Source organism: Nannobrachium achirus, assembly GCF_963921795.1.
Source record: "Nannobrachium achirus genome assembly, chromosome: 11".
NCBI lineage: Eukaryota > Metazoa > Chordata > Actinopteri > Myctophiformes > Myctophidae > Nannobrachium > Nannobrachium achirus.
In genome coordinates this window covers 3,675,374-3,809,096 of record NC_137820.1, presented here as the reverse complement: position 1 = coordinate 3,809,096, position 133,723 = coordinate 3,675,374, and the positions used below count along the sequence as shown (strand labels likewise).

The following is a 133,723-nucleotide window of genomic DNA, read 5'->3' as shown; positions in this document are numbered from 1 at the left end:
CTGAGGGCCTCCTCCACCGGGTGTCGCTCTCCATTCCGACACTCCGAAATGTACTTCTTATTGTCGGAGTGGCGACACTTCCATAGAGGTTAGGTTTAGGGTTAGGGTTAGAGATAGGGTTAGTGTCGGAAAGGAGACATGTCGGAGTGGCGGGTGTAACCTCCTCCACCCCAGCCTCCACCTTTTTGAGTCTGGCTCAAATACTTGTGATTGTATGTCAACGTATTGACATATTAGCTATTGTACTAGTGTACTATTTTATCCCTATGGGGGGGTATGCTTAAAGTTCCCTGATTTTGCTTAGCAGGCATCCATCCCTCAAACGCCAAGTTTAACTGTATTCCATTTGTTCAAGACATTATTAAATCTCCTTTGACGTGAGTGTTCCTGACTATATATGAGGTTACTGAAACATCAACTGTATCCAAATAAATGATCATGAAAACCTGCTTTCGGCTTGAGAGCATTTTCCAGGTACTCGTCTGCTGTTATGGCTTTCCCTTCCAGCTCCAACTCCAGGGTGAAATCTCTCACGGCCCACACAAAGGAGGGAAGGAAACGTATGTATGTCTGATCGTCGTCCATATCCGACTTGATCTTGATATGCTCTGTCAGCGCCGTCACGTAGCTGTGCGTTGTGGTGTTGAGGTTGACAACGTTTATAAAACTTATACCGTTTTCAGTGGGTGGGGGCATGTGTACAAGTGGCTAAATATGTATTTTTAGACTCAATAAGACAATGATTTCTTTATTACTATTTAGCCCCATAAGTCACATCTGCCCATGAAATATTGTGGTGCATCTTGGGAATGGGCTTATCCTTATTGTGTCTAAAACACATTTAGCCACTTGTACTGTATGCCCACCTCACTGAAATCAAAATAATTAGAATGGCTAAAACGATAGAAAGCAGTAAATGAAACCATTTTACACGCATCTTTTCTTTTCTCTAATGACAATCTAAAATATGAACCCTTGTTGTTAAGATTTCCCAAAGGCCTGCTAATAGACTCAATAATCAAATAGGTAGGCCCTAAGGGTTAGGGTTAGGGTTAGGGTACCTAACCCTAACCCTAACCCTAACCCTGGCCTAATATATCATTTGAGTAAAAGAGTTAATAACGAGGGTTCAGTGTCTTGAGCAAGACTCTGAACCCCTAACTGCTCCTGATGAGCAGGTTGGTGCCTTTCCTCCACCTTCGGTGTATGACTGGGTGTGAGTTAGGACGAAAAGGTCGACAAGTCGACTCAGTCGACTTCATTACACAAGTCGACTCCCACCAGAGAAAGTCGAAAGTCGATCTACATGCTCACAACGCCTTGTGTTGCGAGACGTTTTGAGCATGTAGATCGGCTATTTTCACAATTTCTGCCTCTATATATTTGACAATTTGGACAATATTTAATTTGTCATTTTAGAGGTATTAAAAAGTTTTTAAATTGGCACTTTAGAAATGTGCAGATACCCTCGATACAATTAAACTTAATGTTGGTTTGTTTACAGTTGAGTGAGAAAACAATGTTTCACATTAAGTTAATCATCCGGGGACCCCCCAAAACAATTGGGGGGTCGTGTGTGATGTGATGATGTCATCAAACCATAGAGTTGACTTCAACTCAACTTTTAAGTGAGCCGAGTCGACTTGCAAAAATCACAAGTCGTTAATGTTCTAGTGTGAATGGGTGAATGTAATGCACAATCATTGAAAGGCGCTATATAAGTGCACCATTTAATAATGAGGTTGAATGACTGTTAGGATACTGCAGGTTCTCCAGGGTTCTGTTGTCGATGGTTTAATGACTGTTAGGATGGTTTAATGACTGTTAGGATGGTTGGTTTAATGACTGTTAGGATGGTTTAATGACTGTTAGGATGGTTTAATGACTGTTAGGATGGTTTAATGACTGTTAGGATGGTTGGTTTAATGACTGTTAGGATGGTTTAATGACTGTTAGGATGGTTTAATGACTGTTAGGATGGTTGGTTTAATGACTGTTAGGATGGTTTAATGACTGTTAGGATGGTTTAATGACTGTTAGGATGGTTTAATGACTGTTAGGATGGTTGGTTTAATGACTGTTAGGATGGTTTAATGACTGTTAGGATGGTTGGTTTAATGACTGTTAGGATGGTTTAATGACTGTTAGGATGGTTTAATGACTGTTAGGATGGTTTAATGACTGTTAGGATGGTTTAATGACTGTTAGGATGGTTGGTTTAATGACTGTTAGGATGGTTTAATGACTGTTAGGATGGTTTAATGACTGTTAGGATGGTTGGTTTAATGACTGTTAGGATGGTTTAATGACTGTTAGGATGGTTTAATGACTGTAAGGATGGTTTAATGACTGTTAGGATGGTTGGTTTAATGACTGTTAGGATGGTTTAATGACTGTTAGGATGGTTTAATGACTGTTAGGATGGTTTAATGACTGTTAGGATGGATGGTTTAATGACTGTTAGGATGGTTTAATGACTGTTAGGATGGTTGGTTTAATGACTGTTAGGATGGTTTAATGACTGTTAGGAGGTTGGTTTAATGACTGTTAGGATGGTTTAATGACTGTTAGGATGGTTTAATGACTGTTTAGGATGGTTGGTTTAATGACTGTTAGGATGGTTTAATGACTGTTAGGATGGTTTAATGACTGTTAGGATGGTTTAATGACTGTTAGGATGGATGGTTTAATGACTGTTAGGATGGTTTAATGACTGTTAGGATGGTTGGTTTAATGACCGTTAGGATGGTTTAATGACTGTTAGAGATACTGCAGGTTCTCCAGGGCTCTGTTATCGATGGTTTAATGACTGTTAGGATGGTTTAATGACTGTTAGGATGGTTTAATGACTGTTAGGATGGTTTTAATGACTGTTAGGATGGTTTAATGACTGTTAGGATGGTTGGTTTAATGACTGTTAGGATGGTTTAATGACTGTTAGGATGGTTTAATGACTGTTAGGATGGTTTAATGACTGTTAGGATGGTTTAATGACTGTTAGGATGGTTGGTTTAATGACTGTTAGGATGGTTTAATGACTGTTAGGATGGTTTAATGACTGTTAGGATGGTTGGTTTAATGACTGTTAGGATGGTTTAATGACTGTTAGGATGGTTTAATGACTGTTAGGATGGTTTAATGACTGTTAGGATACTGCAGGTTCTCCAGGGCTCTGTTATCGATGGTTCCCATGCTGTTGTAGACCAGGGTGCTGCTGAGCAGCACGGCCACGGCACAGATCCAGTTGTCATTCTTTGTGTCGCCCTGAAACCACAAGTCAATGGCATGCGTTTGTTAATTCACTGTTGTTAAACATAGTGCATCGTTTACAGGCTTTTTCATGTTTCATCTAGAACTGTGGTTCTCAACCTTTTCAGGGCTGTGACCCCGCAAAATAATCATATTTTAACCGGGGACCCCCCACCCTGATAAGCACTTGGAGTGCAAGAGTTGAGGTATTCGATTTTGTGTGACTGCCCCACAGATACATATTGTGAAAATAGCAGCTCTACAAGCTCACCACGCCTCGTTTTTGGATTACTTTTGATGCAGTAACAGTCTTTTACTTTTCTTTTCTTTTCTTTACTTTTTACTGGGTCCTGCAATTGTCACTGTCATCTGGGGACCCCCAAAAATCAATTTTATTTGGACACATCCAGGGACGTGCAGAGATTGTTAGAGAGGCAGGGGCTGAACTTTGTAAAAGGGCCTTTTGGTGAAAATATCGAAAATAGCAGAGGTCGGCTATTTTCGGTGCTTGATACCACACTGAACTAAGCATAATCAAGTGAATACTGGAGATGTGGCGTAGCGGCATGGATTTCTACACAGAGCGGGCAATTCTTTCAACATAAGATGCTGCATTGACGTTCAGGAGAGTTTGGACAAGGCAATTCTCTTGAATGCTGCCTTCAGGTATGGCATGGAAAGAGGGGGCATTTGCATTTCTTTCACCTTAGTAAAAAACTGCATTCATGGTCTGGAGAGGGCACTTTTTACAGACAGATAAAAGGGCAGGGGCTCAAGCCTCCTTTGATGTCTATGTGTGCATGTGCCTGTACACAACATCATTACTTGGTGCGTGCGTGCGTGCGTGCGTGCGTGCGTACGTGCGTGCAGTGTTGTTGTGTCATTCATATTCTGAAGAAATCCGGGAGACTTGACGTCCAGTAATTGGGTCTTATGATTATGATCAAAATAGGTACATTATATTGGTGTGTAAAACAGGAAATCGTGGCCATGGACACCTTGGTCCCGGTCCGGACATATTGATGACCCCAGCGTGAACCAAAAGGACGTCTTACCTTCTCTACGTCCCCCAGGCCCTCCGTGTCCAACAGCACCAGGGTGTGGTCCTCCTTGGTGGGGTGGGGGGACACACCACATCCACACGCCCTTGGTCTTGGACTGGATGGTGGACCCCAGGGGGAATCCTGGAGGATGGATCATGGGTCAATCATAACAAACAGAATGGCATCAAATGATATTTCAACTACACCGCATGCCTATATCGAATGAGTCTGTAAAGGGCAAATAGCAATACTATGGACCCGTGGTTCTCAATCTGATGGTCGGGACCCCCAGATGATTAACTAAATGTGAAACGTTGTTTTCTCGCTCAACAGTAAACAAACCAACATAGAGTTTGAGTATATATAGAGGGTATCTGCACGTTTCCAAAGTGACAATTTAAGGACATTTTAATACCTCTAAAATGACAAAGGAAACATTGGCAAAATTGTCAAATATTAGAGGCAGAAATTGTGAAAATAGCCGATCTACATGCTCACAGTGCCTCGCAAGTCGAGTCGTTGTAAGCATGTAGATCGGCTATTTTCACACTAGAACCGTGTTATACAAAATGTAATGCCTCAACTCTTAGTGCTCGTCAGGATGGGGGGGGGGGGGGGGGTCCCCAGTTAAAATATGATTATTTTGGAGGTCGCGGCGCTTTACAATGTGCATTACATTCACCCATTCACACACACATTCGTACACAGATGGCGGAGGAAACCATGCAAGGCACCAACCTGCTCATCAGGAGCATTTAGGGGTTCAGAGTCTTGCTCAAGGACTCTTCCACACTAAAGGCCCATTCCCACTGGGCCAGATAAACAGATAAAAAAATCTCTTTCTCCAGATATTTTTCTATTCAAAGTGAATGGTAGATACAGATAAAAAAAATATCTACCACAGATATTTGCCACAGATACTTTTATCTGTGGCAGCTATTTTTTTTATCTGTATCTACCATCCACTTTGAATGGAAAAATATCTGGAGAAAGAGATTTTTTTATCTGTTATCTGGCCCAGTGGGAATGGGCCTTAACTCTGGGGGAGTCCAGGATCGAGTCACTATATGACCTGTTAATCTTTGCCAAATCACAAACACAAACACCCCGTTCGCTGTGATGCTCAATCACTCAACATGACATTTAATACCGGTCGTCCTCACCTCAAACTAAGTAGCATACAATCCACAGATGACTTTCATTCCGGAACTGATGATAATACAGTAGGGAATAATCATTATTCCCTGGTGTGAGACTTAACAGTCCCTATGGGACCTGTTAATCTTTGCCAAACCCCCCCCCCCACACACACACACACACACACACACACACACACACACACACACACACACACACACACACACACACACACACACACACACACACCCTGCTCATTCACTGTGTTGCTCAATCACATGACATCAATACAGATTAGTTCACAACACAAGCGAAATAGCAAGCCATCACCAGGCATCATATGATGTAATATCATGCTACAAAGCATCATATGATGCTTTGTAGCATGCTGAAATACTATAGTATCTAAAAACACAGATTGAACACAACAAATACATTTAGCGAAGGAATATAATGACGTAGCCAGTTCGGGGGAGTGGTCTGGAGGTTGCGTGCGCTCACGTGGTCGGGACCTGCGTGTCCCGCCTCCTATCCACAATACATAGGTATACCTGCCTGTAGGTAGTCATTGTTGCTGTAAGCTGCTGCAAGGTGCTAAAAACACAGATTGAACACAAAAAATAACTGAAGATTGTGTTGATCGTGTCCCAAACAACAATAAAATAACATCTGGTTGTCCCAGAGGTGAAATGGTCCTTTAATGTTAGATCTCTCTCTCTCTCTCTCTCTCTCTCTCTCTCTCTCTCCCTCTCTCTCTCTCCCACTCCCTCTCTCTCTCTCTCTCTCTCTCTCTCTCTCTCTCTCTCTCTCTCCCTCTCTCTCTCTCTCCCACTCCCTCTCTCTCTCTCTCTCTCCCTCTCTCTCTCTCCCACTCCCTCTCTCTCTCCCTCTCTCTCTCTCTCTCTCTCTCTCTCTCTCTCTCTCTCTCTCTCTCTCTCTCTCTCTCTCTCTCTCTCTCTCCCACTCCCTCTCTCTCTCTCTCTCTCTCTCTCTCTCTCTCCCACTCCCTCTCTCTCTCTTGTCGGTGCTTTCCAGCTAGCCGATGTTGCAACGTGTCACTTCCCGTCTCCTGCTCTAACAGAGAGCCGGGGCGTCAATTGGGTATGGCAGGGGTATGCAGCTGCCATACCCTGGGTCCAGGGGGGAAAATAAAAGTTACTTTTAAATATAAATCCATGAATGTCTCTTTGTCTATCTGTGCTGGTTATTAAGTTTTTCAATTACAGCAAAATAACTACAAATGCAAAATTTCCACACTTGTATTCTCCCCATCTTGACAAAATGGTATATAATTGTGGCACGTTTACTAACCAAGTTTAGCTGCACTTGAACAACCATTCCAGGCTGCCATATCCAGCCCAAGAAACCGTAGAAAGGGGGAAAAAATAGAATGTACTTCTTAAAATAAATCTATCATGCCTGTTGCTAAGGTATGGTGTCTTGCATGCGCGTGAAGGCGCGCATGCAAGACACCAGTCATGTTGCCATACCTTAGCTTTTTCTGAACTGACGCCACTGACAGAGAGGAGCAGGGCGGTAGTGGAGAGCAGACAGTGTGACATGTCCAAAGATCCACTAACAGTATTATAGTGCTACAGTGGTTAAAAAGATTGTGATCATGTTTAACTGTATGAAAGGATATGAAAAGTAAAACTAGTTTACATGTACTCATGTGTGATTAGGATCACCTTAAAGGAATAGTGACTACAACATGGCCATTCTATGTCACAGAATAAGCGGTGCTTGCTGCTGGCTGCTCCAGGTCTTGGCCCATGTTAGAACCTGGCATTATACAGTAGGTGATGTGAGGACACGGTGTGGAGCAGCATGACTGCACCGTCATGGTATGGGTGGGGACAGGGCCTTGAGGTCCACCCACCAGGGACGTGCTGGCCATTGGGAAAAGCAGGACAACTCCCGAACGGCCGGTTCATTCCCTGCCGGTCCAGGCCGGCCATTAGGAAAAGATTTAAAATAACATTTCGGCCTTCATTCCATTTTTGGGGGCTGGGCTGCCAACAAAGCAAATCGTCACTGTCGGGCAGAAACCTCGTACCTCCAAGTTTCAAATTTGTAAATTCTTTTGCTAAGCAAAGCCCTGCTTCATCATACAAGGCCGTCGCACAAAAGTAGTGAAAACAGCAGATCTACAAGCACACAACGCCTCGCGGGTGCGAGGCGGTGTGTGCTTGTAGATCGGCTGTTTTCACTAGTTTAAATCATTTTTTAAATGATAAATACAAAACAAACGGTTTTAGACATACAAGGTTTCCACCCGACAACGATGAAATATAACTCATGTAATTGGCCCATGCACTGGCTTGTCACTTGTCAAGATCTGGCAAATCTTTGAGTAGCAGCAGCGCTATAGAGAGAGATCTCTCTCCATAGTGCAATGAGGGCCTCTACAACTCTTTTTCCCGGGCTGAATCAGGGGCCCAGCACGTCCCTGCCACCCACATAGGATGGATTCACTCCAATGCTATGATATGATAGGTCAGAAGATGCTATGATATGATATAATGCTATGATATGATAGGTCAGAAGAGTAGAGAGAGGAAGGCTTTGGTGGCTCCCAGCTTATAGATAAAACAGGGTAGGACTTACTGTAGTTCTTATCTCACTTATCAATAGGTTGTTTCTATACGGAGGAGATCATTGGACTGATCACCTATGTTCTCTCTCTCTGCTCAAAAATTGGATCGGGTAAAAGGATGATAGAAGTGTAGGGTGAGTTTTTAAGAAGGTCTAATTGAGGTTATCTATGTAATCAAATATTAATTTGGCATTGAATATTTGAGACAATTATTAGATTTTGTACAACTTTTGCCTGAATATCACGCTAAAAGCTATCTTGCAAACCTATAATAAATGTGTTATTTCCTGCATTTAAAGAGAAGTCTCACAGAGTTATTATTATTATTATTATTTTCACATTTGGGACTGAGTTACTAGGGCCCAACAAGGTGGAGGGGCCTTAATTATTTTACATTTTAGCCAGATATACAATCTCACAGCGCGGCACCGAGTGCTGCGCTGCGTGCTTGTAGATCTGCTATTTTTGAAAAGTCATGAAAATGTGTGCAAATCTTTGAATACATGTATTTTTAAGCGAACATTTGTAACTCAAATTTTGCTTCTGGGGGGGTCCCTAGAACTAAATATTTTGAGATTGGGGGGTCCGTGGCCAAACACATTTTGGGGGTCCTTCACGTGAAAAAGTTTGAGCATCACTGACATAGAAACAGGTTTTTTAATCTTTAAAAGAAAAAAAATCACGATAAAATAATAATAAAATAAAAAAAAATGCAGATCTACAATCGGTGCCGTGCTGCGAGCTTGTATATGCTATTTTTCAATAGTTAAAGGAGCTATAGTCAACTTTTTCATGAAAAACGGATGCTAAAATAAAAATAATGTTTTTCGAAAATATTTTATAAAAAAAATAAGCTTCATACATGTGTTTCTATTCAAAAATGACCACAAAAAGCGTGAAATAATGATAAAATAATCATTTTAGCCATTGTCGGACCGGCATTTTGTTTACATTCTAGTCTATCTGCATATTTTAGCATCCGTTTTTCAAGAAAAAGTTGACTATAGCTCCTTTAAAGCACAAAATAATGCGTAATAAATGCCGTACCCTGCAGGGCCCAGACTTTGGTGCGACACCCCTGGTAAACCTGCTCACCTTTGTTGGACCCGGCCAGTTTGTTCATGAGGAAGGACTTCCCGGTGCGGTACAGGCCCACCACCGCCACCACCACCACATGCTGCTGGATCTGCTCCAGGATGGCCAGGGCTCCGGGCTCCACGCACAGCCTGCCATCAGCGCCCGTCCTTATCAGACACACCGGCTCCTTCATGGACACCATGCTGTCACTGTGGGGGAGAGCAGGGACGAGCAGAGAATGTTAGAGAGGCAGGGGCTGACATTTCTAAAAGGGCCTTTTGGTGGAAATATCGAGAATAGCAGACCTCCAAGCTCACGAAGCGTCGCAGTGAGTTTGGATGTCGGCTATTTTCAGTGCTTGATACCACACTGAACTAAGCATACACAAGGCAATACTGGAGATGTGGTGTAACGGCATGGATTTCTTAACAGTGAGGACAATCTTTTAACATAAGATGGTAGCCTACATTCAAGTTCAGGAGAGTTTGGACAAGGCAATTCTCTTGAATGCTGCCTTCAGGTGTGGCATGGAAAGAGGACATTTGCATTTCTTTCACCATAGTAAAAACTGCATTCATGGTCTGGAGAGAGGGCACTTTTTACAGACTGTTAAAAGGGCAGGGGCTCAAGCCCCCTGTCATGTCTATGTGTGCACGTGCCTGGGTGGAGAGACAGCAGCAGTCGGAGAGGGGACATGAGGATATAATACGCCTCTTTTTCACCCCTTTTATTCGACGAATTAGCTTCATTATAAATAAAAATATATATATCATACCTTCTTTATGATGTCCTTCAAAAGTATTTAGGCCTCCAACCAACGGTCTACCCAATGAGAGGATGAAGAGTCAGAGAGAGAAGAAAGCACCGTCCTTGTTCTAGTCTCCCATCTCAAACCCTGAACTCAACAAACCTTCTCTTTTTATTCTCAAACCCACATGGAAACTTTCTCTTTCACTATGAAAATGCATACAACTTTCTCTTTCACAATGACAATGCATACTTCAACAGTGGCATGGAAACCACCATCTATTGCAACTTTCTTAAGCCCAGAATAGACGGATAATTGTTAAAAAAGTCCCCCCTTATCACAACATGGGGCGACTTCTATCTGAACAGGAAGGAACAAGAGGAACTTCCCACCCTTTACGACACTCTGCTAACTCATGGCCGACTGCCAGCCTACCATGACTTGCATTTGTTGCATCTAGCAGACGCGTACAGTACTTAACAAGTAGTGATGAAAGGTATCTGTAACAAGAAAACTAAATAATTATCTATTGATCTTTTAATCTTAACTGTTCCAGGTAGTCAACAAATTATTTTATTTGAGACATAGCTAATACATTGATATTTGAATACTTTTATGAAGAGACACAGGGGGGATTTTGTTTGAAATGAAAAACAACAAATGCAGAAGTAACGTGGTCACTCAGGAGACAGCAGTTGAATAATCAGGGGTTATGTAGGCTTGTAATCATAATGAATCAAGCCTTATAATTTTGAATCATTGTTGTATAATTATAATCACGTTATAATTTTCATTTGCTAAATTATTCATTGGTGTTTAATCACTTTAGTATAATAATTCCTTTGTAGTCAATCAATGGGTCACACTGAAATGATAATTCTTTCCTCCACATCATACTGTAGCGTCATGTTCATTTGTCTGTTTCCTGTCAGTTTTAGTGAGTGAGACACAGGAAGACAGATCTGGGAGTGGAGCCAACTTGTTCTCTGCAAACTGTGGTGCTTTCCAGACACACGCTAGTCTCGCGTGGCCAGACTGTTGACTCCGCGATTTGGAAATGCTCCCGTCATACAGTCTGGCATCCCCTTCAATGAAAGAAAGGAACTCACCATCATACGGCATTTACAGGCTAAGAAAAAGTAAATCCATCCCAGGGAAACTAAACATGCAGACTTTAGCGAATGCAGTGTTACATTGAAACAAGTGACCTATGGAAAAACCTTACCCCAGGAGGAGCTGTTGCCTAGTACACATGGTCACAATTCTGTCTGATACAGTTGACACGCATCTTCTACTGCTCAATGAATGAGTACACAATGCATGCTGCTTAGATGTAATAATATATATGTATATTAGGGATGCGAATCTCGACCACTGAGGCGATACGATACGCATCACGATACACTACCAGCGATATGATATAATTGCGATACATTGAAATCTTGCCGATACGATTCATCACGATTCACCCCTGACCCCGATACGATGCGATATGATTCACGATACTTTGCGATACACCTCTGGTCCTTACGATGAGATACGATTCACGATTCGGTGCGATTCAACACAATGCAAAGGATTTATATTAAAGCCCATGTAAATTTCCCCCCCAAAAAATTACTAAAAATGCATTACATTTAATTTCCAAACAATTTATTGTTTCACTGTAGTACTAGGCTCTGTCTAACAATCCAACTTATTGAAATCTGGGAGAACACTCCTTGCTGGCTGGTAGAATTGTTTGATTAATACTATATCATTATATCATTATTATATATCATTACATCCTCAACACGTGGTCAGGGACCCCTAGGGTCCTCAGAGTTATGTGAGGCGGCCAAATATTAATAGTTAGTTGTTACAGTAACCAATTGAACCCTAGCAAGTAGCAACCCTATAGAGGAACATTAGCCAATACATTAACACTTATTGAGGGTTTAAGAGATACTAATTCATGGATTATAATGAATAACATAAATCAATCATATTAATAGAAAAGATAATGTGTGAATAAATAAACACAACATAGTAATGTATTAATGTCACTAATGATATAGTGCTGTCAAACAAGTCTCTGACAAGTTTTAATCTGCAACAGTTTTATATAATAGCCTACAGTAGCTTGATCTCTCTCTTCTCAGTTAAGGATCCTTGACCTGTATTATTATTATATTGTATGAATATAATCTAGGATTTTGCCATTTCTAGCCAAAATGTTTTAAAACGTAGATATTTGAGTCACAACGCGTCGCATTGTGAGCTTGTAGGTCTGCTATTTAGGTGCGTGCGCGACACCGTCGAGCTGCCAAGTATAAATCAGGCTCCAGCCTGAGCCTCTCTTTGCAGAGGGAACAGCAGCAGCCTGCAGCTACAGTAACAAGTTGTGAAACAGTGTCAAATACTTTGTTTTAATCGCTAGCTGCACGCCCAGTATCGTTGTTGTAGTTCATACGTGTGTGTAGTTAAAGCGTGGAAGCTTCTGCTTTGTTTAAATCAATTCCGTCGCAGACTCGACAAGAAGAACAAACGGGTGTGGAATGTGGATCATAATATCACGCAGCGTGCTCCAGTCCAGTGACACAACAACGGATCACATCAGCGAACATTGGACAGGGATGTTATAAAGCTAAACGTGGTACTAATCGTGCATGTTTAACCAGTGGGCTCACGACTCACGAGTGCTGTCTGTCTGCATTCGGTCACCCGGGTGTTCACTGCGCTGAGTGTGCTCCGCTGAGCAGCTCAGTGCTGCTGTAAAAGACGCATGTCTCGTCTGTAGAGTCGCTACAAGTGCTTTTTGGGGGGAGGGCTGATGGGGCATTCAATGCGCCTCGGAAACACAGGATAGAATAAAATACTATTATGCAAAAACCGATCCAACCGTGGAGTGTACCGATCCAAACACTCACGATACGATACAATCACTGATTCCAGCCGTCAATTGTACCGATCCACCCTGAATGAACCGATTCACTCGTGTCGCGCACGTTTGTATCGCGATTACGATCCGTACCGGTATATCTTCGCATCCCTAATGTATATGTATATATAGCCTATAAGTATTGTATGTTTTTATAACTTGATAATATTTTTTGTAGTGTTCCTGAAAAAAATATATAAAAAATATATAAAAAAGGAAAATAAATACTTAAAGGTATATTCAGTGATTGTATTTCATTCAAATAAAAATATAATTGGTACATTTTCCATTCATTCTCCTCACTAGAATGTGTGCTGACCATATAAGGACTTCCACCATGGCCCGTGTTACGAGCATAGCTAGATTCGGTTTTCAGGTGGCCAGCCAGTCCTCGACCAATCAGGGTAGAGTATGGCCGTAGTTATGTTATGATGTTTAGTTATGATGGTCAAAATAAATGTTTTGAGAACCACAGTCTGCTAAATGCCTAGATTGTAAACAACTGAACTCATAAAATGCCACAGTCTCGTAGTAAATCAGTATCATACATATCCTGAAGCTGGAGGATATGTAGGCCTACCGATATTCAGTGATTGGGTCTAATGATCAAAACGATAATGATGGTGTAAAAAATCTATAAAAAACTAAACATTTACACGCTGTAAGGCCAGTAAGGGACAAGATGACCCCCGGCCACTTTCATTATCACTGAATACAGCTTAAATATTAATATTAATAATAACAATAATAATATTCAAATATATTCAATATTTGAGACATTTCTAAGACCAATATTCGAATTTCATTTCTGAGGAATATTGGCAGCTCTAAACTGGCACCATCATGGCCGAATGGTTGAGGGTTAGGGAAAGGGCCTCGAGGTCCACCCACGGAGGATGGATGGACCACAATGCTATAATAAGATACTGTAGGTCCGATGAGTAGGGAGAGGAAGTGGGGGGACGGGGCTTTTGTAGCCCCTTAAAAAGTGGTGTACTGAGCCAATGTCGGGCTCTTCCGCACTGAGGACAGATACCTAGAGATCTATTGAAAGTAGGCCTAGCTATATGCCACTCTAAACTGGGGACTTAAAGACTCTTAACCAGAATTAGTATAGCATCAGGGTACTTGGTAAAATAGATGGGGTAGGAAAATCAGCCAAATAAAGAGCATGGTTGGACAGTGAGCTCCCAGCCTACCTATAACTTAGGATGGGACTTAGTTCTTATCTTAGTTATTTAATAGGTTGTTTTATGGAGGAGACTATAAATGGGCCAGGGGTGACTCATCATGATTAGAGCCCGACCGATATATCGGTCAAACCGATATATTGGTCGTTTTTGGACCCCGATGTCAGTATCGGACATCGTTCATTATCTCTCCGATGTATCGGTTGTTTTTATAAGTAATATTAGACCACCATTTGATGACATTTAGCCACTCAGACCCAAAACTTAGAATATATTGTCGTTGCCCGTAAGGATCCATTGGGTTTCATTTTACACTCACAAGTTAAAGATCTTATAAAGGGTCCATTTGGTTACCAAATCTCCATCATTTTGCTGGGGACCACCTAGAAATCCCTCAAGGACCACCTGAGGTCCACGGACCATTGGCAAAAAAAGGAGAAAAAGGTTTTGAAGGTAAGAAGTTTTAGAAATGAAGGCTATTTATTATCATTTTATATTATTACAAAACATCGGTTAAACATCGGCAATCGTGGTCTAGCACTCACTGTCGGCAAACATCGGCATCGGTAAAAAAATATGGCAATTACGATAGGGATAGACCTGTTATTCCTATAACCTACTGGGGACGATTGCATGATCGTAATCTTGCCCCGCGCACCTATTACACCATTGCACTTACCGTAGCACCTCAATGACCATACCTGTAATTTAGATAGCATTTTGTATGTTTATATTATAATTTTTTATGATTTTTTTTTAACGAATAGGTGCTTGGCCTACTATTTCTTTCCATTTGATGTACCGATGTATTACCTCACTTATTGTATGTCGCTCTGGATTAAGAGCATCTGCTAAATGCCTAAATTATAAAATGTATTACAGTGACACAACATTTACATGTATAAGGGCACGTCATGATCACACTGAAGTTTCTGCTAATGCATTTCAATGGGAATGAGAGGTGTCTTGCCATCTGCAGATTTGTGAAACATGCAGATGTGCCGTTTCAACTCTTTCCTGAAAATGTCCTGCTAATGCATTTTTTCCACACGTTTCTGTGTTTTTCAGAAACATTTTGAAGGAATGCAGGGTGGATGTGGATCGGATGGCTTTCACAATGACAATGCTTACTTCAACAGTGGAATGGAAACCACCATCTATCGCAACACCTTTCTTAAACCCAGAATAGACGGAGAATTGTTAAAAAGTTCCCCCTCAGCGCAGCATGGGGACACTTCTATCTCAACAGGAACAAGAGGAACTTCCCACCATGCGACTTTCCGACACTCTGCTAACTCATGCCCGACTGCCAGCTCACCATGACTTGCATTTTTTGCCTCTGGCACGTACTGTACATAACAAGTAGTAACTAGAAAAGAAAATTTCGAAGAAATTTTAAGTGTGCCTGCAGCTCGCTAAGTCTGTGCAACCTTGTGTAGCGGTTGGTGTTAGCATTAGCGTTATTAACATTAGCATTTTTTGCATAAACTTTAACATTATTGTTCTTCATATGACACCACCCACATGTCTGTACGACAAACGGTTCACGAGAAAACGGGTCACTTCCTGTTTGGTGAGGGGCACTTCCTGTTTGGCGAAATAGGCCCCAATTAAGTTTAAGGACTCTTAATCTTGTCATTTGACGCAACCCGCGTGTCTGTATGACAAACGGTTCACGAGATCAAGGGTCACTTCCTGTTTGGTGAGGGGCACTTCCTGTTTGGCGAAATAGGCCCCAATTAAGGTCATGGACGATTAATGAATTAAAGCTGCAAGCAGCGATGACCGGGCCCTCGCAGCTCTACCCACGTCACAAGGCCAGCAGCCAATCAGAAACCAAACAGGAAGTCAGCCATTTCGACTAATTAGTGGCGTTTTGGCGCATTTTTGGCCGTTATCACGGGTCGCACATTAACGACAGTTTTTTGAGCAAAAAATTGTTTTGTGAGAAAAAAAGTTTTTTGAGAAAAAAAAACGTTTTTTGAGAAAAAAAAAGTTTTGAGGAAAAATTGAGGAAAAAAAAATTTTGAGAAAAAAAAAATTTTGAGAAAAAAAAGTGAGCAAAAAAAATTTTGAGAAAAAAAAAATTTTGAGAAAAAAAAAATTTGAGAAAAAAAAAATTTGAGAAAAAAAAAATTGAGAAAAAAAAAATTGAGAAAAAAAAAAATTGAGAAAAAAAATGTTTTGAGAAAAAAAAAATTGAGAAAAAAAAATGAGAAAAAAAAATTTTGAGAAAAAAAAATTTGAGAAAAAAAAAATTGAGAAAAAAAAATTTGAGAAAAAAAAAATGTTTGAGAAAAAAAAATTGAGAAAAAAAAAAAATTGAGAAAAAAAAAATGTATGACACCAGCCGCGAGTCTGTACGACAAACGGTTCATGAGTTATAGAGGCACTTCCTGTTTGGTGAAGGGCACTTCCTGTTTGGCGAAGGAAGCGTCAATTAAGGTTAAGGACTCTTAATCAAGTCATATGATACCAGCCACAACTCTGTACGATAAACGGTTCATGAGATGTAGAGGCACTTCCTGTTTGGCAAAGGGCACTTCCTGTTATAGAGGGGGCGGGGCTTAATCAATTATTGGCTGGAAAAAGACCAAAGTTGTGTGTGCATTTTAAAGTTTAAATCACGTTGCTAGGCAAAAGTATGGCAGAGTTATGTGGCGCCAAAGTTTCTGGTTTTTTTTCGGAGTCCCCCATTCAAAGTCAATGGGGGTTTTTGAGCGTAGTTTTTTGCGAATTACGTTGCCATGGTAACGCGGATCGGAAAGAAAAGTAATAGCACACCATTCCCGGCCGAGCCGCACATTTTGATGTATATATTGCGGGGGTGGCGTAAATCGTGCAGCAGTTATTACGTGCCGAAGTTTCCCCCATTCTAAGTCAATGGGGTTTTTTGGCGTCGTTTTTTGCGAATTACGTCGCAATGGTAACGCGGATCGGAAAGAAAAGTAATAGCACCCCATTCCCGGCCGAGCCGCACGTTTTGATGTATATATTGCGGCGGTGGCGTAAATCGTGCGGCACTTATTACGTGCCGAAATTTTGTGGCGACATTACTTATTTACTTATTTACTTAAGTATGGCGGATTACAATAAGTGTTTTGCCATTGCTTTGCATGGCAGGCACACTTAATGAACGGTATCTGTAACAAGAAAACAAAAATAATTATCTATTAATCTTTTAATCTTAACTGTTCCAGGTAGTCAACAAATTATTTTATATGAGACTAATCCATTGTTATTTGAAAACTTTTACTTCCAATACTCTCTTTTGGGAAATAACAAATCGATGGGCCTGGACACAAGCCCATAGATTCCCATCAAACAAGAATTGACTTGAATTTCCCATTATGTCATGATTCATGATGTATGTATGCGCCCTGTTGCGCTAACCTCTGTGCCCATGAAATGTCTTAAAAAGATTGTTTCCAAACATCTCCTTAAAGAAGTCTCCTCCCGTCTAGATCCTCATCAGTTTGCTTACCAGGCAGAGCGAGGGGTTGACAATGCACTGCTGACAATGACCAACAGCATACTAGAACACTTGCATAAACCTCACAGTTTTGTGAAGTGTTCAATTAGAAAAGAAAATTTCAAAGAAATTTTAAGTGTGCCTGCAGCTCGCTAAGTATTAGCATTATATTTTTTAACATTAGCATTTTTAGCATTAACATTTTTAGCATTTTTATTAACATTAGATTTAGCATTTTTAGCATTATCATTAACATTTTAGCATTAGCTAGCATTAGCATTTTAGCATCAGCTAGCATTATCATTCTTAGCATTAGCTAGCATTAGCATTTGTAGCATTAGCATATTAGCATTAGAGCATTAGCATTTGTTAACATAAGCATTTGTTAGCATTAGCAATACCATTACCATTTCTAACATTAGCTTTTTTAGCATTAGCATTTGTTAGCATTAGCATTTTTAGCTTTAGCTTTAGAGGAAGTAGCGGTTAGCCTTTGGGACCAGTAACAAATAAAGTTTCGGCCAATCAGAAGAGGGGGCGGTGCTAAGTTCAAATTAAGGTGAAGAACTCTGAAACAAGTTAAATGGGGCTAAGTCCCTAGTTTAGACACCGAGTTTTGAGAGGTTACTATTCTGTAAACTGGAGTAAAGTCTGTTTAAAGCTCAGCCAATAGGAAGACAGAGGGGGCGGGGCTTCAGCAATTACAGGTCGTCCCTATTGGCCAGAAAGATTCCAAAGTCGTGTGAGTGTTTTAAAGTTGAAATCACGTTGCTAGGCAAGTATGCCAGAGTTACATGGCGCCAAAGTATCTGTTTTGTTCTGCTTTCCTCCATTCAAAGTCAATGGGGTTTTTGTGCGTAGTTTTTTTACGAATTACGTTGCCATGGTAACGCGGATCAGAAAGAAAAGTAATAGCACACCATTCCTGGCCGAGCCGCACATTTTGATGTATATATTGCGGGGGTGGCGTACATTTTTAGCATTAGCTTTAAAATTAACGTTTTAGCATTAGCATTTTATTAGCATTAGCTTTAGCATTTTGTAGCATTATTATTAGCATTTTTGCATTAGCGTTAGCTTTTTTAGCATTAGCTAGTATTAGCATTTTAGCATTTGCATTTTTAGCATTTGTATTTTTAGCATTTGCATTTTTAGCATTAACATTAGCATTTTTAGCATTACCATTAGCATTGGTTAACATTAGCATTTTTAGCATTAGCATTAGCGGAAGTATCGGTTAGCATTAGCAGTTAGCCGTTGGGACTGTGGGACCACCCACCAAGTTTGAGACCAGTAACGTGTTGGGAAGTGGAGTTATGGCTATTTAAAGCCAATAGGAAGACAATAGGATTTTTTTTCTAGTTATTAACTCATTGAATGCCCTTTTCAAGATGGCCGCCAAGTACCAGGATGCCACGTTCCTAAATTTCTAGTGCACGGATCAATTTTTAGTGCACGGATCGTGCACGCCCATGCACCATATATGCACCATATGTGTAGTACTTTTTAACAGCTTTCAAACAAAAAAATCCGCTTGGAAATCCGTTCAGGCATTCATGAGATAGAAGCCTTCAAAGTCAGACAAAACAAACACTGCCACCTTACTAAATTTCTAGAGCACGGATCAATTTTTAGTGCACGGATCGTGCACGCCCATGCCTAGATCATGCACCATATGTGTAGTACTTTTTAACAGCTTTCAAACAAAAAAATCCGCTTGGAAATCCGTTCAGGCCATTTTTGACATTTTGAAAGATGTGTTTGTTATGGGGCTAAACATGGAATTTCGCAATTGCGATCATGCCTAATACATTTGAGGCATTTTTAGAAATTCTTTTATAATTTTTTTTTTTTTTTTTCAAAATGGCTTCCAACTCGGGAAACTCGGGCTGTGGCAGCCTGGGACTACTGTAATAACTCGGGAAACTCGGGCCTTGGCAGTCAATGAGTTAAGTGCTCCTGCCATGCAATGGAAAAACACTTATTGTAATCCGCCATACTTAAGTAATTAAGTAATTAAGTAATGTTCTTGCAAATTTCAGCACGTAATTGGTAATTGCCACACAATTGGTGTGCTATTACTTTTCGTTCCGATCCACGTTACCATGTCAACGTACTTTGTAAAAAACGATGCCCAAAAACCCCTTTGACTTTGAATGGGGAATATTTCGGCACGTAAGCAGAACAAAACCGATACTTTGGCACCATACTTTTGCCTAGCAACTGTAATTGCTGAAACCCGACCCTCTGTCTTCCTATTGGCTGAGCTTTAAACAGACATAACTCCAGTTTGCAGAATGGTAACCTCTCAAAACTCTGTGTCTGAACTTACTTATTACTTAAGCCCCGTCCCATTTGACTTGTTTCAGAGTCCATGTCCTTAATTGGTTTGACATAGCCCCCTCTTCTGATTGGACAAACATTTATTTGGCTTTATCTCGTCAACCGTTTGTCGTACAGATTCCTGGGTGGGGTCATTTGACTTGTTTCAGAGTCCTTCAGCTCAATTGGTTTAACTTATTCCCGCCCCTCTTCTGATTGGCCGAAACTTTATTTGGCTTTATCTCGTCAACCGTTTGTCGTACAGACTCGTGGGTGGCGTCATTTGACTTGTTTCAGAGTCCTTCAGCTTAATTGGTTTAACTCAGCCCCGCCTCCTCTTCTGATTGGCCGAAACTTTATTTGGCTTTATCTCGTCAACCGTTCGTCGTGCAGACTCGTGGGCGGCGTCATTTAACTTGTTTCAGAGTCCTTCAGCTTAATTGGTTTAACTTAGCCCCGCCCCCTATTCTTATTGGCCGAAACTTTATTTGGATTTATCTCGTCAACCATTTGTTGTAGAGACTCGTGGGTGGCGTAATTTGACTTGTTTCAGAGTGTTTCAGTTTAATTGGTTTAACTTTGCCCCGCCCCCTCTTCTGATTGGCCGAAACTTTATTTGGATTTATCTCGTCAACTATTTATCGTACAGACTCATGGGTGGCGTCATTTGACTTGTTTCAGAGTTCTTCTACTTCTACTTGGTGGCACCGCGACCCATTATGGATTTCTTTGTGTTTCTCTCAGGTTTCAAAAGCATTATATAACACTTTGGTCCAAAGAGTGCCAACAAAATGCCAAAACTAGATGCTAAAATAGCAAACACCTCCACAACATCTGCATATTTGCCTGGAGAGCTGATATATGCTGGGATGAAGGCTATCCACACGGCACAGAAGATCAACATGCTGAAAGTGATTAACTTGGCTTCGTTGAAGTTGTCTGGAAGATTCCTTGCCATGAATGCTAAAAGGAAACTGAGGAGAGCCAGTAAACCAATATAACCCAACAACACTGCAAAACCAACTGTTGATCCCACTGCACACTCATAGACTATCTTATCACTGTTGTATTGAGTGTTTTTATGAGGAGTTGGTGAAGCAGAAACCAGCCATACAATACAGACAATTGCCTGAATGGAAGTAAGAGCCAGAACTGTTCCTCTCTGCTGTATTGCACCGAAAAACCTCATAATGTCTGAACCTCCAGGTTTGGAGGCCTTGAACACGGCCAACACCACCATAGTCTTTACCAATACACAAGCCACACAAAGTACAAAACTAATGCCAAACACTGCATGTCTCAGCTGACAAGTCCAGAGTCTTGGATGTCCAATGAACAGAAGAGAACACAAGAAACAGAGTTTCAGTGAGAGCAAAATTTGGAAACTGAGTTCTGAGTTGTTGGCGCGCACCATGGGAGTGTCTCGATGATAGATGAAGATTCCCAGGACAATGGCACAGAGAAGGGTGCCTATCAATGAGATGGTTGTCAAGGAGATACCCAGGCCTTCATGGTAGGAGAGGAACTCCATGCTCTTAGGGACACAGTGGTCATGCTGGGGACTGGACCAGAAGTCCTCTGGACAACTGGTGCACTCTGTAGAGTCTAACAAAGAAGAGAAGATTAAAGTGACAGACAAGACTCAGCCTATAGATTTTAAAGGATGTTAGGGATTTACACTCCTTTAAGGCCTTCGGTAAAGCGTTCCACATTTTGGTGGTATAGCAGGAGAACAAGTTTGACCCTTTGTTTGAGCTGACTGGGTTAAACGTGATCTGTGGCGCTGCCTCTGGTGTTGTAATTGTGGACATCCTTAACATTTTTAAAGTATTTTGTCAGGTACATGGGTATCTTAGAGGTGTAGTGTATCTTGTACACCAGGCCCAATGAGAACCTACCAGTCTCATTGCTGATCTCTCCCTCAGAACAAGCAATGCAGTCAAAGCAGCAGACAGGTTCTCCTTTCCTTCTGGCCAGACGGGTTCCAGGCGAACAGCTCTCACTGCACACTGACCGAATTGGCTAAAGAGGAAACAATGATCAGTTTAAGTCCAAAAGAACTTACATTCACAACATCAGGTATTTTAGCCAGACAACATTGACCTTGTTGGTTTCAAAGTTCCAGAAGATTCTGTCTTCATCCAGGATGAGTTCTTCACCTGCGGATTCAGACTTCTTGTACACGCCTACATGCTGAACCTTTGCACTTCCATCAGGGAGCCACCCCAAGTTCATGACATCACAGATTGGTGAGGCATCACTGTTCTGATCAAATGATACTTGATCTCCGACTGATGTGGTAAAGTTAACCTTTTGCAGATAATACACAAGCTAGAAAAGGTGATGAACAAAATGGCGAAGAGCAAGCGACACAATTAGCCACAAAATATATATTTGTCCCAACCTTGTGTGTAATCGGGGAATGGGAGAGGGCCTTCTGTGTCCTATAGCGCGGAATACATAACAACACACCTGCCATGGCTGCACTGTCTGCAAAGTGGCACAGCTGTGCCCAGTGAAAGGCCCTCTTCCTGGCACACATTGCAACATGTCATGGAGGGCATGGGCCAGAGCATAGACAGCCTTGTACACATTAACCTCTATCCTGAGATCAGACACATCCAGAAGTTTAGTTTCTGCTGTTCCCAGGTCCTCTTGTCCAGAACACACCCTTCCACCAGCATCCACCCACTCTGATGGAAGGGGTGCAAATTTACACTGAAATGTGTGCTCCCAAAACTGCCTCACCTGAAGAAACAAAAATTATTCTTGAGCGACGGACGGTGGTTGGCGTTCTCGTTCTCGCTCTGATCGCGCCGCGGAAAAATACAATTGTTCCACGAATACAAAGATGAACACAAGAGTCACATCACCACGTTGAAATGAACCAAACTATGCTTACTATGATATTTTCATGGCTGTTGTCCAGGTGGTTTCGGGGATGCACTTCCAACAGGAAGTCCTGGAGGCCTGGGATCTCTCCGCGGTGGATCTCGATGCCCAGCGTTCCTCTCAGGTAGGGCATGTAGCCAGGAGCCAGCAGGTTAGGGTCCGCCAGGAAGTCTGTACCAGCGACCCACTGGAGGCCGGTCACCTTCTGCCTCACCACCTAGCAACAACATGCACATAAATGGTAAATAAAATGGTAAATGGTGCATTTATATAGCGCTTTTATCCAAAGCGCTTTACAGAGATTGTGCATTACATTCACCCATTCACGCACACATTCATACACCGGTGGCGGAGGAAACCATGCAAGGCACCAACCTGCTTACCGGGAGCAATGTGGGGTTCAGAGTCTTGCCCAAGGACCCATCAACATTAATTCAGGGAAGCCCAGATTCGAACTGGGAACCCTTTGGGAACCCTTCGTGCTCTATTAACGGTTTCTCTACGCCTGAGCTATGCCGCCCCACATACCTGTCACCTTCTGCCTCACAACCTCTTGAATGTTATCAATTATAACTAGAAATACTGTTCCTACGAAACAGTGTGTGCTTGCATGTAACACCATGCAGGTTCGGCCTAGCGACTATAGGCGGGCGACACGCAAGTGTTGCGGCGGGTGTCAAGAACCCTTAAGCTCACGAGCTGCTAAACTAACACGGATCATTGACAAAACTCCAACAACCTCGTCCATGAGTTTAAGCGCACGGATCCCGTGTTCGATGACGGCGACCACGCGAGCCGTGGAGGTCTTCATGACAGAGACGATCCTCTGCAGCTCCACAGGGCTGCTGTCCCAGGGGAGGATCCCTACGTAGGCCAGGCAGCCCAGACCAGACTGGGACAGCTCTGACTCCAACAGCTGGCCCGCGTCCCGGCCGTACGCGTCATCACTGTACAGGAGCCCTGCCCAGGTCCACCCGAACCGCCGCATGATCTGCAGCATGGCTCGCACCTGAGAGTTAATGAAAGAAAAAAGTCAGAGAGGCCATGAAGGCCATGCCCCTCAGTTTGGCCTTGTGCCCCTCCAACCAATGGCATGACCTGAGGCCACACTGGCCTTAATGCCCCAGCTGACTGTACCACTTTCTCCTCTGTCTCTGTCTTGTCAATATCTAGACACCAGTGTCTCTTTCTTGTCATGTAGACACCACAATCTTGTTGAGTCCCCATTTTTATCCAATCCAGTACCTTCTGATTTGTGCAGGGCTGAGCATTGTAAATACCAATGTATTTATTTCACAGCAGATATTCTACATATTACATTTAACCCTTAACCCTTTTAGGGCCTTATTGTAAAAAAGTTGTACAAAATGTACAACTCCAAAGGCCAAATGGCCTTGCCCCTAAAATGATGAAATTCCAGGCCTGCCTGAGACCGATTCTACAAAATGCCTACATCAGTGGTTCTCATATGTGTTTGTTGCAAGGAGTAAGGACCCCCAGAATGATGTATTCTTCTGAAAATGTACAAGCTTGCTGCACTGTGAGCTTGTACATTGTTATTATTATTTATTATTATTACACTGCTAATATTTTAAGAACTATGGCCTACTGTTCTAAATACTAAGAGTTTTCTGAATATCTTATGCTGCAAAATGTTGAGTTGAAATCTAAAATGACAACAGATGCAATATCAACTAACAGTCACTAGAGGGCGGTGTGGACCAATGTACAACAGTATTATTATTATGAGGTTGACCTGGATGGCACTGCTTATGATGGTTCTGAAGAAGGAAGGGTACTGGCTCCGGTCACTCAGACACGAGCACATGGCCCAGTAACTGATCTGAAAGAGACACAAAGACAATGTTCTGTAATATGATATGTTCACTGATACAAATGAATAAATACATGATTGAGATTATACAGAACCAGGATCACGTGTCACACATTTCGTCAGGTCGCAAGTTACTATGAGAAGCTCCAACGGCTGTCTGTCAGTCAGTCAGTCTGTCAGTCTGTCCGTCACATGAACTTTGCACACACACTCCTTGGATGGCAACTCACAACCTCCACCCCATTTCTCACATGGCCCTCTTGTAGCACCACCATCAGGACAATTTTTGAAAAGCAAATTTTTGGACCCTGCTCCTACAGATGTTGGCCTAAAATAACGCAAAGCGGTACATTATATCTCTAAAGTCATGTCATCAACATGGATCTGTCCCATTTGGCCATTTCCCTCCCGATTAAGGAGTCTTACTGGTATTAATATGGTTGTAACCTTATCATGTGTGGATCACAGCCATTCATACACAAGGTCCAATGTGGAAATACGTCAAACATGCTGAATGCATTGCACTCTGACCTTTATGAAAACCTACACATTATAAAATCTGAATAATGCTCTTTCAAGCTTTCCTATTGTATCGTTGCTGTCGGGTGTAAACCTCATTATGTCCCAAACTGTTACTTTTCAGGATATAAAAAAAAAAAAAAAACAGCAGCAGATCTACAAGCTTAAAATTTGTAGCATTGTAACACGTTTTGAACTGTGTGCCATCCACTACCTACCGGTACACACAAACAAACGTAAAATGTAAATGTAAAATATGCAAATCATAATCAACCAAAACACATCATCATCAACAGGCGACGGCGCAGCAGGGGGGGTTCCAGTAGCATTTAACTTACCAGGGGAACTCGGTACAGACCGACCACACTAGAGATGCTTCCAGTAGCATTTAACTTATACCAGGAGAACTCGGTACAGACCACTAGGGATGCGGTTCCAGTAGCAATTAACTCACCAGGGGATCTCGGTACAGACCGACCACACTAGAGATGGTTCCAGTAGCATTTAACTCACCAGGGGAACTCGGTACAGACCACTAGAGATGTTTCCAGTAGCATTTAACTCACCAGGGGAACTCGGTACAGACCACTAGAGATGGTTCCAGGAGCATTTAACTCACCAGGGGAACTCGGTACAGACCACTAGAGATGGTTCCAGTAGCAATTAACTTACCAGGAGAACTCGGTACAGACCGACCACACTAGAGATGGTTCCAGACTTCCAGTAGCATTTAAAGGTGTTTTCAGTGATAATGAAAGTGGCCGGGGGTCATTTTGTCACAGCGTGGAAATGTTTAGTTTTTTATCGATTTTCTACACCATTATAATGTTCTCGTTTTGATCATTAGACCCAATCACTGAATATCGGTAGGCCTACGTCTCCAGCTTCAGGATATGTATGATACTGATTTACTACGAGACTGTGGCATTTTATGAGTTCAGTAGTTTACAATCTAGGCATTTAGCAGACGTTTTTAATTCAGAGCGACTGTGGTTCTCAAAACCTTTATTTTGACCATCATAACTAAACATCATAACATAACTACGGCCATACTCTACCCTGATTGGTCGAGGACTGGCTGGCCACCTCTGAAAACATAATCTAGCTATGCTCGCAACACGGGCCATGGTGGAAGTCCTTATATGGTCAGCACACATTCTAGTGAGGAGAATGAATGGAAAATGTACCAATTATATTTTTATTTGAATGAAATACAATCACTGAATATACCTTTAACTTACCAGGGGAACTCGGTACAGACCAACCACACTAGAGATGGCGATGGAGGCAGCCGAGGACTCTGCGCCCACGATGCCGAGGGTGGGAGGAGAGCCCCCGCAGCTGGGGTCCAAGTGGAAGCGCTCCTCTCGGCCGCTGATCAGAGACATGGCCGAGCGGAAGCCCACCCCCAGCGAGTAGCAGGTGTCGTAGAGGTTGTAGCCCAGCGTGACGTTGGGAAGCAGCCCGGGGTCTCTGTTGATCTCTGAGATGGCAAATGCCATGGCCTGGGCCTGCCTGAAGACGTCGATGCTGAAACTAACAGTTTACAGTTTAAGGCATATATATTCACTGTCCCATGGACTTCACTATACAGAAAAAAAAAAAAAAAAGATTTTGGTCTATCAAAACAGCCCAAGCAATGTTTTTCATGCAAAACACGTGCTTGCAAATGGATTCAGAATCATGAAGAACCCCTTGTTTGACCCCTCACATGCTACTTATTCTTTTCTTTTTTAACAATAATGTCTTTTTCTGTATAGTGAAGTCCATGGGACAGTGAATATACAAATGGCCATAACCTTTTTTTTCGCAATGTTTCCGGCAGAGCAGGCCTCTCATTCTGTGTACCTTAATGACCAAATTAATAGACAAAACTAAAATAAAAAGTATGTTGTGACATCACAGGTCCTCTCAAATGTTGGGCCCGTGGCTCCCCAACTAAGGGCCATTTAGTTGTCAGCAAGGTAATACATGTGTTACAAAAGTGTAGAATTATTCATCTAGGATCATAGTTAAACCAAGAACCTAACATCAGTCTAAACAGTAGAATATCAAATAGTATCCATTTTAGACAAATAATAGACATTGTATAATATTAAATCTATTATCTGTACATTGAAACTATAGGGTCTACAAATGAGTCTGACATGGCATCTGTCTACATAACACATCTTTTAGCTTTTACATAAGCCTGCAACAAGGCTATGGCACTTTGACCTTTCATATTTACATTGTAGAAATACACAATATGAACTAACCCCATATGTTTAATAAAAACAATAAAATATACAACATCAATAAATATACAATGTGAACTAACCCTATGGTACTGTACAGTCAAAGACATACAATACAATGTGAACTAACCCTGTGGTACCGTATGTCAAAACAAGGTCCCTGTTCTCTTGCTTCGACTAAAACTATGACATCCACTGACGTAATGTTTAAAAAAAAAAGAAAGGAAAGAAAGAAAAAAAGACATGGTGACTAAAACTACAAGAAGATTTGTTGACATTTTCGACAAATTAATAGCTAAACTAAAATGTTAAGGAGGGAATATAGTGGAGAGAAGAGATCCAGTAGAACTAAAATTAGTCATTCTGTATTTCATTCAAAGGTAAAAGCACACTACATGAAGTCATTTTAAAGTCAGTAGCTTATCTTAGTTTGAAGATTGATTGCAATATTGAGTGAGTGTAAAGTTTCAATGTCCTCATATTGAAACAAATAGCCTATGTATTAAAGTAAAGAGAAGGATGCACGTTTGAGAAGGATTTTAAACAATGTGCTTTAAATGTAGAACGGGTACACAATAGAATGTATTATTATTTCATGCTTTAACTATTGAAAAATAGCAGATATACAAGCTCACAGCACGGCACCGAGTGCCGCGCTGCGAGCTTGTAGATCTGCTATTTTTGAAAAATCGTGAAAAATAGAATTTTGACCCGATTCTATAAGTGTCTTTTGAATCCTTCTAAGATTTTTTTTGAAAAACTCAATGTTTCTATGTCAGCAATCTGGCCAGCCATCCTCAAAGAAAAGGTCCTTTTCACATAACTGGAGCTCAGTTAGTCTGTTCTTGAGAGACTACTATGTCAGTGGTTCTCAAACCTTTTCATGTCAAGGACCCCGAATTTATTTGGCCACGGACCCCCATCTCAAAATATTTAGTTCCAGGGACCACCCGGAAGCAAAATTTGAGTTACAAATGTTCGCTTTGAAAATACATATATTCAAAGATTTGCACACATTTTGCTATCTGCTATTTTTCACTGGTTAAAAGTATTCAATAATTCTAGGCCTAAATGGGTTAAGTAAATTTACATTTGTGTCGACTAAATCAACTGTAGTTTAGTCCTGAGTCTTCATGGTATGGTAGCAGACTAAAAGCAAAACATTTCAGATGACTAAAACGTGACTACAACGTGAATAACTTTTTCAGTTAAAAAGGCTCAGAGGTTTGCTGTCAAAATGACCCATACCCACCCATAGCAAGTGGGGTCCTGTTGCTCGGAGGTGAACGTCAGATCGGGGAAGACGGGCGAGAGGTGGAAATCAAACAGGCCTCCCAGAACCAAGTCCCCAGGCTGGTACATCCTGTTGAGATTCAACAGAGTCTGTAACTCACAGGGAGAAGAGGAAGCTGAGGAAGACAGAGGAGAGAATGAAGAAGAGAACAATATCAGGTATGAAAGCAGGTGTGTGTCTAGAGAAGCCCTCATGACTGTCCTGCTCTGTCTAACACCCCCTCCCTTCTCCTCAATACATTGTCCAGTTGTGAGCTTTTATACACAGTGCTGCTGTGCCAACGCGTGGTGATCTTTCACAACACCCGTCAGTGCTGTGGCATCCCCTGTGCCACCTTGGCATTACGTAATGTTTCACCAAGGCCCACTGAGGCACCAGTGGAGGCCGGGCTTAACAAACACAAACACTACTTTAATTATGAAAATAATGTTGTGTGTTGTATCAATGACACTATGCAAGTGGCTATATAACTAAAGTTACTATTAGTATTATTCATAACACCAGTAAGACTCCCTAATCGGGAGGTAAGCGACCGTTTAGTTGATCCTGGCGATAAGGTTGGGGTCGAGGAATGCTCTCTTCCCTGGTGAGAATTGCCCCTTTATATAGGGCTTGTTTGTGTATTGTATGACATCACGCCACATCATCAGCTGTGGACTCTGTGATGTCATCGTATCTCCATATATGGCCATCTCCGTATATGGAGATATAAGTCGTCCATGCCCAAGTATGGGCTGGTGAGGTCAGATTTTGTGTGATGCGTAGGTTATCTCCATAAATGGAGATTCAACATTCCAGGTGTAACTATGGCTGCCCGTATGACGTGAGAGGTGGAGGTTGTGGATTGGCAGGCAAGGAGTGTGTGTGCAAAGTTTGGCATGTCTTGGGGCAACGGTGGCGGAGATATGAGTTGGGGAAAAGTGTGACATGACGGACAGACTGACTGACAGACAGCCAGCCGGTGGAGGTTTTGGTAGTAAATGCGACCTGACGGTCGCAATTATTACCAGTAAGACTCCCTAATCCACAAATATCACAACCTCCACCTCTCACGTCATACGGGCAGCCATAGTTACACCTGGAATGTTGAATCTCCATATATGGAGATAACCTACGCATCACACAAAGTCTGACCTCACCAGCCCATACTTGGGCATGGACGACTTATATCTCCATACGGAGATGGCCATATATGGAGATACGATGACATCACAGAGTCCACAGCTGATGATGTGGCGTGATGTCATACAATACACAAACAAGCCCTATATAAAGGGGCAATTCTCACCAGGGAAGAGAGCATTCCTCGACTCAGACCTTATCGCCAGGATCAACTAAGCTTATAGCTTATCATCACATCCAACCATCTTAAGATACTCAGCCAGTGGGGAATGCTCTCTTCCCTGGTGAAAATTGCCCCTTTATATAGGGCTTGTTTGTGTATTGTATGACATCACGCGGCCACATCATCAGCTGTGGAATCTGTGATGTCATCGTATCTCCATATATGGCCATCTCCGTATATGGAGATATAAGTCGTCCATGCCCAAGTATGGGCTGGTGAGGTCAGACTTTGTGTGATGCGTAGGTTATCTCCATATATGGAGATTCAACATTCCAGGTGTAACTATGGCTGCCCGTATGACGTGAGAGGTGGAGGTTGTGGATTGGCAGGCAAGGAGTGTGTGTGCAAAGTTTGGCATGTCTTGGGGCAACGGTGGCGGAGATATGAGTTGGGGAAAAGTGTGACATGACGGACAGACTGACAGACAGCCGGTGGAGGTTTTGGTAGTAAATGCGACCTGACGGTCGCAATAAATAGCCCATAATGACTGCCTTGTGATCAAAATAAGAACATTATCATGGTTTGTAAAACAGAAAATATAAAATCTGCAGCGGACAAGGCCAAGTCTTTGCCACAGACACATTTTGTTCGCGTACGGACATATTGATGACCCCTGCCGTGTGTCCGTGAACAGCTAATCTCTGGCATTGTTCGACCGATCGGCATGAAACGTTTCACACTGCACACTCCATGGAGGCCATGCAGAACCTCTGATCCAGATGTTTCATATCAGCCTGTTATACTGTAGCTTCAGCTCTTATTAGTATTATCTCACCATGAAATGCATTTTAGATTTGATAAATATTTATATAATATTATTAATTATATCAATAAAAGTTTGTTCTATTTATTATTCTATGCACAAATAAATCACATTTTTGAGGGCCTAAAGATGCTCTAAAACTTGCCAAGCTTTAAATGCTTCAAGAGTGGCAAAATAGTATGTAGGCCTATTTTATGGGTTTTTCTAATATGAAACCCCACATTACGGTATTCACATACTAACTTCAAAACACACGTGAATCAATGAAAGTACTTCCCAGGAGGATAGTCAGGTCCAGTTCAACCCGCTCAGTGTAAAAAGAAGTTCTTGTCAGATGTATGGTCACATTTCGCCACGCAATTCCACCAAACGGCAAGTGCTTTGTAATTTGGCTAATATATATATATATATATATGTATATATATATATATATATATATATATATATATATATATACTGTATATATACTGTATACATAGTGATTATAGTCATAGCAACACCTACTGCCAACACGAATCATAATAATCATAGTCATAGCACCACCTACTGGTGAAAGGAAGTCGATCTGTACAATTAGGGCCCTATCTTCCACTCACCTTACTCCATATCCCTAAATAGCCGAGCTACAAGGTCACAACGTGTCGATGTAGATCGGTGAAATATGAAATTGTTTTTTCAAAATAATAAAATATGGCAAATAAGTATAGGCATTATGGAGTAAGGCCTTTAATCTATCTGCGACGCAACAACACGTTGCATAGCAGATACTGTAGGCCCCTTAGAATGTATTTTGGAGATGGGGCTGTCATGAATTCAGGACACATTTGTGCGAGGGCAGGGCTGGACTGGGACATAAATTGGGCCCTGGCATCTTGGCCCAGACCGGCCCACCATAACTGGCGCGAACCGGACATAGAAGATCTACAAGACCACAACGTGCCGTCGAGACAGCTGTGTGTTATGGGCTTGTATCAGCTGGTACAATTATGTTTGTGTGGGACTCCTGGGCCACAGTAGCCTATGATTGGGGTATGAGGCCGGCAGTGGCGGGCAGTGCATTTTATACCCAGGCCTTCAATAGATCCTCCCACAAGCTTAGCGGCTAGAATTGCGCACAAATTAACGTGATTATAGTGTCTTTCGACATAACCAGGCAACAACAGACAAACACCAATATCCAAACCAAGCTGATGAGATCGGAGACAGCTCACAGTTCTTTGAAAGAACTGTCCAATGAGAAATGGGAACCACTTCCAGGGATGGGATCTATAGACTGTAGGGCTATGGGAAACTAGCAATGCCAAAATAAAAGCCTTAGGTTTCTGTGGCTGAAGGGTCTGAAAGAATACGCCCAGCAAGGCAAACTCAAGATCTGATTGGACAGCACGACCAGCCTCACTGAGTGAATGAGAGACAATGATGGCAGCGTAATAAATACAATATGTTTGTGGGAAAGTAAACATATATTATGAAATATAAATGTATTTATCAGGCAAGTGCAGGGCCAGCAGAGAAGGCCTTGCAGGCCCTGACTGCCCACCACTGGAGGCCGCTATTCAGAATTTCAGATGACAGGTGATGTGTCTCTGCTCTGTGGGCCGGTGCTACTGAAGGATTTTCATTCGTTATATTAGTTTTTACTATCATCCCCTGAAGCAGTGGTTCTCATACATGTTCATGTAAAGGACCATACCGATATGTATTTGGCCGCAGACCCCCATTGGATTTTGTGTTCAGGGACCCCCACAAGAGAGGATTTGTCCACGTCCAAGAATGATTTACTAAAAATATAATTTGGAGAGCGCAAGCTTTGAAAGCTTATTTCCATTGATGTCCTGTGGGTGTAAATGTGTGTGCATTCCTTAGTTCTGAGCTTTGCTCATTCAGAACAACAGCAGAGCATAATACCCAGGTGTGTGTGTGTGTGTGTATGTGTGTGTGTGTGTGTGTGTGTGTGTGTGTGTGTGTGTGTGTGTGTGTGTGTGTGTGTGTGTGTGTGCGTGCGTGCGTGCGTGCGTGCGTGCGTGCGTGCGTGCGTGGGTGTATACCACTGATGACATCTGGCCCAGGGATGATGAAACACATCATCACAACACTGGGAAGATAATTAATTCTTCACATCTTAACGAGGGGAGTCACTTGAGAGTATTTTAAAACATGTTGGAATCAACAAGAAAGATGCAATTGGAAATTACAACTGTGGTTGCCTTCAGGCGAGTCACACTTGCAAAAATGTCTGTATCTGTCAGTCCTTGTTCCTTTTGGAGTGTGTTGGGTCAAAGATATTTAATTTATGAAGATAGCCCAACCTCATTGGATCCACTAGAGTGCGACATTGTACACAAAGCCTAGAAAGAGCCTCCTAAGTGGGCGCCGTCTCTGATGGCAAATCTCACGCACGTCCTGTTTACTGGTGCTACAGATTCCGCGAGAGTGTGTTGCTGGGGCAGATAAACGGCGATAATAAAGTAGATTTTCTCCTTTGTGTCACTGAAAAAAGCCACATTATGATGACAATTTTGTTAATATTATTTGGCTTAATAATAGTTCAGAAGCTGTGTTATCTCTCTCATTGTAAATGAATATACCTGCTTCCACCTCCTAAAAAGGTATCCACCTACGTCACGCAGAAATCAGTCTGTTCCGCCCTCTTGCTATCGCCCCCTCTTCTGATTGGCCAAAACTTTATTTTGGCTTTATCTTGTCAACCGTTTGTCGTACGGACTTCTGGGTGGTGTCATTTGACTTGTTTCAGAGTCCTTCGGTTCAATTGGTTTAACCTAGCCCCGCCACCCTCTTTGATTGGCCAAAACTTTATTTGGCTTTATCTTGCCAACCGTTTGTCGTACAGACTTGTGGGTGGTGTCATTTGACTTGTTTCAGAGTCCTTCAGCTTAATTGGTTTAACTTAACCCCGCCCCCTCTTCTGATTGGCCGAAGCTTTATTTGACCATAACTCCACTTCCCAACACGTTACTGGTCTCAAACTTGGTGGGTGGTCCCATGGCCCCAACGGCTAACCGCTAATGCTAACCGTTACTTCCCTTAATGCTAAAGCTAAAAATGCTATTGCTAACAAATGTTAATGCTAAAAAGGCTTATGTTAAAAATGGTAATCCTAATGCTAACAAATGCTCATGATAAACAAATGCTAAAAAAAGCTAATGCTAGCGAATGCTAAAATGCTAATGCTAGCTAATGCTAAAAATGTTATTTAAAAATGTTAATAAAAATGCTAAAAAAATGTAATGCTAAAAATGCTGATGTTAAAGCTAATGCTAAAAATGCTAATGTTAAAAAATCTAGAGCAAATGCTAACACCAACCGCTTCACAAGGTTGCAGACTAAAAATTCTTAGAAATGTTCTAATTAAGTGTGCCTGCCATGCAATGCAATGGCAAAACACTTATTGTAATCCGCCATACTTAAGTCAGTAAGTCAGTCAGTCATGTTCTTGCAAATTTCTGCACGTAATAACTGCCGCACGATTTACGCCACCCCTGCAATATATACATCAAAATGTGCGGCTCGGCCGGGAATGGTGTGCTATTACTTTTCTTTCCGATCCGCGTTACCATGGCAACGTAATTCGCAAAAAACTATGCTCAAAAACCCCCATTGACTTTGAATGGGGGACTCCGAAAAAAAACTAGAAACTTTGGCGCCACATAACTCTGCCATACTTTTGCCTAGCAACGTGATTTAAACTTTAAAATGCACACACAACTTTGGTCTTTTTCCAGCCAATAGGGATGAGCTGTAATTGATTAAGCCCCGCCCCCTCTATAACAGGAAGTGCCCTTTTTCCAAACAGGAAGTGCCTCTACATCTCATGAACCGTTTATCGTACAGAGTTGTGGCTGGTATCATATGACTTGATTAAGAGTCCTTAACCTTAATTGACGCTTCCTTCGCCAAACAGGAAGTGCCCTTCACCAAACAGGAAGTGCCTCTATAACTCATGAACCGTTTGTCGTACAGACTCGCGGCTGGTGTCATACATTTTTTTTTTCTCAAAAATATTTTTTTCTCAAAAATATTTTTATCTCAAAAAAAATTTTTTCTCAAAAATATTTTTTTTCTCAAAAATGTTTTTTTTCTCAAAAATGTTTTTTTTCTCAAAAATGTTTTTTTTCTCTCAAAAAAATTTTTTTCTCAAAAAACTTTTTTTCTCTCAAAAATTTTTTTTTCTCAAAAAACTTTTTTTTTTCTCAAAAATGTTTTTTTTCTCAAAAATGTTTTTTTTCTCAAAACATTTTTTTTTCTCTCAAAAAATTTTTTTTCTCAAAAAACTTTTTTTTCTCAAAAAACGTTTTTTTTCTCACAAAACAATTTTTTCTCAAAAAACTGTCGTTAAAGTGCGACCCGTGATAACGGCCAAAAATGTGCCAAAACGCCACTAATTAGTCTAAATGGCTGACTTCCTGTTTGGTTTCTGATTGGCTGCTGGCCTTGTGACGTGGGTAGAGCTGCGAGGGCCCGGTCATCGCTGCTTGCAGCTTTAATTCATTAATCGTCCATGACCTTAATTGGGGCCTATTTCGCCAAACAGGAAGTGCCCCTCACCAAACAGGAAGTGACCCTTTACCTTGTGAACCGTTTGTCGTACAGACGCGTAGATGGCATCAAATGACTTGATTAAGAGTCCTTAACCTGAATTGGGGCCTATTTCGCCAAACAGGAAGTGCCCCTCACCAAACAGGAAGTGACCCTTGATCTCGTGAACCATTTGTCGTACAGATGCGCGGGTTGCGTCAAATGACAAGAATAAGAGTCCTTAACATTAATTAGGGCCTATTTCGCCAAACAGGAAGTGCCCCTTACCAAACAGGAAGTGACCCTTTATCTGGTGAACCGTTTGTCGTGCAGACGCGCGGGTGGTGTGAAATGACTTGATTAAGAGTCCTTAACCTTAATTGGGGCCTATTTTGCCAAACAGGAAGTGCCCCTCACCAAACAGGAAGTCACCCTATATCTCATGAATTGTTTGTCGTACAGACGCGTGGGTGTCATCAAATGACTTGATTAAGAGTCATTAACCTTAATTGGGGCCTATTTCACCAAACAGGAAGTGCCCCTCACCAAACAGGAAGTGACCCTTTATCTCGTGATCTGTTTGTCGTACAGACATGTGGGTGGTGTCATATGAAGAACCATAATGTTAAAGCTTATGCAAAAAATGCTAATGTTAAAAAATGTAACGCTAATGCTAACACCAACCGCTACACAAGGTTGCACAGACTTAGCGAGCTGCAGGCACACTTAACATTTCTTAGAAATTTTCTTTTCCAGTTATTATTATTATTATTAAGTATGGTGGATTACAATAAGTGTTTTGCCATTGAATGGCAGGCACACTTAATGAATAATACGAATGCAACGAATGTGATTCTCTCGCTTAGGGTATTGATTACTGAACAGAGCAGATCATTGGCAGATGCCAGCTCCAAATCTGTGGACTATAGGTGATCGGATGGGGTTTTTGTGAGGCTGACAACACTTTCCAGCATAGTAACATACAGAATAAACTGTCCATATAGTATGGCTTTCATAGAAGTCAGTCAGTTGTATTTCACATATTCATATATATTTCATTTGTTTATTCCATAAATATTTGTCATCACAATTGTGTTCGTGGGGAAGGGGGCTTGGGGGGGGGGGGGGGGGGTGCAGCCCCCCTTGGAGCCGTCCCTGTCTTTAACCTTCTTTATTATAGATAATAAAAACCACAACCACGTGAAAACTAGAAAATACTTTTTCCTGAAGAAACAGAAAATATATTATCATTGAACTTCCGCTTCTATGTCTTGGTGGCACCACGACCCATGATGGACTTCTTAGTGTTTCTCTCAGGTTTCAAAAGGATTATATAACACTTTGGTCCAAACAGCGCCACCAAAAGGCCAAAGCTAGATGCTAAAATAGCAAACACCTCCACAACATCTGCATATTTGCCTGGAGAGCTGATATATGCTGGGATGAAGGCTATCCACACGGCACAGAAGATCAACATGCTGAAAGTGATTAACTTGGCTTCGTTGAAGTTGTCTGGAAGATTCCTTGCCATGAAAGCTAAAAGGAAACTGAGGAGAGCCAGTAAACCGATATAACCCAACAACACTGCAAAACCAACTGTTGATCCCACTGCACACTCATAGACTATCTTATCACTCTTGTATTGTGTGTTTTTATGAGGAGTTGGTGAGGCCGAAACCAGCCATACGATACAGACAATTGCCTGAATGGAAGTAAGAGCCAGAACTGTTCCTCTCTGCTGTATTGCACCGAAAAACCTCATAATGTCTGAACCTCCAGGTTTGGAGGCCTTGAACACGGCCAACACCACCATAGTCTTTACCAAGATACAACTCACTGACAACACGAAACTAATGCCAAACACTGCATGTCTCAGCTGACAAGTCCACAGTCTGGGACGTCCAATGAACAGAAGAGAACACAGGAAACACAGTTTCAGTGACAGCAAGAGTTGGAAGCTGAGTTCTGAGTTGTTGGCGCGCACCATGGGCGTGTCTCGATAATAGATGAAGATTCCCAGGACAACGGCACAGAGAAGGGTGCCTATCAATGAGATGGTTGTCAAGGAGATACCCAAGGGATCATAGTAAGAGAGGAACTCCACCTTCTTAGGGACACAGCGGTCACGCTGGGGACTGGACCAGAAGTCCTCTGGACAACTGGTGCACTCTGTAGAGTCTGACAAAGAAGAGAAGGTTAAATGGACAGACCCTTTCTTCCAGTATCAGTTGAATGATAACCAACTGTACATACACAATGTAAACCTACCAGTCTCATTGCTGATCTCTCCCTCAGAGCAAGCAATGCAGTCAAAGCAGCAGACAGGTTCTCCTTTTCTTCTGGCCACACGGGTTCCAGGAGAACAGCTCTCACTGCACACTAACCTAGGAGGCTACAGAGGAAGGCAACAATGGTTACAGTCCAAGCCAAATTACATTCACATCATGAGCTCAACATCGGGTATTTTAGAAAGCCAAAGTGACCTTGTTGGTTTCAAAGTTCCAGAAGATTTTGTCTTCATCAAGGATGAGTTCTTCACCTGCAGATTCTGTCTTCTTGTACAAGCCAACCTTCTGAACCTTTGTGCTTCCATCAGGGAGCCACGCCAGGTTCATGACATCACAGACTGGCGAGGCTTCACTATTCTCATCAAATGATACTTGATCACCAAATGATGTGGTAAAGTTGATCTTTTGCAGGTAATACACAAGCTAGAAATGATGGTGAAAAAATTACAAAGAGGAGACTTAAAAAAGTCAAGTGTTTACCAGATACACAGTTGTGACACTGACATACTGTTTATATATTAACTACATGCTTGCCGTATTTACAAAATGTAAGCATGAACTATATTTTTGGTGGCCCTGTAGAGGTTGGGGACATTGAATAGGAATGGACAATGTTCAAAGCTTCTAAGATTGAAGCAGCGGCTGTGAGCTGTGGTCAGAAGGTCTGGAAGGGGTGGTATTGAAAACCCTGGTGAACAGTGGTGGTCAGGGAAGCCGTCGGAATGAAGTAGAAGGCCTATCTGGGTATTGTCGAATGCACTTGCAAGGTACCAGCTGGCCCGAAGGGCAGCAGCCATGGAAATAACAGTGATAAAGCAGTGTTGGAGGAGTTCGGAGAATCTATTGAGAAGGACTTTGGGCTTTACCAAAGTACTTCTGGAAAACTATCAGGAGGGGAAAGCAGGGAACCATCCAAGCTGTGTAGAGCAGGGATGTGACTCAGAGGGATGCTGACTTCAAAAGTGAACGTTGTTAGGGGGGAGTTTGGCAGGCCTCCCCCAGGGCTGCATGTCATCTATCCTGTTGTGATATTCATGGACAGGATCTAGAGACGGAGTCTGGTGGAGAGCGACAATTTGCTTCACTGCTATTGCGAATGATGTGGTCCTGATAACACCATCGGTTCAAGACCTTCATCTCTCTCTGCATCAGTTGACAGTTGACTGTGCGTCAACTGGGATGATGAGGATCAGTAGGCTATCTCCAAATCTGAGGCCATGGTTCTCAGCAGGATTGTGGATTGTGCACTCCCAAGTAGGGAATGACACTTTGCCCCAGGTGAAGAAGTGTAAGTATCTTGGGGATGAGTGAGGGTAGGACGGAGCAGGAGATCAGCCAGAGAATCGGAGCAGCAGGAGCGTTATTGGAGTCACTGTACGGTAAAGCTCTCGGTATACCGACTTTGTTCCTAACTCTCAACTATGGGCATGAAGAGTGGGTCATGACAGAAATAATAACATCACAGAGGTAGACTAGGTGGTTTATGCATCAAGTACGGATGCCTCCCAGGTGTCACCCTAAGGAGGTCCTCACTGCAAATCCCTCTGGGATGGCAGGACCAGATGGGGGCTAATATTGCTCGGCAAAGGGAAGTCTGGAGCTCTACCGCGATTTAATTAATTAACAATCAGACAAACAAACAACAAAGAAAAATGTATAATTCATTATAAAAAGATGATCAATAGTTTCCTCCTAGTCTGTCAGTCTTTCAACTGGAAACTCTAGTGATTTGTTTATTAATATCAAACCTGCCATGGCTGGGCTGTCTGCAAACTGGCACAGCTGTGCCCAGTGAAAGGTCCTCTTCCTGGCACACATTGAGACATGTCATGGAGGGCATGGGCCAGAGCATAAACAGCCTTGTACACGTTATATTCTCCCCTGAGATTAGACACATCCAGAAGTTTAGTTTCTGCTGTTCCCAGGTCCTCTTGTCCAGAACACACCCTTCCACCAGCATCCACCCACTCTGATGGAAGGGGTGCAAATTTACACTGAAATGTTTGCTCCCAAAACTGCCTCACCTGAAGAAACAAAAGCAATGTTTATTAATGTTTAAAACAAACATCAGATTGAAATGTCGAGCTTGAATAGGATACTAAATTCATTGTGAGGATAGCCAAAAGACAACTTGAATACGATGAACGCTATGTGAGCTCACAGAATCATCTCACCCCAACAACGGGTTGTTTCAGATGATGTAAAGTGACTCCACAGCCACAAGGCCGCTGGCAGTAGACTGCTAACTAGAACTGCACTCTGTCTTGGTGGTAACATGCTCCTTGTGCCATCACCACTGGCATCACCACTGGAATGCTGGTCCCTTTGAACATTGAAATTAAACCAAAACACTCACCAAGTTATGCTCGTGGCTGTTGTCGGGATCATTTCCGGGTCGTATTTTCAACAGGAAGTCCTTGAGGCCTGGAATGTCTCCACGCCGGATGGAGACCCCCAGGCTGCCTCTCAGGTAGGGGATGAAGGCACCAGGACTGTGGTCGTTGGAGTGTTCTATGAACTGTACACCAGCGACCCACTGTAGACCTGTCACCTTCTGCCTCACCACCTAGCAACAACATGCACATACCTGTCACCTTCTGTCTCACCACCTAGCAACAACATGCACATACCTGTCACCTTCTGCCTCACCACCTAGCAACAACATTAAGGGTGGGGGAAAAAATCGATATGAATCGATTATCGGTTTCAACACTAGCGATACGGCCGCATCGATGCGCGTTTACCCGGATCGGTCCAAATCGCGGCCGTATCGGTCGATGTATCGGTCCTAAAGTTATTAATCGGATTAATCGGATTTTAGCATTAAATAATTAACCTGCTGTGAAATTCTGAACTTACTTACTCATCGTTTACTGTTACAAATCATTACTTCAAAAGTGAGCGCTGCTAGCAGTCAGTGCTGCAGTGCAATGGAAAGAAAAAAAAGAAAAAGCTGCCTGCTGCTCTGTCCTCCGCTAGAGCTGGGTTTCCGCATACTGCAGTCACTGTCCTGCGGGAAGCCGCAGATCTACAAGCCCACAGGGTGTTGTATGTGGATGGGTTGTAAACTTATAGATCTGCTACTTCCGACATAGCACACTGGTGCGTGTATGACGCTCGCATGTGCGACACACAGCGACTTGTAAACAAACCAACAACGTGGTAGACTAGTTCCATCACTATTCACTATGGGTTATTCCAGTGGAGAAACGCAAGTTTGGATTTTATAAGAATGCAACAGTAATGGATTGGATAACACTTTTCCCAGTAGAACCATCAGAAGTCCCCGCGCTTGTCGACAGCAAAGGTAATAATCACAGCATCAGCTTTTATTGCAAAGGGCGACTATAGAGTATTGGTTTTCAAAGTGGGGTCCGGGGACCCCCAAGGGTCCTTGAGGGAGTTCTAGGGGGTCCTCGGCAAAATGATAGGAACCAAATGGACCCTTGGGTATGTGTAACTCAGCAGGGGAGTGTACAAATGGAACCAAATGGACCCTAATGAACCCTTGGGTATGTGTAACTCAATGGAGTGTACAAATGGAACCAAATGGACCCTAATGGGTCCATTTGGTTCCATTTAAACTTAAGACAAGAGCCTGATCCATATGTCAAACTGGGGGTCCTTGACATTGATTTTTGATTTTTTTTTAGAACTACTGCAGTAGAGCCATAAGATAACAAGTAGACATGATGTGTGCCAGACTTCAAATGTTGCACTTACTTTATACTGCTGTTGTTACTGTTGTAAAGTGGATCTCTTCGAAATGATCTTATTGACTGAATAACAGCAGGCTCTTTTACTAGTTTTATTTGGTGATCTGATCTGTGGCATTGCTGAGGATTGATCTGATCTGTGGCATTGGTGAGGATGTATTTTAGTTTTTCAGTGTTATTATAGCAGCTTTGCAAAGTACAATTATTGCACTGTACTGAAGCCTGAAGGGCCAGGCCTTTTGTGTGTTTGTTTTATATTTCTCCACCTGACCAACTGTAACTGCTAAAGTGAAGCTCTTAGAAATGGGTGTGTGAGACAGATTTTCAAACCATGTCAGTAGGCTTTGTAGTTTACATTAATTATTTTTTGTATCTACATGTCTGTGTCTATTTAGAATGAACACAACAATGACATGATACTAAAATGATTTGTCATCCATCTTTCTTTACAATTTTCTGTTATTCCTTGGTCTTTTATGAGATATCCATTATTTGAAGGTCAGCCATGCTACTTTATAGATCAAGTTTCTTAATTAAAAATGGAAAATGTATGTTTCATTAAACGTAAGTATCAGATCACACCGTATCGCATCGAATCGTATCGAATCGAATCGAATCGGATCGAATCGAATCAAATTCCACAAAATCGAAATCGTATCGAAATTGCACCAAATCGAATCGTATCGAATCGTTCTGTATGTAAGCCGTATCGTTTCCGAATCGAATCGTTAGCCCATGTATCGGATACGTATCGAATCGCCTTGTAGGGGATGGATACACACCCCTAAACAACATGCACATACCTGTCACCTTCTGCCTCACCACCTAGCAACAACATGCACATACCTGTCACCTTCTGCCTCACCACCTAGCAACAACATGCACATACCTGTCACCTTCTGCCTCACCACCTAGCAACAATATCCACATCAACAACAAAAGCAACAGCAATAACCAGTAAGACACCTAAGGGCGAAAAGCAAGGTCAAGCCATGTCTTGGCCATCTGTCCAAAGGGATTTGGTTCCCCTGTCATCACAGGGATCTCCATATATGGCAATAAAAGGTATTTGGTTCCCCTGACATCACAGGGAGTAGGAGTAGCAAACAATGTGTTTAAGGAAAACATGATATGGCACAAAATGTACTCTGGCACAAATGTATAATAATACATTCTTATGTAAACTATATAGACGTATACTGATTCAATTAGCCAGTAGCTATGCCCCTCCCAAAAAGCTTTTGTCCAGTGCTAGCTTAGGATAACTTCCTGCTTGCCAAGGTTTGCCTTGGCAACAGCCTTGGCAAGCTGTCGGTTGCTAAGCTAGCATTGGACAAAAGCTTTTAGGGGAGGGGCATAGCTACTGGCTAATTGCATTGTCGTTAAATATCAACCTATTTTCTTTATATAGGCCTACACAAAAGGATGTCTTCACTTCAACATAACTAATTTCAGATTTCTTATGATTATAACTTATGATGTTCCTAAATGAACATGGATCTTTCAAAACCCCAACCTCGTCCATGAGTTTAATCGCACGGATGCCGTTTTCAACGACTGCGACCACGCGAGCCGTGGAAGTCTTCATCAAAGAGACGAGCCTCTGCAGTCCAGCTATGTCGTTGTCCAGGGGAATAGGTTCAGCATAGGCCAGGCAGCCCCATCCAGACTTGGCCAGTTCAGACCGGAAGATCTGGGCTGCATCGTAGCCAAAGTCATCGTTGCGATACAGCAGTCCAAACCAGGTCCACTCGAACCGTCTCATGATCATGAGCATTGATTGCACCTGATTGGATGAAGAATGGAGGGATACGTGGCTTAGCTCACTCATCTACTGCCTATGACTAGTTTGACGAGTTTGACCTAAAAAAAAAGAAAAAAAACGTTTTTTTTTTTTTTTTTTTTTTTGTAAAAATTATTTTTGGACCACATTAAATCTAGTAAACATGATTTCAACCCCCATACAACCCCATCTTTCATACAGGGCAGCCATCTTTGTTTACATAACATGTAAAACATAATGGCTGCTATCTCAAGAATGCCTGATTTTTTTGTTTGAAAGCTGTGAACAGCCTGCACACACATGGTGCATGATCTGTGCATGGGCGTGCATGATCTGTGCACTATAAATTACATGGAAGTCTATGGAGACTTCTGGCAGGGAAACCTGAAAGACGGCATATTCAAAATGGCAGGAAATGAGTTAATACCAGGAAAGCATCAGTGTCATTTTATTCATTGGCTATTCAGAACATTTTGAAAATGTGTGCAAATTTGATTATATGACTCAAATCTTTGCTTCTGGGGGTCCATGGAACAAAATATTTCTGAGATGGGGTGTTGTTGGTGGCCAAATACATACAGCATACTTTTCGGGGTCCTTGACATGAAACAGTTTGAGCACCAATGATATAGAAACATACATTTATCTGAAAACTGTTAGCATTTGACTATACTGTAAATATGTGTACTGATTTGCGTGATGTTTGGACATCATTTGTAGCACAGTGTGTCATGTGTAGCACATTGTGTTCATGGTTTGAGGGATTTTGGAGCACTTGTGCAAACTTTGGAAGTCAATCTTAGCCAAACAGGATGGAATATGGAAAATCCGAAAGACCTGTTTTCTTTCATGACTATAGAGATACTGTGTAGTGATCTGAGTGATATTTGGACAACATCTGTGTTCGTACTGTGTTTTACATCTGTATTAGTACTGTGTTTTGCAAATAATGGGCCTCCTGATTGCCCTATAACAGGACCATCTGAAACATTTCTGCTCTGGCATCCAGGGAGAGTGTGTGTGCACAGTTTCACAGTGAATGGCTCAACAGTGCTGGAGATTAGCTGTTCACAGACGGACGGACACATGGACACATCATATGAACACATCAACGGACACATCAATGGACGGAAGGGCGGGCGGGCGGGCGGACGGACAGACGAACATGGTGCAAAACATTGTCTCGGCCATGTATTTTGGCTTAGGGGGGACAAAAAGTTGGTTCATTTCCCCTTCAATAATACCAATTCATATTGTATGTTATATTGTAGGACAGCAGGACTAGTTACAACAAGGTACAACTTGTAAGACTTCAAGAAACATTTACCAAAACATTTGCCAAAATCTAAACAGTGAATCTCCTGCACAGATTCCACAATGAAATGGTCTAACGAGTGTCTTTTGATGTAGTCAACAGAGACATCAGGCTCTAGCAGTAATCAGGCCCGTCGATAGGGGGGGGTAAAGGGTACTCTTTACCCCGTTCCGGGAGTGGGGGGGCCCCGTGGGTGGGGGGCCCCGGCCCGGGCCCCCTCCCTCCGGCCCGGGCCTTTGGAGGGCGCACTTACACTGTCAGTTACGGTAGGCAGGAATCTTGGAATCTCATTGGGTCAAGATGGCCCACATGACATTTATCTCCTTCGCTATTCGCTCTCATACTAGGACATGCTTTGTTTGCGGAAGAAGCTACAGTGCCGACTGCCGACTCCGAGACAAGTTTGAGTGAACATTAATTTATTGGAAACATATGGATTAACACATGGCGAGGACGAGGAGTTTGCGGGTCGGTAGAAAGAGTTTCAACAATGCGGTGAGCACCTTATATATTGCATAATTGTACATGTTTGGAGCGGCAGTTCAGCGACATCTCTCTCTCTCTTTCTCACTCTCTCTCTCTCTCTCTCTCCCTCCCAGAGAGACGCAAGCGAAGCGAAGTTGCACAAAATAAGTTATACAGTACATATTTCCTTTTAATATTAACCTGAGTAAAATAAGCTAAAATAAGGCTTTGAAATAGGGCACAGTTTAAGTTGCACGTGGACGATGGACAGTCAAATCTGTATTATTAGTTAGAGTATGTTACAGACACTTTGAAACAAGAGGGCACTTGTGTGAGTAAAGTTGGCTAAGTTGTCCAGCCACTGCACACCTATTTGAAGATGGAAAAAAATGGACTGGGCTGTTCCATCCAGAAAGATGAAACACGTTATCATGTGGACAGAGGACACGTTAAAATGTCACCGTGGCTTGAGTGGAATATATCCGAGGAGGCACAAATGCTTATCAACTGAATTGTCCCAAACAGCTGTCCTAAACCAGATGCAGGGACGCCTTTATCTATTACAGTAGCTTGTGAGTAGCCTAAGCCTATATACTTTATTACCTTATGTCAGCTGAAAGCTGAGCCATATTTTGAAGGATTAATCTGAAATACATATTTATGTGCAGCAGGCTATATGCTTTGTTTCTTATTATGAAGGAAATGTGTTCTCAAAGTAATGCAATGTTCAGGTTATTGAGCAACCATTTACGCACGCCGATGCGCAAATGGTAACATGGTTAATTAATGTATTTGTGCAAGATGGCCCTAACATTTGTGTACATACTTATGTTCAAACAGTACAATCCAACATGTACCGATGTCTCTGGTTCACAACATTGGCACATTACACAGACCTGCTTGTCATTAATGCATACAAATATCTATGACCGATATTTTTATCAGATGTCCGGTAAATTTTAACCATGCCAGTTACAGTGATCAACAGTTTAAAACCCAGTTTAAAACCCTAGCACAATCTCTGAACGGTTATGCCGCCATGTAGAACCACTTTTAACCATTTTTTTACTTTGAAAATGAGTAATTTCCTGTGAAATACACGTTATTTCGGCCCGCGCTGCGCGCGGGCCAAAACACGAATACGGGCACGCGTGGAGGGGGGCCCGCGTGGAGGGGGGCCCCGGCCAGCTCTTTGATATTGACCCCCTTGCCAAAAATACTCTCGACGGCCCTGGCAGTAATAACTGGTATCAGTCAGGTGTCTGGAACATGACAATGTACTACTTTAGAGGTTCACCTGGACAGTGTTGCTTATGACTGTTCTGAAGAAGGAAGGGTGTTTAGTCCGGTCACTCAGACAGGCGCACATGGCATAGTAACTGACCTGGAAAAGACACACACACACACACACACACACACGCACACGAGCACACGCACACGCACACGCACACGCACAAGATCTCTTCTGTAACATATGTGTAGTGAGGACTGACCAGATTGTTCTAAACCAGCCACTCAGCTCACCTCTCCCCTAGATTTAGCCCTCTCTGCTAAACACCACTCACTGATATAATACATACAAGAATGAACTAGAAACAAAGAGGGAAATCCAACAGATCCATGTTGATCACATGACTGTACTCTCTACCGATTTGTGTGAGTAATAGACAAAATCTGCAGGAGTACTGTCAAATAATGTAGGAGTTTATCAAAAGTCTGCCTCATGGAAGCGCTAGAACATGCTCATGTGAGAAATGTGGGGCGGAGGTTCTGAATTGGCATCCAGGGAGTGTGTGTGCACACGGACGGACGGACAAAACATAGTCTCGGTCCTGCCTTTCGGCCTGACGGAGACAATGAATGAATGAATGAAAGAATGAATGCGTGTTTTATTTATTGTTGCATTGCCTGCTTTATGTTGTAATGTTTTGTTTGTCTCAAACCAAGGAACCACGATGGAAGTAAGTCACTGATTTCATTGTGTTTTTATCCTTGAAGTTTCTGTGAGAAAAAAGAATAAAACATGTTTTTCTTTAAACCACGACCTGTCTGTCTTCACTTAAAAACGATCAATTAATAGAAAAGCCAAAAACCAATCTAAAATCTGTAATTAATGCCCTACTTCATCATACTACGGCGTCACACGAAAGCATACAAAGTAGCAGATCTTCAAGCTGGTCAGTAGAACTCACCATGGGCACTCTGTACCGCCCTACCACACTGGAGATGGCAACGGAATGTGATGACCAGCTGTCGCCCACAATGCCCAGCACTGGGGGAGATCCGGCGCAGCTCTCGTCCAAACGGAACCGCTCCTGTCTCCCGCTGACCAATGACAGCGCTCCGCTGAATGCGATTCCAATGGTCCAACAGTTGTCATAGATCCTATAGCCCAGAGAGACGTTGGGGAGCAGGCTGGGGTTTCTGTTGATCTCTGCCACTGCGAAGGCCATGGTCTGAGCCCACCTGAACATGGCAATGTTTAAACTGTGCACGCACGCACGCACGCACGCACACACGCACACACACACACACACACACACACACACACACACACACACACACACACACACACACATACACACACACACACACACACACACACACACACACACACACACACACACACACACACACACACAAATTCCACTTAAATGGGAGTAGTTCACCCAAAAAGTACTCATCTTCTATCAATTACACATCAAATGAAGCATTGAATTCATGGAGATCTTTTTAGTTTGTTAGTTGTCGCATTCCTAAGCTCATAATTTGATGAAGGGCGAGGAATCATTAGCATCTTTCTACTAGTCATCAAACATAAGTTTTAGGGTGAACTACTCCTTCAAACTTTGTGGGAAAAAAACAACATCAACTAATTCTATGGTCAAAGTCCCTGTTCTCTTCTTGCTTGCTATTGTACAGTGTGTGTGATATTAGGGCTGGGACACGATTAAAAACAATAATCTAATTAATTTAGAGGCTTTGTAATTAAATAATCGAATCACGTGTTTAATCGCCTATAAATATTTGACCTAAAAAGCAATTTTATTTCAATTAAAACACATTTTGTTATACAAGTGAGTTTTAAAATCATTCAATTTCCCATCCACTGGGCAGGGCAAATAGTCCTAAGCAGTCTGATCGGCAGCTTCTCCCAATTGTGTGCACTGGGGTTTGTTGACTGTTGGTTGGTGTACCGGTGTGATCAGTATGCCTGAAACTCATCCAGTGAGAAAGGTCCTATAGTGCAAAATCTAAGTCTGATTAAAATGTGCAATTCTTTTTTAAATCATGTTAATTTTCTGTAATTAATTAATCAAAATGAATCAATTAAAGTCCCAGCCCTATAATATATCATATTAATATGTCTAATATTGTACAGTGTAAATGTGAAACTCACCCATAGCACGTGGGGACCTTAGGCCCGGAGGTGAAGGACAGATCAGGGAAGACATGGGAGAAGGAGATGGGAAACAAGCCTCCCAGAACCAAGTCCCCAGGCTGGTACATGCTGTTGAGATTGAACTGAGCCTGTAACTCACAGGAGGAAGAGGAAGCTGAGGAAGACAGAGCAGAGAATGAAGAAGAGAACAATATCAAGTATGAAAGCAGGTGTGTGTCTAGAGAAGCCCTCATGACTGTCCTGCTCTGTCTAACACCCCCTCCCAGCTCAATACATTGTCCAGTTGTTAGCTTTTATACACAGTGCTGTGCCCTCCCCTGTGCCAGCCTATGGTAATCTGTCACAACACCCGTCAGTGCTGTGCCATCCCCTGTGCCACCTTATGGCATGACGCAATCTTTCACCCACCTGAGCAGAGGCTGTTATAGAAATGAATTAACTCATACAGTGCCATCCGGCCACAAGGGGTGCTAGAGTGCCAGAAATGTATCCATAGACCTTCTTTATAGCTTTCGTCGACCCTCTCCCAACTGCCTTGTGTTTTCACTCCAGTCAATGCTATGGGTGTCGAGAGGAGGAAGCTAGCTGACACGTAGCCAAAATGCTAACCCCTTTAGAAGCCCGATCTAAAGCTATTTCAGCCGCAAAAAACTTTCTCTTTGGGTCTGGGGACACAATCCGGAGAAAATCCTGTCTAAAGATGTGATTTATTATTGGAGTGGGCGGCGCGATTTGGCCGTTAGCGCGAATACGGCCCGTGGATGGCCGAGTCTAAGTCCCGGCCAAGGATGGACGTCTAGACCGGGGCTTCATTGAGGCCTCCGATAAAATAATTCATTTTATTAAATATCCCGGACATGTTCGGGATAGGCACCCTGGAATACGTCGCGCCGCCTACAATGAACATTGGGTGAACATTTGGGGGGGTCTAAACTTTATTTTAAACCATTTTCAATGAAATAAATCGTCGGAGCATCTAGCGTCTCTCGTTGGTGAGCGCTGGGCGAGCCGGGACCACCCACGTTGCTCCAAGCAGCTCGGGGTAAGTAAAATAGCAAATAAAAAATTGTTTTTGATCCAGAATATCCCGAACATGTTCAGGATAGGCACTTAAAGGGTTAATGTTTCACAAGGATGAAGGATTTGAAGAATTGACAAAGATTTATTCAAAAGGGAAAAACGTTGAACAGAGTATACAGCATTCATAGCATCAGAGGAGCAGGCCTCCTGGCCTGTCCTGTCAGCCCCTCCGGGCACAACCCTCCCCTGCACCATTATCATACAGCTCTTATAGTCCATTCTGACACAACCCTCCCTGCACCATTACCATACAGCTCTTATAGTCCATTCTGACACAACCCTCCCCTGTACCATTATCATACAGCTCTTATAGTCCATTCTGACACAACCCTCCCTGCACCATTACCATACAGCTCTTATAGTCCATTCTGACACAACCCTCCCCTGCACCATTATCATACAGCTCTTATAGTCCATTCTGACAGAGATGCTATTCTAACATGGTAACATGGTCTTATATGGTTATGTTCTAAAGATAAAGCAGAAAATAGTTACACACAGTACAGATTATGCTGACACGGAGAGGTAGAAGTCACAGGAGGATGCCAGCTGTTGGTTTGACAGCTGCAGGCAAATCTATATTAGTGTGAGATTTGCTTTACACTAAATTCTACATTTGACACTACACAAGTGGATATACAGTATAAATACAATTACCAAGCTATACAGATGTTGTATCCTCCATGTGTCTTAAATAACTGAAAAAGTAGCAAGGTTTGAAAATGACCTGTAAGTATGACCCCACCAAAGAAGTTTTTTAGTCCTTTCTGCTAGATTATATAAACAAACAAGGATACAGAACAAAACCAAACTCTGCTGATTTTGCTGATTTCGTATCCTTGATATGTCCTAAATAACTAGAAAAAGGTTGCAAGGAATTCTATTAAGGGAAAGTTTTGAAAATGGCCTGTAAGTATGACCCCACCAAAGACGTTCTTGGGCCCTTTCTGCTAGATTATGTTTTTAATATTTGTTCCTCATGAAAACAAGGATACAGAATATCAGTGACAAGAATGTGTTATGATCACATAATCACACAACGGATCAATTACTAATCAAACAACTACATTACATTATGTGGACACAATATGACAATACACAATGTCATCTTCATCCTTTTCAGTGCATTTGTATTGAGTTAGTGCGACTGGATCCTCTGCAGTGACCCATTCTGGAGTGCATTCGATATTGTTCTTTTTGCATGTGCATCTCGGGGTGCTGCAGTCAGCCTGGCAGTTGCACTTGATGACCTGCAGAAGCCTTTCTGGAGCAGGGGGTAGGGTCGTCTGAATTGGCATAAACCCCTCATCACATTTCTGCCATCCCCATTCTGTTGGATCAGGTCCATTTGTAGATCCCTTCCATTCTTGCACTTGCAAGTACACATGTAGGCTGTGATACTTTGCTGCTGCTGACGTTGGAGGTAGACGCTTTTAATCCAAAGCGACTTACAATAAGCAGGTAATACATCACTATAATAAACAAGATAATAATTATGTCAGTTCATCAACAGCAATAGAACAAATGCAAATGAATATCTATCTAGAAAACAATATAATCAGTCAAGAAAAAGAAGTTCTAAAAAACCTAAAAACATATGCTAACTAGCTTCATGTATGGTCATTGAGTGTTACAGTAGTGCTAAGGGTTTAGGTGGAGTCTGAAAAGGTGAGTCTTCAGTCCACGGCGAAAGCTAGCGAGTGAGTCCGTTGTTCCAAGTGCGACAGGGAGTTTATTCCACAACTTTGGGGCCAGGAGGGCAAACTATCTTGGACGAGTAGATTTTTGCCCTGGGGTTTTTAGCGAGTGTTCTGTCAGCATCCCTGTGTTGGCTGATCTGAGTGAACGGGTGGGGGTGTAGGGGTTGATCAGGTTTTGGAGGTATGGAGGAGCCATACCTTTGGCTGCTTTGAAGGTCAGCATCAGTGTTTTGTATTCAGTGGGAGCCAGTGGAGGCTGCGGAGAATGGAGGAGAAGGGAGGAGACATGTGAGAACTTAGGCTGGTTGAAGACCAGTCGTGCCGCGGCATTTTGGTCTTCAAGTAGAACTAGATGTCACTTTCTCACGGAACCGATGATATCGGAGGGTGTCTGTTGATTTTACATTGTAGAGAATCACCATTGCTTTTTCTCCAGCTTCTGCCACATCATCTGTAGAAGCTGAATGTTCATAGAACACCTGGGCTTTCTCTCGGAATGTCACTTTCTTTGAATATCTTGAGGGAAGCTCCCTTTCCAATCCCATGGAGGCGAGATGTAGCGTCGCATCCAAGAACTGCATGTAAGAAATAGATGTGTTTACACATGTCTGGGCCAAGTTGTTGTTTTGTAGCCTCGGTGTTCCAAATGAGAGCCTTCTTTGTGCTTTTCCTTGACTTGGAACAAAAAAACTGGTCATGGGATGCACGCTCACTAAAAAAATCAGGGTTTAGAATACGCATGTGGGATCGTTGGGATTCAGATCTTTCATCGGTAGAAACATAACAGTGGCCTTGCCAGGGTGGTCACCCTAAGAGGATCGATGTTTTCCACAAAACATCAAGATTTTCACAGCTGTTCTGGACTTGAAGGTTGACAAGCTTCTGATAGGTCAGTGAGGTCAAACCGTGCCTTTCATCTTTGTGGTACAGTATTTGTACCCTCCCAACCATTGCCACATCCAAGGCAGGATTTGCTGCCTTCTTCTCATTTCAGGGGTTATGGTCGCAATCATCCCCATACCATAAAATAAACATACCATATGTTGTGTTATATGGTTTTGTGTTGTTTTTTGTGTTGAACATACTTGTGAAGACAAATTTCCCTTCGGGGGACAATAAGGAATATTATTATTAAATACCATGAAAAGTGCCAAGCCCATTCAGCGAAGGGATGTTATGGTCAACATTGTCAGCCACATATTGGACACATTCTGTTGATAGATCAGGAATGTTCGTTCCATGGGATTTGGCTGCTTTTTTTTTCTTTTTTTCAAACTGGTGCACCTCCTGGTATGAGCAACAAAACCCAAGACGATGAAGAGTGTCAATGAAGAACCGCAATGCAAAGTGTTAATATAGTTGCACGCCCAACCAAAACTGAAGGGGTGCTAGCATGACCCTTGGTCTAGTTGCTTGTCCGATTGCTGCCATTTTTGCTTGAGTTTTAGTCCAAGCAAAAAGTTCTTCCAGGAGCATCCGAAGAGTATCTGGAGGAAATATTATCTAGGCCGCTTGTGATTCCATGTCATCAATAGCTGGATAAAATTCATTTGATAATCCAATGTGATATTTTTGATATCTTGTTTGATTTTCTCTTCACTTGTGTTTGTTTTCTTTTGCTGTGCCTCATAGTAATCCTGCAGCACCCTCCTTGGCTGTTGTCCTGATTTTAACCACATTTGGTTTCCCATTGATCTCTGTGTAAATTATGTTTTCACCAAAGTGCTCTGGCAGCCTCTTCTTCATGTGGGTGTTACCATATGCTTCATGTTCACTGTGTGCAAGCTTCTGCTGCATGAGATCAATTAGATAATTTATGGTGATCATCATCATTGTCTTCAATATACTTAACAACCTCATAGAACGCTGCTGTCCTCTCATCAGCCTGAGGCCGGCCAGCTTTCACCCTCTTGGACTGTGTTTTTCACATATGCTAATGGTATCTGTTTCTTGGTGCGAAAATTCACACTGCAAGTCTGGCGGTAGACTGCATCTGTTGAGTGGAGGTAGGCTATGCACATGCAGAATCCTGGCCTTCACAGTCTCTGACCAATCATCACCTCGTTCGTGACAGGTTGTCAAAAGTGTGTCCTTGAATTCAATAGTTTTAACTAGGAGAACATCTTGTTTTTCTTTTTTACAACCTGAGCTAGTGTAGGCTACCACCAAAGAGGCAGTCAGTGCTGTAAGAGAATCTCTCTGTACTCAATGTACTTTTGGCAACGCTGTTTGTGTACCTTCTCACCAGGTACAGTGTAAATATTGTGTCCCCTTGTTTTACTAGCCTGGTTTATAGATGAACTTCCCTTTTCCCCCAAGTGTTGATATTGATGGCCCTCCTCCATCTACGGATTGCTTGCACATTACACACTTTTCATTTGCCTCCATTCTCTGCAAATGTACAACAAACTAAAGTGGGATCTGTGTTTTTAATCTACAGTACAGTACTGGGAAGGTCAACTACTTTATACATAAATAAGAAAATAAAGGCCAGCTGGCTTAACCAGATAGTTTAGCTAGCTGGCATTAAAAAAAACACTATTACTGAGGTTGGTTCAAACTGTCACAGTTTGAGATGGGAGAGGACCCAAATGCAGGCCGAAAAGCAAGGTTCAGAAGTGTTTATTAACACAAGTGTTTATTAACACAAACACTGTGTGTCAAACACTAGAGGAGCAAGAGTGACACCAAGCACCATGAGTACAAGTCATAATCTGACAAAAATGAACAAACAGGGGAGTATATATAGACACAGGGTAACAGGACACAGGTGAAACTAACAGACCATCAACACAGGGATAGGCTAGGACTGGGTCAATCCCGCCACTCCGACATGTCTCCTTTCCGACATGTCTCCATTCCGACTCTAACCCTATCTCTACCCCTAACCCTAAACCTTAGGCCCATGGGAGTGTCGCCACTCCGACAATAAGAAGTCCATTTCGGAGTGGCGACATGTCGGAATGGAGAGAGCCTCCCGCTAGGGGTAAATGGACACAGGTACACAACATAGGCTAATCACTGGTGAGATAAGCCAGGTAAAAATAGCAACAGAGGAAACCAGGAGATTAAAACATGCAAGAAAATAAAGGTACAGTGAGTGTAAAAGTAAAACTCTAACTACAGTAAAGAAACAAGGACGGCAACGACAACAGAATAAAAGGAACACAACTTGAAACAACAACTATAACTAGAAAACAAGGCACACATAAAAATACTAAAGAATAGGGGTGTGTATCCATCCCCTACAAGGCGATTCGATACGTATCCGATACATGGGCTAACGATTCGATTCGGAAACGATACGGCTTACATACAGAACGATTCGATACGATTCGATACGGTGCAATTTCGATACGATTTCGATACGATTTCGATTTTGTGGATTTTATGCGATTCGATTGGATTCGATACGATTTGATACGATTCGATGCGATACGGTGTGATCTGATACATACGTTTAATGAAACATTAATTTTCCATTCAATTAAGAAGCTATAATCTATAAAGTAGCATTGCTGACCTTCAAATAATGGATATCTCATAAAAGACCATGGAATAACAGAAAATTGTAAAGAAAGATGGATGACAAATCATAAAATAGACACAGACATGTAGATACAAAAAATAATTAATGTAAACTACAAAGCCTACTGACATGGTTTGAAAATCTGTCTCACACACCCATTTCTAAGAACTTCACTTTAGCAGTTACAGGTGGAGAAATATAAAACAAACACACAAAAGGCCTGGCCCTTCAGGCTTCAGTACAGTGCAATAATTGTACTTTGCAAAGCTGCTATAATAACACTGAAAAACTAAAATACATCCTCACCAATGCCACAGATCAGATCAATCCTCAGCAATGCCACAGATCAGATCACCAAATAAAACTAGTAAAAGAGCCTGCTGTTATTCAGTCAATAAGATCATTTCAAAGAGATCCACTTTACAACAGTAACAACAGCAGTATAAAGTAGGCTATAAGTGCAACATTTGAAGTCTGGCACACATCATGTCTACTTGTTATCTTATGGCTCTACTGCAGTAGTTCTAAAAAAAATCAATGTCAAGGACCTCCAGTTTGACATGGATCAGGCTGTCTTAAGTTTACCCAAGGGTTCATTAGGGTCCATTTGGTTCCATTTGTACACTCCCCTGAGTTACACATACCCAAGGGTTCATTAGGGTCCATTTGGTTCCATTTGTACACTCCCCTGAGTTACACATACCCAAGGGTCCATTTGGTTCCTATCATTTCGCCGAGGACCCCCTAGAACTCCCTCAAGGACCCTTGGGGGTCCCCGGACCCCACTTTGAAAACCAATACTCTATAGTAGCCCTTTGCCATAAAAGCTGATGCTGTGATTATTACCTTTGCTGTCGACAAGCGCGGGGACTTCTGATGGTTCTAGTAGAACCGGGTTCTACTGGGAAAAGTGTTATAATCCAATCCATTACTGTCGCATTCTTATAAAATCCAAACTTGCGTTTCTCCACTGGAATAATGAATCCATAGTGATGGAACTCAACTAACACGTTGTTGGTTTGTTTACAAGTCGCTGTGTGTCGCACATGCGAGCGTCATACACGCTGCATCGGAAGTAGCAGATCTATAAGTTTACAACCCATCCACATGCAACACCCTGTGGGCTTGTAGATCTGCGGCTTTCCGCAGGACAGTGACTGCAGTACGTAGAAACACAGCTCTATTTGGAGGACAGAGCAGCAGGCAGCTTTTTCTTTTTTTTCTTTCCGTTGCACTCACTGCAGCACTGACTGTGCTAGCAGAGCGCTCACTTTTGAAGTAATGATTTGTAACAGTAAACGATGAGTAAGTAAGTTCAGAATTTCACAGCAGGTTAATTATTTAATGCTAAAATCCGATTAATCCGATTAATTACTTTAGGACCGATACATCGACCGATACGGCCGCGATTTGGACCGATCCGGGTAAACGCGCATCGATGCGGCCGTATCGCTAGTGTTGAAACCGATAATCGATTCATATCGATTTTTTCCGACACCCTTACTAAAGAACCTACATTCAATCTGTGAATGAAACTAGTGCTGTGCCGGTGTGCCCATCTGACACACTGTATAAGAAGGCAATATTGTCAGAAATAGTGTCATATCCTGGAATAAATTCCTTACCAAAACATTTCTTCACCAATGTGTTTGTAAAGGTGTCTAGTAACACATCCCACAAAGACTGAAATTCAGTTTCCCTAGGAGAATCTTTTACAGCTGATGGAAGTTGGAGTCCCATTAAATTAACTATACAGGATAAAACACACCAAAATAAATATGCTTTAAGTAGCATATGAGGGGTTTATAGGGGTTTTTAATTATTCTGAATCCATTGCTAGCATTTGTTTTGCACGGAAAACATTCCTTGGGGTCAAGGCGGCTCCCACAAAACTTTGAAAAGTGATGACTCATCACTAAACAATAATTGTATGGGGGCTGTTTCTACCCCAAGGAATGTTTTTATAGGCCTATGCTTGTTCTGAATGGGCCACTTTCTTAAGAACCGCTCATCCAAACAAGTTCAAACTTGATATAGCATTTTCCTGGGTCCCTGGTAACACACCTGCCAAATGTTGTAGTAGTGTAGTATAATAATGCGACCATTTTGAATATCTGGTTGAGTTTGTTTTTGTTGCAATTAGTGGGAGGTCAAGTGATATTATTATTATTATTGGACTATGCCACGCCTGGGGAGCCCCGGCTGGCCAGAGGGAGGCATTGAATCAGGGCTACTGCATGTTTTTGTGAGGGTATCTACCCTAGGAGACAGGGGGAGAACATGCAAACTCCGCAGGGTGTGAGCGCTGATGACGTGGAGGAGGAAACACACCCCCAACGCCCACAGCTGTGAAGCCCCCTCTTATGAACAAAATAAGAACATTATCATGGTGTGTAAAACAGAAAATCTAAAATCTGCCACAGACAAGGCCAAGTCTTTGTATCATAGTCAGCACCACCTACTGGTGACTGACTGGAATATTGACTGTCCCTCGACATTGTTTTAAAGTAGGTCGGGAGTGGCTTATTGTCGGTATCAGCCGGTAACAAGCGGGAGTCTGTCCCCGTTGCAATGCGCTAGACCCCTGGGAGATGGACTGCTGAGGTGGAGCGCCACACCTACCCTCAGCTCCCAGTACTTGCCGCACGACTTGCCAAGCCGTGCTACTCATACGCTGAGTTGGTGGTGCCTGGAATCTAACCCATGACCTTGTGGGCCAAAGGCGAGAGCTCTACCGACTGAGCTACCCGGGATCAATCAATCAATCAATCAATTTGGCCACAAGGCCGATATTCAAATGACAGACAAGGATTGGCCCTCTCCACTTAGTGGCCGTCCAGCCTGTGAGCTTGTAGAGAGGCCGAAAAATACAATAGGGTTTATGTGTTCAAACTGTTTACACGTTCAGCCAGAGACTCTCTGAGACCCTCACAAGGACCCCTGGGTGTCCCCAGACCCCACTTTGAGAACCACTAAGTTTCTTTCTTTTTTGTGACCTCGTAATAGATCTTCATAAGCTTTAAAAAAAATCTATCCTTCAGATGGGGATCCGTATTAAAGAAATAAAAACAGCCCATCTACATGTAGATCTGCGCACGCACGCACGCACGCACGCACGCACGCACGCACGCACGCACGCACGCACGCACGCACGCACACACAGAAGCTTTGAGCGCTTATTTCCATTGAGGTCCTGTGGGTGTGAATGTGTGTGCGTACCTTATTTCTGAGTACCTTGGTCCTGTGTGTGTGCATGCGTGTGTGTGTGCGTGCATGCGTGCGTGCGTGCGTGCGTGCGTACGTGCGTGCGTGCGTGTTTGTCTACACTACTGATGACATCTCGTCCAGTGATGATGAAACACATTGAAGATAATTAATTGGTCAGGTCTTAACGAGGGTAACGAGTCACTGGAGATCTGCTCAGAACATGTTCTAATTAATAAACATGACAATGTTAGTGTCATACAGGGATGGATAATACTGTATAATAATACAGTATATCACATATAGTAATATAACAATATTGTTACCATGCTCCTGCCCAGTCCACAGTGACACTCACTCTATGTTGAGCTCTTTGGTAACAACAAATAATGTATTTCTTACTATTTCTTACCTCTTTACCTTTTGCTATGAGACTGAGCCAGGGGTAGGGCTCGATAAGCAGTATGCTTCTCCCTACTCCTTTTTTTTGGCACCTTGGACACCCTATCATGTCAATTGAACTCTGTGCCTTGAGCTTTTCTATCTACATTTATTTATTATCTTTTGATACCATGCTATGTTCAGATGCACTAATTGTACTAGAAGGTCGGCCGGCTACGCCGGCCTCCCCTCTAGGTCGTCGCGTTGCGTCTATAGGAGTAAATATTCGTCGAAAACAAATTCCTGAGGTACAGGGTGGCCACGATGTGATGGTTTTTTTGAGAAAAAAAAGTTTTTTGAGAAAAAAAAGTTTTTTGAGAAAAACATTTTTTTGAGAAAAAAAAAATTTTTGAGAAAAAAGAGAAAACATTTTTTTTCTCAAATTTTTTTTTTCTCAAAAAAATGTTTTTTCTCAATTTTTTTTTCTCAAAAATTTTTTTTTTCTCAAAAAATTTTTTTTCTCAAATTTTTTTTTTCTCAATTTTTTCTCAAAAAAAAACTCTCAAAAAAAAATTTTTGAGAAAAAAAAATTTTTTGAGAAAAAAAAATTTTTTGAGAAAAAAAATTTTGAAAAAAAAAATTTTTTTGAGAAAAAAAATTTTTTGAGAAAAAAAAATTTTAGAGAAAAAAAAAGTTTTTTGAGAAAACAAAAAATTTGAGAAAAAAAATGTTTTTGAGAAAAAAAAAATTTGAGAAAAAAATTTTTTTTGAGAAAAAAAATTTTTTTTGAGAAAAAATTTTTTTTCTAAAAAAAGCAAATTTTAGAGAAAAAAAAATTTGAGAAAAAAAAATTGGAAAAAAAAATGTTTGAGAAAAAAGAATTGGAAAAAAATAAATAATAATAATAAATAAAACGTATGACGTGGTGTATACGGATGTTACTGCGATTGAGGTGAAAGAGAAAAGTGGAAAGTTGTGAGCTAACTATTAGCTATTTTTGTGTGTGTGTGTGTGTGTGTGTGTGTGTGTGTGTGTGTGTGTGTGTGTGTTCTGGGTACGCCCCCCTCGGTTGAAATTGGATCCGCCGGTCCCATAGCTGGGAATACGAGCCAATGGACGGCGGTCACCATGGCAACGGGGGGCCAATGATAGAGTTATGGGCGTTCCCTACACTCTAACGACATCTGCTCAGCTATGAGTTGAAGTGGAGGCGAAATGGGCGTGGAAGTGGGCTGTGGCTCTAAGAAAAATGTAATAGTAGATTGAACTGTCCAAAAGTGCTGAAAAATAAAACAAACTGAACTGAACTGATGGACAGCAGTAGGCCCTACAGTAAAACATTGGTTGTTAATACAACAAAGCTCACAAAGAGTTGCATCGCAGCTTGTAGATCAAGCTTGTAGATTGGCTATTTTTGCAACTTTTGCATGACACAAAACCTGTTGGACCTACCTCCCCTGTGACCTATGACCTATGACCTATCACCTTGTAACGGTCAGATCTTTATATCAACAATTACTAAAATATCACGGGTCGTTAATGATCTTCCTTGAGATTAAATAGATTACCGTAGGTTTCTCCAATGTAACATGTAAATGAAACTTTCACACTATAAACATGAAGACACAGAAGTAAGAAGTTGTTTCTTTATCTGAGTTAATCAAATAAACATGACAATCAGGTTTTCAGATTACGCAAGCTCTTATTGTTCGTGTAGGTCCGTGAATGGTTCATGCGTCTCCCTGACGCTCGCGAACCCAATCCAACAGAAATCCAAAGAAAAAAGTAATCCAACACTGAACAGAACATCCACCGCTGTCTCGCCACTGTAGAGTACAGTATGTATGATGATGTACAGACCCGCATGATATCATATGTCGTATATTGTCCAATCATAAAAAGGGACATAGGGATAGGGGACGTAGTGGTTGTTAGGTGATCAAATACTTATACGTCTACACATGGGCATACATAAGGTTACGTGTTGGAGTGGCTAGCGTGGCTAGCATGGCTAGCATGGCTAGTACGGCTAGCGCTACTCAAAAACCGATTCTATTACTAACAAGGCAATAAGCAATAAAATATATACATATAAACGAATTGTTATGAAATACACAGAAAGGTAAGTAACTAGTAAGACGCCTCAGGGCGAAATGCCGCATGTCGCCAATGTCAATTCTTGGCCATGTGGCCAGTGATGTATATCGGACCAGTTACCCATATATGGAGATCCATGTACTGTATATAGTACATCCCTTCTATGCCCATACATGGAGATCCCTGTCTGAGCCAGCCGCAAAGATATTCGTCTTCCCCCATATATGGGCATTACCATATGAAGTACTGTTAGATATGGGCTTAATATTGATGAAATCAGTGATCTCCATATATGGGCATACAAATGATTCTTGACATCACAACATACAAAATATTTTATGCCCATACATGGAGATCCTATCTGAACCAGCCTCACGGATATGGGCCATGACTTGGCCATCGCCAGTATATATCGATGACATCAGGGATCTTCATGCATGGGCATAAAAGGGATTCTGGGGAATACCCATATATGGACTTTTACATAGATGATGTCACCTCTGATGTCTACGTCTTGGTGGTACCACGACCCATGATGGACTTCTTAGTGTTTCTCTCAGGTTTCAAAAGGATTATATAACACTTTGGTCCAAACAGCGCCACCAAAAGGCCAAAGCTAGATGCTAAAATAGCAAACACCTCCACTACATCTGCATATTTTCCTGGAGAGCTGATATATGCTGGGATGAAGGCTATCCACACGGCACAGAAGATCAACATGCTGAAAGTGATTAACTTGGCTTCGTTGAAGTTGTCTGGAAGATTCCTTGCCATGAAAGCTAGGATGAAACTAAGGAGTGCCAGTAAACCAATATAACCCAACAACACTGCAAAACCAACTGTTGATCCCACTGCACACTCATAGACTATCTTATCACTCTTGTATTGAGTGTTTTTATGAGGAGTTGGTGAGGCAGAAACGAGCCAGGAAATACAGACAATTGCCTGAATGGAAGTAAGAGCCAGAACGGTTCCTCTCTGCTGTATTGCACCGAAAAACCTCATAATGTCTGAACCTCCAGGTTTGGAGGCCTTGAACACGGCCAACACCACCATAGTCTTTACCAAAATACAACTCACACTAAGAACAAAACTAATGCCAAACACTGCATGTCTCAGCTGACAAGTCCACAGTCTGGGACGTCCAATGAACAGAAGAGAACACAGGAAACACAGTTTGAGTGACAGCAAGAGTTGGAAGCTGAGTTCTGAGTTGTTGGCGCGCACCATGGGTGTGTCTCGATAATAGATGAAGATTCCCAGGACAACGGCACAGAGAAGGGTGCCTATCAATGAGATGGTTGTCAAGGAGATACCCAGGCCTTCATGGTAGGAGAGGAACTCCACCTTCTTAGGGACACAGTGGTCACGCTGGGGACTGGACCAGAAGTCCTCTGGACAACTGGTGCACTCTGTAGAGTCTAACAAAGAAGAGAAGGTTACATGGACAGACCCTTACAGTATCAGTCAAAGATAACTAACTGTACATACAGAACATGAACCTACCAGTCTCATTGCTGATCTCTCCCTCAGAACAAGCAATGCAGTCAAAGCAGCAGACAGGTTCTCCTTTCCTTCTGGCCACACGGGTTCCAGGAGAACAGCTCTCACTGCACACTGACCGAGGAGGCTACAGAGGAAAGTAACAATGATCAGTTTCGGTCCAATATAAATTAAAGCTGCAAGCAGCGATTACCGGGCCCTCGCAGCTTTACCCACGTCAGAAGGGGCAGTAGCCAATCAGAAGAGGGGGCGGGGCTAAGTTACACCAATTAATAACAAGGAAACAAGTCAAATGAAACCACCCAAAAGTTGAAATACAGTATGACAAACAGTGAAAAGTTACAGGTACTATTGAATATCGATCAATCAGAAGAGGGGGCGGGGCTCAGTTAAACCAATTAAGAAGAAAATAACTGTCAAATGACACCACCCACAAGTTTTTATGAGAAACGGTTGATGAGTTATAGCCAAATGAAAGTTTTGGCCAATCAGAAAAGGGCTAAGTTAAACCAATTTAGGTGAAGAACTCTGAAACATGTCAAATGACACAACCCACAAGTTTGTATGACAAAGGGTTGATGAGTTATAGCCAGATAAAAAATCGTCCAATCAGAAAGGGGGTGGGGCTAAGTTAAACCAATTAAGCTGTAGAACTCTGAAACAAGTCAAATGACACCCAAAAGTTTGTACGACAAATGGTTGATGAGTTATAGAAAAATAAAGTTTCGGCCAATCAGCAGAGGGGGTGGGGCTAAGTTAAACTAATTAAGATGAAGAACTCTGAAACAAGTCAAATGACACCACCCACAAGTTTGCATGACAAATGGTTCATGAGTTATAGCCAAATAACATTTTGGCCAATCAAAGAGGGGCCAGGTCTAAGTTAAACCAATTAAGCTGAAGAACTCTGAAACAAGTCAAATGACACCACCCACAAGTTTGTACGAAAAACGGTTGATGAGTTATAGCCAAATAAAGTTTAGGCCAATCAGAAGAGAGGGCGCGGCTAAGTTAAACCAATTAAGGTGAGGAACTCTGAAACAAATCAAATGATACCACCCACGACAAACGGTTGATGAGTTATAGCCAAATAAACTTTCGGCCAATCAGAAGGGATGGCGGAGCTACTTTAAACCAATTTAGTTGAAGAACTCTGATACATGTCAAATGATACCACCCACAAGTTTGTACGACAAACGGTTGATGAGTTATAGCCAAATAAAAAAATCAACCAATCAGAAGGGGGGGCGGGGTGGGGTTAAGTTAAACCAATTAAGCTGAAGAACTCTGAAACACGTCAAATGACACCACCCACAAGTTTGTACAAAAAACGGTTGATGAGTTATAGCCAAATACACTTTCAGCCAATCAGAAGGGAGGGCAGGGCTAAGTTAAACCAATTAAGGTGAAGATCTCTGAAACTAGTCAAACACCACCCAAAAGTTTGTAAGACAAACGGTTGATGAGTTATAGAAAAATAAAGTTTCGGCCAATCAGAAGAGGGGGTGGGGCTAAGTTAAACCAATTAAGCTGAAGAAATCTGAAACATGTCAAAAACACCACCCACAAGTTTGTACGACAAACGGTTGATGAGTTATAGCCAAATAAAAAAACAGCAAATCAGAAGGGGGTGGGGCTAAGTTAAAACAATTAAGCTGAAGAACTCTGAAACAAGTCAAATGACACCACCCACAAATTTGTAGGACAAACGGTTAATGAGTTTTAGCCAAATATACTTTCGGCCAATCAGAAGAGAGGGTGGGGATAAGTTAAACCAATTAAGGTGAAGAACTCTGAAACAAATCAAATGATACCACCCACAAATTTGTGAGACAAACGGTTGATGAGTTATAGCCAAATAAAGTTTTGTTCATTCAGAAGAGGGACGGAGCTAAGTTAAACCAATTTACATGAAGAAATCTGAAACACGTCAAATGACACCACCCACAAGTTTGTACGACAAACGGTTGATAAGTTGTTGATTAGTTATAGCCAAAAAAATTGGCCAATCAGAAGAGGGGCGGGGCTAAGTTAAACCAATTAAGCTAAAGAACTCTGACACAAGTCAAATGACACCACCCACAAGTTTGTATGACAAACGGTTGATGAGTTTTAGCCAAATACACTTTTGGCCAATCAGAAGAGAGGGCTGGGCTAAGTTAAACCAAATTAGGTGAAGAACTCTGAAACAAATCAAATGATACCACCCACAAGTTTCTACGACAAACTGTTGATGAGTTTAGCCAAATAAAGTTCCGGCCAATCAGAAAAGGGGCAGGGCTAAGTTAAACCAATTTAGGTGAAGAAATCTGAAACATTTCAAATGACACCAACCACAAGTTTGTACGACAAACGGTTGTTGAGTTATAGGCAAATAAACGTTCTGCCAATCAGAAGAGAGGGTGGGGCTAAGTTAAACCAATTAAGCTGAATAACTCTGAAACAAGTCAAATGACACCACCCACAAGTTTGTATGACGAACGGTTGATGAGTTATAGCCAAATAACGTTTTGGCCAATCAGAAGAGGGGGTAAGTTAAAGCAATTAAGCTGAAAAACTCTGAAACAACTCAAATGACACCACCCACAATTTTGTACGACAAACGGTTGATGAGTTATAGCCAAATAAAGTTTTGGCCAATCAGAAGAGGGGCGGGGCTAAGTTAAACCAATTAAGCTAAAGAATGACACCACCCACAAGTTTGTATGACAAACGGTTGATGAGTTTTAGCCAAATACACTTTTGGCCAATCAGAAGAGAGGGCTGGGCTAAGTTAAACCAAATTAGGTGAAGAACTCTGAAACAAATCAAATGATACCACCCACAAGTTTGTACGACAAACTGTTGATGAGTTTAGCCAAATAAAGTTCCGGCCAATCAGAAAAGGGGCAGGGCTAAGTTAAACCAATTTAGGTGAAGAAATCTGAAACATTTCAAATGACACCAACCACAAGTTTGTACGACAAACGGTTGATGAGTTATAGGCAAATAAACGTTCTGCCAATCAGAAGAGAGGGTGGGGCTAAGTTAAACCAATTAAGCTGAATAACTCTGAAACAAGTCAAATGACACCACCCACAAGTTTGTACGACAAACGGTTGATGAGTTATAGCCAAATAAAGTTTTGGCCAATCAAAAGAGAGGGCTGGGCTAAGTTAAACCAATTAAGTTGAAGAACCTTGAAAAAAATCAAATGATACCAACCACAATTTTATCCGACAAACGGTTGATGAGTTATAGCCAAATAAGGTTTCGGCCAATCAGAAGAGGGGCGGGGTTAAGTTAAACCAATTTAGGTGAAGAAATTTGAAAAAAGTCAAAGGACACCACCCACAAGTTTGTACGACATACGGTTGATGAGTTAGAGCCAAATAAACTTTTGGCCAATCAGAAGAGAGGGCGAGGCTAAGTTAAACCAATTAACTCCGAACTAGTTCGGCTTTATTAGCGTATCGTAGAGTGCCGATCCCGAACAAGTTCGGCTTTAAAAAAAGAAAAAAAAATTGAAAACATTTTTTTTGAATTTTTTTTTTTTTTTTTTGGACCCCATCAAATCTGGTGAACATGATTTCAATCGCGATTTTGCATGTTCCACCCCCATACAACCCCATCTAACATACAGGGCAGCCATTTTTGTTTACATTACATGTAAAACATAATGGCGATTATCTCAAGAATGCCTGAACGGATTTCCAATCGGATTTTTTTGTTTGAAAGCTGTGAACAAACTGCACAAATCCACTCCAATGCAATCCAGGATTGCATTGGATTTTTTAGAGCTCATTCTTCTCTGTTTTTTTCCCATGCATGAGGTGTGCAAGGTTTAATCATGGCTAAGTTGACGAAAATAAGGCTTCTAAAATGCTTGGTAGCCAATAGCTAACTTCAAGCTAACTTCATCCTCTTCCTGTACATGCACAAAGGAAAGTGTTCAGGCAAGTCATGGCTCCAGGGCTTGGGCATGCATTACCAGCATATCTCTATTATTCTCTGGTCACTGGGCGCCCTCTAGTGGTGATAGGCTGGCACTCAATGAGTTAAGGTGAAGAACTCTGAAACTAGTCAAACACCACCCAAAAGTTTGTACGACAAACGGTTGATGAGTTATAGCCAAATAATTTTTAAGCCAATTAGAAGAGGGGGTGGGGCTAAGTTAAACCAATTAAGCTGAAGAACTCTGAAACAAGTCAAATTACACCACCCACAAGTTTGTATGACAAACGGTTGATGAGTTATCGCCAAATAAAGTTTTGGCCAATCAGAAGAGAGGGCAGGGCTAAGTTGAACCAATTAAGGTGAACTCTGAAACAAATCAAATGATACCACCCACAACTTTTTCGTCGGCCAATCAGAAGAGGGGGCACTTCCTGTTTGGCGAAGGAAGATTGACACTTCGCCACGGGCACGCCATTTTACGAAAAATCACGATTTGAGCAACTTTTCATCGTTAAGGTGTCTTGTGTATGCCAAGCGAATTTGAAGTTGATCCGATTAACCCCTTAGGAGGAGTTTGTTAACTCATTCCCTGCCAGGCCCGATAGTCCCGAGATTATTCCAATGTCTTTCCCCGCCAGGCCCGATAGTCCCGAGAATTAAAAAAAAAAAAAAAAAAAAAAAAACATTTTTTTTTTTTTTTTTTAAATTTTTGGACCCCAAAAAATGGAGTAGGCATGATAGCAATCGCGAAATTGCATGTTTAACCCCCATAGCAACCCCATCTTTCAAGCATGGCAGCCATTTTGGCAGCCATCTTTGTTAAACATAGTGGCTGTTATCTCATGAATGCCTGAACGGATTTCCATTCGGATTTTTTTGTTTGAAAGCTGTGAGCAATGTGGACACACGTGGTGCATTATCTAGGCATGGGTGTGCATGATCCGTGCACACCCAATTACATGGAAGTCTATGGAGACGAATGGCAGGTGGGAGTACGGAGGTATGTTAAAATGGCGGTCAATGTGTTAAAGTGCGACACGTGAAAACGGCCAAAAATGTGCCAAACCGCCACAAAGCAGTCCAAATGGCTGACTTCCTGTTTGGTTTCGGATGTGGCGCCAAGAGACTTTTTTGTAAGTCCGGACATGATACATGTGTGTACCGATTTCCATACATGTAGGTGAAACCGTATAGTGAGGCTGCGCCGTTGACATTTTGTATGGGGCACTATTGAGCCATTAGGCCACGCCCCTTTTTGTGAATTTTAAAATACGTAATTTTTCGCCACTTGTGATGTGCATGTAAAGTTGTGCAACTTTTGGAGTACGTTTGGCACCTCAAAAACGTGATTCTTTGCGGAGAATAAGAATAAGAATAAACATTGCGATTACAATAGGGCAGTGCTCTGGCAGTGCTCGGGCCCTAATTACATTCACGTCATAAGCGCAACATCAGGTATTTTAGAAAGCCAAAGTGACCTTGTTGGTTTCAAAGTTCCAGAAGATTTTGTCTTCATCCAGGATGAGTTCTTCACCTGCAGATTCTGTCTTCTTGTACACGCCTACCTTCTGAACCTTTGTGCTTCCATCAGGGAGCCACGCCAAGTTCATGACATCACAGATTGGCAAAGCATTACTATTCTCATCAAATGATACTTGATCACCAGCTGATGTGGTGAAGTTGACCTTTTGCAAGTAATACCCAACCTGGAAATGAACAAAAGTTCATGAAGAGAGAACAAATCATAGTAATAGTGTGTACCAGATGCACAATAGGGACACTGACAGGAACTGTTTATATGCAGGTATTAACTACATGTTTGCAGTATTTACCCATTTTAAACATGAACAATATTTTGTGGAGGCTGTTTATTGGACTTCTGTGCTTGTCATGGACTGACAATAAAAAAACAGCTGATTAGAGGCCATATGCTCTACACCAACAGGTCAGCTGTGGACAGAGTCAGCAGCTTGAAGTTCCTCTGCATCCACGTCACCTCTCCTGGGTACGAGCACACAGGCCATGTGGTGAAGAAGGCACAGCAAGGCCTCTTTCACCTCAAGTTATCCTGGTTAACCCCTCCCACCCCTCTATGATGGGTTGAGGAGCACATTCAGCCACAGACACATCGTTTCTCCACACAAGGCTGAGTGATTCGCGTACCCCCAGGTCCGCAGGTTTTTGATCTGTAGTGTCCACAGCCCTCCCCTGAGACATAGGGTATGATACTCCATCCCCATATTTGTAGATCTTATTCCATCACCAGTCCCATCCCCATAATTTGTAGGTCTAATTCCATCGCCAGTTCCATCTGCATGATTTGTTGATCTGATCCCATCAATAGTCCCATCCCTATGATTTGTTGGTATAATTCCATTGCTAGTTCCATCCCCATGATTTGTAGGTCTAGTTCCACACCTGTTCCATCCCCATGACGTTTAAATCTAATTCCTATACGAGTCCCATCCTCATGATTTCTAGATCCAATTCCATAGACTATCAAATAGGTCTAGTTCCACAACTGTCCCATCCCCATGATTTTTAGATCCATTTCCATAGACATGCCATCCACCTAATTTTTGTTCTAATTTCAGAATAATTAGTCTAATTCCATATATCTAAAATTCCTGCCTTTTACAGCCCCACCAGGAGGCTGTAAAACAAATTTTCGGATATTACTCGTTCAGATTTTGTCTCTACTGAAATGTTTATTAATAGCACACCTGCCATGGCTGTATTGTCTTCAAAGTGGCACAGCTGTGCCCAGTGAAAGGCCCTCTTCCTGGCACACATTGCAACATGTCATGGAGGGCATGGGCCAGAGCATACGCAGCCTTGTATATATTATACTCCAGCCTGAGATCAGACATATCCAGAAGGGTAGTTTCTGCTGTTCCCAGGTCCTCTTGTCCAGAACACACCCTTCCACCAGCATCCACCCACTCTGATGGAAGGGGTGCAAATTTACACTGAAATGTGTGCTCCCAAAACTGCCTCACCTGAGGAAACAAAAGCAAGACTTAGACAGAAACACAATACATTGCGTATGCTTAAAAACAGACATCAGATTGAAATGTCAGCTTAAATAGGCTAATAAATTCATTGTGCGGACAGCCAAGAGCCAACCTGTGATCATACTTGAATACGATACGCTATGTGAGAAAAGCTCACAGAATCATCACAGAACGTAGTCACCCGAACAACGGGCTGTTTCAGATGATGTAAAGTGACTCCACAGCCACATGGCCACTTCATCTCCGGGACAATCTCACACTTAAACCAACAAGCCAAAGTGAAGCTCTACATGGACAATGCCCTTGTTTTAGGGCATATTGTATCATGTCTATGGAAATGGATCGCTTATGTTTCTGTACACAAGCTGTAACATCACTTTGGACACTCACTAAGGTGTTTTCGTGGCTGTTGTCGGGATCATTTCCGGGTCGTATTTTCAACAGGAAGTCCTTGAGGCCTGGAATGTCTCCACGCCGGATGGAGACCCCCAGGCCGCCTCTCAGGTAGGGGATGAAGGCACCAGGACTGTGGTCGTTGGAGTGTTCTATGAACTGTACACCAGCGACCCACTGTAGACCTGTCACCTTCTGCCTCACCACCTAGCAACAACATGCACATACCTGTCACCTTCTGCCTCACCACCTAGCAACAACATGCACATACCTGTCACCTTCTGTCTCACCACCTAGCAACATGATGCACATACCTGTCACCTTCTGCCTCACCACCTAGCAACAACATGCACATACCTGTCACCTTCTGCCTCACCACCTAGCAACAACATGCACATACCTGTCACCTTCTGCCTCACCACCTAGCAACAACATGCACATCAACAACAACAACAACACAAATAATAATAACTAGAGCGCAGATCTTTTTGTGGTATCAAATCAACACCGTCTGAATGGTTTGTTTATTTGCTTATTGTGCAGAGAAAAGAGTTTAAAATACATAATTACTGAGCATTTTATTTGAACATAATACTGATACTATTATATTGTTATCAACCTATTTTCTCTATATAGGCCTACATGTCTTCAGTTCAATATAACTTAATTTCAGATTGTTTATGATTATAATTTGTGAGTTCCTAAATGAAAATGGATCGTTCATAACCCCCAACCTCGTCCATGAGTTTAATCGCACGGATGCCGTTTTCAACGACAGCGACCACGCGAGCTGTGGAAGTCTTCATCAGAGAGACGAGCCTCCGCATTCCAGCTATGTCGTTGTCCAGGGGAATTGGCTCATCGTAGGCCAGGCAGCCCCAGCCTGACTGGGCCAGTTCGGACCGGAAGATCTGGGCTGCATCGATGCCAAAGGCATCGTCGCGATACAGCAGTCCAAACCAGGTCCACTCGAACCGTCTCATGATCATGAGCATTGATTGCACCTGATTGGATGAAGAATGGAGGCCGATAAAACCAGGAAAAGATCTCATTGTCATTTAATTCTTTGGCTATATAAAGATCGTGAAAATGTGTGCAAATATTTGATTATATTACTCAAATCTTTGCTTCTGCCCTGGGGGTCCCCAAACACAATATTTTCATGGTGGGGGGTCAGCGGCCAAATACATACATCTTAAAGGGTCCTTGACATGAACATTTTCAGCACCACTGATATCAGAAATCTGTCAGGATTTTACTAGGAATAATGTGTACTGATTCGCTTGATGTTTAGACAAAATTTGTAGCACAGTGTGTTCGTGATTTGAGGCATTTTGATCAAAATTGAGCACAAACTTTGGAAGTCAATCTTAGCCAATCGGGATAGAATATGAAAAATTTGAAAGGACCGTACAATGACTATAGAGATACTGTGTAGCGATTTGCATGATCTTTGGGCAAAATCTGTATTAGTACCTTCAAAAAATATATATTTTTTTCTAAAATAAGAGGTTCACAGGTTTTGCCTCTATCATGCCTCTTGGCTTAAGGAATGAATTGCACGACCCCCCCCCCCCAATCCCCCAAGGAGAAGCAACAGGAGAGGTGCTTCAACTATGTGAACGCGGCCTAATGATTGTCTTTTGATGCAGTCAACAGAGACATTAGGCTCCAGCAGTAACAGTGTGTAGAATATGGTTGTACTACTCAGAGGTTCACCTGCACAGTGTTACTTATGACTGTACTGAAGAAGGAAGGGTGTTTGGTCCGGTCACTCAGACAGGAACACATGGCATAGTAACTGACCTGGAAAACACACACAACATCTGTTCTGTAAAATGCATTATTGTTTTTGTGTACACATTATGTATTTAACACTAGAGGAGTGAGGACTGAACAGGCTGTTCTCAACCTGTCACTAATCTCAACAGCTTGAAGAAGGTCTCTCGACCGAAACACTGCTTAATTATTAAACAAGGCGAACCTCGGTTCGAAGTGAAGCGGTGGACAGATAAAACCTCCAATAGCACATGAAACCAAGTCATTTGATGAGACGATCAAATTGTACATGTTCCTCTCCATGCTGACTATAGCAAAGTTAATAATTATTTAGTATAAACCATGCTATTACCTATAGGGTTGAATTGTCATGTGAAGCTTCACCAATCCAATGCAATAGGTGAGACCTATGCAATAAGTGAGAGCTATTGCATATTTGAAAAAGCCTATTCATTCTGGACTGATATTTTACACATACGGGACAGGAAAAACCTGTTCATTCTGGCCTGGAGTGACCATATATGGACATAAGGTAACGGACATTGTGTTTTTGAAAAACCCTGTTCATTCTGGACTGAGATCACCATATATGGTAATTAAACGGACATTCTGTTTTTGAAAAAACCTGTTCATTCTGGACTGAAATGACCATATATGGGCGTGATACACAGAAAGCCATTCATTGGAGGTAACGGACATTCTGTTTTTGAAAAAACCTGTTCATTCTGGACTGAAATGACCATATATGGGCGTGATACACACAAAGCCATTCATTGGAAGCGGTTTCCACCGCTTCAAAAATCAAACCTCGGTTCGAAGTGAAGCGGTATGTGTTCTAGAGCTTCAGAATTCTGAATTCTGAATGAATGAATGATTTTATCTGGAGGGCCGAATTGTGTGAAGCTTGACCAATCCTCAAAGTATGGTCTCATTGGACATTTTTAATCATCCAATCATCAGACCGGGATGGACACTACACACATATTATGGACGTACAGGACAGATAAAACCTGTTCATTCTGGACTGGAATGACCATATATGGACGTGGGGGACACAAATGGGACACACATTTACGGACAGATAAAACCTGTTCATTCTGGACTGAAATGACCATATATGGACGTGGGACACACATGGGACACACAAAGCCACTCCTTGGAAGCGGCTTTCACCGCTTCAAAAACTCTTGAACTTGCAAGTGGCAGTGTTGGTCTCTTTTTAAGATTCCCACTTTGAATCCTGAAAAGTAACACGTTTTGGACGTATGAGATTTCCAACCGACAGAGACCATAAACATCCTCATCAATAGGGTGATGGATGGACAGTGGTGCAAAGTAACTAAGTAGAGTGTACTTTAGTACAGTTTTGAGGTGTTTGGAGTATTTCCAGTTTCCAGTAGGGGAGAATGGGGTAAAGTGAGACACTTTTTGCATTTGCTCCCCTCTAGGCCAGATAAAAGATATATCAGTAAACATTTACACATTTCCCATTCAACCTGGATGTTTCCTAACAATGGAAATGATCAGATGTCAGATCACTTTACCCCAAAGCATTTGTCTCACATTACCCCAAAGCCACATTTTGGGGAAAAGGACATCTCTTCAGCTAGCATCTGTCGCATGGATTTATATGTTGGTAGTTCATCAACATGTGTGATAAAAGCTGAATCGATTTGCTTTGACACAACAGCTGAATAGGTTGACAGCAACTTATTCAGCTGACAGCAAGAAAATGCAAAAAACATATGTAAAAAGCATATTTACTACAACACCATGAGGTCCTCTCCTTCATGGCAAGGGGGAAATTGGAGGGTCTTGATAATGGGTGTCTCACTTTACCCAGTGTCTCACATTACCCCACTCCCTACTTTTTTTTCACCATGAATTAATGCCCTACTTTATCATACTGCAGTGTCACACAAAAGCTTCTAAAGTAGCAGATCTGCAAGCTTGAAACGTTTGAGCTGCGTTTTGAGCTTTTTGATACTTTTGAATAGTTATCCATCCGACAGAGACGATAATGAACATCCTCATCAAAAGGATGACTGATGGTATAAGACTCACCATGGGCACTCTGTACAGCCCTACCACACTGGAGATGGCAACAGAATGCGCCGCAAAGCTGTCACCCACGATGCCCAGCACCGGGGGAGAGCCCACGCAGCTCTCGTCCAATCGAAACCGCTCCTGTCTCCCGCTGACCAATGACAGCGCTCCGCTGAACGCGATTCCAATGGTCCAACAGTTGTCGTAGATCCTATAGCCCAGAGAGACGTTGGGGAGCAGGCTGGGGTTTCTGTTGATCTCTGCCACTGCGAAGGCCATGGTCTGAGCCCACCTGAACATGGCAATGTTTAAACTGTACACACACACACACACACACACACACACACACACACACACACACACACACACACACACACACACACACACACACACACACACACACACACACACACGGTCTGAGCCCACCTGAACATGGCAATGTTTAAACTGTACACACGCACGCACACACGCAAACACACGCACGCAAATTGATTGATTGTTTGAACACTTAATTAGAGTTTGCATAGGAAAAGGTACAGTTTCATGACAGTACAGTTCACTGGTACAAGGTCAAATAAAAGGATACACTCAAAAATGCTTTTGGGCTTGTTTCAATTGGGATCCTTTTTTTTTCTTTACTCATTACAGAATTACAGACAAATACTGTACTATGCAGAAAATTCCTTTGAAGCCTTCGGTAGGGTATTCCACATGTTAGCGGCATAGCATTTGACATTTTCTTTTTTTCTTTAGCCAAATCTGGGTTGGACGTGATCGGCTGAGCTGCCTCTGGTGTTGTGATTGTGAACATGCTTGACGTTTTGGAAGTCATTTTTCAGGTACATGGGTATCTTGGAGGTGTAGTGTATCTTGTAGACCAGGCCCATTGCAAGATGCTGTACTCTGTCAGCTAAACCGTGAGCCACCCCACGGTTAGAAAGTGATTAGCGGTAAAGGTGATACACTTTAAAAAGGAGTAGTTCACCCCAAAAATGACCAATTTTCTATCAATTACAGACCACATGAAGCCTTGAATTCATGGAGACTGTTTAGTTTTTGTCAAGTTCCTAAGCCAAAAAAATATATATATTTTTGTATTCAAGTATTTGTATTGCTTTTACAACAAATGTCACACACAACATAAAAAACAAACAAACGAAGAAGACAAAAAAACAGACCCAAAAAGCAAAGGCAGTTGAAATAATTTGATGATTGGCGAGGAATCTCCTATCGGAGACATTAGCATCTTTCTACTGGTCATCAAATGCAATGTTTAGGGTGAACTACTCCCTTTAAACTTTGTAGAAATAAAAAAACGTCAACTCATTCTGAGGTAACATGAAGCAAAACAAAGTCCCTGTTCCCTTGTTTTCAATTGTACAGAATGTGTAATATTGCAGCCTAATTGTAATATTGTACAGTGTGCGTGCGTGCGTGCGTGCGTGCGTGCGTGCGTGCAACTCACCCATAGCACGTGGGGACCTTAGGCCCGGAGGTGAAGGACAGATCAGGGAAGACATGGGAGAAGGAGATGGGAAACAAGCCTCCCAGAACCAAGTCCCCAGGCTGGTACATGCTGTTGAGATTGAACTGAGCCTGTAACTCACAGGAGGAAGAGGAAGCTGAGGAAGACAGAGCAGAGAATGAAGAAGAGAACAGTATCAAGTATGAAAGCAGGTGTGTGTCTAGAGAAGCCCTCATGACTGTCCTGCTCTGTCTAACACCCCCTCCCCTCTCCTCAATACATTGTCCAGTTGTGAGCTTTTATACACAGTGCTGTGCCAGCCTATGGTAATCTGTCACAACACCCTGTGCCACCTCATGGCATGACGTAATGTTTCACCAACGCCCACCTGAGCAGAGGCAGAGGCCGTGCTTATCATTCAATACGTTAATTATGTCAGGCGTCAATGACAGTAAACAAGTGTAAACAAGCGGCTACATACAATGATTATTTGTATTATTATAATTATTATAACAGTGTTATCATTAATAAAAAAATGTATTGTTATTGTCTCCGCCAGGCCAAAGGCCTGAGATTATGTTTTCGCACCTGTCCATCTGTGTGTGTTCCGGCTGTCTGTGTGTCTGAACAGAACCAACCGACCGATGGGCATTTGATTTGACTTTGCACGCACACTCCCTGTAGAGCTCTTACATGTTTCACATCGGCCTGTTATGGCTTCAGGGTGGAAACGTCATGTTTTGCAAATAAATGCGTTCTTTTCCATGTAGCTGGCAGTGGCATGCTACATGCTTTTACCAATGTTAGCCTTAGTGACTAACATTTACAAAAGTGACCCATGGCCGACTAGATAGATAGATAGATACCTTTATTATCCCAAGGGGGAAAATCAGTTGCCCAGAGGCAGCACAGCAGCATAAGGTTATTTACAAATTTACAGAGAAGTAATAAAAAGATAAAAGATTAAAAAAAAAAAAGATAAAAAAAAAAAAAACTACTCGAAAGGAAAAGAAACTAGAAAGGGTGTCACAGCCAGACGCACATGAGCACCCTCGCTGGAAGGTCCTTAGAGGTCAGAGTCAGTACAACTATAGTTCCGTCATCCTAGGTTAGGAAGGTAGTCCTCGTCAATCGACCGTTGTGTGTCTCGTTGTACAGCTTAAGGGCAGCCGGTAGAACCCATGGTCAATGTGTGGCTGCCAAATTAATATTCGAATATCGGATATTCGTCGAATATGGCGAAAAAATGCATATTCGATTATAAAAATGTATATTCGAATTATTAAAAAAAAGAAGAAAAAAGCAAAAAAAAAAAAGAAAATCCGGCCATGCACCGTTGTAGGCCTACTAAGAATATAACTCTCGGCCACACGTCTTCTAGGCCTACTCTTGAAGTAATAGCTCTCAGTTATGCTTGTACTGGAATTATATAACTCTCTCTCACCCTGCTCTCTCATCACACACTGTGATTTGAGAGCTTCAGTTCACCCACTCTGTCTGTGACTAACAAACAAACTATTGCAGAAAAGATATCTTTCTGCTAATTTGCCATCTTTCCCTTGCAATGAAGGAAGGAACTCACCATCATATCGTTGTCTCCACGGCATTTCCAGGCTAAGAAAATGTAAATCCATCTCAAGGAAAGTAAGCATGCAGACTTTTGCGGATCTAGCGTTACATTGAAACAGGTGACCTATGGAATAACGTTACCCCAGGAGGAGCTGTTGCGTAGTACACATGGTCACAATTCTGTGTGATACAGTTGACATGCATCTTCTACTGCTCAATGAGTACACAATGCATGCTGCCTGGATGTAATAATATATAATATGTATTATGTATATATAAATATTGTATGTTTTTATAACTTTATAATATTTTTTGTATTGTTCCTGTAAAAAATATTATATATATATATATATATATATATATATATATATCAAGGAAAATAAATACTTAATATTAATATTAATAATGATTAATATATTCAATATTCGAGACAATTTCTAAGACCAATATTCGAATTTCATTTCTGAGGAATATTGGCAGCTCTAATGTGTATTTTAAGGCTGGGCAATATTAGGAAAACCTTTCATATTCCATAACATTGTTGAATACCTCGATATTGATATTACTCACGATATTAGTAAAACAATTGCATTATATATGTTTTAAATGTTTTTCTGCTTTAGGTCCACTGCCTGCATAACCCAGATAACGAATAGCATATCCATGCATGCACACAGTACACATAGAAAAAAGAAATGAAATGCTGTATTTCCATTTACCAACAATGGTTTTATTGAAATGACCACACCTGGTTACAGATGGACTTCTTTTTTGCATCATGTGCATGCATAGAGTGTCTGTTAATTAATTTGACACATACACCAATACCTCATTTCAAGCCGTCTTCATCGATACGTATACCTTGCATGTTGATACCTCGAAATAGTGTATATATACTGTAAGTATGTACGTTAGCTTTTTCAGATTGTTCAGATTATTGTTATTTCACCAGGTCTACATTAGCAACTATTTACCCACTGTAGGTCATTACATGAATTATGGGTTTTAGAAAATCATATCTTTGTTTCTGAGCTTTGCTCATTCAGACAGTAGGAGCGAGATCATTTAGCGACCTCCAACCTGGTCGCAACCTGGTCGGTAGTTTTCACCGACCGGGTCGCTAAATCTACCGACCGGGTCGCTAAATCTACCAACCGGGCTGCAAAATCACTGACCAGGTCGCTAGATCTACCGACCGGGTCGCTAAATCTACCGACCGGGCTGCAGTTTTAGGTTGGTAGATTTAGCGACTCGGTCGGCAGATTTAGTGCCCCGGTCGGTAGATTTTAGTGCCCCGGTCGGTAGATTTAGCGACCCTGTCAGTGATTTTGCGGCCCGGTCGGTGATTTAGCGACCCGGTCGATAAATTTAGCGTTAGCGACCCGGTCGGTGATTTAGGGTTGCGTCGGCAGGTTAGTTACTGTGGTACGGTTACTGAGGTTAAGTTTAGGGTTAGGATTAGGGGTAGGGTTAGCAGCACGTTCGATGGATAAGCGACCCGGTCGGTGGATTTACCTACCCGGTCGGTGGATTTAGCGTCCCGGTCGGTGGATTTAGCGTTCCAGTAAGTGGATTTAGCGTCCCGGTCGGTGGATTTAGCGACCCGGTCGGTGGATTTAGCGACCCGGTCGGTCGATTTAGCGACCCGGTCGGTGATTTACCGGCCCGGTCGGTAGATTTAGCGACCCGGTCACTGAAAACTACCGACCAGGTTGCAACCCGGTTGGAGGTCGCTAAATGATCTCGCCCTCTCTCCATTCAGAACGAAGGCAGACCATTACCCAGCTGGGTAGTGACTGTGTGTGCATGTGCGACTGTGTGTGCGTGTGCGACTGTGTGTGCGTGTGCGACTGTGTGTGCGTGTGCGACTGTGCGTGCGTGTGTGTGTGTGTGTGCGTGCGTGTGTGTGTGTGTGTGACGACATCTGGCCCAGGAATGATGAAACACCAGCTCAACAGGTGCGATGTTGGAAGTTAATTAACTCGTCACCTCTTAACGAGGGGAACGAGTCACTGGAGATCTGCTCTGAACATGTTCTAATTAATAAACAACATGTGAGTGTCATGTAGGGATGGACAGACAGCAGTACAGTAAATCAATAATACAACAGAATGGGGGTGAGTCTGCAGTTCTAAGTGCAACAGGGAGTTCATTCCACAGTTTGGGGGCCAGGAGGGAGAAGAGTCTGGGACGCGTGGAGCGTTTGTTCCGGATGTTTTAGCGAAGGGGCAATTCTCGCTATTTCTATGTGTCATTATTTCGACTAAGGGTTAGGGTCAGGTTTTAGGGTTAGGGTTAGGCATAGTTTTACTGAGGTTAGGGTTAGGGTTTGGGTTAGGTTTAGGCATAGTGGTTAACATTCAACAGGTTAGCATTCACCCGCATCGAACAAATGCCTCAAATCATTAACACAGCATGTAATTGCTGTAAAATGTTACATGCACAACTCCACTAGGCTAAGGAAGAACTGCCACCCTATGTTTTTTTTTGTCTGTCTCATGGTGACACAATAACAGTCCGATTCGCATTTAGGCCTATAACTGGACTGATCGGCATGAAACCTTGCACCCACACTCTCTAGGACAGTGGTCTTCAATGTTTTCAGGCCAAGAACCCCTTAGTTGAGAAAGAGATGAAGCAGGGAACGCCACAACCTTTTCATAGAGTCTAGTTTCATTGTTTGACAGCACAATCATCAGTGTATTTTGGATTCATGTCAATTTGTGTTTTCTGATATTTAACCACTTGAACAAGCTCACAACTAGGGTTGGGTATCGTCAGCGATACTTTTAATGGTATCGATTCAATGACGTCGATACTATCGGTATCGGTTCACGTAAAAACAAACGATACCTTGTTTCGATACTTTTGAATGCACCCCTTGCCGGTCGCATCTGTAAAATTGGGCTACTGAGAGTTTAATGACTGCTTTAGTAGGCTACACTCGTTACTGTGAAAATAGCCAAGAATAGCCTATAATGTTTATTATTATGATAATGATCCAACGTCTATAAAATAGCCCATAGAAAAAGGCAAATAATAATTATAATAATAATAATAAATAAAAAGTATCGAAAATGGTATCGAAAAAGGTATCGTATCGATTCCCAGGTATCGAAAAAGGTATCGTATCGATTAAAAGGTGAACGATACCCATCCCTACTCACAACGCCTCACAGTGCGAGGCGTTGTGAACTTGTAGATCGGCTATTTTTGGCTAAAATTCTCCGAATATGGACGTTAGGGTTCAAGTGAACATAAAAAAAAGAAGAAGAAAAGTTTCTGTCACCCAAAGATTTGGAGGACCCCCTGTAGTAACTCTGAAGACCCCCTAGGGGTCCCGGACCCCTTATTGAAGACCCTAGGTGTAGGAATAAACCTCTACCCCAAAATGTCCACATCCACCACCAGGAGGCCTATTTTTGCTGAACCAATGTGTTGGATATTACTGTCCAAACATCACACCAATCAGCACACATTATCTTTATAGTAAATAATGAATGCATTGTCAGAATGCCGTCAAACCTTCCATTCAGATTCTCACTAGGCCAGAAAAAATGCTACCCTATACATTTTTCAAATAGGCCTCATGGTGGCGCTTTGACAGGCCGATTCATGCTTTGGCCGATTGTTTAGGTCACACAATCAAAATATATTTTTTTCCCTTGGATTCCTTGGATCATTACAGAACTCCCCAAATAAGCCACGCCCATGTTCACCTCCACGTGAAGGCGCTACAACAGCCCACTAACGTTTTGGCCTAAAATACCTATTAGTATTTTCTTAAAAATAATACTCAATTGAGCATTTCATTATTTCCAGGCAATACATCTAAATAAACTACCACATTATTAAGCCCTTTAGCAACAATTCACCCTTTGTCAAGTCCCGCCCGTTGTCCCGCCTCTCTTCACACCCATTGGTTGCTGTGTCTTGGTGGGACACTAGGTGGGACACTCCATCCACTAAGCTTTTAATTCAGTTGCTATTCAGTCGTGTTGCTATTCTGTGTGTTCAATTCTAATTTCAACTCAGAATGTTTTTAATTGTTTTTATTTCTCCAAAAATTATGTTTTTGCAAATTCAACATAAAAAAGTTGGAAACAGGGCCGGTATAATGTATAATGAACAAGGAATTTCAGCCATGTGTTTTCTCCCAATAATGTTGAATCTTAATCTGAAATGTTAGATTTCAGATCACAAATCTGCAGGTCTAGGTAAAGGATTTTTATTGCTTGTCTTGTTTATTTCGTTTTTTCCTTGTACTTTGTCTATATGTACCTGAGTCTGCTAATTACATTGCACCACTGTTCCCTAGAAGAATCATGGGGACACACTAACTGTCAAAACATCAAACATTAAGGCCACTGTTTTTTTTTATTAAAAGAAGAAATGAATACTTTCCTAAAATCCATAATACTTTCATGACATAATAGTTTTCAATGTAGCTCTGGTGAGATAGTGACATTGATATATTACAGGACATAATGCAGCAGTGTGAACACAACACGATTTTGAAATGAAACGTTATGCCCTGCCCCCTAACTCTGCATGCCCGGGTGGATGTCATGAAAGATTACGTGATGACATAGATTGGCACACGGGGGATACGGCACTGTTTATAAAACGTGTAGCAAGTGGACAGAGCGGATTTAGAAACAGGGGGTTTTTATGACAGAGGAGGAAAGTCATGAGGGGTTCTCCAGACACACACCTGCTTTCATACTTGTACTTGTACTTGATATTGTTCTCTTCGTTCTCCCCTCTGTCTTCCTCACCTTCCTCTTCTTGTGAGTTGCAGGCTCAGCTGAATCTCAACAGAATCTACCAGGACGGGGACTTCATTCTGGGAGGCTTGTTTGAGATTCACCTCTCCTCTGTCTTCCCTGAGCTGTCTTTCACCTCCGAGCAGCAGGACCCCGTTTGCTATGAGTGAGTATACTGTAGCGAAGAGGAACAGCAAGCGAGAGACATGGGAGACATCGTTTTGATGTATCACACCATAAGATTATTTGGTGTATATTGTTTCACAAAGATCAATATGCAAGGTTACTGTGGCATAGGGATGGGACGTTAATGGTTATTATCGTTTATCATGATTAAAAAAACAAAACAACACTCACACTAATCGTATTGTGGAGATTTTAATTCATCGAGAAATTGTCCTCTGTCATACACTATCGGATGAGGATAGGTTGTCCTCTGTCATACACTATGGGATGAGGATAGGTTGTCCTCTGTCATACACTATCGGATGAGGATAGGTTGTCCTCTGTCATACACTATCGGATGAGGATAGGTTGTCCTCTGTCATACACTATGGGATGAGGATAGGTTGTCCTCTGTCATACACTATGGGATGAGGATAGGTTGTCCTCTGTCATACACTATGGGATGAGGATAGGTTGTCCTCTGTCATACACTATCGGATGAGGATACCTAACCCTAACCCTAACCCTAGGGGGATGAGGATAGGTTGTCCTCTGTCATACACTATCGGATGAGGATAGGTTGAGCTGCAAATTCAGTAGGCTATACCACTTAAACCCTCTACGTATACTGGTACTTCAATTCACTTCGATTCACCAAAACATAGCAGATCTACAAGCTGTTGTGAGTATGAGTGTGAATGTGTGTGAATGTGAATGTCTGTGTCTTTATGTATTATATGTCATAAAAAGCAATAAAAATATATATATAAAAAATACAAGCTGTTGTGAGCTTGTAGATCAGCTAGGGATGCTGCATGGGGGTTGATGTGTTTTTAAGCATAATTTCGATTATTGTGATAATAGCGTTAATCACAATTATTCTTGCCACAGTAATCGTGACATTTAATGTTCACATCGTCCCATTCCTACGGTGGCATTTTATGTCTTATAGTCTTATAGGTCGAGTGCACACACAGATCCCCTTTAGGGATGGGACGATATGAAACTTTCATATCACAATTATCGTGACAAAAGAAATTGCGATTTATGATATTATCGCAATAATCAAAATCCATTATCCGTGGGCGGAACATTTGCCAAAAAATAGCAGATCTACAAGCCCACGACGCGTCGCAATGTGACACGTTTTGAGCTTGTAGATCGGCTATTTTCTCTATTTTCACCAAGAGTGCCCTTTTAGAAATGTCAGCCCCTGCTCCTCTAACAATCCCTTCACATCCGTGGTCTTTATAGCTTTCACATTGAAGGCTTCAGGTGGGCTCAGACCATGGCTTTTGCCATCGCTGAGATCAACAAAAACCCCAGTCTGCTCCCCAACATCAGCCTGGGCTACAGCCTCTACGACAGCTGTGTGACTCTGGGAGTGGCGTTCCGCTCGGCCGTGTCGCTGATCAGCGGGAGAGAGCGGCGGATTCAGCTGGATGACGCCTGCGTGGGCTCTCCTCCAGCTCTCGGCCTTGTGGGAGATCACTCGTCACATTCCATCGCCATCTCTAGTATACTAGGTTTGTACAGAGTGCCCCTGGTAAGTGTCTTGACTTGAACCACCATCAACTATTTCGATGCTTAATTTTGTGCTTGTAATTTGCAGTAATGTGATTTAGGCTATACTGTATTTTTAACCAGTAAGACTCCCTAATCGGGGGATAAGCGACCGTTAGGTCACATGATACCGCTTTGCATGATTTGTGTGCAAAGTCAGTAGGGGCATTGGCAAAATATGCGTTTTGCAAAAATCGGCCACATGGTGGCGCTAGAAGAGGGCCATGTGCAGGTACATGTGAAGAGAGGTTTGATTCATCCTGGACCTGAGAGAGTCTAGTAATCATGTGGCCCTTGGTGTCATGAACACATTATTTTGATGTCATCTAATTGAGTGTTTTTGCAGAAAAATCCAAAGCTACAGGGGTTGACCGTTTTGACACTAAGGTCTCACAGGCACTTGTCCGCCAGGCAAGTGATCATGTACTGATCTGCCCACACAGGTCGTGCCCACTTGCCCGAAACGGAAACAGACCATTATAAATTGATATGTCGAAAAGAGAAAAAAGCATCCTCAAAATGTACATGTGCATAAAGTTTGGCATATTCTATACACCAACAACAACTTCTTTTTCCAGTAGCTGCTACTGTACTAACCTTTTGGCAAACATCTTCACAGTATGTTCTATGTGCAACAAGAGGAGCGAAAGACGAAGCAGCCCTACGTGGCGCCATCTTGGATTTCATAATTTGTCATGTCATTTGTCATGGTCTCTCTCTCTCCTCTCACATGCTTTGCTTGCAGGGGAATTTTGTCAAAGAACTGTAGGCCTTTATCAGTCTATTACAGGACATACTGTATTGTTCCTCCAACAGATCAGTTACTATGCCTTGTGCTCCTGTCTGAGTGAGCGGATCCACTTCCCTTCCTTCTTCAGAACCATCCCCAGCAATGCTTTCCAGGTGATCTTCTACTGATAACAGATGAGCTTGTATCAAGCAGTTCATGTTCCACAGACACATACCATTTGCTTGTGTGTATTAATTACCGCTGGAGCTGAAGGCTTCCGTTGACAGCACCAAAAGAGATGATTACACCTTTTTCATTGTGGAACCTGTGTACAAAATTCAGATTTACCATTTTTGATTGATTGATTGATTGAATATTTTCTAGACGACTGTAGCCTTATTTAACTGGAACTATAGTTGTACTGACTCTGACCTCTAAGGACCTTTCCAGGGAGGGTGCTCATGTGCGTCTTGCTGTGTCACCCTTTCTTGTTTTTCTTTTTAGTTTTTTTCTTGCACTGACCAATGGTCACTTTTTTTTTTTTTTTTTTTTTGGTTTGTCTCTGCACTATTATGTTGTGTTAGTAGTATTGAGTATTTTGCTTCTGTTTGACATTGTGGTGACATACTTGTAGCACTAGCATTGACTGTTATGGACACTTTTGTTTGGCATTGTATTGATAGTTGTGCATTTTGCATCATATAATGCTTTGTAGCATGCTGCAATACTAAAATATCTAAAAACACAGATTGAACACAAAAAATAAATCAGGATTGTGTTGATCGTGTCCCAAACAACAATAAAATAAGATCTGGTTGTCCCAGAGGTGAAATGGTTCTTTAAAGGTGTATTCAGTGATAATGAAAGTGGCCGGGGGTCATCTTGTTCCTTACTGGCCTTACAGCGTGGAAATGTTTAGTTTTTTATAGATTTTTTACACCATTATAATGTTCTCGTTTTGATCATTAGACCCAATCACTGAATATCGGTAGGCCTACATCTCCAGCTTCAGGATGTGTATGATACTGATTTACTACGAGACTGTGGCATTTTATGAGTTCAGTAGTATACAATCTAGGCATTTAGCAGACGTTCTTAATTCAGAGCGACTGTGGTTCTCAAAACTTTTATTTTGACCATCATAACTAAACATCATAACATAACTACGGCCATACTCTACTCTGATTGGTCGAGGACTGGCTGGCCACCTCTGAAAACCGAATCTAGCTATGCTCGTAACACGGGCCATGGTGGAAGTCCTTATATGGTCAGCACACATTCTAGTGAGGAGAATGAATGGAAAATGTACCAATTACATTTTTATTTGAATGAAATACAATCACTGAATATACCTTTAAGTATTGGATTTTTTTTTAAATATGGCTGTTTCACTTATGAGCATTGACTGTTTTTGACACTTTATGTACATATGCTTCGTTCCCTTTCTTTGGTGTACCTTGCTCTTAACTGTACGCTGTTCATTTTTTTTTTTTTCATACTTCTCTGTAACTTTGTAAATATCCTTAAACTGCTGTGCTGCCTCCGGGCGACTATCTATTGTATTGATATTTTGTGAAAACAAGCACAAGTACAGTTCAATACAAGGTCTGCTAAGAGGATTTTAAACCCGAGAAAGCACAATGGCTTGTTACATTGGAGTCCTTTGTACTCAATTAATCGAAAGATGAACATGAATATACAGTACATGTGTGTTAATAGAAAAAGCACTATTGAAGTCAATATTCTAACCAAGACACATCCCTGCATTCTCTATCCCAGGGTTTCCCAACGTGGGTGCCGTCAGAATAATCTGATAATATTTGGAATTCATCAATACCACTATACATCAATATCAATTTTCAATTCAAAGGAGCTTTATTGGCATAAGAAAACATACGTTTACATTGCCAAAGCAAGTGTCACAAATACAATTAAAAACAGTTGAATATCACAATATCACTACATCAATATCACGGCACTATGCTTAGTAAAACAGTCATGACTTGCACTGTACTTGATGAGTTCTTTTTACATCTACAGCCAACTCTCCTTCACCAAAAATAGCAGATCTACAAGCTCACAACGCGTCATGTTGTGACGCGGAGGCAGGGGTTCAAGTGGCATCAAGTGTCAGGTTATGTTCAGTCAGTAGATGATGGAAACTGATGTTTCTCTGTGACACCTCAGGCATCTCAGTGTCTCAGGTGGAAAGATGTGCATATTTACGTAGCATAATAATATAAGCAGGCCTGGAAATGGAATTTCATCATTTTAGGGGCAAGGCCACTTGGTCTTTGGTGTTGTAAATGTTTTGAGGGCACAAAGGCCAAATGCCAGGGTAGGAAGGCCATAAAATAAAACAAGATTTTGGTCCATTGAAAGAATTAATTGAATTTAAGGGTTAAGGATCATTTTACATTTAATACGTAGACTATCTGCAGTGAAATAAATAAAATATGGTATTTACAATCTGATCCATTCTCAGCCCATTGCCCAAAAAATGGGGACTCAACAAAAGACATGACAAGAAAGAGACAATGGTGTCAACATATTGACAAGAACGAGACACTGGTGTCTACATGTTGACAAGACAGAGACAGCAGAAAGTGGTACAGTCAGATGGGGCATTAAGGCCACTGTGGTTTCAGGTCATGCCATTGGTTTGAGGGGCACAAGGCCAAACTGAGGGGCAACGGTGGCCATGGCCTTCATGGCCTCCATGAAATTCCTGCCCTGGATGTAGATAGATAGATAGATAGATAGATAGATAGATAGATAGATAGATACCTTTATTATCCCAAGGGGGAAATTCAGTAAAACCCAATGTAAGATTCTAAAAATGAACAGTGTAATTCAGGGGTGCCGTGGATGAAAACGTATTTTTTACAGGGGTGACCTGAGTAAAAAATAAATAAACCCCCTGCTCTGACCAATCAGGTTGAGGCCATGCTCCAGATCATGAGACGGTTCGAGTGGACGTGGGCGGGGTTGCTGATCAGTGACGATGCCTACGGTCACGACGCTGCGCGGATCTTCCAGTCCGACTTGAGCCAGTCTGGTCTGGGTTGTCTGGCCTATCTGGAGGTCCTGCCCTGGGACAACGACCCAGCTGAACTCCGGAGGATCGTCTCTGTGATGAAGACTTCCACAGCTCGTGTGGTCATTGTATATGTATACGGCATCCGCATGGTTAAACTGATGGAGGAGGTTGGTGCTTATGAATATGATCCATGTTAATTTAGTGATTCATTATTATATAAGGAATCTGGGATGAGTTATACTGAAAATAAGACCCCTTTCCACATATAGGCACACTGTGAAAAAATGGATTGAGAAAAACGTTCTATTCATTCAAATGGCAATGGAAACATTCATATTAAAATATGATATATTTAATATATATTAAAAACAACATGATTGAGACTCGCACATAACAACTTCAATAAACTTCATGAATAATACATTATAGAGAAGAGAAGTAAACAAACAAACACACAAACAAACAAACACAAGCATCAAATTACACATTTTTGGAATTAAAAGTGGTGAAGATTCCTCTGTAATAGTGTGGGCTGCAGTGAAAACAGTACACAATGTTCAAAGCCTCTCCAGAGGTATTGAGATGGACATATTCATCATTAATGTGTTCTTTTCATAGTGATGATCACGTTTTTATGTTCCCTTTCACCTCAGTTGTTCTCTGAACAATAAGCAAACAAATAATTGTGTTAAAAAATTATAATATTTAGAAAATGGACGTAAGTGATGTAAAGTATACTGTACATGATCTGAACATTCCACAATCAAGTCTAATATTTCTACAATCTACAATTGCTACAAAACCTGTATACCCAGATGTTTAAATGTTAATGTTAAGTCTGATAATGATGTACGGCCCATGTTCAAGTCATGTGTACTTTATTACTTAAAGGAGTAGTTCACCCACAAAAATATAAATTAAACACGCCATCATTTTCTTTTCTTTATTATTATTATTATTTTTATTTTTATTTATTTTTTGGCAATTTTGAGCCAGTAATTTGATGAGCGGGGTGCTCAGTAGAGACATTAGCATCGTTCTGCCGGGCATCAAATGATTCACTCAGGAATGTGACAAAAACAAAAGAAGTATCCATGGATTCAAGGCTTCATGGGGTGTGTAATTGATAGAAAATAAGTCATTTTTGGGTGAACTAGCCTACTCCTTTAAGACCATTTTTCATATGTTTTCTTTTTTTAAACATTGTTAGACTACTTGTATCCATGTTTCGGTACTATTGTTATTGTTGTTGTTGTTGATCCCAATCTCCAGGTGGCCAGGCAGCATGTGACAGGTCTACAGTGGATAGCTGATGTGGGCTGGGCCAACGATCCCAATCTGCAGACTCCAGAGTTCATGCCGTATCTTCGAGGCACCCTGGGCGTGGCCGTGCATCAAGGAGAGATACCTGGGCTCCGGGACTTCCTGTTAAAACTACATCCTGGAAACGACAGCCACGGAAACACACTAGTGAGTCCTTTTGGTTTATGGACACCTCAGTGTTTCATTTTCTCTAATTATTTTCCTAAATTCAAAGGAGCTTTATTGGCATGAGGAAACAAACGTTTACATTGCCAAAGCAAGTGCCTCTGCTCTGACGCACTCGGAAGCAGGGGTGAAAGTGAATGGGCCGGAACGGCATTCCGTTAAAAGATTCTCCGGCAAGAACTCCCAAACACTTTCACCCCTGCAAGCATGCAGGGGTGAAAGTGCTTCAGAATGCTTCAGACACCCCAGAGCCGGAGGAGGCGTCTACCTTTTTATGTCTATGATCCGAGAGGTCTTATATTTCAGTTCAAGCCTCCTGATTTGTTTATTTCAGGTGAGGCAGTTTTGGGAGCACACATTTCGGTGCAAATTTGCACCCCTTCCATCAGAGTGGGTGGATGCTGGTGGAAGGGTGTGTTCTGGACAAGAGGACCTGGGAACAGCAGAAACTAAACTTCTGGATGTGTCTGATCTCAGGCTGGAGTACAATGTGTACAAGGCTGTGTATGCTCTGGCCCATGCCCTCCATGACATGTTGCAGTGTGTGCCAGGAAGAGGGCCTTTCACTGGGCACAGCTGTGCCAGTTTGCAGACCATACAGCCATGGCAGGTGTGATATCACTACAAACTTTACTAATGTTTCTAGTAGCCTATGGTTTAATGTAGAATAATAATGCATGCACATATGGTGTTTGTGCATGAATGAGCGATGGATCAAGCATTTTACCCAGTGTGCATGTGTTATGTGGGATAAGAGTGAATACCACTATGGAATTACTGTGTACTAATGTTAGGGATATGTAGAGGTCAACCTTCCCCTGCTTGGCTTAGCTGCCAATAGTCTTATCAAGCTCGTCCTCACCTACAGTACATACCTGTGGTTAGGACACACCCGGATACCTTAGGGAAGCCCAACAATTATCTATGCATGGAGGAGGAGCTTATAGAGGAGTTCAGGACGACACAGGTCATGTTCTTGAGGGTCCGCAGTGATGACATCAACAGCCTGTGACAGTGCATCTAAGATTAAATAATAATATACTGTGAAAAGTTTGCTACCATTCAAAATGATTAGCTCGGCAATTACATGGGTCCCATGTGGGCTACATGTGGGATAACTGGGCATGGTTTGGAAGTGGGCTTCCCCACGTGGTTCCCACATGGGCTACATGAGGGCTAACTGGGCATGGGATGGAAGTGGGCTAGCCCATGTGGTTCCCACATGGGCTACATGAGGGCTAACTGGGCATGGGATGGAAGTGGGCTTGCCCATGTGGTTCCCACATGGACTACACATGGGCTTGGGATGGAAGTGGGCTGGCTGGGGGGCTCTCTCCATTCCGACATGTCGCCACTCCGACATTGACTTCTTATTGTCGGAGTGGCAAAACTTCCATAAAGGTTAAGGTTAGGGTTTGGAAAATGAAATAATAAAGGCATTTCAAATTGTTAAACGGAAAAGAGTGCCTTGGATTCTTCTTTAGTCTGAACTACTTTGTCTACAGTTTCTCTACAGATGAAAGGGTATTTGTCTACAGTTTCTCTACAGATGAAAGGGTATCTGTTTGTCATTTATATCTCAGTTGGCTATAATTACTTGTAGAGAGAGGAGAAGAGGAGCACTCAGCTTTTTAATCAAGATTCAAGAGTAGGCTATAGTCTCTCAGTTGCACGGTTCAAAAAACAACTATTTAGAAAAAGTACAACCAGCACTCAATTTGAAGATAATTCTTGTTTATTCAATGGTTTCCCCCCAGCAGCAGCTCAACACAGACGTTTCGACCCGGAGGCCTTCTTCAGCATGAAATAACATAATTAGTAATACCACATTCCTACTGAGGACCTGGTGATAGAAACAACGAGAGTGCAACAATACAAAGTGGAATGTATTTAACCAGTGTGCAGACTTTATTTACAGTTTGTTTATGTTGTATTATAAATACTGCATGGATGCAATTTGTGCAGACAATCTCTTGCTCTTCATTATTTTGCTCATCACTCTTTCTAGCTTGTGTATTACCTGGAAAAGATCAACTTTACCACATCATTTGGTGATCAAGTGTCATTTGATGAGAACGGTAACGCTTTACCAATCTGTGATATCATGAACTGGGCATGGCTCCCTGATGGAGCCACAAAGTTTCATAATGTAGGAGTGTTTAAAAAGTCAGCCTCCGCAGGTGAAGAACTCATCCTTGATGAAGACCGAATCTTATGGAGCTTTGAATCCACAAAGGTCATTTTGATGTTTTAAAATATCTAATATCTGTCTCATGATGTTGAATGTACTTTAGTTTGGACTGAAACGGATCATTGTTGCTTTCCTCTGTAGCCTCCTCGGTCGGTGTGCAGTGAGAGCTGTTCCCCTGGAACTCGTCTGGCCAGAAGGAAAGGAGAACCTGTTTGCTGCTTTGACTGCATTGCTTGTTCTGAAGGAGAGATCAGCAATGAGACTGGTAGGTTCATGTTCTTTATTAAGACTTCACGCTACTTTCTTAAGGATTATAATTACCTGTCTGTCCCTTTGATCTTCTTTTGTTTGTTAGACTCTACAGAGTGCACCAGTTGTCCAGAGGACTTCTGGTCCAGTCCCCAGCGTGACCACTGTGTCCCTAAGAGCTTGGAGTTCCTCTCCTACCATGAAGGCCTGGGTATCTCCTTGACAACCATCTCATTGATAGGCACACTTATCTGTGCCGTTGTCCTGGGAATCTTCATCTATCACCGAGACACACCCATGGTGCGCGCCAACAACTCAGAACTCAGCTTCCTTCTGTTGTTGTCACTCAAGCTGTGTTTCCTGTGTTCTCTTCTGTTCATTGGACGTCCCAGACTGTGGACTTGTCAGCTGAGACATGCAGTGTTTGGGATCAGTTTCGTGTTGTCTGTGAGTTGTATCTTGGTAAAGACTATGGTGGTGTTGGCCGTGTTCAAGGCCTCCAAACCTGGAGGTTCAGACATTAGGAGGTTTTTCGGTGCAATACAGCAGAGAGGAACAGTTCTGGCTCTTACTTCCATTCAGGCAATTGTCTGTATCGTATGGCTCGTTTCGGCCTCACCAACTCCTCATAAAAACACTCAATACAAGAGTGATAAGATAGTCTATGAGTGTGCAGTGGGATCAACAGTTGGTTTTGCAGTGTTGTTGGGTTATATTGGTATACTGGCTCTTCTCAGTTTCATTCTAGCATTCATGGCAAGGAATCTTCCAGACAACTTCAATGAAGCAAAGTTAATCACTTTCAGCATGTTGATCTTCTGTGCCGTGTGGATAGCCTTCATCCCAGCATATATCAGCTCTCCAGGCAAATATGCAGATGTAGTGGAGGTGTTTGCTATTTTAGCATCTAGTTTTGGCATTTTGTTGGCGCTATTTGGACCAAAGTGTTATATAATAATTTTGAAACCTGAGAGAAACACTAAGAAGTCCATCATGGGTCGCGGTGCCACCAAGACATAGAAGAAGACATTCAGTGATAAAACATTTTCTTTGTAGGTAGGGACAAGGAAACAAGTCAAATGACACCACCCACAAGACTGTATGACAGACAGTTGACGAGATAAAGCCAAATAAAGTTTCGGCCAATCAGAAGAGGGGGCGGGGCTAAGTTAAACCAATTAAGCTGAAGGACCCTGAAACAAGTCAAATGACTCCACCCACAAGTCTGTACGATAAACGTTTGACGAGATAAACCCAAATAAAGTTTCGGCCAATCAGAAGAGGGGGAGGGGCCAAGTAAACCAATTAAAATGAAGGACTGAAACAAGTCAAATAACACCACCCACAAGTCTGTACGACAGACAGTTGACGAGATAAAGACAAATAAAGTTTCTGCTAATCAGAAGAGGGGGCGGGGCTAAGTTAAACCAATTAAGCTGAAGGACTCTGAAACAAGTCAAATGACACCACCCACAAGTCTGTACGACAAACGGTTGATGAGATAAAGCGAAATAAAGTTTCATCCAATCAGAAGAGGGGGCGGGGCCAAGTTAATCCAAATAAGCTGAAGCACTCTGAAACAAGTCAAAATGACTCCACCCACAAGTCTGTACGACAAATGGTTGACGAGATAAACTGACTTCATGTTTGGTTTCGGACGTGGCGCCAAGAGACTTTTTTGTGAGTCCGGACATGATACAGGTGTGTACCAATTTTCGTCCTTGTAGGTGAAACCGTATAGTGGGGCTGCGCCATTGTAATTTTGTAGGGGGGCGCTGTTGAGCCATTAGGACAACAGCGCCAATCAAAAGGGGGCGTGGCCCTTTTTTAAATACGTAATTTATCGCCACTTGTGAATATGCATGCAAAGTTGCGCAACTTTTGGAGTACGTTTGGCGCCTCAAAAACATGATTCATTCGGCGGAAGAAGAAGAATAATAATCTTTACAATAAGTCAAAGCCTACTCTATCTAGCTTGCTGCTTAGCAAAAACACAACTCAAAACTATAATAGATTTTAGGGTTTAAAATACATGTTCCATGGACATAAAGAGATATGACACTTGGGACAACGCTTGATTAGCTTCACATCATGCAGGATCTACCTGTTTAGAACCGACTCAAGCAGCTAGCCAGGGCTTCCTGCAGTGGAGGTGCATGTGCAATTTTGGGAAGATCAGATGGTTGAGGCAGATCAAGTGAGGATGTCAGGGCTTGTGTACTCCACATCTGGCAAAGATGTGTGGAGTAGGGGGAGAGCAGGGTAAACTGAGACACCGGGTAAACTGAGGCACCCCCTGTATCTAGGCAATGGAACACATTTGTGGTCATGTGACCATTATATTTTCAAGCCCCCTGAATTTCCCCCTTGCCATGAAGGACCTGATAGTGCTGTGGAAAACATTATTTTTTTGCATGTAAAAGTACATTTTCTTGCTGTCAACATAATCAGCTGTTGTGTCCAAGCAAATTGATGCAGGGAGAACATTTTATATCATACATGTTGATGAACTACCAACTTATAAATCCATGTGATAGATGCTATAGCTGAAGATGTCCTTTTTCCCAAAATGTGGCTGTGGGGTAAAGTGAGACAATTGCTTCGGGGTAAAGTGAGACACTATCTCACATTACCCCAACATGATAGACAGGGAGAAAGCTGTAAAAACCTGATTAAAGTGTGTACCAAACTTTTCTCAGTTGATTCTTATGTATGTTTCCCTGTAGAATCCATTTTTGCAATATATTCTTTTGTATTGTGCATAACTAATGTGATAATAAGCATATTTGACAAACATGCTTATTATCTCATTAGTGACAACATAGACCCACATGTCATCAACACTATCTCAACAGGGGTCAGCACTTTCTGCATCATGGATTTTAGAAAATGAAGTTGATGTAATAAATATGTTTGACTATTCCCATTATTTCTTTAGGGCACATGAAGCTTCTGGCCTATGAAATTAGGCCAGCGTGGAAATGTCAAACGCCTCAGATCCGCAGGGGGTGAAATCTTCCTGTCTTTTCTATGATGTAAAAATCATCCTACTTCCCACTTGATTTAATACCTCAGTAAAGATTTTTGTTTCTATGACCGCTTCCTAAAGCGGTGAACAGATCAACTTCAACTTTTCGGATTGCCTTGAAAGTTCACCCACACCTCAGAGAGTCTGTGGGTGAAGTTTCAAGGCAATCCGACAAACTGGAAGTAGGAACGAAGAAAAAAGAAGAAAACATCTGAAGTGGTCTTTAGATGAAATTGGAAGTTGGTGGGACCACGCACCAAGTTCAGAACCTGTAGCATGCTGGGTACTTGAGCCAAACCCCAGCCAATAAGAAGACAGAGTGGGTGGGGCATCAGCAGATTAAAGCCCAACACACCAAGCACACACCAAGTTCTGGGCCTGTAGCATGCTGGGAACTGAAGTCATGGTTGTTTAAAGCTCAGCCAATAGAGGGAATGCATGTGACATCATCGTACCTGGAAGTTATGCAGGAACGTCTACTGAGTGGCAAAGAACAGAGTCGGTAGGAGTGAGGAGTCAGGAGGAGAAGTTTCCCAATGAGTGCTTCCAAACTCCAATGCTTCATGTTGCTTTTGTTTTGCCACTCATTCTCATTCTCAGAGTGGCATATGATCTACTGGAACACAGAGGGTGGGGGCTAAAGCAATTACAGCTTGTCCCGTGAGATAACCCATCAATTTTGGGGGCTTTAGAAATTATTACAGCCTAACCATACTGGCTGCCTAAGAGTTATGGCTGACGATTGGAACACAGAAAGGGCGGAGCAATGTTGGGGCCCCTGGGTGCCACACGTGATTCCTGGTGTGACTATTCTGATGGCAGACCCCTGACCAGTGTTGGTGTTTATGCGGATTAGACCAATGGTGCACCTCATATGTAACGTTCCGCCCGCTTTGAATGGTAAAATAGTAGTAACGATATTGACGTGGTCATAACAAACATTTCTCCATATTATCGTGGGCCCGTGATCTTCGATAGGCAGATGCCGTGAATACCGATATGCATATTCTCCTAGTGAAGACAGTGATGACTGCCTAATCCTATATGCACCTGTACCTTGAAGTACTGTATGTGTGCCAAAACGTGAATCAGTATGTATAATAGCGCTTTCATAAGTCTGATTTAAAAAAGTGGGTGGCCTTTCTTCCATGGCCTTTACATAGTGGGAATGGGCGTGTAAGGTTTCATGGCGCTCGGACGCTGTGTTAATTATTAGTGACATTTTGTTCAAAACGGGCCACGTCCTCAAACTTTGGAAGCCAACCGTAGCCAGTCACAATGACATGAAACATCTGGCAGATACGTCTCCATCACATGACATCTGTAGGAGTAATAATAAAAAGCAATGTGTTTAGCAAAGATTTGCCTCTTGGTGGCACTACAATAGGCTGTTGTGAAAACTTTGGGGCATAGGTTATTCCTTGGCCTCACAGGAGTATGCATGCAACATTTCACACACACACACACACACACACACACACACACACACACACACACACACACACACACACACACACACACACACACACACACACACGCACACACAAACACACACACACACGCACGGACAGGCACGAGAACACAATCTCCGGCCTTTAGGGTCAATGACAATATAGGTGAAAGCAGTATGTGAGAGACAGCCTCTGACTCAGGCCCAAAGTTCCCTATACATGTCTTAAGAGGCCTGTGATGCAACAGACCTGAAAGACAACAAACGACAGGTTCCAGGGGGATCTGAGACGGGAAAACACGAAGAAGCGTTGGATTAGGATATTACAGGTGTTGTGGTGAGAGCGGAAAACAAGGGTGAAGCCTAAGGCAACTCGTCAACTCCCAAATGACAGCTCCATAGCAGACTGATGTCAGGCAGCCCAACACTCCCACAAACAACATGTTTGTGTGAGTGTTCGGCTGCCTGGCAGATGACATCAGTTGTTTTTAATTAATGAACTCAGGCCTCAGATACAGAGCATATCAACGGGCCATGTCAAAGCCATGAAGTTTAAAAGATTGCACAAATTAAAGGAGTAGTTCACCCCCAAAATTACTTTTTATCAATTACTCATGCTATGGAGACTTGAGTTCAATAAATATATGTTTTTGTATTTGTCGTAATCCTAAAACAAATCTGTGATTATATTAACCCCATTGATTCCGGATGGGGACCCAAATTGCATTCCGTAATCAATGGGGGTACATTTATTGTAATCAAATCATGGTGCGACAAATACCAAACATTTTTATTGAATTCAAGTCTCCATGGCATGAGCAATCAATAGAAAAAAAGTCATTTTGGGGGTGAACTACTCCTTTACATTTCAAAACCTTTATTGTTCAATCAGCCTTCTTGTTTTAGCTGTGTTAACTGCTAAAACATATATATATATATATATAGCTTAGATTGACTGGCCTAAATAGACACTAGACAGATGGGCCTTTATTGATCCCACATCATGGCATAAACACCGGACAAATACAAACAAGAGACATACATTAGTAATAGTAACATTAGTAACTAGAAAAGAAAATTTCTAAGAAATTTTAAGTGTGCCTGCAGCTCGCTAAGTCTGTGCAACCTTGTGTAGCGGTTGGTGTTAGCATTAGCGTTATTAACATTAGCATTTTTTGCATAAACTTCATATGACACCACCCACATGTCTGTACGACAAACGGTTCACGAGAAAACGGGTCACTTCCTGTTTGGTGAGGGGCACTTCCTGTTTGGCGAAATAGGCCCCAATTAAGTTTAAGGACTCTTAATCTTGTCATTTGACGCAACCCGCGTGTCTGTATGACAAACGGTTCACGAGATCAAGGGTCACTTCCTGTTTGGTGAGGGGCACTTCCTGTTTGGCGAAATAGGCCCCAATTAAGGTCATGGACGATTAATGAATTAAAGCTGCAAGCAGCGATGACCGGGCCCTCGCAGCTCTACCCACGTCACAAGGCCAGCAGCCAATCAGAAACCAAACAGGAAGTCAGCCATTTCGACTAATTAGTGGCGTTTTGGCGCATTTTTGGCCGTTATCACGGGTCGCACATTAACGACAGTTTTTTGAGAAAAAATTGTTTTGTGAGAAAAAAAAAAGTTTTTTGAGAAAAAAAAAACGTTTTTTGAGAAAAAAAAAAGTTGAGGAAAAATTTTGAGGAAAAAAAAAATTTGAGAAAAAAATTTTTTTGAGAAAAAAAAAATTTGAGAAAAAAAAAAATTGAGAAAAAAAAAATTGAGAAAAAAAAATTGAGAAAAAAAAAATTTGAGAAAAAAAAAATTGAGAAAAAAAATTGAGAAAAAAAAAGAAAAAAAATGTTTTGAGAAAAAAAAAATTTTGAGAAAAAAAGTTTTTGAGAAAATAAAAATTTGAGAAAAACATTTTTTTGAGAAAAAAAAAATTGAGAAAAAAAAAGTTTTGAGAAAAAAAAAATGAGAAAAAAAATTTTGAGAAAAAAAATTTTTGAGAAAAAAAAATTTGAGAAAAAAAAGTTTTTGAGAAAAAAAAAAATGTATGACACCAGCCGCGAGTCTGTACGACAAACGGTTCATGAGTTATAGAGGCACTTCCTGTTTGGTGAAGGGCACTTCCTGTTATAGAGGGGGCGGGGCTTAATCAATTACAGCTCATCCCTATTGGTCGGAAAAAGACCAAAGTTGTGTGAGCATTTTACATTTTAAATGACGTTGCTAGGCAAAAGTATGGCAGAGTTATGTGGCGCCAAAGTTTCTGGTTTTTTTTCGGAGTCCCCCATTCAAAGGCAATGGAGTTTTTGGGCGTCGTTTTTTGCGAATTACATCGCAATCGTATCGCGGATCGGAAAGAAAAGTAATAGCACACCATTCCCGGCCGAGCCGCACATTTTGATGTATATATTGCGGGGGTGGCGTAAATCGTGCGGCAGTTATTACGTGCCGAAGTTTCCCCCATTCTAAGTCAATGGGGTTTTTTGGCGTCGTTTTTTGCGAATTACGTCGCAATGGTAACGCGGATCGGAAAGAAAAGTAATAGCACCCCATTCCCGGCCGAGCCGCACGTTTTGATGTATATATTGCGTCGGTGGTGTAAATCGTGCGGCAGTTATTACGTGCCGAAATTTGCAAGGAACTTAATTAATTACTTACTTAAGTATGGGGGAGTACAATAAGTGTTTTGCCATTGCATGGCAGGCACACTTAATTAGTAAATAATTAGTAATTAGTGTATATATATATATATATATATATATATACTATAATTTTGCGAATGTCTGTCTGAGTGAGTGAGTGAGTGAGTGAGTGAGTGAGTGTCTGTCTGTCACAGCGTTTCTCCTCGGTGGCTGGAGCAATTGATCTGAAATCGCATCACCATCAGCATATGAACACACCTGACATAACTGTGAAGCCCGTTTGTCACTTTCACAAATCGTATGCTGTATATTCGCATTTTTATGGTGTATCTATATCTATTTAGCCTACAGTACCTTTTGTGACCACACATGTTAAGGGAGGGGCGCTGTTGTTCAGGCCATGCACAATCACACACAAACCCACACACACACACACACACGCACGGGGGGGGGGGAGTGTGTGTGTGTGTGTGTGTGCAGGCGGGCGGGCGGGCGGGCGAGGGGGGGGTTCTGGCCCTGTTACAGATGTTGTCCAAAAATCATGCAGATCGGTACACAGTATCTCTGTAGCCGTTAAATGGAACGGGTATTTCTTACATTGCTGCTCCTACATATTAGCATGCAAGCACCAGTTAAAGTTACTTTCCATCCCTCATATACTGTGTGCACAGTGCACATCCCATCACCCACACACTGCACATCATTTCGGAGCTCATATCTTTGAACGGGTAAGGGCTAGTATATATAATTAAGTGTGCCTGCCATGCAATGGCAAAACACTTATTGTAATCCGCCATACTTAAGTAATTAAGTTCCTTGCAAATTTCGGCACATAATAACTGCCGCACGATTTACGCCACCGCCGCAATATATACATCAAAACGTGCGGCTCGGCCGGGAATGGGGTGCTATTACTTTTCTAAGAGAAAAGTTGTATCGTTTAATTGATATTAAGATATTCTCGCAAACCATAGGGGCTACAGTTTCAAAACTTGGAGAGGAGATTTATAATGATATCAAGGATTAAATAAAAAAAAATTTCGTCAGTTGGCCTCATGGTGGCGCTATAACAGTCCACTTTACCTTTCGGCCTGTAACTCTTGAACCGTGGGTCGGAAAATTAAAATTCCTTTTTCCCTGGATTCCTTGGGTCATGACGCATCTCCTCATATAGGCCACGCCCATTTGCGTTAGGATAGATTTTCCGCCATTTTGAATTTTCTTCAAAACACACTTTTTGCTCCTTTTCCTACATATTTTCTCCAAATGTCACAAAAATCGATACACACGATCTATGGACTCATGCGATAAACATATTTAAACGATATTTTGATAGTCCATACCGTTCTTCCGTAACAGGGTTCCAAAGTTAGCGGGAGGAGCCCGTTTTGTAAGAAGTAGCCATAAATCACAAACGAAACATCCAGTCAACACCAAATTTTAACCACAAGTGGGGGGCGCTATACTGAACATATACCCAAAAGCATTTCCACTTCGACCTATAGGGGGCACCACAAACGCGCAAAACGTAACCGTTTCATGCCAAAACGTGTTTTTCAGGGGGAACGACCCTCTCAAAACGAAACACTAACACCAACCGCTACACAAGGTTGCACAGACTTAGCGAGCTGCAGGCACACTTAAAATTTCTTAGAAATTTTCTTTTCTAGTTTATGTATTTATTTAAAGCCTTGCCGAGCCATTAGGCCCATAGGGCAGGAGCCTATTTCTTGTTTCGTGAGGCAGCTTGATGTATATGTCTGTAATTCACGTATCTCAAGAACAAGTTCAACTGCCCGACTTCAAATTCACCGCGAGTGTCGCCGACGACCCAATTGGGGTTGAGTGCACTGTCTGTGAAAAACTGTCTTTTCACAGACAGTTTGTACTCTTCAGACTTTCTCCACAGACGATTGCCACTGCACATGCAACGACTTCCAAAAGGGACAGACAGACAGACAGACAGACAGACAGCTTTTTCATTAGTGTTGTATGCGTGTTAAATGTGTGTACTGTTTTTATATGTGGACCCCAGGCACCGCTGATGGGGATCCAAACAAATAAACAGAAATTGCAAACAGCAGAGACGCAAACTTGACCCAATGCGTCGCTGCGGACCCGTGGGGGTTGAGTGCACAGTGTTGAGGTGGCCGGATAGGCAGTTTTCCAGAACCACTACGCCCATACAGTATATACCTTACTGGTAGGCATATATGGAGATCCGGTTGTCCAGAGCTTCCGATCCGACCGTTAGGAAGTTCCGGTTGACCAGAACCGCCAATCCAACCAATATGCCCTTATATGGTCTATGGATTATCAAATTCGCTGCGTACATCGTTGGAGACTCGAGGGAGCGTGGTTCCCGGCATCGAGATGTTGTCTAGAATCGCTGATCGTTATGCCCATATATAGGAATATATGGTAATATGTACCAATAACAAGAAATCTTGTGAAATAAAATGTCACCAACCAATCATCAGGGACGATGATACACGAAAGAAGAAGAAGAAGGCATGGGAGGCAGTGGTCAGGGGTAGAGTGGCGGCTTGGCAACTGGAAGGTTCCCAGTTCGATCCCGGGCTCCCCCAGAATTAGTGTCCAATGTCCTTGAGCAAGTCAAATAGGTTTGCTGCCGATGACCAGGTTGCTGCCTTGCATGGTTCATTGGTTTCCTCCACCATCGGTGTATGAAGGGTGAATGTAATGCACAATCATTGTAAAGCGCATTGGACAAATGCACTATATACTGTAAATGCACCATTAGGCAATCTTAATATAAGGATGCTTTTCTAAAATCCATCATGACCTGCAGTGGGTGAATCGTTGCCAATGTAGCTCTGGTGAGATTACATAAAACAGGACACATAACGTTATTTTCATGTGAGCAATTGTTAATTTGTGTTAAGTCCGGCCTCTATTGCTTCCTCTGCTCAGGTGGGCGTTGTGGAAAATCACATGATGCCATAGGTTGGCACAGGGGATGGCACAGCACTGACGGGTGTTGTGACAGATCACCATATGCTGGCACAGCACTGTGTATAAAAGATAACAACTGGACAATGTATTGAGGAGAGGGGTGGGGGTGTTAGACAGAGCAGGACAGTCATGAGGGCTTCTCTAGACACACACCTGCTTTCATACTTGATATTGTTCTCTTCTTCATTCTCTCCTATGTCTTCCTCAGCTTCCTCTTCCTCCTGTGAGTTACAGACTCTGTTGAATCTCAACAGCATGTACCAGCCTGGGGACTTGGTTCTGGGAGGCCTGTTTCCCATCCACTTCTCCTCTGTTTTCCCTGATATGTCGTTCACCTCCGAGCAACAGGACCCCGTTTGCTATGGGTGAGTATAGCGATTTCAATTCAATGTAATCATCATTGGCATGAGAAAACATACGTTTACATTGCCAAAGCAAGTGTCAAAACATAAAAACTGTTGAAAATGGGGAACATACATATAGGCCTACAGTTGGAGGGGGTACAGCATTGTGTAAACAGAGCTATGTCACATTGTGTTGTTATATATATACAGGGTACAAGGCTTTTAGAACAAATGGCAGCATTTCTTTTTTTCTCAAAAAGATCGAGGGCTGTATTTTGATTGTCTAAAGCAGCTCTTATGCCTGAACTTAAAGGCCTGTCTATAACGTTAATTCGGGGTAATGCCTTCAGAAGATAAGAGTGATGTCATTTTATGGTTGAACCGGACCTTTCTGACGAAACGTTTGGTGGTTGTGACGGTATGGACAAGCCTTTAAGTTAAGGCATAAGAGCTTGTACTTAAGACAATCAAAATCGAGCCCTTAGTGTCTATATCACACATGGTAGTTCTACCAAGCAAGAGAACAGAGAATGTTATTTGGTGTAGGCCTAAGATAGAATTCATTGATGTTGTATATTTCAGTGGCCGTTTTGTGTCAGTCTTTACAGTGATGGCTTCAGACAGGCTCAGACCATGGCTTTCGCCGTGGCAGAGATCAACAGAAACCCCAGCCTGCTCCCCAACGTCTCTCTGGGCTATGGGATCTACGATACCTGTTACACGCTTGGGCTTTCATTCCATGCAGCGCTGTCATTGGTCAGCGGGAGAGAGGAGCGGTTTCAATTGGACGAGCGCTGCGTCGGCTCTCCCCCGGTGCTCGGCATCGTGGGTCCCGAATCCTCATCGCGGTCTATCGCCGTCTCTAGCGTGGTCGGTTTGTACAGAGTTCCCCTGGTAAGTTTATACTCTATTTTAATACAGTTTTTATTGGGGGTATGTAGCAGAGTACATAAAAGGTCAAAAAGACAGTTTCCCCTTTTTAACAGGAGGTAAGTTTATACTCACTCAAACCTCCTGTTACCATCACCTATTGATGATGATGTGATGTGGTTGTTTATCAAATATGATACAATTAATATAGTATTTCTTTTAAAGCTTGAAAGAGCTTCATTACTTGCAGGCATATTCTACAACAGGGACGTGCTGGGCATTGGGAAAAGCGGCAGGTTCATTCCCGGCCGGTCAAGGCCGGCCATTAGGAAATAAATAAAAAATAAATGTCGGCCTTCGTTCCATTTTGGGGGCTGTGCGGCCAACAAAGTAAATCGTCACTGTCGGGCAGAAACCTCGTATCTCCAAGTTTCAAATGTATACATTTTTTCGCAAAGCAAAGCCCTGCTTCATCATACACAGCTTAGCTTAGTTTTTATTTCGTTTTTGTCAGTGAAAATGCAGTCGACAAACATTTTTCGTCATAGTTTTAGTCGACGAAATCAACACTGACGTGCAGAGACAGACATCAAAGGGTGCTTGAGTACCTGCCCTTTTGGTCGTCAGGAAAAAGTGCCCTTTTTCTATGGTGAAGGAAAAAAAACACAAAAGCCCCCTCTCCAATCTCCATGCCCTACTAGAGGGCAACACGCAAGATAATTGTGCCCCTTTCTGTTGTAGCAGAGCTTGCTTAAATGTGCCCAGTTGCAGCGCAGTGCCATGCAGTAAGAGCACAGAATAGACCCTATTCACGGCCCGCCCACTCAGCAAATTTCTCAGCAACTTCCTGGTGCTGACGTCAGCTTTGAGGGGGAAACTAACACAGAAATCGCTGGACTTAAAGCCAACAAATCATTATTTCGAACAGTAAAGTAAATTATAACGCTTTGTGCCTTTTACTATCTTGTGTTCTTGATCATGCTAGCCGTATTTTATACTTTACTATTCGGAAATTGCATTAAATTTGCGATTTCTGTGTTAACTCTATGGGCTTTTAGCAGGGTTTACCCTTCAGAGCGTGACTTAAGCACCAGGAAGTTGCTGAGTGGGCGGGGCGTGAAAAGGGTCCATTATAGCCGATCTACAAGCTCACAACGCGGTGCGGCCCGACACGTTGCGAGCTTGTAGATCGGCTATTTCCGGTGCACGATACCGTGCGCAGCGAAGTATATGCTTAATCGAAACCGTGCCCTTCACTTGTCCACTTGCATTCAATGAATGGATGGATGAGTGGAGACAGCACAAACGCCCGAACCAGAGAGGTATGTGTCGTATTGACCAAAACGCTCTTCTATCTTGCCGATGGTTGTACTGGTTTCCATTAAGCATAGGGTCATGATCTCTATATTACAGTAGGATATTACAGACTGTCTGTCTGACAATGCACATTTTATTTTCATTTAGCATGTGTTCCCTACATTTTACGTTTAACCTGCCCCTACAATTCTCTCTGCACGTGCCTGTCTGTGATTCATCCTGGACAATCCCAGAAATCAATATGTCCGTACTGTACATGTACGTGTCTGTGGCAAGGTTTTGATTTTATGTTTTGCACACCTTTATAATGTTATTTTGATCATAAGATCCAATTAGACCCACGTAAAATGGTTCCATCTGTACACTGTCAGAGTTACAGAACTTGTGGTCATTCAGGGCTATCTCTTTGTTCTTTGTTTCAGGGAATATTAGTGTCCCGTCATTTTACAAAATGTCCACCACAGGCCACCATGACATGTCCTCTGATCCTGGAACTGAGAGAGTAGGAATTCTAAGGCCCTCAGTCTGACTGCTCTGAAGTCACCAAATTGTCTTTGTACATAAATGGGTCTGGGAATAAGTGATTTGGTGAAATACACGTTTAACAATTTCTTACATATTTTAGCATTGATTGATTGAAGAATTTATTAGAAGTTTGCGATAGAAATAAGTACAGTTTCATGACTGTACAAATCACTGGTACAAGGTCAACTAAAAGGACATCCTAGAAAGCTCTATGGCTTATTTCCACAGGAACCACACTTTAAGTATCTCATATAACATTGTCTGATGATGAGTTCTATTAAACCTTCTACTGAGAGACAGAGCTATAGAGGTGAGTTCTATTAAACCTTCTACTGAGAGACAGAGCTATAGAGGTGAGTTCTATTAAACCTTCTACTGAGAGACAGAGCTATAGAGGTGAGTTCTATTAAACCTTCTACTGAGAGACAGAGCTAGAGGTGAGTTCTATTAAACCTTCTACTGAGAGACAGACAGACATACTACATAGTACAGCCAGGTGAAGATCATGTTTTAGTTCACAGTTAAGGGCCTTTTCAACCTGCAATATGTCTCTGCCTGAGACTAGGAGAGGCGAGTCATCTGCGAACAGAAACAGATTGCAGTCACAAGCAGATTACATAAACCTTACGTATGAATCACTGTATGTGATCTGTATATTAAGGTTAATGTTGAAATATTAAATAGAGGTCGGACCCAGCTAGGGTAGGGCCTTAATGTTCAGACCTGTTGAGAACTCTAACTCTACTCACGTACAGTACTTTGCTTGCAGGGGAAATGTGTCTAAATTAAATAAATGAATACAAATTAAAATACAGAACAGCTGTTTTGTTTCTTTTTATTTCCAGATCAGTTACTACTCCCTGTGTTCGTGTCTGAGTGACCAGAACCAATACCCTTCCTTCTTCAGAACCATCATAAGCAACACAGTCCAGGTGATACAATGCTCCAGACACTTGACACATGCCTCCCTCTAGTGGCTGTGAATTGATATTGCATGTCACCTCTCATTTGCTTGTGTGCATTTTTGCTGGAGCCTAAGCCCTAAGGTCACTGTTGTCTGGACTCCCTCTTTCATTGCTGTATCCCCCAGGTTGTGCCTAAACACTAGCATTTAACTTAACCTTAACCCTAACCTCACAAACACTATGCATAACACTAACCTTAACTCTAACTCCAGTCTCCAACCTCACAGAACCCTGTCCAACCGGGGCGAAACACTGGGGAAAAGAGACCCTCCCCTGCTCTGTCAACAGCATCAAAAGAGAATCATAAGGCCCAAATGCGGCCTGACAGTGTCCTGGGTTTGAATCCCGATCCCGGTCCATCTACTGTATAAAGGCAGAAAAACCCAAAAGAATATCTTAGAAAAAATGGGAATCATTACTTTCACTGATTTAGACCAGGGGCAGGAAACCAGGAAAATTATCAAAAGAGCCATTTTTACCACTAAAAATTCAGTTTGGAGCCGCAAAATATGTTTGTTTGCTTAATTTATTTATTTGCCCTTTCTGGTCTTTCAATATTACTTTTTTATTGTTTGTAAGTATACCAGTAAGTTGTTTCTTTACAGAATGTAAGAATAACCATATGCCTACTGCTATGATACATTATGATTACAAATGTAAAAACTAAAGTAAACATACAGTACATTGCAACTGGGAGCCACAGGAGAGGGCCTAAGAGCCACACGTGGCTCTAGAGCAGCAGGTTTACCAGGGGCGTCAATTGGGTATGGCAGGGGTATGCAGCTGCCATACCCTGGGTCCAGGTGGGGAAATAAACGTTACTTTTAAATATAAACCAATGAATGTCTCTTTGTCTATCTGTTCTGGTTATTGTGTTGTTAAATTACGGTAAAATAACTACAAATGCAAAATTTAACAAAATGGTCACTTGACAAAATGTTATATTCCCAGGTTCCTTAGGTCGGCTGCACAGGTGCAATGCATTATTGTTAATTGTGGCACGTTTACTAACATGCTAAGTTCAGCTGCACTTGAACAACCGTTCCAGGCTGCCATATCCAGCCCAAGAAACCGTAGAAATGGGGGAAAAATGTTATGTATTGTATCATGCCTGTTGCTAAGGTATGGCAACATGACTGGTGTCTTGCACGTGCGCCTTCGCGCGCATGCAAGACACCAGTCATTAGCTTTTTCTGAACTGACGCCACTGAGGTTTACTACCCCTGATTTAGACAGACAGACAGACAGACAGACAGACAGACAGACAGACAGACAGACAGACAGTCCTTTATTGATGCTGCAGGGAAAGTTCTAGTAGTTCAAGCAGCACTTAATCCCTCCATTGTTTTGTATGGCATCAGGTGTTTTGTATGGTATCAGGTGTTTTGTATGGTATCAGGTGTTTTGTATGGTATCAGGTGCGAGCCATGCTGCAGCTCATGAGGCGGTTGGGGTGGACCTGGGCAGGACTCCTGTACAGTGACGACGACTACGGGCGCGACGCGGCCCAGATCTTCCAGCAGGAGCTGTCCCAGTCTGGTCTGGGCTGCCTGGCCTACCTGGAGGTCCTGCCCTGGGACAGCAGCCCTGTGGAGCTGCAGAGGATCGTCTCTGTCATGAAGACCTCCACGGCTCGCGTGGTCGCCGTGTTTGAGTACGGGATCCGTGCCATTAAACTCATGGAAGAGGTTGGGGTTATTTCAATGTAATATTATCGCTGCTACATTTCAAAGCAATTTAATCTGTATTTTTGCAACCGTCAGGTCGCAGTTACTATGAAAACCTCCACTGTCTGTCTGTCAATCTGTCAGTCAGTCAGTCTGTCCGTCACATCACACTTTTCCCCAACTCATATCTCCACCACCGTTGCCCCTATGGGATAGCTTCGCTGTTACTACATGTAATTTTTTCAACACCCAACTCTAACCCTTACCCTAAACCTAACTGGTTGTTCAAAAGAGCGAGATTTTACCACCCCTATCTCGCTATCCATGCCAAACTTTGCACACACACTCCTTGCCTGCCAAACCACAACCTCTGCCTCTCATTTCTCACATGGCCCTCTTCTAGATCCACCATGAGGCCAATTCTTGCAAAACACATTTGTGGACACTGCTCCTACAAATTTTGCCCTAAAATAACGCAAATCGGTACACAGTATGTCTACACTCATGTCATCAACATGGATCTGTCCCATTTAGTGCCACCATCAGGCCAATTTTTACATGCGACGCGACGGTCGCTTATCTCCCGATTTAGGGAGTCTTACTGGTTATTGTGGGCTCACTGAAAGGCGAGGCCAGTATGTTCTCCCAAATCTTTAAGTTTATTCTCCTCAAAAAAACTGACCGACGGTACAAGGGCAGGGCCCTTAGCCAATGAGGGAGCAGCGTTCTTGGTGACATCACCACCAACAAGCGCAACCAGTGCTTAATTTGTCAATGAATAGGTGCCGGATCCCAGGCAGCCGCGTGCGACAATTTGCATTTTTATCTAAATGTACGCACATTAGCAGCAACATTTGGCACATGTAGCCCATCAGAACCCTGGTAGTCAATCTATCAATTTGGAATGATCAATCTGAATAACTGGCAAACTGTTAAAGGACCTACACCATGAATTTTCACTTTTTCTATTTTAAAACCTTTTTTTGGGGTCCCACTGGCACCTTCTATCCTCACAAAGTCCTATTTCTGTACATTGTGTCTTTCTCTGGTTTTGGGAAGACAGAGATGAAAAGCTTTCCACAGGTTCTCAGAACAGTGCTGTTCTGAGAGTTGATCCGTGTGACGTCACACGGATTCACGTTTTTTCTTCAGAGTAAAATTTTTTTAATTTTTTTAAATTTTTTAATTTTTTTTTTCAAAACTTTTTTTTTTCAAAAAAATGCAATGCAGTCAAAAATTATTTTTTTCAAAACTTTTCAAAAAAGTTTTTTTTTCAAAAAATTTTTTTTTTCAAAAAACTTTTTTTTCAAAAAACTTTTTTTTCAAAAAACTTTTTTCAAAAAACTTTTTTTTCAAAAAACTTTTTTTTCAAAAAACTTTTTTTCAAAAAACTTTTTTTCAAAAACTTTTTTTTTCAAAAAACTTTTTTCAAAAACTTTTTTTTTCAAAAACTTTTTTTTTTTCAAAAACTTTTTTTTTCAAAAAACTTTTTTTTTTCAAAAACTTTTTTTTTTTCCAAAAACTTTTTTTTTTAAAAATAAACTTTTTTTTTTAAAAATAAACTTTTTTTTTTTCTGAAAAAACCCCACTAGATGCACCCCTGAGCAAACAGAGGCCGTTTTGGTATTGCAGCTGGAGAGCCTCATTATAGTAGAGCTAGAACAAACAAAAAGAATGGTCAGAGTGTTTTTTGAGGGTTAAAACCTGTCTAAGACTCAATTTTGAGTGTATTTATTGTATATATTTATACAAAAAATATAGTTTTAAAAGCATGGTGTAGGCCCTTTAACAACATTCTAGACAGCATGTATGATGTGTGTAACCTATATAGTTTGTATATTGTGTGTCACTGTCACCTATGAAGTACCACATCAGAAAATTACAAGAAATTGAACAAAAACATGAAAATATAAAGTAAAAAAATAAATAAAAAAAAATAAAAAATATATATATAAATGCTGAAGCCAAAAAGGTCTCTATTTGTGAGGATGAAAACATGAATGACCAAACAGCATTATTTTGATTGACAGGGAAGGTCCCGGATCCAATCAAATAGGTGCCGGATCCGCCCTCAAATTAAGCGCCGAGTGCAACCTGATACAAACACCCACACAACATCTTTTGTAGCATGTTTTCCCAAAACGTATATACTAAGGTTAACTTCATCAAATGGGAAATTAGTCTGGAGAGAGAGGATGAGAGACCCATTCAATCCCTCAGATGGAGTCTCAGAAGTAGTGTTTGAGCGCCCGTTGGGCAGATGTTTATGCCCCTATATATTGGAGTGCCCATTGGGTTGATCTTTGTGCCCACACTGTTGCGTAGGAACTGTATTTCTACATATTATTGTACTTTTGTTGCGGTTGATCACAACCAACAGGTGACGCAGCAGAAGGTGACAGGTCTGCAGTGGATAACTGCTGTGGATTTCATAGAAGACTCCAACGATCAGAGTCCTGGCCACATGGCCTACCTGAGAGGCAGCCTGGGTGTCGCTCTGCGTCATGGAGAGATAGCAGGCCTCAAAGAGTTCCTGTTGGAAATACATCCTGGAAATGACCTCCACAACGCCCACGGAAATATCATAGTGAGTTATAGTGATATCTATGTTTTTGTTCTTACATACAGTATAAGCAGGGGTGCACATAACTGGTACGCAAGTGCGCATGCGCGGTCAAAATAAATATTGCGTGCAGCCTTAATTAATTATTCATTTAGTGTCAGATACTAGCTCTTGTGTCACGTACTGCACGTTAACATGTACTTCCTGTAAGTAGACCTAAAAATCACACCCGTGTGAACTGAGCGGTGGTTTACCCCCCCTTCCCCCCTGTGTGTGTGTGTGTGCGTGCGTGTGTGTGTGTGTGTGTGTGTGCCTGGTCTGGCCTGGCCTGAACAACAGCGCCCCTCCCTTAACATGTGTGGTCATAAAAGGTACTGCAGGCCTGCAGGCTACATACAGACACACACGCACACACACATACACACACGGCCACGTATAGGAGACGGTGTAACCACCGCTCAAAAATAAAAGTAGTGTTGTTGACTAATCATTACAAGTGTCTCTTATTTGGAAATCCGCCAATTTTAGAGGAAGTCAGTTTCTATAGTGTGTGCCAGCGGCTACGTCATTGTAGTCCTTAGCGGCCATTTCTTGGGTCAAAACACAGGTGTTTCAATTGTTTGATTGCATAGAACTAATGCTTTACTCCAATCAGAACACCTGTGTAATGCCTCATTCACACTACAGATATATAGTTGAACGTTTTGCTTGGTAATTCAATGTAATCTCAATGGAAACCAGCTTTAAAAGCTGGGCGTGTCGGCTGTCCTTGGAATCCAGCTTTTAAAGCTGGTTTCCATTGAGATTACATTGAATTACCAAGCAAAACGTTCAACTATATATCTGTAGTGTGAATGAGGCATAAGGCTGTGTTTACCCAAGAAATGGCCGCTCTTAGAACTACATTTGGCACACCCCATAGTAACCCAGCTGCCATGACAGTACTGTTGTTATGCCGTTCGAAACTCTATTCTGACTAAGTATAATGATATACCATATTATTAATCAAACAATTCTACCAGCCAGCAAGGAGTGTTCTCCCAGATTTCAATAAGTTGGGTTGTTAGACAGAGCCTAGTACTACAGTGAAACAATACATTGTTTGGAAATTAAATGTAATGCATTTTTAGTAAATTTTTGGGGGGGAAATTTACATGGGCTTTAATATAAATCCTTTGCATTGTGTTGAATCGCACCGAATCGTGAATCGTATCGCATCGTAAGGACCAGGGGTGTACCACAAAGTATCGTGAATCATATCGCATCGTATCGGGGTCAGGGGTGAATCGTGATGTATCGTATCGGCAGGATTTCAATGTATCGCAATTATATCGTATCGCTGGTAGTGTATCGTGACGCGTATCGTATCGCCTCAGTGGTCGAGATTCACATCCCTAGTAAACACGGATCCACGTGGATTAAAAACAATATATTAGCCACAATTCATATTTACGATATTTAAACCATGCTGTGACTTAAACAATGAACACACTTTGGAAATACTGCATGTTAAACTCTTGAAATCTCCGCAGCAGCATACAGTATAATGTGAGTAGATAATCTCCATCGGTCTGTGACTCTGTCTCAAGCTGGTTTACGTCGCGTCACAAGGCTTTCACGTAACGCTGTGGGAGCAGAGCTTGCAGGTGCAAACGAGATCGGCCATCGCCGGCATCTTTTCTCTTTACTAGGGCAATTATTTATTTTGTCTTGCACTTGCACGGGCTATTATTTATTTTGTCTTGCACTTGCACGAGCGACTACTGGATGTGCACAGTATATCTATTTGATACATGAACATCTGCTGTCATAGTTCTCCATCTGTTCATTGCTTTTAAATGTGCCAAAAATATTAAAATGACACTGTTGAATAGGAAAACTATTTAATGTGCAGCACTGAAACGCTTACATTGTATTGTTCTATTTATTTGGTCAAGTCAGAGTCGGTAAAAGATTACCAACAGTACAAAGGCAGGGCCAATAGCCAATGAGGGAGCAGCAAAGTGCAACCTGATATAAATAGTAGTATGTTCTACCAAATCTTTATATACTAAAACATAAAGTATATAAAATGTATAAAATGTAGGAGTCTCAGAAGTAATGTTGGAGTGCCTGTTTGGCAGATTTTTATGCCCATATACTGTATGTTGGAGTGCCTGTTTGGTAGATCTTTGTGCCCATATACATGGTGTTCCATTCCAGCCCTCACTGTTTCGTAGTTATCAATCCGATTTTGGGGTGAACACAATCATGTAAGCTGTGCTTGCACAACATTCATCATCTTGGTTAGACTAAAGATCACATCCTTCAGTTGTCAAAAAAATACAAATAAAAAAATAAATCACAAGGTGTTTTCTGTGTGAGTATTCATTTTGTTTCTTCAGGTAAGGCAGTTTTGGGAGCACACATTTCAGTGTAAATTTGCACCCCTTCCATCAGAGTGGGTGGATGCTGGTGGAAGGGTGTGCTCTGGACAAGAGGACCTGGGAACAGCACAAACCACCCTGTTGGATGTGTCTGACTTCAGCGCAGAGTACAATGTGTACAAGGCTGTCTATGCTCTGGCCCATGCCCTCCATGACATGTTGCAATGTGTGCCAGGAAGAGGGCCTTTCACTGGGCACAGCTGTGCCAGTTTACAGACCATACAGCCATGGCAGGTGTGATATTAACAAACGTTATGCTAGGGGGAAATCTTGCTCTTTCGAAAGACCATCATTTCAACAACGTAGCGTCGGGAGAGTTAGCGAGTCACCCCACGGAGGTCAGGGTTTGGGTAAGGGTTAGGTTTGGGTGTCGAAAAGATGACACATAGACACATCGAAACGCTCCCTTCTGCTTTTTGGATTGAATTTATATATTTATAATATGGGAGGTCAATCCAAAAAGCAGAAGGTTTTGAGCGATGCTCCTGAATTGATTGATTTTTAAATATTTCAACCTAAACAAGTAATATGGATGCGACTCAGGAATTGTAGGACCTAAACACAGAAAATGCAAATGCAGAGCCGATCAAATGCAAAGGATTTCTTCTGCCCAAAGTAAGGAATACACATAGATTAGAACATTATCATGAACTGGTCAGGATGTCAGGAGAGATTTATATTTTCCGGTCAAAAAGAAAAAGGTCAAAACCGGCAATTACCAGACTAACACAAACTCTGCATAATTTTGTTCATCACCATTTCTAGCTTCTGTATTACCTGCATAAAATCAACTTCACCACATCGTTTGGTGATCAAGTATCATTTGATGGGAACAGTGAAGCCTTACCAATCTGTGATATCATAAACTGGGTGTGGCTCCCTGATGGAAGCACAAAGATTCAAAATGTAGGCGTGTACAAGAAATCTGCCTCCGCAGGCGAAGAACTCATCCTTGATGAAGACCGAATCTTCTGGAACTTTGAAAACAACAAGGTCACTTTGGATTTCTTATTGATGTTGCACTTATGAAGTGAATGTAATTTAGTTTGGACTGAAACTATCATTGTTACTTTCCTCTGTAGCCTCCTCGGTCGGTGTGCAGTGAGAGCTGTTCTCCTGGAACCCGTCTGGCCAGAAGGAAAGGAGAACCTGTCTGCTGCTTTGACTGCATTGCTTGTTCTGAGGGAGAGATCAGCAATGAGACTGGTAGGTTCATGTTCTTTATTAAGACTGCACGCTACTTTCTTAAGGATTATAGTGATCCGTCTGTCCCTTTGATCTTCTTTTGTTTGTTAGACTCTACAGAGTGCACCAGTTGTCCAGAGGACTTCTGGTCCAGTCCCCAGCGTGACCGCTGTGTCCCTAAGAGCATGGAGTTCCTCTCCTACCATGAACCCTTGGGAATCTCCTTGACAACCATCTCATTGCTAGGCACACTTATCTGTGCCGTTGTCCTGGGAATCTTCATCTATTATCGAGACACGCCCATGGTGCGCGCCAACAACTCAGAACTCAGCTTCCAACTTCTAATGTCACTGAAACTATGTTTCTTGTGTTCTCTTCTGTTCATTGGACGTCCCAGACTGTGGACTTGTCAGCTGAGACATGCAGTGTTTGGGATCAGTTTCGTGTTGTCTGTGAGTTGTATTTTGGTAAAGACTATGGTGGTGTTGGCCGTGTTCAAGGCCTCCAAACCTGGAGGTTCAGACATTATGAGGTTTTTTGGTGCAATACAGCAGAGAGGAACAGTTCTTGCTCTTACTTCCATTCAGGCAATTGTCTGTATTTCCTGGCTCGTTTCGGCCTCACCAACTCCTCATAAAAACACACAATACAAGAGTGATAAGATAGTCTATGAGTGTGCAGTGGGATCAACAGTTGGTTTTGCAGTGTTGTTGGGTTATATTGGTTTACTGGCTCTCCTCAGTTTCATCCTGGCATTCATGGCAAGGAATCTTCCAGACAACTTCAACGAAGCCAAGTTAATCACTTTCAGCATGTTGATCTTTTGTGCCGTGTGGATAGCCTTCATCCCAGCATATATCAGCTCTCCAGGAAGATATGCAGATGTGGTGGAGGTGTTTGCTATTTTAGCATCTAGTTTTGGCCTTTTGGTGGCACTGTTTGGACCAAAGTGTTATATAATCCTTTTGAAACCTGAGAGAAACACTAAGAAGTCAATCATGGGTCGTGGTGCCACCAAGACGTAGAAGACCACCATTCAAACATGCAAATATCTATTATTCGATAATACGATAAACGGTTGACGAGATAAAGCCAAATAAAGTTTCGGCCAATCAGAAGAGGGGCGGGGCTAAGTTAAACCAATTAAGCTGAAGGACTCTGAAACAAGTCAAATGATGCCACCCACAAGCCTGTAAGACAAACAGTTGATGAGATAAAGCCAAATAAAGTTTCGGCAAATCAGAAGAGAGCGCGGGGCTAAGTTAAACCAATTAAGCTGAAGGACTCTGAAACAAGTCAATTGACGCAACCCACAAGTCTGTGCGACAAACGGTTGACGAGATAAAGCCAAATACAGTTTTGGGCCAATCAGAAGCAAACTGGAGTAATGTCTGTTTAAAGCTCAGCCAATAGGAAGACACAGGGGGCGGGGCTTCAGCAATTACATTTCGTCCCTATTGGCCAGAAAGATTCCAAAGTCGTGTGAGCGACTTTGGAATCATTCATTCAAAGACGTTCATTTAGTTTGCAGCATTGTACTGTCTCGGAATTTGGTGTGTGTACTTACACGGCCAATAGGAATGATCTGTAATTGCTTAAGCCCCGCCCCCTCTGCCTTCCTATTGGCTGGGCTTTAAACAGCCATATCTCCACTTCCCAACACGTTACTGGTCTCAAACTCGGTGGGTGGTCCCACAGTCCCAACGACTAACTAAGCTAAAAATGCTAATGCTAATGCTAATGTTAAAAATGCTAATGCTAACAAATGCTAATTTTAAAAATGCTAATGCTAAAAAATGCTAATGTTAAAGCTAATGATAAAAATGCTAATGTTAAAAATGTTAATGCTAATGCTGATGTTAATGTTAATGCTAAAAAGGCTAATGCTAACACTAACCGCTACACAAGGTTGCACACATTTAGCAAGCTGCAGGCAGTGCCAGGCACACTTGAAATTTCTTAGACATTTACTTTTCTAGTTAACTATCATTGTCTACAGGCATTATCTTTGAAGGTCTTTGATTTCAATGTGTTAAAGCTGCTCTATGTGATATTGTCATGATCAAAAGGATTGAAAACGATATATACTTTTTTTTTTGAATAAGATGCCCTTGGAAATTGATGGAAATCGGATGCAATTGGACATTGAAGGAAAATCATTTGAGGGGTGCTGCTACTCCAGTATTGTTTGAGCTTCACATGACAGTTACCTTGTTGCAGATTATAGTCACATCAACCACACTTGCAATTTCCAATTGCATCTTTATAGTTAGGATCACCGCTGACAGACAAGCTGGCCTTGAGTAGCAGCACCGCTGCCATCACAAAGAAGGCCCAACAGTGTCTCTACAATGTACAACTTAGACACTTAGCAGACACTTTTAATCCAGAGCCATTTACAGCTATATCTGTCACATACTCCAAACTCACATATTACACTCTGGAATAGTTGTACGTATGTATTTAAAGTATGCCTCTTGACTTCTGTATGAATATTCAGCTTTGTAACAAAATAAAATAATATATCTCTCTCAAGTCTTAGGCTTATTTTACTTTATCAGGAAGATCCCTGATAACATCAAGGATCTCCATGTATGGGCATAAAACAAGGACAAGGACAGCCAGATACAGAGATCTCCATACATGGGCAGGAAAGGGACACAGACAGACCGACGGCTAAAACAGGTGCTATGACATATATAGGGTATAATGATGACATCGCACCATTTATACCATTCACTACATGTCGGAGAACCGAGCGAACATGACGTCGGGTACAGCAGGGAGACTGTGTTTCAGCAACATCACGGCCCTGGCTCCGATGGTCCGAGTGGGGACCCTGCCCATGAGGCTGTTGGCTCTGGACTACGGGGCCGACGTCGTCTACGGCGAGGAACTCATCGACATACAGATGGCTCGGTGTCGGAGGGTAGTCAACGAGCTGCTGGACACGGTGGACTTTGTGGCTCCCGGTGACAGAGTCATGTTCAGGACCTGCGAGAGGGAGAGAGACAGAGTCGTCTTCCAGATGGGAACGGCCGATCCGGAGCGAGCGCTGGCCGTGGCGCGGCTCGTGGAGAAGGACGTGGCCGCCATCGACGTGAACATGGGCTGCCCGAAGGAGTACTCCACCAAGGGAGGGATGGGGGGCGCTCTCCTTTCGGAACCCGACAAGGTCGAGGCCATCCTCGCGGCGCTCGTCAAAGGAGTGTCCAAACCGGTTACCTGTAAGATCAGAATCCTACCCACGGTGGAGGAGACGGTGAGTCTGGCCAAAAGGATCGAGAAGACAGGAGTAGCCGCTATCGCAGTCCACGGCAGGTTTAAAGAGGAGCGTCCGAGGCACCCGGTACACTGTGACTTCATACAGGCTGTGGCTCACAGTGTGTCTGTCCCTGTCATCGCCAACGGAGGCTCCCTGGACCTGGTGAGGAGTCAGCGAGACATCCAGGAGTTCCGTCGGGCCACGGGGGCGTCGTCGGTCATGCTGGCCCGGGCCGCCATGTGGAACGCCTCCGTGTTCCGCGACGGTGGTGACCTGCTGCCCCCGGAAGAGGTCATGGAGGAATACCTCAAATATGCAATACGATACGACAACAACGTGTTCAACAGCAAGTACTGTCTGTGTCAGATGCTGAGGGACAAAGTGGAGTCTCCGATGGGAAAACGAGTCCAATCAGCCCGGACCAATAAAGAGCTCTGTGACGCCTATGGGATGCAGGAGTTCTATGAGAAGATCGAGACCCAAAGGCAAACCAAGAGAGAGGCCATCCAGGTCCACAGCCACCCTCAGCATCGCGTCATGGAGGGAGATGTCGCTGCCATGCCGGCCAGGTTTGAAAGGAGGGAGTACCCGCCACAGTTCACTCCTAAGATGTATCTGCTGGAATGGAGCCGCAAGGAGAAGCTGGAGCAGCCGCTGTATGACACTGTACAACGGTCACAAGACAGAGCTTTCCAATCAACGGTGACGGTAGCAGATAAGAAATACAGATCGACCTTGTGGGAGAAGTCGAGGAAGTCTGCAGAGCAGGCGGCAGCTGTAGCGTGCCTCCGCATTCTGGGAGTGGCGGAGGGAAAAATAGAAGGCCTGGTCTGTAAGAGGAAGACCGAGACCAACGGTGCCACAGAGAACGATGTGACTAAGAAAAGACACGTGTCGGATTCTGATTCACAGCCACATGTAGAAGAAGCTTTTGCAATGACTTTAGAAAGCTGAATGAGGACTCACTGTTTGATGCCAACCCAATGCCACGGTTGGATGAACTCATTGAACCACTTTATCAATACCCTGGACATGACCAAGTGTTACTGGTTCACTTTATCAATACCCTGGACATGACCAAGTGTTACTGGTTCACTTTATCAATACCCTAGACATGACCAAGTGTTACTGGTTCACTTTATCAGTACCCTAGACATGACCAAGTGTTACTGGTTCACTTTATCAGTACCCTGGACATGACCAAGTGTTACTGGCGAGTTCCCCTGAGAGCAGAGCCTGCCCAAAGACCCCCCATGGATTCTGCTCAACTGTGCATCCCTTTTCTATTTTATTTTTATTGTCCTTTATTCCTTCCACTTGGGCCATAATGTCAAATGGACTGGCTTCATCGGGACATGTCTGGGTGCATTTTGCTAAGATACATTATATATTATATTATATTATATTATATTATATTATATTATATTATATTATATTATAGTTTAATTTATATTAATTTATGGTTAGTAAATTAATTCTCTCAATTTTGACTTGAATGGGAAAATGCAACAAAACTGTTCCCACATGTGGAGATGACTGACATCATAGATGTCCGACGTCATAGACCACATGAGACTGACAAAGTATGTCTATATATGGGCATTCCAAGATATGGGCTTAATATTGATGGCATCAGGGATCTCCAAATATGGGCATAAATGGGACAAGGGCTGACACAGAGACCATATATGGCCATTCATATATTAGTGAATACATTTTCCCCTTTGACTTGAATGGGGAACATTCAAATGGTAAGACGGAATTGTGACTCGCATCACAGCGACCACACTTGCAATTTTCAATTGCATCTTTAGTGTGCACAAAATGTCTTTCTAAATAGCATGCACACACCTGCATGTTGAGGCTAATGTTTCTAATATACCTGCTTTCTCACACACACACACACACACACACACACACACACACACACAATCTGTACCTACATAATGCAAATAGTTATTTGTTCTATTAAAACAGTGTTCTATCTATTTCTCTGTACTCTATTCTGCCTACACACACATCATATCCTAGTAAAAGCCAATAGGGGAAGGGGATCAACGTCACGTGATTCCCTTGTTTGGCCCGGGAAAAGCTTGATGTTTTAATTCAAAGAATATTCGGCCAAGCCTCGAAATACCTGCATGTGTGTCTCAAAGAATCCTCTCAGTACAACACAATGATGCACGCACAAAAAAAGAGAAAAAACACCCACTGCTTCACACATGTGAATCTGTGATTAAACAATTAAAACTAATATCTATGTATCTATCTGAATCTAATTCTTGTCAGACTCGCGTCCATGTTCGCTCGACTTTGCTTCTAAGCTGGGAATGTTTTAGGATGCCACCACACATGGCGTGGCCCGCAGGTAGTTGGTTAATGGGAGGGCACTCTCTCTGCTCAATACCCCTAGGGTAGGTTTTGGTGTAGAAGCCTATGTGGCGGAGAGAGTCGCAGCCCCAGCCTGAAGCCTCAAAAGTCTAGTATCTGCCCTCGTTCAATAGGGATATCCCTTTGGAGCGATGGTTAAGATATTGGACTTTCACGCGGGAGACACAGGTTCGAAGCCCGGTGGGGAGGTTCGGATCACCTCCGTTACACCTAGTCTGGCGTTAGCGGCGTGATGGTCTCAACCACGGTCTCTTCTTTGGCTGCTTTCTCTCCGGCCTCGGTTTCCAACGCCTTCCTTCTCTTGGTCTCTCTTCCAGCGCTGACGCGCAGCTCAGAAATGTCCAGCAACTTGACGCCCCTCTTCTTGAGCGGTGGCGTCCGGGCCGTGGGAACGGCCGCGTGGGTGACGGGAAGGCTGAACACGCCGGTGGCGGTGGCGCTGTGGGACGGAGCCCTGGGGATGCCTTTGGCGGGCGTGGCTGTGTCGTTCGTTTTGATCGAGCCCCTGTCGTTGGCGTGGAAAGGCACCACGGTCTTCTTCAGCTGCTGAGCCGCTTCGATGGACTTCTGTTGCAGCTCCGCCCTGAGGGTGGCGCTCTTGGGCTCCCTCTTGAGGTTGAAGTGTTTGATGGGGGCCGTGAGCGGTCCCACGAGGGTCTTCAGGACCTCCTCGTGCAGATACTTGCACTCCAGCGGCAGCATTGCGGACGACTCGCACTCGTTGACCTTCCTCCGGAGCTCCCCCAGGACGCTGGCGTTCAGCTCCTCCAGGGCCAGGTTGAGCGAGCCGGTCTCCGGGAAGGACTTGAGGATGGCGGCCACCGTTCGCACCCAGTCGTCAGAGTCCGCCACGGCCAGTTGGATGACGTTCGAAAGGGCCTCTTTCTTCTTCTTCCTGTCGTCGCTGGTGCAGCGGGGAAGATGCAACATCCCCAGCAGCAGCTTGAGCTTCACCGGAGTGGACAAACTCAGAAACAAGCCCGACTGCAAGTTGTCGATGACGTTGGTGAGGAGAGAGGCGATGCTGGACGGCGCCCAGAGCTCGTCTGTGGATCCTAGTTTGTTGTGGAGCCACAGGCTGGTGTCGCTGTCCTTCATCGACACCATCTCGGGATTCAAAATGGAATATATGAAACAATAAACAGATCACTATGAAGTAGCAGGGGACCAAAAACAAACAAACATGTAGAATACAATCACACTGAGAACAGCGAATCATCAGCACCGTTGTAGACTGTTTAAGAGATATGTGCATTACATTTCGTGTCATCACGTATGATGTCAATGTTGGTCTCACCCAAACATGGAGTTTGAGACGGCTCTAGACTGGCCTCTGCTGGGGGGGGGGGGGGGGGGGGGGGTGACATTAGCCAAGCTTTGCAGGGCATTTAGTAGCACCGCTCACTTAACACTGGGTGTGATTTCTTTTCTCACCATTGTGCAGTGTACAGGGTGTCACAGGGACAGAGGAGACTTTATTTCACTAGATAAACTTTATTTCAGTAGATAAACATTATTTTCACAAGATACATTTTTCCGCTGCCATTGGAAATTGATGGAAACCAGATTTTCAATGGGAGAATAGTGCAATAAGCCCTTTTGCAAATCCCGCCCCATTCTGCCCTGTTACTATGATAGGACATTTGACCCTGGGCAGATTGTTTTTATAGTGGCAGTGAATGGGATTTTTTTCCCCTTCATAGCCTCATTACAGCTATATAAAGTACCAAAGGAAAAACATCTAGGTGATATTAATAAAAAGGGAAGACAAAGGTACAGTATAGTTACATTGCAAAACAGGGGGTTTACCCGAAAATATATGTTTTAATTTGTTTAATCCCAGTGGGACAGAATCCTCTTTGCAGATTCTTTTATAGTGGTAGTGGATGGGATTTTTTTTCCCTTCATAGCCTCATTACAGCTATATAAAGTACCACAAAAAACACATCTACGTGATATTAATAAAAAGGGAAGAAAAAGGTACAGTAATTACATAGCAAAACAGTAGTTTTCCCCCCGAAAATAAATGTTTTAATTAGTTTAATCCTCTGGATCAGAAAGAGAATAGACCGCGCATTGCATCCTGGGTAGGAAGAGGACAGAACTATAATCCTAACCTCACATAATAGGCTGGATTTTCGTAATTCTGCCCATTTAAAATATATGTACCCAATCGTGACTCTTAGACCATTGATATGGTCCATGTGAACTAGTTTGTTGAAGCTTATTCATTATGATGAGCGAGATCACGGCCGAGATCGCGGCCGTACCGGGCGATCGCCGTGTCGCGCACTGCGGACAGTTTTGAAAGCCACATTTAACATTCTCCACTGCACAAACTCCACCCCCGATAGCAAAAAGTGAATGTTTTTTTCTGGTTGGCCAGTCAGGGAGTCTCAGGGACCAATCAGAAGGCTGACAAACGGTCTATTGGAACTCAATGGGAGAGTGGTAGGACAATGTAGGATTGGAGTGGATTGGTTGAGCTTCACATGACAGTTACTTTGCTGCAGAATATAGTCACGGCAACCACACTTGCAGTTTCCAATTGCATCTTTCTAGTTGTTAGTTAGTGTAACACTGTAGTCCTGGGGAAACTTCATTTATTCTAGATAAACTTTATTTGTTAACTCATTCGTAGTTTTCGCCCGTAAATCCCGCAGATTTCTCTATGTCTTTCACTGCTGGCTTCTCCTACCTGTTAACGCGGGCGCTCATCCAATTCCCATCGTGCGCGATCGGACACTGCTATGCATCGTGTGTTCGCGTATTCCATCAGCTTCTCAAATCCGTTGAAATTTTGAAAATTGATCAATCCGTTCTCCATCTGTAAGCCGCGGAGTTCACACAGTAAGCTAACGGGCCAAAATAGAGGACGGACCACCCGCTTCCGGTTTAGGGCTCAATGTTAAACTGGTCCGCTCAATAATGTGTCCGTGTAGAAACGATGATCACGGAACATTAGTTCCGGAATTTTAGTTCCGCTTCGATAAAAACATTTTTTTTATTAATTTTTATTACATTTACGGGTTCTACGGGCATGGCAGAGAAGTGGGTACAAAGGGGTATTTTTTTGGCAGCATATGAGTTAATGGGTTTTTATCTTATTTAATAGGCAGGTACATTTGGCTAGCATTTCCCTAATTATGGATACATAATAATAAAAATCAAACCTCGGTTCGAAGTGAAGCGGTGAACTTTTATTCAGATATCAGATATCAGATATCGCAGCCCAACCCAGCTGCTTTCTGAGCGGTGGTAGACCGCTCCATAGCATGGCCGTGTGTGTATCCGTGTATGTATCCGTGTATCCGTGTATGTATGTATGTATGTATGTGTGTATGTAGCCTGAACTACCACTCAGTGACCAGAGAGGGTGCTCTTTAGTCTGAGCATCAACTGCAATATTCTCTCTCTCTCTCTCTCTCACACACACACACACGCACACACACACACACGCACGCGCACACACACACACACACACACACACACACACACACACACACACACACACACACACACACACACACACACACACACAACCACCGCTCAGTTCACACGGGTGTGATTTTTTTCTTCAGCTTAACCCAGCTGAACCCAGTGCTGCTCACAAGGAGCGCAGGGGAGAGGGGAACAGTGATAGCTGGAGCGGGGAATCGTACCTGCGACCTCTGGGGCCTCCGGAGTCCTAGGTATGGACACTAACCACTCTCACTGAAATGACCATATATGGACATGAACGCGACAAACAAAGCCACTCCTTGGAAGCGGCTTTCACAGCTTTCAGTAGGCCAACTGTTTTGTCTCTATCCTGAATTGTTATTGGAATAAGGTTTTCATAGTGGCATTGGTTGGAGACGAGAACTACTGCATGTACGGGACAGATAAAACCTGTTCATTCTGGACTGAAATGACCATATATGGACATAAACGGGACACACAAAGCCACTCCTTGGAAGCGGCTCGAAGTGAAGCGGTGAACTTTTATTCTATGTGTATGAACTCTGTGATCTATACATTCTTCCAATTCTGAATGAATGAATGATTTTATCTGGAGGGCTGAATTGTCATGTGAAGCTTGACCAATCCTCAAAGTATGGTCTCATTGGACATTTTTAATCATCCAATCATCAGACCGGGACGGACGTTACACACATATTCTGGACGTACGGGATAGATAAAACCTGTTCATTCTGGACTGGAATGACCATATATGGACATTGCCGGGACACACATGGGACACACATGTACGGGGACCATATATGGACATTCCAGGGACACACATGGGACACACATGTACGGACAGATAAAACCTGTTCATTCTGCTCTGGAATGACCATATATGGACATGAACGGGACACACAAAGCCACTCCTTGGAAGCAGCTTTCACCGCCTCAATAAAAATCAAACCTCGGTTCGAAGTGAAGCAGTGAATGTTTATTCTATGTGTTCTAGAGCTATGAAATCTGTGTTCTAGATCTATATATTCTGTGTTCTAGATCTATACTTTCTATGTGCTTCAGTTCTATATTTTTATGAATTCTGAATGAATGAATGATTTTATCTGGAGGGCCAAATTGTCATGTGAAGCTTGACCAATCCTCAATCCTGGACGCACGGGACACACATATTCTGGATGTACGGGACAGATAAAACCTGTTCATTCTGGACTGGAATGACCATATATGGACATGTACCGGACACACAAAGCCACTCCTTGGAAGCGTCTTTCACCGCTTCAATAATAGCGACACCACGATACCTTGATATTGAGATGTCAGCCTTTCCCCCCTCTCTGATTGGCTCTCTATTAGAGTCAGTGGCAACCACACTTGCGATTTCCAATTGCATCCTTCTAGTTTAATACACTAGGGTCTATCTGGGATTTCTTCAGTTATGGAGATTTAGCCGAGAACGTACCACGTACAGAACATGCATGGTGCTGTGCAAATTGGCGTCGTTAGGTCATGTTGCCATTGCAACGTTTTGTGTTGTGTTTGACATCAGAGGGGAACTCAGCTATATTGGACCTTGTACGAGTACGCCTTAAAGAGGTGTTGGCGTGTGTGAGGCTTGTGTGAGAGCTTTAATTTTGAGACCTGGCGTACAGTTCAGAGAAACTTGTTACAGTTCTGATATAAAGCAAACACAGGACACGTCTTCGATTTCCCAACAGAAGCTCTATCTACACCGTCACGGTCATGTTTGGAAACTTCCAGCCGCGGTTTCCCCAGGCGCAGCAGGTCTTCGGCTGTACCGAGTGTCCATACGCCTTTGTATCTGACGTCTTCCTCCAGAAACACATGAAGAGGACTCACAATGACGTCTACATCAGAATGCTGAGGAACAGAGCCAGCAGCACCTCAGCGGCTTGCCAGCAAGTGGCCAGCTCTGCGACCAGCCAGGAACAGGGAGACACGGATGAACCCAGATCTCACGGACGTCAACAGTTAACCCAGATTATAACACAGCCAGGACGGGTAAAGGCACATTACACAGGAGAGGAAACTATCATCCGCAAACAGTCTGTCAATATTCTCAGTCACTTTGGTCACCTGAACACACCCAGACGAATCCACACGGAAGAGAACCTTTCCTACTCTGTAACCAGTCGGACGCGAGGAGACGCAAGCGAACCGAGATCTTACAGTCAACAGTTCATAAGGATGTTGACTCGGCCGGCAGAAGCAAAGACGCGTCAGACGACTTGCGCCGGAAATAAACCTGCAATAAACGCCAAAAACTGCAAACAGTCCGTCAATGCTTTCCGTCACTTGGGTTGCCTGGACGCGCGCGAGCGCTGCGTTCCCCCCGAAGACAAACCTTTCCGCTGCCAACGGTGTGACAAAGGTTTCGGCCGGATAGGCACTCTGAACAGGCACCAGCGCATCCACACCGGCGAGAAGCCTTTCGGTTGTACGCAGTGCGACAAACGCTTCAACCAGTTGGACCACCTGAAGATGCACCAGCGTCGCCACACCGGGGAGAGACCCTTCCATTGTACGCAGTGCGACAAGAGCTTCAGTCAGCTGGGCGTCCTGAAGAGACACCTGTTCACGCACACGGGGGAGAAGCCTTTCAGATGTGTGCGCTGCGACATGAGTTTCGGCCGGTTGGGATCTCTGGGGAGACACCAGCGCGTCCACGCTGGGGCACACATGGGACACACATGTACGGACAGATAAAACCTGTTCATTCTGCTCTGGAATGACCATATATGGACATGAACGGGACACACAAAGCCACTCCTTGGAAGCAGCTTTCACCGCCTCAATAAAAATCAAACCTCGGTTCGAAGTGAAGCAGTGAATGTTTATTCTATGTGTTCTAGAGCTATGAAATCTGTGTTCTAGATCTATATATTCTGTGTTCTAGATCTATACTTTCTATGTGCTTCAGTTCTATATTTTTATGAATTCTGAATGAATGAATGATTTTATCTGGAGGGCCAAATTGTCATGTGAAGCTTGACCAATCCTCAATCCTGGACGCACGGGACACACATATTCTGGATGTACGGGACAGATAAAACCTGTTCATTCTGGACTGGAATGACCATATATGGACATGTACCGGACACACAAAGCCACTCCTTGGAAGCGTCTTTCACCGCTTCAATAATAGCGACACCACGATACCTTGATATTGAGATGTCAGCCTTTCCCCCCTCTCTGATTGGCTCTCTATTAGAGTCAGTGGCAACCACACTTGCGATTTCCAATTGCATCCTTCTAGTTTAATACACTAGGGTCTATCTGGGATTTCTTCAGTTATGGAGATTTAGCCGAGAACGTACCACGTACAGAACATGCATGGTGCTGTGCAAATTGGCGTCGTTAGGTCATGTTGCCATTGCAACGTTTTGTGTTGTGTTTGACATCAGAGGGGAACTCAGCTATATTGGACCTTGTACGAGTACGCCTTAAAGAGGTGTTGGCGTGTGTGAGGCTTGTGTGAGAGCTTTAATTTTGAGACCTGGCGTACAGTTCAGAGAAACTTGTTACAGTTCTGATATAAAGCAAACACAGGACACGTCTTCGATTTCCCAACAGAAGCTCTATCTACACCGTCACGGTCATGTTTGGAAACTTCCAGCCGCGGTTTCCCCAGGCGCAGCAGGTCTTCGGCTGTACCGAGTGTCCATACGCCTTTGTATCTGACGTCTTCCTCCAGAAACACATGAAGAGGACTCACAATGACGTCTACATCAGAATGCTGAGGAACAGAGCCAGCAGCACCTCAGCGGCTTGCCAGCAAGTGGCCAGCTCTGCGACCAGCCAGGAACAGGGAGACACGGATGAACCCAGATCTCACGGACGTCAACAGTTAACCCAGATTATAACACAGCCAGGACGGGTAAAGGCACATTACACAGGAGAGGAAACTATCATCCGCAAACAGTCTGTCAATATTCTCAGTCACTTTGGTCACCTGAACACACCCAGACGAATCCACACGGAAGAGAACCTTTCCTACTCTGTAACCAGTCGGACGCGAGGAGACGCAAGCGAACCGAGATCTTACAGTCAACAGTTCATAAGGATGTTGACTCGGCCGGCAGAAGCAAAGACGCGTCAGACGACTTGCGCCGGAAATAAACCTGCAATAAACGCCAAAAACTGCAAACAGTCCGTCAATGCTTTCCGTCACTTGGGTTGCCTGGACGCGCGCGAGCGCTGCGTTCCCCCCGAAGACAAACCTTTCCGCTGCCAACGGTGTGACAAAGGTTTCGGCCGGATAGGCACTCTGAACAGGCACCAGCGCATCCACACCGGCGAGAAGCCTTTCGGTTGTACGCAGTGCGACAAACGCTTCAACCAGTTGGACCACCTGAAGATGCACCAGCGTCGCCACACCGGGGAGAGACCCTTCCATTGTACGCAGTGCGACAAGAGCTTCAGTCAGCTGGGCGTCCTGAAGAGACACCTGTTCACGCACACGGGGGAGAAGCCTTTCAGATGTGTGCGCTGCGACATGAGTTTCGGCCGGTTGGGATCTCTGGGGAGACACCAGCGCGTCCACGCTGGAGAAAGAGCTGCCACATAGAGTGCCACCATTCACCTACGCGTTATTTTGAAGAGCCCAAAAGAGCCCCGGAAGCCACGCGTGTGTGTGTGTGTGTGTGCATGTTGTGTAAGCTGACGTTTTTAAGTTTGTTGGTTTTCTTTCGGTTGCGAAACTAAAATCCTAACCGCGGCCAACGGTCACGGCCCAGTGTCGCCGTGAAAAAGTGCGGCTCCCTGTCTTCTTGGTGTTCTGGAAGGAGATTCAGAGATAAAGCCGGTTCTTTGCATCAACATAGAACCGGAGTCTATGGAGAATAGAAAACGTCTCAGAAAATGTTAAAACAACAAAAGACGAAACAATCGTGTTCCATTGGGCAAAACAAAACGGTTGCCGGAGACACAGGGAAATGTGAATGAATGCGACCAGGATGGTTTTCCTGGCTATGACAAAGATGATAGCCTGAAACAAAGGATCTTGTACAGAAAGCTGCTCAAGTGGACTACAGGAGAACATCGGTCTGGACTGTGTCCACCTCCCCTTCATGCCCTGTCTGACCGCCCTGACCTCAACTACTGCATGTCTCAATCATCTCCTCGGGAAGGCCCTTCAGTGTGTGTGTGTCAGTCCAGCAAACGAGCACAGATCTCCATGTATAGCTCTTACACATAACGTAACTGACATTGCGGACAGAACGGCCCATACAAGGGGTTATGCATGTATGTTGTGTTTGCACCACTTTTTTTATTTTTATCTAAAGGCTTAGATGTTTTTGTTAGTTCTTGGCTGCCAGGTTTTCCTTCCATATATCCCAGTTAAAATTGAGAATCCAATGGAATTGATCAGTTGAAACGTGTGTCGCAGACTAACCATATAGGGCATCAGTCATGAGTGGGGCAGTTGGGGGCCATTGGATATCGATGGAAACCAGATCCTAAGTATTGATAGGATAGGATAGGACTGGTCTGGCTCACATGACAGTTAGCTTGCTGCAGAATATAGTCATGGCAACCACACTTGCAATTTCTAGTTTGTGTATCGCTTTTTGAACCGCCGTAGGTTTGTAGTAGAAACGCTAGGATTACAGCCAATTGAAGATGACACACATACAGTACGCACACACACACTCTTGCCATTATTCAGTGCCTCTCTGCCATCCACACAAGGCAAAAAAACAAAACAAAACAAAAAACAAAATTATCCTCAGTGTCAGCAAGTTGTTTTCCAGGCTTTCTGTGACGTCAGTTACTTTGTTGGTATGAGCACGGAACTCCATACATGGAGATCTGTATTAATACCGTGCACACAAAGTGAAACGTAGGAGCGTTTTTCACGGCTCAAAAACAGGTTCATTTTGCTGGCTGTATTTTTAGACGCAGTAATCCCATTCCCAAGATGCACCGCAATCTTTCATGGGCAGATGTGACTTATGGGGTCTAGTAGTGTTACTGTAAATATTAATAAAGAAATCACCAGCTTATTTTGTCTAAATAAAACAAACAGGCTAAAACATATAGCCTATGCAGCCACTTGCATGCCCCCACCCACTGAAATCAAAACCGCTTAAATCACTAAAACGATAGAAAGCAGCAAATGAAAACATTTTAACATTCATCTTTTCTTTTCTCTAATTTAATCTAAAATATGAACCCTTGTTGTAAAAAAATAAGATTGTTCTTTTGAAACAAATAGCAGCAATCTTTTGCAGTCGCCTTTGGGACATTTTAGCAGGATTTCCCCCCAAACCATTTAGGCTGTACGAAAAGGTTCTCAAGTGTGTCCATACAAACACACTACAAAAGAGTGTGCCTAATATAGCATGACTAGTGTGTGTGTGTGTGTGTGTGTGTGTGTGTGTGTGTGTGTGTGTGTGTGTGTGTGTGTGTGTGTGTGTGTGTGTGTGTGTGTGTGTGTGTTTTAATAACCATGTATTTCTTATGTCGATTTAGTTTTGTGAAAACATAGTCTACTAAGTAGACAATTGAGTAAAAATACTTTAAATACTGTAAATATATGTATTTACAGTATTATAACCCAGTGCAGTTCAACTGTCTACTGTGTGCTAGAAGTACTGCAGTTACAGTCTGTCAGATTGTCTGTCATTTAAACTTACTTTGTCATATCAAAATGAAATGTGTGACCTTTTCTTTTACTACACTACAACTACACTTTGTGTTTGGACTGAACAGAATAGTTATCAGACTTATCTTGTTTGTTTGTTTTCATTTTATTCAAATAAAAGACAATAAAAACATTTGAAACATTGAGTCCTTCTCTTTGAATCATCAACACTCACATGCATTTTCTACAAAAACACTAACTGAAATCAAAATGAGAGCTATTCAACAACATGACAACAACAATTAACTGAATGGAAACAATATATTTGTGTTCATGATAGCACACCATGTCCCACCAAGATACTACAAGATACTTTGAGGAAACTCCCTGGTAAAATCAAACTAGATAATGAATGGTCTTTTGATCTATGTGTGACATTACATGTCAGCGCAGATGGCCACTTTGTTTCTGTTCAAGAGACAATGTTCTCTCTGTAAGAATTACTGTTCAAGTGACATCTTTCTCTCTGCATGAATCCTCATGTGAGTCTTTAGACTACTAGTGTTCAAGTGACATCTTTCTCTCTGCATGAATCCTCATGTGAGTCTTTAGACTACTAGTGTTCAAGTGACATCTTTCTCTCTGTATGAATCCTCATGTGAGTCTTTAGACTACTAGTGTTCAAGTGACATCTTCCTCTCTGTATGAATCCTCATGTGAGTCTTTAGACTACTAGTGTTCAAGTGACATCTTTCTCTCTGCATGAATCCTCATGTGAGTCTTTAGACTACTAGTGTTCAAGTGACATCTTTCTCTCTGTATGAATCCTCATGTGAGTCTTTAGACTACTAGTGTTCAAGTGACATCTTTCTCTCTGTATGAATCCTCATGTGAGTCTTTAGACTACTAGTGTTCAAGTGACATCTTCCTCTCTGTATGAATCCTCATGTGAGTCTTTAGACTACTAGTGTTCAAGTGACATCTTTCTCTCTGTATGAATCCTCATGTGAGTCTTTAGACTACTAGTGTTCAAGTGACATCTTTCTCTCTGTATGAATCCTCATGTGAGTCTTTAGACTACTAGTGTTCAAGTGACATCTTTCTCTCTGTATGAATCCTCATGTGAGTCTTTAGACTACTAGTGTTCAAGTGACATCTTCCTCTCTGTATGAATCCTCATGTGAGTCTTTAGACTACTAGTGTTCAAGTGACATCTTTCTCTCTGTATGAATCCTCATGTGAGTCTTTAGACTACTAGTGTTCAAGTGACATCTTCCTCTCTGTATGAATCCTCATGTGAGTCTTTAGACTACTAGTGTTCAAGTGACATCTTTCTCTCTGTATGAATCCTCATGTGAGTCTTTAGACTACTAGTGTTCAAGTGACATCTTTCTCTCTGCATGAATCCTCATGTGAGTCTTTAGACTACTAGTGTTCAAGTGACATCTTCCTCTCTGTATGAATCCTCATGTGAGTCTTTAGACTACTAGTGTTCAAGTGACATCTTTCTCTCTGTATGAATCCTCATGTGAGTCTTTAGACTACTAGTGTTCAAGTGACATCTTTCTCTCTGTATGAATCCTCATGTGAGTCTTTAGACTACTAGTGTTCAAGTGACATCTTTCTCTCTGTATGAATCCTCATGTGAGTCTTTAGACTACTAGTGTTCAAGTAACATCTTCCTCTCTGTATGAATCCTCATGTGAGTCTTTAGACTACTAGTGTTCAAGTGACATCTTTCTCTCTGTATGAATCCTCATGTGAGTCTTTAGACTACTAGTGTTCAAGTGACATCTTTCTCTCTGCATGAATCCTCATGTGAGTCTTTAGACTACTCGTTTGCCTAAAGCCTTTGCCACAATCCGTGCAACTAAAGGGTTTTTCCCCAGTGTGACTCCTCATGTGTGTCTTCAGATGTGTATTATTGCGGAAGCGTTTGTCACAAACTGCACAACTATAAGATTTTACCCCTGTGTGAATCCGCATGTGTTTTTTCAGATAGTCCATTTTACCAAAGCCTTTGCCACAATCTGGGCAAACAAATGATTTCTCCCCAGTATCTGTATGAGTTGCCATGTGTTTTTTCAGACAACTCAGGAGAGCAAAGCCATTACCACAAACTGTACACTTAAATTGTTCCCCCGCTTTATGAATCCTCATTTGTGACTTCAGTCTTTCGTTAGAATCAAAGCTTTTGGCACAGATTTTACAAGTAACAGTTATTTTCCGTGCGAGCATCATAGATGTCACCAACTTACTGAAACCACCAACGCCTTTGCCACAAACTTTACAACATATGCATTGGCCCTGCTCTTTGTGCCTCCTCACAGATGTTTTTTGTCCTGAAGCATTTGACCCCTGCGGCAGCTTGTGGCTCACATACAAATGTTGTCCTTCCACATGTGTCTTGTTCAGTGTGTTTAAATCTGACTTATCTTCCCTGTTCTCCTCCCACTCATCACTGTCTTTGGCGTCAGATTGGGAAACGTGTGAAGAGGGGGAAAATTCACCACCGCGCGGTGGCGATACGCCACAGTCCTCAACATAAGCTTGTGTTTCCGGGTGTTCAGTTGGCGTGACGTCTAGAGGTGCAGGCAGAGTCTCTGTCTTGTTTTCAGCGTCATCTTCACTTTTCACTGCTAGTAATGTCAGTGTTGATCCATCAGCATCCTCTGCTCTTTGAAGAAGCTCCTCTTGTTCCTCTTTAATCTGTGGAGGCTCTGGATCCTCCTGGACCAGACTGGAGCTCCTCTCCTGCTGTCCAGGGGAAACCTCCTTTTTCAGCAGATGGAGATGGAAGTCTAGACAAAAAAAATGACACAAGGGAAAACCTTTAACTTTTTTGAACAGTTTTCTAGTGATCACATCCCTATTTGTTTTGGTTAGTTGAGATTGGTATGTGAGATGCCTTGTTCTATCATGTTGTTAAAATAAAGAGCCTTTTATGGTTTAACACTGTCTCTGACTCTTTAGTTTTGAATTGTGTTCAAACCAACTCTATAGGCTACTCGACACAAATTGTATTCAAGTGTTCACATCATTAAAACAACTGCATTTAAAACAACATCCCTAAAAGGATAGAGAAAGGAACACAATTAAACCCTGTTCAAAACAGTTTAAACTTTGTGTTAGGGTAAGACTGAGTGATTTTACCAACCTGCTCTGTGTAATTTGACTTGTGGTTTCAGAAGCATGTCCAGTAGTCTGCGCTGGCGGTCAATCTCTTGTTTGGAGTGGACAGCTTGGTCCTCGTACTCTTTTATGATTCTTCCGACAATCCCAGTTATCTTGTCAGCAGCAGCTGCAGAAAGTCGCTTGTTGACCAAGGACATCAATGTTTGTTCTAAAGCCACATAGTTAGCCATTGTAGTCAGCTATATGTTCTTGAGACAAATAGAACTACCACAGATGTAAGCTGGACAGCTGTTGGTAGACTGCACCCTCAAACTGGTGCTCCAAAACTCAAAATTCCAAATCAAGAACAAAATAATGATCTGAGCAAAAACAAGATGCCTGACTGACTATTGACCTGGTTCAGAAGAGAAGTCAGTTCAGCTCTTATCAACTGTCTTTCAACAGATTAAAGTGTCAACAAACAAATGGAGCTCTGTTAAATACTCACAGGGTGTGACTGATGGACCAATCAGAGTGCAGTAGGGGGGGCGGGGCAGACCAACAATAGGCAGAAACTAACACTGTTTGTCATGAATACCCCCCCCCCCCCCCACAAACACATGCACACGCGCACACACACACACACACACACACACACACACACACACACACACACACACACACACACACACACACACACACACACACACACACACAGTTAAATCCAAATGAGCTTTATTGGCATGAGAAGACTTACTGCATGTTTATGTAGCACCCCACAGTTAGCATCAGCCATGAACCAGCGACAACAGCCCTGCTAATGGGGCTCAGCCCTATTAGCACGACTGGTTGTGCGTTGGACTGGCGAGTGGAAGTCCCGGGTTCAATCCCCGCTTCCGCGTATCACTACATTTACATTGTCAAAACAATAAAGTCTCACAACATAATAAAACATTTGATATTAGAGCGATGTCACAATGCAGTGTAGTGTAGGTATCATCTCTGCAGGTCCACTCAGCACAGATGTCCAATCCCTTCGCAACAAAATCATTTATAGACTTAGTCGAGTAAGTCGACTAAAATCTTTAACTAAAATCACCTGAAAATCATAAACTTTCAGGTGACTTTTCAGGTAAAATATGACTAAAACTAGATGGAATGTTATTCAAAAGACTCTGACTAAAGCTAAATCAGGATGTGCATTATTTGAGTTATTGGGCCCTATATTAAAGGGCAAGTTCACCTCTGGGACAACCTGATCCTATTTTATTGCGTCATGCTGCATCATATGATGCGAAATGCACCATCATTCATGCTGAAATACTAAAATATCCCAAAACACAGATTGAACACAAAAAATACCTCAGGATTGTGTTGATCGTGTCACAAACAACACTAAAATAAGATCAGGTTGTCCCAGAGGTGAACTTGCCCTTTAACCATGAGCCTGTCTCATGGCTTTCATACCATTTCAGTCACCACCTAACAGAATCTGATTAAACCAAGCACATTGATACACATTCATTTCATACTATATTATATGACCTAACATGTATTGTACCTATATAGGCCTACCTGTTCTAATTGTTATTGCTGTTATCGATAGCTCTTAGAAGATGACTTCATTGTAGTTCAATCTCTCTGCTGGTCACTATAAGATGTTACTGAATTTCCCCCTTGGGATAATAAAGGTATCTATCTATCTTTCTAATGGAGGACAAGAATGTTCTCAGTATTCATGATGCCTCCATTGAATACATCATGAGACATCATGTAGCCAACATGCAAGCTTGTAGATCTGCTATTTCTTTGACACACAACACCTCTATGTCTTTACATTACAATGGAGGGTGAGGCCTCATGCATCTGGACCATGCTGATGCTTTGGCCCTCTGGACCTGGCTGCATGACTTAACATTACAATGGTGGCTGTGGCCTCACCTTTTCACAGAGGTATTCTTACAGTGCATGCCATGTCTTCCCACATTAAATGAGGGGACATTAATTCAATTATATTCTTTACAGTAAAATCCACATTTCAGATGCAGTGTAGTTACAACTGGTGATGCTAAAAGGGCAGTGTAGTAGACGAATTGAAAAAAAAATCAGTTATTGGGCCCTACATCAACCATGAGCCTGTCTAGTGGATCTCATACCATTTCAGTCACCACCTAACAGAACCTAACTAGAAAGATGCAATGCAATTGGTTGCTGACGGTTGCTGACATATTCTACATTAAACTAACTGTCATGTGAAGCTCGACCACTTGATTCCCACTCCCATTGATTCCCTACTGATTCCAACTCCCATTGATTCCCCATCCCTGCCAGTTATATAAACTGTTACACTAGAAGTCTATAAAAGGTTTCCCTAGGACTAAAATGTGTTGCCCTGTTGGGCAACCACACTAAGTAAACCAATCACATTGGTACACATTCATACTTATACCTACATACCTGTTCTAATTCATATTGCTGTTATTGATAGCTCTTACTTCCATTGTTGCTGCCTGTATTTCGCTGTCTCTCTCTCTCTCTCTCTCTTTCTCTCTCTCCATCTCTATATACCTGTTCTAATTCATATTGCTGTTATTGATAGCTCTTACTTCCATTGTTGCTGCCTGTATTTCTCTCTCTCTCTTTCTCTCCATCTCTATCTCTTTACCAGTGGATTGTAAATTAGTCAATAAGGAGAACACATACAGGATGGTGAGACTACATTGTAGTTCAATCTCTCTGCTGGTCAATAGAAGATGCAAATGGAGGACAAGAATGTTCTCAGTATTCATGATGCCTCCATTGAATAGGAGACATCATGTAGCCAACCTACAAGCTTGTAGATCTGCTATTTCTTTGACACACAACACCTCTATGTCTTTACATTACAATGG

General features: G+C 42.5%; 6 protein-coding genes across 6 annotated transcripts; 2 read left to right on the top strand and 4 right to left on the bottom strand.

The window, feature by feature from the left end:
• Nucleotides 1–20,448: 20,448 nt before the first annotated feature.
• Nucleotides 20,449–30,603, bottom strand: LOC308293656 (extracellular calcium-sensing receptor-like; the record flags this gene model as incomplete). The annotated part of the gene is made up of 10 exons (XM_080736251.1): nt 20,449–21,359; nt 21,653–21,776; nt 21,858–22,085; nt 22,227–22,502; nt 22,657–22,863; nt 23,359–23,655; nt 24,403–24,489; nt 26,241–26,535; nt 28,489–28,645; nt 30,561–30,603. 10 exons carry the CDS (start codon nt 30,601–30,603, stop codon nt 20,449–20,451), a joined length of 2,625 nt encoding a protein of 874 aa, XP_080592377.1.
• A 5,835-nt stretch (nt 30,604–36,438) lies between these two features.
• Nucleotides 36,439–60,056, bottom strand: LOC308293655 (extracellular calcium-sensing receptor-like; the record flags this gene model as incomplete). Its single annotated transcript, XM_080736250.1, has 9 exons — nt 36,439–37,352; nt 37,443–37,566; nt 37,658–37,885; nt 39,211–39,429; nt 39,819–40,028; nt 42,695–42,964; nt 46,934–47,126; nt 48,142–48,298; nt 60,020–60,056. 9 exons carry the CDS (start codon nt 60,054–60,056, stop codon nt 36,439–36,441), a joined length of 2,352 nt encoding a protein of 783 aa, XP_080592376.1.
• A 586-nt stretch (nt 60,057–60,642) lies between these two features.
• Nucleotides 60,643–75,111, bottom strand: LOC308293654 (extracellular calcium-sensing receptor-like; the record flags this gene model as incomplete). Its single annotated transcript, XM_080736249.1, has 11 exons — nt 60,643–61,556; nt 61,642–61,765; nt 67,053–67,280; nt 67,514–67,575; nt 68,425–68,518; nt 68,979–69,188; nt 69,389–69,403; nt 69,716–69,985; nt 72,825–73,098; nt 74,272–74,428; nt 75,099–75,111. 11 exons carry the CDS (start codon nt 75,109–75,111, stop codon nt 60,643–60,645), a joined length of 2,361 nt encoding a protein of 786 aa, XP_080592375.1.
• A 2,840-nt stretch (nt 75,112–77,951) lies between these two features.
• LOC308293653 (uncharacterized protein) lies at nt 77,952–113,021 on the top strand (the record flags this gene model as incomplete). The annotated part of the gene is made up of 19 exons (XM_080736248.1): nt 77,952–77,957; nt 80,642–80,772; nt 82,026–82,317; nt 83,151–83,237; nt 86,002–86,271; nt 87,377–87,574; nt 87,927–88,202; nt 89,601–89,828; nt 89,925–90,048; nt 90,139–91,050; nt 100,343–100,499; nt 101,087–101,372; nt 104,036–104,122; nt 105,574–105,843; nt 108,203–108,409; nt 110,770–111,045; nt 111,577–111,804; nt 111,894–112,017; nt 112,108–113,021. The coding sequence occupies 19 exons, from the start codon at nt 77,952–77,954 to the stop codon at nt 113,019–113,021; spliced, it is 5,073 nt and encodes a 1,690-aa protein (XP_080592374.1).
• A 1,739-nt stretch (nt 113,022–114,760) lies between these two features.
• LOC308293652 (tRNA-dihydrouridine(20) synthase [NAD(P)+]-like) lies at nt 114,761–116,215 on the top strand (the record flags this gene model as incomplete). The annotated part of the gene is made up of 1 exon (XM_080736247.1): nt 114,761–116,215. The coding sequence occupies one exon, from the start codon at nt 114,761–114,763 to the stop codon at nt 116,213–116,215; it is 1,455 nt and encodes a 484-aa protein (XP_080592373.1).
• A 1,647-nt stretch (nt 116,216–117,862) lies between these two features.
• On the bottom strand, nt 117,863–118,759 carry LOC308293651 (negative elongation factor A-like; the record flags this gene model as incomplete). Its single annotated transcript, XM_080736246.1, has 1 exon — nt 117,863–118,759. One exon carries the CDS (start codon nt 118,757–118,759, stop codon nt 117,863–117,865), a length of 897 nt encoding a protein of 298 aa, XP_080592372.1.
• Nucleotides 118,760–133,723: the final 14,964 nt, after the last annotated feature.